Genomic DNA, 144,179 nt, shown 5'->3' with positions numbered 1-144,179 from the left:
GTTTTAGAAGCTAACTCTTATAATATTACGTGGTCACTGTATTTTACCCTGATTGTGTAAATATCACTTATATACATGATGTCCATTTTCTTGAGCCGCTTAGGTGGGTAGGGAGAGTTCCCATGGATAAAAAAGCTTTTCAACCTACCATCCCTGGTTCTCAAGACCAGGCACCTAAGTGGCTGTACTTCTTTTTTGAGATATTTAGATATACTTTAGTATACACTAGTAGAGTTCTACCTTAGAATCGGAATGTATTATAGAAGACATTCCTTACTGAATTTTCATGATTGGAAACTGTTAGAAAAGTTAATGTCAGTGCTCTGTAAAACATATTTACCATTATAATTGTCTTAGTAATTGATTGAACAATGTCATGGAAGAGGACATGTACAAAGGGCACAGATAAGATTGACGAGATGTTCATCAGTGCATTATGAGCAAGAAGGAAAGGACTATTTGTCTGATTGTCTTATGCTGATATGATGAGGAGAGACAATGTTTCATCAGTGTATGATGAACGACCAAGGAACAGACTTTTGAAAGTGACTGTCTTATACTATCAAATGATACACCTTTGGACTGTATATAAGTGGCATGAAAACTGAATGTACTTGTATTTTGTCTTCAGACTTACACTCTGTATGACATGTACCTTTAAAGCTTTAAATGAAGAAAGATTTTAGAAACTGAAACCTGTTTCCCCTGGTGTCTCATTTGTTTTCTGTGTCAGTGATTCGTGGTGAAGAGAGAGCTGAGTAGGGGGGCAAAGCTCTCGATTTACCGATCGATCTACGTTCCGATCCTCACCTATGGTCATGAGATTTGGCTCATGACCGAAAGAACGAGATCGCGAGTACAAGCGGCCGAGATGAGTTTCCTCCGCAGGGTGGCTGGGCACTCCCTTAGAGATAGGGTGAGGAGCTTGGTCACTCGGGAGGAGTTCGGAGTTGAGCCACTGCTCCTCCACGTCAAAAGGAGTCAGTTGAGGTGGCTCGGGCATCTTTTCCGGATGCCCCCTGGACGCCTCGCTGGAGAGGTGTTCCGGGCACGTCCCATTGGGAGGAGGCCCCGGGGAAGACCCAGGACACGCTGGAGGGACTACATCTCTCGGCTGGCTTGGGAACGCCTTGGGGTTCCCCCGGAGGAGCTGGGGGAGGTGTGTGTGGATCGGGAGGTCTGGGCAGCTTTGCTTGAGCTGCTGCCCCCGCGACCCAACTCTGGATAAAGCGGAAGAAAATGGATGGATGGATGGATGATTTTAGGTCATTTTCCTAACATAAACCATTCATTATTTGTTTTATATGACACCTAAATAGATACGAGTCATTCTTTTTATTTTACTAATATTTTTCCTTTACTCATTTTACTTAATTTTTAAGTGTTTCTTTTTGGAACAGGAATTGGAGGACAGCAGTACTCAGCACTCCACTCTGGGTCCCAGGCAGCGCTGCGGACAAACTGCTGAGCAGCACGAATTGAGGAGCTTAGCGGTCTGTGTGCGGAAACATGAGTGCTTTCTTAATTTCAGTGAAAAATCGTGACAATATTTCAACTGACATCACTGGATTTAGCTTTCTTGTATCATGGAAGCATTTTAATGAGTGAAAATGAAAAATGTTTTAGATCTTTGTGTTCAGCTCCTGAAAAATGGGAGCAAAAACAAAAGTAGTTTACGGATTTCAGTTTATGGATCAATTACTTCAGGAAATCTTGATCGGGGGGAGGGTTTGTGACTACACCTGGTGAGGTGAGCCCTGAGTGTGCATTCCCTTCTGGTGTCAAACCTCCGGCCCTGCTGGGCGTGACCCGCTCCGGGGACAGTGGCAGGTAGGGAGTTTGACTGAGGCAGTACACCTGTCAAACGGTAATGCAGGTGCCCTAAGGCAAACTCAGGAAGGACAGAAACCTCCCGTGGAGCAGAAGGGCAAAAGCTTGCTTGATATTGATTTTTCAGTATGAAAACAGACGGTGAAAGCGGGGCCTCACGATCCTTTTGACATTTTGGGTTTTAAGCAGGATGTGTCAGAAAAGCTACCACAGGTATAACTGGCTTATGGCGGCCATAGCGACGTCACTTTTTGATCCTTCGATGTCGACTCTTCCTATCATAATGAAGCAGAATTCACCAAGCGTTGGATTGTTCTCCCGCTAATAGGGAACGCAAAAGAGTTTAACGCGCGTGAGTTGAGGGGTGGCGCCAAGTCCCGTGATGCAAAGAAAGTGAGAGGTGCACAGACATAATCCCACAGATGGTAGCTCCGCACCATTGGCTCCTCAGCCAGGCACATACACTAAATCGTGAAGAAATTCACATTTTGTGAGATGTGTGTTCACGTTTTGTGATATATTTTTTCAGTAGACACAGAAGGAGAGAGCATATCTCACCCATATTGTCCTCTCTTCATTGGCTTCCTGTTAATTCTAGAATAGAATTTAAAATTCTTCTTCTTACTTATAAGGTTTTCAATAATCAGGTCCCATCTTATCTTAGGGACCTCGTAGTACCATATCATCCCAATAGAGCGCTTCGCTCTCAGACTGCAGGCTTACTTGTAGTTCCTAGGGTTTGTAAGAGTAGAATGGGAGGCAGAGCCTTCAGCTTTCAGGCTCCTCTCCTGTGGAACCAGCTCCCAATTCAACTCAATCAATCAATCAACTTTTTTCTTATATAGCGCCAAATCACAACAAACAGTTGCCCCAAGGCGCTCCATATTGTAAGGCAAGGCCATACAATAATTATGAAAAACCCCAACGGTCAAAACGACCCCCTATGAGCAAGCACTTGGCAACAGTGGGAAGGAAAAACTCCCTTTTAACAGGAAGAAACCTCCAGCAGAACCAGGCCCAGGGAGGGGCAGTCCTCTGCTGAGACTGGTTGGGGCCGAGGGAAAAAACCAGGAAAAAGACATGCCGTGAAGGGGGGCAGAGATCGATCACTAATGATTAAATGCAGAGTGATGCATACGGAGCAAAAAGAGAAAGAAACAGTGCATCATGGGAACCCCCCCACAATCTACGTCTAAAGCAGCATAACCAAGGGATGGTCCAGGGTCACCCGATCCAGCCCTAACTATAAGCCCTAGCGAAAAGGAAAGTTTTAAGCCTAATCTTAAAAGTAGAGAGGGTATCTGTCTCCCTGATCTGAATTGGGAGCTGGTTCCACAGGAGAGGAGCCTGAAAGCTGAAGGCTCTGCCTCTCATTCTACTCTTACAAACCCTAGGAACTACAAGTAAGCCCGCAGTCTGAGAACGAAGCGCTCTAATGGGGTAATATGGTACTACGAGGTCCCTAAGATAAGATGGGACCTGATTATTCAAAACCTTATAAGTAAGAAGAAGAATTTTAAATTCTATTCTAGAATTAACAGGAAGCCAATGAAGAGAGGCCAACACGGGTGAGATATGCTCTCTCCTGCTAGTCCCCGTCAGTACTCTAGCTGCAGCATTCTGAACCAACTGAAGGCTTTTTAGGGAACTTTTAGGACAACCTGATAATAATGAATTACAATAGTCCAGCCTAGAGGAAATAAATGCATGAATTAGTTTTTCAGCATCACTCTGAGACAAGACCTTTCTGATTTTAGAGATATTGCATAAATGCAAAAAGGCAGTCCTACATATTTGTTTGATATGCGCTTTGAATGACATATCCTGATCAAAAATGACTCCAAGATTTCTCACAGTATTACTAGAGATCAGGGAAATGCCATCCAGAGTAACGATCTGGTTAGACACCATGCTTCTAAGATTTGTGGGGCCAAGTACAATAACTTCAGTTTTATCTGAGTTTAAAAGCAGGAAATTAGAGGTCATCCATGTCTTTATGTCTGTAAGACAATCCTGCAGTTTAGCTAATTGGTGTGTATCCTCTGGCTTCATGGATAGATAAAGCTGGGTATCATCTGCGTAACAATGAAAATTTAAGCAATACCGTCTAATAATACTGCCTAAGGGAAGCATGTATAAAGTGAATAAAATTGGTCCTAGCACAGAACCTTGTGGAACTCCATAATTAACTTTAGTCTGTGAAGAAGATTCCCCATTTACATGAACAAACTGTAATCTATTAGACAAATATGATTCAAACCACCGCAGCGCAGTGCCTTTAATACCTATGACATGCTCTAATCTCTGTAATAAAATTTTATGGTCAACAGTATCAAAAGCAGCACTGAGGTCCAACAGAACAAGCACAGAGATAAGTCCACTGTCCGAAGCCATAAGAAGATCATTTGTAACCTTCACTAATGCTGTTTCTGTACTATGATGAATTCTAAAACCTGACTGAAACTCTTCAAATAGACCATTCCTCTGCAGCTGATCAGTTAACTGTTTTACAACTACCCTCTCAAGAATCTTTGAGAGAAAAGGAAGGTTGGAAATTGGCCTATAATTAGCTAAGATAGCTGGGTCAAGTGATGGCTTTTTAAGTAATGGTTTAATTACTGCCACCTTAAAGGCCTGTGGTACATAACCAACTAACAAAGATAGATTGATCATATTTAAGATTGAAGCATTAAATAATGGTAGGACTTCCTTGAGCAGCCTGGCAGGAATGGGGTCCAATAAACATGCCGATGGTTTGGACGAAGCAACCAATGAAAATAACTCAGACAGAACAACCGGAGAGAAAGAGTCTAACCAAATACCGGCATCACTGAAAGCAGCCAAAGATAACGATACATCTTTGGGATGGTTATGAGTAATTTTTTCTCTAATAGTCAAAATTTTGTTAGCAAAGAAAGTCATGAAGTCATTACTAGTTAAAGTTAATGGAATACTCAGCTCAATAGAGCTCTGACTCTTTGTCAGCCTAGCTACAGTGCTGAAAAGAAACCTGAGGTTATTCTTATTTTCTTCAATTAGTGATGAGTAGAAAGATGTCCTAGCTTTACGGAGGGCTTTTTTATAGAGCAACAAACTCTTTTTCCAGGCTAAGTGAAGATCTTCTAAATTAGTGAGACGCCATTTCCTCTCCAACTTACGGGTTATCTGCTTTAAGCTACGAGTTTGTGAGTTATACCACGGAGTCAGACACTTGTGATTTAAAGCTCTCTTTTTCAGAGGAGCTACAGCATCCAAAGTTGTCTTCAAAGAGGATGTAAAACTATTGACGAGATACTCTAACTCCCTTACAGAGTTTAGGTAGCTACTCTGCTCTGTGTTGGTATATGACATTAGAGAACATAACGAAGGAATCATATCCTTAAACCTAGTTACAGCGCTTTCTGAAAGACTTCTAGTGTAATGAAACTTATTCCCCACTGCAGGGTAGTCCATCAGGGTAAATGTAAATGTTATTAAAAAAATGATCAGACAGAAGGGAGTTTTCAGGGAATACTGTTAAGTCTTCTATTTCCATACCATAAGTCAGAACAAGATCTAAGATATGATTAAAGTGGTGGGTGGACTCATTTACTTTTTGAGCAAAGCTGATAGAGTCTAATAATAGATTAAATGCAGTGTTGAGGCTGTCATTCTCAGCATCTGTGTGGATATTAAAATCGCCCACTATAATTATCTTATCTGAGCTAAGCACTAAGTCAGACAAAAGGTCTGAAAATTCACAGAGAAACTCACAGTAACGACCAGGTGGACGATAGATAATAACAAATAAAACTGGTTTTTGGGACTTCCAATTTGGATGGACAAGACTAAAAGACAAGCTTTCAAATGAATTAAAGCTCTGTCTAGGTTTTTGATTAATTAATAAGCTGAAATGGAAGATTGCTGCTAATCCTCCGCCCTGGCCCGTGCTACGAGCATTCTGACAGTTAGTGTGACTCGGGGGTGTTGACTCATTTAAACTAACATATTCATCCTGCTGTAACCAGGTTTCTGTTAGGCAGAATAAATCAATACGTTGATCAATTATTATATCATTTACCAACAGGGACTTAGAAGAGAGAGACCTAATGTTTAATAGACCACATTTAACTGTTTTAGTCTGTGGTGCAATTGAAGGCGCTATATTATTTTTTCTTTTTGAATTTTTATGCTTAAATAGATTTTTGCTGGTTATTGGTAGTCTGGGAGCAGGCACCGTCTCTACGGGGATGGGGTAATGAGGGGATGGCAGGGGGAGAGAAGCTGCAGAGAGGTGTGTAAGACCACAGCTCTGCCTCCTGGTCCCAACGCTGGACAGTCACAGTTTGGAGGATCCAAGAAAATTGGCCAGATTTCTAGAAATGAGAGCTGCTCCATCTAAAGTGGGATGGATGCCGTCTCTCCTAACAAGACCAGGTTTTCCCCAGAAGCTTTGCCAATTATCAATGAAGCCCACCTCATTTTTTGGACACCACTCAGACAGCCAGCAATTCAAGGAGAACATGCGGCTAAACATGTCACTTCCGGTCTGATTGGGGAGGGGCCCAGAGAAAACAACAGAGTCCGACATTGTTTTTGCAAAGTTACACACCGATTTAATGTTAATTTTAGTGACCTCCGATTGGCGTAACCGAGTGTCATTACTGCCGACGTGAATTACAATCTTACCAAATTTACGCTTAGCCTTAGCCAGCAATTTCAAATGTCCTTCGATGTCGCCTGCTCTGGCCCCCGGAAGACAATTGACAATGGTTGCTGGTGTCGCTAACTTCACATTTCTCAAAACAGAGTCGCCAATAACCAGAGTTTGATCCTCGGCGAGTGTATCGTCGAGTGGGGAAAAACGGTTAGAGATGTGAACGGGTTGACGGTGTACACGGGGCTTCTGTTTAGGGCTACGCTTCCTCCTCACAGTCACCCAGTCAGCCTGCTTTCCCGACTGCACGGGATCTGCCAGGGGGGAACTAGCTACCTTGGTCCGCACCGACTACAGGGGCCTGGCTAGCTGTAGAATTTTCCACGGTGCGGAGCCGAGTCTCCAATTCACCCAGCCTGGCCTCCAAAGCTACGAATAAGCTGCACTTATTACAAGTACCGTTACTGCTAAAGGAGGCCGAGGAATAACTAAACATTTCACACCCAGAGCAGAAAAGTGCGGGAGAGACAGGAGAAGCCGCCATGCTAAATCGGCTAAGAGCTAGTAGCTACGCTAAGCTAGCAGATTCCTAAAAACACACGAAGTGAATAATGTGTAAATAATTTAGAGGTGATTCAGCAGAAGGAGTGCCCCAATCAAGGCACCAAACAGGCCATGAAGCAGCACAGTCAACGCACGACAACGGTGCTAAAATAAAATAAAAATCAACTAAACACGCTGTGGAGCAGCACAGATAACGCACGACAACAGTGCTAAAAGAGAAAAAAAAATAAATAAATAAAAATACAATAAAAAAAATACAAAAATAAAAAAAATAAATAAAAACGAAAGCGTTAGCAAGCTAGTTAGCTTGCCAACGCTGATGAAAGTTAGCTGATAAAAGTGCTCCGTCGCGATGTTTTGACCGTTAGAGGTCTTCCTTAGGCGTTGGAGCACAGTAAAAAAGTAAAAAAAAAGTAAAAAGGTAAAAAAGTAAAAAAAGTCTTGAAAAAGACTGTTAATTCAAGTCCAAAGCAGCAGGTAGCAGTCTCTGTGTAAACAGTCCCAACAGAGAGCCAAAATTCTGATGCCAACACCTGTAACCTGGTGTCTCGTCTCGGGGGCGGGGGTAAACTCTCATCCCAGAGACAATTCAGATCAGGGAGACAGACACCCTCTCTACTTTTAAGATTAGGCTTAAAACTTTCCTTTCTGCCCCTCCCTGAGCCTGGTTCTGCTGGAGGTTTCTTCCTGTTAAAAGGGAGTTTTTCCTTCCCACTGTAGCCAAGTGCTTGCTCACAGGGGGTCGTTTTGACCGTTGGGGTTTTACATAATTATTGTATGGCCTTGCCTTACAATATAAAGCGCCTTGGGGCAACTGTTTGTTGTGATTTGGCGCTATATAAAAAAATTGATTGATTGATTGATTTTGCACTTCACGGTTTGTGGATACTTCAGGATTTGCAGCTGTTTTGAGGGTTATCAGCGGTCATGGGTGTCTTGGCAGCTTCTGTTATGAATCTGTTTGCATGTTTGCTCAGTTTTAATTCCATTATGGTGGTGTACAAAGAGCAAGGTAACAAAAAATGTCTTGCTCTCCAAATACTTAAAGACCTGACATTACTATGGACCCAGTAGAAACTGCAGTTATCCTTGTTGTGTGTGCTATACACTCTCACACGCTGCTACAACTGTGTCTGAGGTAAAGACCAGTGTAACGAATTCCAGGTTAAAGCTCAGTTTACTGCGGTGCAGACGAACAGCTATTGTTTCTGTAAAAACATTCTGTTTTTCCCTGTTTGCGCTTTACACCCAGCACCATATTTGTGATTAAACATAATGTCAGAACACACAGTGTGTAATTCTCCCTAAGCAGGATACTTCCTTTTACCTCTGGGTGAGTTCAGATTGAGCTAACCATTTACGGAGGCTCTGCAGCACTTATCTGATAAACCTCAACACAGTTTTCGACTTTGTGTTCTGTAGTCTCATGTACTCGGGCTCAGGTACTTCTAACGGCTTGTTACGACTGCAGCGCAAAAACCCCCAAAACAAAACAAAAACAAAAACTTTCCTCACATTTATCTATCTCTAGACAGTGTTACAGATCTAAATATGTTTGCACACTTTGTTATTTTTCCAAAATAAATTATCCGTTTTTCTTTTTTCATTTTTTTTCAATTATTTTCTGTCAGTATTTTTTCCCCTTAGTGCCACACTGCTGCAAGAAAAATTTGTAATTAAGTAAATAAATACAAATAAATTCTTATACCTGCACATGCTGTTCCTGTGTTCATTGATTTGACCTGATATCAACACAGATGGATAATTAGAACAGACAGAAAGTTCCTTTTTTTCATGGAGGTTATAAATGTCACTTTTAAATGAAAGATCAATAAGACAGACCAGCTTGAACAGGCAACGGTGTCCAAGCTGCAGGTCAGGACAACTTGTCCATCCTCACATCTGGAATTAACCGTCTATGTGCTGCAGCCAGATGAAACATGGGCACCCCCTTGGCCTTCTCTCACCATTGTGGGATACTCAGCATTGCGGCACTTGCGTGCTAGATAACACCAATTCAATTTGAAATTTGTTTAGATTTATTTTAAAGTGCCAAATCACAACATATATGGGCTCAAGGTGCATCAGAAGGGTAAGGTCTAACCTTATCCCCCGAGCAAGCACATTGGCAACGGTTGTGAGGAGAAACATGCCACACTGCTTAGCATCCAAGTACTTAGACATTGGTTTTCTTGTATCACCAAACTCATCTGACTCCATAAACTCTTCCCAGTGACTTCTCAGTCTGAAAGGTTGAGGACCCAAAGACAAGAATGTCATTGCTGAGATCACAGTACAACCTTATAATTTTTTAAATAATAAGTGTCTTTGTGTAGTGGGGAGGTGATGGTCTAGTAGTTAAGCGCTGGACTTCAGACCAGAGGATCCTTGGTTCAAACCCCAGCCTGGCTGGAAAATCACTAAGGGCCCTTGGGCAAGGTCCTTAATCCTCGAGTTGCTCCCGGTGTGTAGTGAGCACCTTGCATGGCAGCACCCTGACATCTCTGTGTGAAAGGGTGAATGTGAGGCATAATTGTAAAGCACTTTGAGCTGATGCAGATGGAAAAGTGCTACATAAATGCAGTCCATTTACCCTCTGTAGTGTCTTAAATGCTACAGAAATCATGCCAGTTTACTGTATTTGTTTTTTAATTGAAGCAATAGAAGAACATGTCCATGTATGATATTAGGTTGGGAGCAAAGCAACACCTGGAGTGATTTTTCTATATACGAGGTCTGTCAATAAAGTATAGGTCCTTTTTATTTTTTTCAAAAACTATATGGATTTCATTCATATGTTTTTACGTCAGACATGCTTGAACCCTCGTGCGCATGCGTGAGTTTTTCCACGCCTGTCGGTGACGTCATTCGCCTGTGAGCACTCCTTGTGGGAGGAGTCGTCCAGCCCCTCGTCGGAATTCCTTTGTCTGAGAAGTTGCTGAGAGACTGACGCTTTGTTTGATCAAAATTTTTTCTAAACCTGTGAGACACATCGAAGTGGACACGGTTCGAAAAATTAAGCGGGTTTTCTGTGAAAATTTTAACAGCTGATGAGAGACATACTACACCTTTGCAAATCCTGCACCTTTTTCACATGGAGCACTATAATCAGTCTTTCTACTATAATATTTCCAATGCATGTCAAGCACTTTGAATTGTCTTTGTGTATAAAATATGCTCTTTTGCTAAAATTGCCTTGCCTCACTCTGCAATTGAATTTATGTACTTGATTGTTATTACATACCACGTCCTAGTCTTTAACATATAAATGATATTTTTAAAATAAAATTGAACTAATCTCATATTCATGACTAACACAATCTGACGTGTTGTTTCTTTTATACTTTAATATACATTTTGTACCAAAAACAAAGTAAATATCTTCGAAACAATGTCAGACATGCAGAATGCTTCAAGGATCTTGATGTTTGAATAATGACTTTGGGCAATTATCACTTAGGGCTTGTTTTATCAGCCTGTGATGCATGCCCAAAATGGCATGTCCAACTCCACTTTATTTACACGGCATGCAATCTGAGCACAAAGTTGCACCCAGGGCAAAAATGAGTTGTGTTCAGTCACTTAATTATTCATGGGCATGTTTCAGGTGTAACATGAAATAATAAATTCCCTTAACAACAAAAATGTAGCAGCAATAGTGCATTGTTATTGGCAAATTCAGAAGTTGGACTATTTTGATGTGACACTGAATCTGTGCGCAGCTTGTCAAAGCACATCAGCAAGTGCAGCAAGTAAAAGCGTCATGAACAACATAAAAGCCTCTGTCAAAGTACCACAAAATGTTGATTACTATGGTAAATGTAGTGGCTACTATAAGACTTGGATGAACACTTGGTGTGTCCATTGCAATGGGTAAAAAAAAATCATTCTTAATATTGCAGAATATCGTCATGAACCACCGTTGGCCTATGTGCCATGCACATATGGCACAGCTGGTTCAGGTAGACTTTGAGAGAGAGGTCACTCACAAATGCCTGAATGAATGGAAAGATAAGGACGCCAGGAAACTCCACACTGAGATGCATGACCTGCAGCATTTTTATTGGTAAGGTAAAAACTGTTCACTCTGACTCAAACTGAAAATACCTGTGCCATGCAGCCATTGTACACACTGTGTCCTGCAGTCTGTATTGTCTGCCCCTCCCCCACCCACTGCTCTACCTATGCATTAGTACAAATAACACAAAAATAAGAAATGAAGAAACAAATCTGAATTTTGAGAAGCAAATACTATTAAATTTTGACACCATTCTTGATGAATGCCCTTGATATATGAATCGAGTATTAAATGAGGTGACAACTTTTGAACTAACTAATTAATCAGCTATGGTATTTTAAAGAGTATATGCCAACATATGCATTATGATGAGGAAAAAAGTAGATAAGCAACACTGTAATGTAAGTTGCACCTTTTTTCTGTTTCTAGAGCTCACTTTGTAACAGTGTTTTTCTAGGGGTGAGTTTCACAATGTACAGGAACTTAGTGTAGCACGTGTGCACCCCACAGCCTGCGTTGCTACTTAACTCAAGGACTTTTAAATTCTAAAAATAAGCAAGATGGACAAATAAATGTGCATTGGACAACATATTGGATGTTATTTGATGCAATTTCAACATTAGAAATCATCAGATGGACATGGATTGCTGGTGCACTGTGTCTGGAACACTACAATAAAACAATCTATTTGATTCTTTGGAAAGTCCTATTTTAAATAATTTTTAATAGCAAATGAGTGATTTTTTTTTTGGTATATAAGTTACACTGGTGTATAAGTCACAAGACTAGTTTAAAAAAGTGAATTTGAATTATACTCCAGAAAATATAACTTTTTTGGTGGGGGGGGTTGTTACCTTGCACATATTTCATCAATTAGACATCTGTGGATTTGTTACCATTTTTCCAAAATATGTCATAAGCTAAGGTTACATCTCAGCTGGCTAGCAGTGATTCTAGACACAACAGTGACATCACTGTTTCTGCAAATGTAATCTTTTCTCCTTCTCAAAGAGATACGATCCATGGCTTATGTCAATCTTATCTTGTCTGCCAGAAAAAGACTATCTGCGTACATTCATGTCAGCCTTAAAATAAAATCCTGCTGCCTGCAGAATTTTCATGACTGACATGCTGAACTTAATTGGCTGCGTGCCGTAAACTGGCATGACACATTCATGTAGAGTCGCAGCAATCATGTCGTGTGCAGAACACGTTGCTTGTCATGACTTTGGATCAGTACAGCTGCGCTCTACTAAGTGATGGATTCTTTTTAATTAAATGCAAAAATGAGGAATGTTAACAAAAATAATGCAAACTTCTTCATATCCACTTGTGAGAAATGTAAAATTGTGCCAGATGTGCTGTTCATACACGATATACGCCCAGAGGGTATTTTGTTTTTTAACATAGTCAAACTAATGAGTGTAGTACATTGGCCTGCAGATTTAACAGTTTTTATGTGCTCTTGAAATAGTACAGTAGAGCAGTGACTGACAGTCTGCACACTGCTGTTCTCCTCTGGGAGATGTTTCCCCGGCAAATGCCTGATGTGCACGAGGCGGAGTTACACTGAACACTGAGTCGTTGGCTCCAGGCTTCTGCTATATGAATTATGCTCTTTGAGTCAGGAGTTATTCCTGCAGCGTAACAGCTTTGCTAACAAGGGTGCTCTTAGGCCAAAGTTCAAAGGTTGAGGTGTGTTTACTGATGGATATTTTCATGCATACCTAATGGAGAATGTCAACAGCACTTGAACTTGTCTTAAAGTGCATGTAACCCCTCAAGTAGTTTTTTAGTCGATGCATATGCTTTCTCAGATGGATACAGAGGGCTTCATTACCCGGCACGTCTTCAGAGCAGCAGTGTATTGTTTTAACTGGTGTGTGTGTGAAAAAAATCCTTATCTACAAAGCCATCATCATGCCGACAATGCTGTACAGACCTGGACCACCGACCGCCGTCACCTAAAGAATGATCTCGATGATCTGAAGCTTGGGAGTGTGTCTTCATCAATAACCAGCTCCGGTGGGTGAGTCACGTCATTAGGTCGGATGACAGCCGACATCCCAAGAAAATCTTCTACTCCCAACTGAGGAAAATGGTCCAAAGGAAGGCAGAGGAAAGGCTGCAAGGACCACCTGAAGCACAAGCTCAAGATCTATTCCATCAACTGGAACACCTTGGAAGAAAAAGCAAAGGTCTGATCCAGCTGGTGAGCAATGATCCGCACGGGAGTGGAAGTCTTTGAAAAAATATGGCCAACTCAGAGGATAACAGGACAAAGAGGAAAGAGAGAAAGATCATGACCAGCAGAAGCTCTCTGCAGCAACCATGTACAACGTCTGTCAGAAACAGGGTCTGTTCGGTCATCTCCGGGTCCACCATCCCACCCAGGAATCGATCAAGAGAATATCTTCCTCCCCACCGAGGGAAAGCCACGATGATGATGAGGATGATTTGTGTCTGTGGATAAAACATAGATAACAAAGATAAAACAAAAAAGGCTGGGTGGATTTCCTTCAAACTTGGTGGGAATATTACTTAGATAGATATCTAGAGGTGATTGGAATTTGCAGTAGTTTTGTCAAACGTTAAGGAAAACATGGTGCAATAAACACCTTTTTGTTTGTACATCTCAACAATCAAGAAGCCTTGATAGATTAAACTTGGTGAGGATATTACTTAGATCAGTATCTAGAGTTAATTAGAATTTGGCATAGTCTGTTCATATCGCAACAATGAAGATGCCCGGATGGATGATTTAAAGCATATATTGATCAGCAAGATATTTGTGGTTGATTAGTATGAATGACTTCATAATGCAGTCATACATAGTCAAAAGCACCATTATGAACATATGTACATTTACAGTAGTGTTCAGAATAATAGTAGTGCTATGCAACTAAAAAGATTAATCCAGGTTTTGAGTATATTTCTTATTGTTACATGGGAAACAAGGTACCAGTAGATTCAGTAGATTCTCACAAATTCAACAAGACCAAGCATTCATGATATGCACACTCTTAAGGCTATGAAATTGGGCTATTAGTAAAAAAAAGTAGAAAAGGGGATGTTCACAATAATAGTAGCATCTGCTGTTGACGCTACAAACTCAAAACTATTATGTTCAAACTGCTTTTTTAGCAATCCTGTGAATCACTAAACTAGTATTTAGTTGTATAACCACAGTTTTTCATGATTTCTTCACATCTGCAAGGCATTAATTTTGTTGGTTTGGAACCAAGATTTTGCTCATTTACTAGTGTGCTTGGGGTCATTGTCTTATAGAAACACCCATTTCAAGGGCATGTCCTCTTCAGCATAAGGCAACATGACCTCTTCAAGTATTTTGACATATCCAAACTGATCCATGCTACCTGGTATGCGATATATAGGCCCAACACCATAGTAGGAGAAACATACCCATATCATGATGCTTGCACCACCATGCTTCACTGTCTTCATTGTGAACTGTGGCTTGAATTCAGAGTTTGGGGGTCGTCTCACAAACTGTCTGTGGCCCTTGGACCCAAAAAGAACAATTTTACTCTCATCAGTCCACTAAATATTCCTCCATTTCTCTTTAGGCCAGTTCTTTGGCAAATTGTAACCTCTTCTGCACGTCTTTATTTAACAGAGGGACTTTGCGGGGGATTCTTGCAAATAAATTAGCTTCACACAGGCGTCTTCTAACTGTCACAGCACTTACAGGTAACTCCAGACTGTCTTTGATCATCCTGGAGCTGATCAGTGGGTGAGCCTTTGCCATTCTGGTTATTCTTCTATCCATTTTGATGGTTGTTTTCCATTTTCTTCCACGCATCTCTGTTTTTTTGTCCATTTTAAAGAATTGGCCATCATTGTAGATGAACAGCCTATAATTTTTTGCACCTGTGTATAAGTTTTCCCCTCTCCATTCAACTTTTTAATCAAACTATGCTGTTCTTCTGAACAATGTCTTGAACATCCCATTTTCCTCAGGCTTTCAAAGAGAAAAGCATGTTCAACAGGTGCTGACTTCATCCTTAAATAGGGGACACCTGATTCACATCTGTTTGTTCCACAAAATTGACAAACTCACTGACTGAATGCCACACTCAGGGGCGTGCTGGGAACATTTTTCAGCCCAGGAGTTTCATATCCAACCGGCCCACAAACCGCCAGCACACAGAGATAATAAGAGTTCTGCTGTCGCATTTAAATCCAGCATTTATGTGCTGACTGACTGTGAAAATTGGGTGGCTTATAATAGAAAGTAAAAGTTAGTTAGTTAAAACAAGAACAGTATTGTTAACTCACCAGTACACCACCTAAGCAGTGAAGTCCCATACTGTAAGTAGCTAAAAGAGATGGTACAGTTCACCTTTCGCGGCCTCGCAGTTTCGCTGATTTTTTTTAGTGCAATTTTGCATGCTTTTTTTTTCTTTTTTAAACAGCGCATTGTGTTCTGCGTCCTTATCAGGCGGGCCGGTCGCGGCACCGGTCGGCATCACCGCGGTTGCTCTCACTGCCTCCGATTCGCTTACTGAGGCGTGCTCAGCGCAGCAGCGGTCCACTCACACCGCCCCCTCTCTGCTGTGCGGCGTTGCGGCCAAAATCTGGCAACAGGTCCAGAGACTACGCTCGCTGTTTTGAGGCGGATGTTGACCACAGCCGCAGAGGTCTGTGGCCACCGAGAGAGGACTTGGATTCTTTGCGGGTCCTGCATCCATACCTCCGGAGGCAGTGTTCTGCGTGTATCTGTTTAGAATCTTCTCGCCCAGAAGAAAAAAGAGAGTGTTTACACAAGAGAGAAAAGTGAGAAAATGTTAATGCCTGTTTGAGAAAAGTGTATAAAATGTGTAGTGAGGGGTTTTACAGCCTTAAAACATCTATAATAATTGTAAAAAAAAATAGCGCTGAGTACTTCGCGAATTTCGCTTATCGCAGGTTATTTTTAGAACTCCAGCGATAAACAAGGGACCACCAAATGTTGCTACAGCTGACATCCTGGCATCAACAGGCATATAGCCTGTTATGCCCGGCCCTATTTACCATTTCTCTCTTTGCTCTGTCTTCTTGAAAAAATATCTGTGAGCTTTGCACACTTGGCAGCATCTTCCTCCAAAGCTTTTCTTTTTCTTAATCTAACTTTTTTAGCTCCACCTGGCTTTTTTCTGTCCATCTTTTCACTCACGGGTAGCGCAAGTCCTATCTGAGCGCACTGGGCCTGATTGGACTGAAGTAACTGTAATGAATGCATAGGGGTGTTAAACGTGTAATGGGATGTCTCTGCCTTAGGCTTTGGAAAAGATAACAGCGTCGCAAAAGAAGCAGTCTTAAGTTATTTTCTTGTGAATTTTCATGATTGTAAAACATTTATAACAATTAATGTCTTCTCTGTAAGATACAGCAGCCCAAGTGTCTTGCTGTGTAGCCTAACAGTTAGTGATGGTCATATATGTATGCATATATTAACACCCCCTCACAAAGGCCCCAGGTTGGACCAGCCCACCGGGAAAACTCCCGACTCTCCCGATTACCCAGCACGCGGTAGGCCACACTACTATTATTGTGAACACCCCCTTTTCTACTTTTTTTTTTTTAATAATAGCCCAATTTCATAGCCTTAAGAGTGTGCATATCATGAATGCTTGGTCTTGTTGGATTTGTGAGAATCTACTGAATCTACTGGTACCTTGTTTCTCATGTAACAATACGAAATATACTCAAAACCTGGATTAATTTTTTTAGTCACATAGCACTACTATTATTCTGAACACTACTGTATGTGTACACTTGTATCATGATAGATGATAGACCTTGCAGGATATGCATCAGCCCTCTGATGCCTTTCATTTAACATACTGATCAGCAAAACATTTAATCCATTCACTATCAGAAATGAAAGCACAGGCATAAATCTACCACTCTTTTAAATATATGGAATGCTTTAGCTTTGCTCTCGCTTTCACGGATATGCATCCCAGAGGGTTGTGATCTATATAACCATGACAATTCACAGTGAGTTTGAGCTAGCATAGGGTTTGGTGATGTAACCTGCTGGTCTGTGCGAGATGTGGCGAGATGATGTGAAATGCTTGAACTGTGTGATCTGTGCAAAAACAGCAGCAGCATGACCACAGACATCACAGCATGCCCGCAGTAAAACTTACCACAACTGTGGTGCCTCCAGACATCCTTCTGGTAATGTTACAGCATGTGACGTATCACAATGTTATGGGCTCCACAGAAATACCAGGAAACAGCAAAACTTTCAAAGGCTACAAACAAAACAAAAGGAAATTTTGTACATTTGAAAATTCAGCTACAGTTAAAACCAGAGTAGCATGTTACCCCTGGGGATCCACGGGCTCTAGATAGGGTAGGGTTTATAAAGTAGGTAGCTGACATTTTTCAAGGGTGGCAATAATTCATGCAAAGTTTCTATTATGAGCTGGAATGGTGTGTGAGTCCAGAATGTTTTTTGAACCTTAGACCTCAACGGTTTTTAGAAGAACTCAACCCTGTTATTTCCTGTTAATTATGTAATTTTGAATGTTTATTTACTGTCTTAATGTATTTATAAATTGTTTAGGTTCTTGTTATCATATACCCCATTAATATTATTATTATTATTAATATTATCTATATTATGATAGCCAAGTGGCCACACTGTGTGTGCATGCATGCGTGTGCAGGGCTTCAAACTTGCAGAAACCAAGGAGAGCTGGCATTTGCCATTTGGTATGCTTATGTATTTTTTGGTCAAGGATGAATGCTATGAAAATGGAAATTTGATAGGACTAATATTTTTGAGGAATTAGCAATTTTAGCTAACCAGTAAACAATGGACATTGTGCTGCAGTGCACCATGGGAGATCAGGGTTTTGGGGTTTTAAATGTTGTTATTGTTGTTATTGTTATTATTCATGTTCATTTAACAGTGTTGCGAGTGTTATTGATTTATTGTGTTTTTGTAGTTCAATTGGTTTAGTCAGTTTAGTTAAGTGTCATGTTGTCGTTACCATGAGTGAAAAGAGTATTTTTGATGTCTTCTACCACTATCTCTGTTTGTGCATGTGAAAAATTAAAAGCACCTGCTTGCAGCAGAATGCAGAAAAAGGAAAATGCTCTCTGTGCGTGCAACTGGGGCAGCTGACATTTGCTGTTGGTATACCTATGTATTTTGGATGAATACTGCCAAAACAGAACGTTGATAGGACTAATATTTTTGGAGAAACTAAGGACGTTATTTAACATTGCTAAGTAAATTCTAGACTAAAAGCAGGGAGCGGTAAATCATCTTTATATTAAAGCGTGAGTGTGCGCGTGCTTGTTTTTATTTAGTAAGTTCAATGTAAGTACATAATATAATTGTAAAAATGTTAAAGGTACATGAATGACACAAGAAAGTGAAAACACTTATTTCCATTGTGAAAAATTTAAAAATCTAATGACAAAATTGAAGTAAAAATAAAATGTATAATAATGGTAATAATATAAGTGTGTATATGATACCAACCTAGCTAACACATAACATTTTGTATATATTGATTATATTTAGGTTAGGGTTATCAGAAACATTTCTAGAATTTCACTGGGATTCATCACAGTCTGATGAACATGCATCCACATAAAGCCTCCTGTACACATGCACACACATGCACAGCACAGCTTTGGTCTTTTCTGCATTCTGCCAGAAGCAGGTGCCTTTATTTTTACACACTGACAACACAGAGTGTGGCAGAAGACAATACATGCAGTACATTTTTCAATCTTGGCAAAGGCAACATGACACTTAACTAAACTGACTAAACCAATTGAACTACAAAAACACAATGAATCAAAACACTGACAACACTGTTAAACTAACATGAACCACAATAACAACATTTAAAACCCCAAACTCACATCATGCATTGCAGTACAACTTACATTGTTCACCATAGTTAGTTAATTATACACATTTCTCCAAAAATATTAGTCCTATCAACTTTCTGTTGATAGGACTAATAAACTGCAACTATCAGCTCTCCCCAGTTTCTCCGTGATCGAAGCCATACACACACATGCACACAGAGGCCACTTGGTTATTATAATATAGATGACAGAATATCTCACAGCCTCCCAGACCCTTTAAGGTTCTCCAAGGATACGGTGAGGCTAAGGAACAATATGTGGCAAAATGTTTGGCTATAGGATTCATACTGAATAATTTAACACAGTGGCTTTTCATCTGCAAACTACACAACAGCAAGTAATACTGGATCAACATGTCAGCGCATGTCATGAGGACTGACAACTGAAAAAATACATATCAAAGTGTAGAATCAAGCCAGAATCACTCACAGACCTTCTGTTTACCAGTGTAGAGCTGCTACAACAAAAATGTGCTGAGTAAATGAGTTGGTGAGTTGTTCATCCCAGCCAGCTTGTGTGAACAATTGTTATCATCATATATTTCTCCAACTTAACTTTTTTTGACAAATTGATTAAACTCTGTTGAACTTTGATGTACCAAATCAATTTAAAAATGCAACTTCTATTCTCACTAAATAAATAAATAAATAAATAATAAAACATCCAAAAAATGGTGCACAAAACGTTGTATTTGTGTGGATTTTTTTTTTTTTGTGCAGCTTTCGTATGCAGCGCTTGCATTTTCTACCTGCAGGTGATGATAACATCACTGATACCAAGACGATGGATCATCCATGTGAAAATTAAAAGCAGGTAAATTATCTTTTTCATATTATTATTGTTATTATAACCATAAACATAAGTCTAACCATAACCTTAATCAAATACACTTTTCTGAAAGTTAAATGCAATTAAAATGAATTCACAGGATACGCACAAAGTGTAGCGCCTAACTTTCATACTGTGTCATACAAAATGCATCATGAAATTATGTTGGCCTACCCAGTGGCTTTGAATAAATGCTCTGTAACTTTAAGATTTTTGGCATGAAAATCAGCGCACAGCAATTTTTGTTGACGTTTTTGGGTGTTTCACCCAAATTAACAAGTCTGAAAAGATGGAATATTGGTTTTTCAAAATGGCTGCCACTCCATTATCACTTCAGGATATACTGGACATTTCTCATGATCAAAACATAGGTTTGGACACAAAGTTTGTGATTGTGTGTAAAGGGTCATTATGTGGCATAGTCAACCTGGAGGTGGCCATTTTGAAAATGGTGTCATAAAATGGGGTAGAGGGGTGGGAAAAATTGAACCCCAATATTTCGGGCTTATTTGAACCCCAACTAAGCCAATAAATAAATAAATAAATAAATAAAAATAAATTGAATTTGGCAACAGAAATGGCCAAAATGACATACCACACCAGATTAACAAATCCCCACTCAAAGAACCAAAAATATTACAACTTACAAAGCGTAAATTATCCCTCGTGGATCTTGAACGGAATCTCACACCTCAAGAGTTTGTGATATTTAGAAATGCTAAGCCACTGGATGTTAATCACTTCATTGTAGATTTTAGACCCTGTTTCAATTCCAAAAATAAAGGTATTGTTGTGGTTCATGTCCCTGCTGTCTGTCACTGGTGTTTTTAGTATTTAGTAGTGCATTCAAAGTTTTGCATTTATCATAGAGTAATTCCAGTTTTGGTTAAGTTTGTGTTATAGAAATTGTGTCTGGGTCCACGTAACTCTTTAGTAGTTTTAGTTGTGGTTTATTCATTAAATGTATATCTGGTTTATAAGTCTTGTTTCTCAGTGTTACTGAGGTTAGGTTTTTCTAAATGTCCTACTTTGGTTTTATTCTAATGGTTTGTCAGTTCCACTCTACTCCTGTTTTATTTTGACACAGTCTCTGTTTTGTTTTGTTTGCTTTCTTCCTGTGTGTGCTCACACCTGAACTCATTCAGCCATCAGTGCACCTGCGGTCAATTGTAATCACCTCCCAGTCTATTTAAACTCTGCTTTGCAGATTCCTGGTTGCTGGTTCAGATGTGTTGGTTTAGAGTAGTAGTAGTAGTAGTAGTAGTAGTAGTAGTAGTAGTAGTAGTAGTAGTAGTAGTAGTAGTAGTAGTATAGTAGTAGTAGTAGTAGTAGTAGTAGTAGTAGTAGTAGTAGTAGTAGTAGTAGTTGTGACCTTTGATCTTGCTGTTTGATTTTTTGGACTTGTGCTTTGAACAGTGATTACCTGTGTATGATTTTGGACTGAAATTAGCTTTGATTAAAGAACACCGTTTGAGCATGTCTTGCTGGTTTTCTACATTTGGGCTCACATCAGAATCTTACCACAACAGAAATGGGGGCCAATTTATTAAAATCCATCTGTAAAATTAAAGAGAAAGATGTATATTCCCCTTATCAACATAAATTACATCTATTCAAGTTTTGTGGCTTTTGATAGCTCATAATATTCTACAGCACTGCTTTGTTTTTTTTTTTTTTAAAAACCAATGATGCCAGTTTTCAAACCCCAATGGGGTATTCAGATAGCAGGGTTTTTCCCATCATGAACATCACTTCACTTTGCAATCTCACAGCTTTGAACATGCATGGTTGCATGCTAATATTGTTATTTGAACACCATATTGTACATGCTTATTGGGTATCTTTTCACATGCAGGCTGTTGGGATACTGGTTCCCTTCTTTGTGGCTATTGATTTGAACTTTCTGTGCATGTACAGCTCCGGTCCATTCATTATCATTAAAAACTGAACTGAGGTAAAACATCAGCTCGCACTGAAACGTTGGCTTAGTGACAGGTTGCAATGAAGATAAAGCTGTCAGCATGAGTGAATATTTGTTTCCACTGACATCTGCTGTGGGAATTCTGAGGCTGTTACCGTTTTTGGAATAGTTACATAGAGAGTAGGTGACATTCCGCGGACTGAAACTACCGTCACTAGATCACAAACGAGAGTTAAATGAAGCCATTTCCTCTCTGGGATAGCTGGCAAAAGAGATGCTGCTGTGCATCAGATTAACATTCTAAAATGGTTTGAAGGCCAAGTTAAAGTTTTTCTCCATCCATTCGAACTGCTGTATTTATTTTTCTGTGCTAATGAAACAAGCTATGCGTCTCTCCGTGGTAAGTCCCTGTGCCAAATAAAAGGAAACATTTTTACTGTTTGAAACATTGCACACAGTACTGACCCCGCATTAATGGGGGGAAAATATACAAACTGAGGAAAGGGTCAGTGCAGAATAAATTTACTGTGAATGTTGCAATCATTTTAATATCTTATTGTAGAAGAGCGAAGGTGTGTGTGTGTAAATTTGATCACAGAGAAACTTTGGAGAGCTGACATTTCTGTTGGTTTGTTTGGGGTCAAGGATGAACACAGCAAAGCAGAAAGCTAACGGAAAATTTCTGGAGAAATTATGAATATTAGCTCACAGTGAACAATGGATGTTGCTATCAGCATTAATCAGTCCCTGGTAACCAGACAAGCTCTGAACAAAGGAAATATCTCAACTTGCCAGTTGTAAAACATGACTCTAACTAAATGTGCCAAAATAATAATAAACACAACTATTCACAAAATGTTCTCATTTCAATTTCCTGCACTTTCAGTTTAAATAATTATAGAAACTTTGCATAATTTATTACCACCCTTGAAAAATGTCAGCTACCTATTTTATAAACACTACCAATCTAGTGCCCGTGGATCCCCACGGGCAATGCGCTAGTTAGAGGTTTAACCCTTTATGACCTTTTGGGCATTTAGCACCTTCCCTCTAACCAAAGGCTTATTACTCTTGAACGTATGATATAGGGAGTTATTTTCTTTGCCCCCATGAGTGTGGCTTTGCAAACACACAGTGACATGTTGGTGTTATGTGCTGAACTGACGGGGTGTGTACGCTGACAGAAGCAGCTGGAGATGAACTAACAACTGTCCACTGTAACGCATGTGTGTCTGCTTGCTGTCCTCACATGGATATACGTAAAAACTTATATCACTGTTGGAATGGGCTGCAATGAGCGCACGCACATTGACAGGCTGCCCCAGATGAAATGGACCGTCAGATCATAACACGCAGCAGGCGATGTGAATGTCATGTCACCCACATGAGCTCCGTCCACATGACACGGGTCTGTCACGCGGCGTGCCGTCCACAAGACACACGTGTCGGGCGGGACATAATCAGCAGATGTGGACATGATCAGAGCGCCCTGCTTCTCATTCATGTCATTTCATGACTGTACATCTGCGACCATGGGTCATCTACAGAGGAACAGGCGGATCATACTTGTATTGCCCACTTGATAAGAGGGATTCAATATCATGTGATGTTTTTTTTATATGGTGTGTGTCGTTTTAATTTTTTTTTTCTTAAATACATCCATGTCCTTCTTGATATCGGGCATTTTCCCCCCCACCTTTTACAGGATGGTGATAGTAGCTCAGTGGTAAAGTGTCTGACTGGAAATCAAAGCTTTTGGAAAATGCAGGTTTGAATCCCATGTATGTATGTATGTGTATATATATATATATATATATATATATATATATATATATATATAAATTTATTTCACAGCAGCGGGAACACAGTCCGAGCTGCTGCTCAATGTTCCCACGGCAGCTCGGACTGTGTTCCCGCATGCACAAAACCATCGCAGTGGCATCATTCATGCCTGCCCATCGGCTTGACGGTTTCGTGGTTAGCTCATACGAGCTGTTCCGCTGTGATTCGCCCTGAGTTGTACTTATTCATGCTATGTGTGAAGGGGATCTTTTTTAAACTGAATTTGAAGGTATAAGAAGGATCGTACATACTACACCAGTATGCTAGCCATACGAGAGGGAGAAAAGATGCGTCTCAAATCTGAAAGTCAATACAGAATCTGACTGTTATATCTCCACAGGGAGATCACTCCACAAAATAAGGGCATGATTAGAGAAGGCTCTATGGCCCACAGACGTTTTACTCATCCTGGGGACACAAAGTAGTCTTGCACCCTGAGAACGCAGAGCTTGGGCTGATACCTAGGGTTTTATTAGGTCAGCTAAGTAGGGAGGTGCTCGTCCATGAATAATTTTATAGGTTAATAGCAGAACCTTAAAATCTGTTCTCACTTATGTATGTATGTATGTATGTATGTATGTGTGTGTGACTTGATTTTCATGAGCAGAAACAAATTATGCACTGAACTGAGGGCATACAGTAGTGTTCAGAATAATAGTAGTGTTATGTGACTAAAAAGATTAATCCAGGTTCTGAGTAAGGCAAACTCAGGAAGGACAGAAACCTCCCGTGGAGCAGAAGGGCAAAAGCTTGCTTGATATTGATTTTTCAGTATGAAAACAGACGGTGAAAGCGGGGCCTCACGATCCTTTTGACATTTTGGGTTTTAAGCAGGATGTGTCAGAAAAGCTACCACAGGTATAACTGGCTTATGGCGGCCATAGCGACGTCACTTTTTGATCCTTCGATGTCGACTCTTCCTATCATAATGAAGCAGAATTCACCAAGCGTTGGATTGTTCTCCCGCTAATAGGGAACGCAAAAGAGTTTAACGCGCGTGAGTTGAGGGGTGGCGCCAAGTCCCGTGATGCAAAGAAAGTGAGAGGTGCACAGACATAATCCCACAGATGGTAGCTCCGCACCATTGGCTCCTCAGCCAGGCACATACACTAAATCGTGAAGAAATTCACATTTTGTGAGATGTGTGTTCACGTTTTGTGATATATTTTTTCAGTAGACACAGAAGGAGAGAGCATATCTCACCCATATTGTCCTCTCTTCATTGGCTTCCTGTTAATTCTAGAATAGAATTTAAAATTCTTCTTCTTACTTATAAGGTTTTCAATAATCAGGTCCCATCTTATCTTAGGGACCTCGTAGTACCATATCATCCCAATAGAGCGCTTCGCTCTCAGACTGCAGGCTTACTTGTAGTTCCTAGGGTTTGTAAGAGTAAATGGGAGGCAGAGCCTTCAGCTTTCAGGCTCCTCTCCTGTGGAACCAGCTCCCAATTCAACTCAATCAATCAATCAACTTTTTTCTTTATAGCGCCAAATCACAACAAACAGTTGCCCCAAGGCGCTCCATATTGTAAGGCAAGGCCATACAATAATTATGAAAAACCCCAACGGTCAAAACGACCCCCTATGAGCAAGCACTTGGCAACAGTGGGAAGGAAAAACTCCCTTTTAACAGGAAGAAACCTCCAGCAGAACCAGGCCCAGGGAGGGGCAGTCCTCTGCTGAGACTGGTTGGGGCCGAGGGAAAAAACCAGGAAAAAGACATGCCGTGAAGGGGGGCAGAGATCGATCACTAATGATTAAATGCAGAGTGATGCATACGGAGCAAAAAGAGAAAGAAACAGTGCATCATGGGAACCCCCCCACAATCTACGTCTAAAGCAGCATAACCAAGGGATGGTCCAGGGTCACCCGATCCAGCCCTAACTATAAGCCCTAGCGAAAAGGAAAGTTTTAAGCCTAATCTTAAAAGTAGAGAGGGTATCTGTCTCCCTGATCTGAATTGGGAGCTGGTTCCACAGGAGAGAGCCTGAAAGCTGAAGGCTCTGCCTCATTCTACTCTTACAAACCCTAGGAACTACAAGTAAGCCCGCAGTCTGAGAACGAAGCGCTCTAATGGGGTAATATGGTACTACGAGGTCCCTAAGATAAGATGGGACCTGATTATTCAAAACCTTATAAGTAATAGAAGAATTTTAAATTCTATTCTAGAATTAACAGGAAGCCAATGAAGAGAGGCCAACACGGGTGAGATATGCTCTCTCCTGCTAGTCCCCGTCAATACTCTAGCTGCAGCATTCTGAACCAACTGAAGGCTTTTTAGGGAACTTTTAGGACAACCTGATAATAATGAATTACAATAGTCCAGCCTAGAGGAAATAAATGCATGAATTAGTTTTTCAGCATCACTCTGAGACAAGACCTTTCTGATTTTAGAGATATTGCGTAAATGCAAAAAGGCAGTCCTACATATTTGTTTGATATGCGCTTTGAATGACATATCCTGATCAAAAATGACTCCAAGATTTCTCACAGTATTACTAGAGATCAGGGAAATGCCATCCAGAGTAACGATCTGGTTAGACACCATGCTTCTAAGATTTGTGGGGCCAAGTACAATAACTTCAGTTTTATCTGAGTTTAAAAGCAGGAAATTAGAGGTCATCCATGTCTTTATGTCTGTAAGACAATCCTGCAGTTTAGCTAATTGGTGTGTATCCTCTGGCTTCATGGATAGATAAAGCTGGGTATCATCTGCGTAACAATGAAAATTTAAGCAATACCGTCTAATAATACTGCCTAAGGGAAGCATGTATAAAGTGAATAAAATTGGTCCTAGCACAGAACCTTGTGGAACTCCATAATTAACTTTAGTCTGTGAAGAAGATTCCCCATTTACATGAACAAACTGTAATCTATTAGACAAATATGATTCAAACCACCGCAGCGCAGTGCCTTTAATACCTATGACATGCTCTAATCTCTGTAATAAAATTTTATGGTCAACAGTATCAAAAGCAGCACTGAGGTCCAACAGAACAAGCACAGAGATAAGTCCACTGTCCGAAGCCATAAGAAGATCATTTGTAACCTTCACTAATGCTGTTTCTGTACTATGATGAATTCTAAAACCTGACTGAAACTCTTCAAATAGACCATTCCTCTGCAGCTGATCAGTTAACTGTTTTACAACTACCCTCTCAAGAATCTTTGAGAGAAAAGGAAGGTTGGAAATTGGCCTATAATTAGCTAAGATAGCTGGGTCAAGTGATGGCTTTTTAAGTAATGGTTTAATTACTGCCACCTTAAAGGCCTGTGGTACATAACCAACTAACAAAGATAGATTGATCATATTTAAGATTGAAGCATTAAATAATGGTAGGACTTCCTTGAGCAGCCTGGCAGGAATGGGGTCCAATAAACATGCCGATGGTTTGGACGAAGCAACCAATGAAATAACTCAGACAGAACAACCGGAGAGAAAGAGTCTAACCAAATACCGGCATCACTGAAAGCAGCCAAAGATAACGATACATCTTTGGGATGGTTATGAGTAATTTTTTCTCTAATAGTCAAAATTTGTTAGCAAAGAAAGTCATGAAGTCATTACTAGTTAAAGTTAATGGAATACTCAGCTCAATAGAGCTCTGACTCTTTGTCAGCCTAGCTACAGTGCTGAAAAGAAACCTGAGGTTATTCTTATTTTCTTCAATTAGTGATGAGTAGAAAGATGTCCTAGCTTTACGGAGGGCTTTTTTATAGAGCAACAAACTCTTTTTCCAGGCTAAGTGAAGATCTTCTAAATTAGTGAGACGCCATTTCCTCTCCAACTTACGGGTTATCTGCTTTAAGCTACGAGTTTGTGAGTTTACCACGGAGTCAGACACTTGTGATTTAAAGCTCTCTTTTTCAGAGGAGCTACAGCATCCAAAGTTGTCTTCAAAGAGGATGTAAAACTATTGACGAGATACTCTAACTCCCTTACAGAGTTTAGGTAGCTACTCTGCTCTGTGTTGGTATATGACATTAGAGAACATAACGAAGGAATCATATCCTTAAACCTAGTTACAGCGCTTTCTGAAAGACTTCTAGTGTAATGAAACTTATTCCCCACTGCAGGGTAGTCCATCAGGGTAAATGTAAATGTTATTAAAAAATGATCAGACAGAAGGGAGTTTTCAGGGAATACTGTTAAGTCTTCTATTTCCATACCATAGTCAGAACAAGATCTAAGATATGATTAAAGTGTGGGTTGGACTCATTTACTTTTGAGCAAAGCTATAGAGTCTAATAATAGATTAAATGCAGTGTTGAGGCTGTCATTCTCAGATCTGTGTGGATATTAAAGTCGCCCACTATATTATCTTATCTGAGCTAAGCACTAAGTCAGACAAAAGGGTCTGAAATTCACAGAGAAACTCACAGTAACGACCAGGTGGACGATAGATAATAACAAATAAAACTGGTTTTTGGGACTTCCAATTTGGATGGACAAGACTAAAAGACAAGCTTTCAAATGAATTAAAGCTCTGTCTAGGTTTTTGATTAATTAATAAGCTGAAATGGAAGATTGCTGCTATCCTCCGCCCCGGCCCGTGCTACGAGCATTCTGACAGTTAGTGTGACTCGGGGGTGTTGACTCATTTAAACTAACATATTCATCCTGCTGTAACCAGGTTTCTGTTAGGCAGAATAAATCAATACGTTGATCAATTATTATATCATTTACCAACAGGGAACTTAGAAGAGAGAGACCTAAGTTTTAATAGACCACATTTAACTGGTTTTAGTCTGTGGTGCAATTGAAGGCGCATATTAGTTTTTTTCTTTTGAATTTTATGCTTAAATAGATTTTTGCTGGTTATTGGTAGTCTGGGAGCAGGCACCGTCTCTACGGGGATGGGGTAATGAGGTGGATGGCAGGGGGAGAGAAGCTGCAGAGAGGTGTGTAAGACCACAGCTCTGCCTCCTGGTCCCAACGCTGGACAGTCACAGTTTGGAGGATCCAAGAAAATTGGCCAGATTTCTAGAAATGAGAGCTGCTCCATCTAAAGTGGGATGGATGCCGTCTCTCCTAACAAGACCAGGTTTTCCCCAGAAGCTTTGCCAATTATCAATGAAGCCCACCTCATTTTTTGGACACCACTCAGACAGCCAGCAATTCAAGGAGAACATGCGGCTAAACATGTCACTCCCGGTCTGATTGGGGAGGGGCCCAGAGAAAACAACAGAGTCCGACATTGTTTTTGCAAAGTTACGCACCGATTTAATGTTAATTTTAGTGACCTCCGATTGGCGTAACCGAGTGTCATTACTGGCCGACGTGAATTACAATCTTACCAAATTTACGCTTAGCCTTAGCCAGCAATTTCAAATGTCCTTCGATGTCGCCTGCTCTGGCCCCCGGAAGACAATTGACAATGGTTGCTGGTGTCGCTAACTCACATTTCTCAAAACAGAGTCGCCAATAACCAGAGTTTGATCCTCGGCGAGTGTATCGTCGAGTGGGGAAAAACGGTTAGAGATTGAAGCGGTTGACGGTGTACACGGGGCTTCTGTTTAGGGCTATACGCTTCCTCCTCACAGTCACCCAGTCAGCCTGCTTTCCCGACTGCACGGGATCTGCCAGGGGGGGAACTAGCTACCTTGGTCCGCACCGACTACAGGGGCCCTGGCTACTGTAGAATTTTCCACGGTGCGGAGCCGAGTCTCCAATTCACCCAGCCTGGCCTCCAAAGCTACGAATAAGCTGCACTTATTACAAGTACCGTTACTGCTAAAGGAGGCCGAGGAATAACTAAACATTTCACACCCAGAGCAGAAAAGTGCGGGAGAGACAGGAGAAGTCGCCATGCTAAATTGGCTAAGAGCTAGTAGCTGCGCTAAGCTAGCAGATTCCTAAAAACACACGAAAGTGAATAATGTTTAAATAATTTAGAGGTGATTCAGCAGAAGGAGTGCCCCAATCAAGGCACCAACAGGCCATGAAGCAGCACAGTCAACGCACGAACAACGGTTGCTAAAATAAAATAAAAATCAACTAAACACGCTGTGGAGCAGCACAGATACGCACGACAACAGTGCTAAAAGAGAAAAAAAATAAATAAATAAAAATACAATAAAAAAATACAAAAATAAAAAAAATAATAAAACGAAAGCGTTAGCAAGCTAGTTAGCTTGCCAACGCTGATGAAAGTTAGCTGATAAAAGTGCTCCGTCGCGATGTTTTGACCGTTAGAGGTCTTCCTTAGGCGTTGGAGCACAGTAAAAAAGTAAAAAAAAGTAAAAAGGTAAAAAAGTAAAAAAGTCTTGAAAAAGACTGTTAATTCAAGTCCAAAGCAGCAGGTAGCAGTCTCTGTGTAAACAGTCCCAACAGAGAGCCAAAATTCTGATGCCAACACCTGTAACCTGGTGTCTCGTCTCGGGGGCGGGGGTAAACTCTCATCCCAGAGACAATTCAGATCAGGGAGACAGACACCCTCTCTACTTTTAAGATTAGGGCTTAAAACTTTCCTTTCTGCCCCTCCCTGAGCCTGGTTCTGCTGGAGGTTTCTTCCTGTTAAAAGGGAGTTTTTCCTTCCCACTGTAGCCAAGTGCTTGCTCACAGGGGGTCGTTTTGACCGTTGGGGTTTTACATATTATTGTATGGCCTTGCCTTACAATATAAAGCGCCTTGGGGCAACTGTTTGTTGTGATTTGGCGCTATATAAAAAATTGATTGATTGATTGATTTTGCACTTCACGGTTTGTGGATACTTCAGGATTTGCAGCTGTTTTGAGGGTTATCAGCGGTCATGGGTGTCTTGGCAGCTTCTGTTATGAATCTGTTTGCATGTTTGCTCAGTTTTAATTCCATTATGGTGGTGTACAAAGAGCAAGGTAACAAAAAATGTCTTGCTCTCCAAATACTTAAAGACCTGACATTACTATGGACCCAGTAGAAACTGCAGTTATCCTTGTTGTGTGTGCTATACACTCTCACACGCTGCTACAACTGTGTCTGAGGTAAAGACCAGTGTAACGAATTCCAGGTTAAAGCTCAGTTTACTGCGGTGCAGACGAACAGCTATTGTTTCTGTAAAAACATTCTGTTTTTCCCTGTTTGCGCTTTACACCCAGCACCATATTTGTGATTAAACATAATGTCAGAACACACAGTGTGTAATTCTCCCTAAGCAGGATACTTCCTTTTACCTCTGGGTGAGTTCAGATTGAGCTAACCATTTACGGAGGCTCTGCAGCACTTATCTGATAAACCTCAACACAGTTTTCGACTTTGTGTTCTGTAGTCTCATGTACTCGGGCTCAGGTACTTCTAACGGCTTGTTACGACTGCAGCGCAAAAACCCCCAAAACAAAACAAAAACAAAAACTTTCCTCACATTTATCTATCTCTAGACAGTGTTACAGATCTAAATATGTTTGCACACTTTGTTATTTTTCCAAAATAAATTATCCGTTTTTCTTTTTCATTTTTTTTCAATTATTTTCTGTCAGTATTTTTTCCCCTTAGTGCCACACTGCTGCAAGAAAAATTTGTAATTAAGTAAATAAATACAAATAAATTCTTATACCTGCACATGCTGTTCCTGTGTTCATTGATTTGACCTGATATCAACACAGATGGATAATTAGAACAGACAGAAAGTTTCTTTTTTTCATGGAGGTTATAAATGTCACTTTTAAATTAAAGATCAATAAGACAGACCAGCTTGAACAGGCAACGGTGTCCAAGCTGCAGGTCAGGACAACTTGTCCATCCTCACATCTGGAATTAACCGTCTATGTGCTGCAGCCAGATGAAACATGGCACCCCCTTGGCCTTCTCTCACCATTGTGGATACTCAGCATTGCGGCACTTGCGTGCTAGATAACACCAATTCAATTTGAATTTGTTTAGATTTATTTTAAAGTGCCAAATCACAACATATATGGGCTCAAGGTGCATCAGAAGGGTAAGGTCTAACCTTATCCCCCGAGCAAGCACATTGGCAACGGTTGTGAGGAGAAACATGCCACACTGCTTAGCATCCAAGTACTTAGACATTGGTTTTCTTGTATCACCAAACTCATCTGACTCCATAAACTCTTCCCAGTGACTTCTCAGTCTGAAAGGTTGAGGACCCAAAGACAAGAATGTCATTGCTGAGATCACAGTACAACCTTATAATTTTTTAAATATAAGTGTCTTTGTGTAGTGGGGAGGTGATGGTCTAGTAGTTAAGCGCTGGACTTGAGACCAGAGGATCCTTGGTTCAAACCCTCATTAGGCTGGAAATTCACTAAGGGCCATTGGGCAAGGTCCATAATCCCCACGTGTGTAGTGAGCACCTTGCATGGCAGCACCCTGACATCGGTGTGTGAATGTAAGGCATTATTGTAAAGCACTTTGAGCTTCTGATTCAGATGGAAAAGTGGTATATACATGCAGTCCATTTACCCTCTGTAGTGTCTTAAATGCTACAGAAATCATGCCAGTTTACTGTATTTGTTTTTTAATTGAAGCAATAGAAGAACATGTCCATGTATGATATTAGGTTGGGAGCAAAGCAACACCTGGAGTGATTTTTCTATATACGAGGTCTGTCAATAAAGTATAGGTCCTTTTTATTTTTTTCAAAAACTATATGGATTTCATTCATATGTTTTTACGTCAGACATGCTTGAAACCCTCGTGCGCATGCGTGAGTTTTTCCACGCCTGTCGGTGACGTCATTCGCCTGTGAGCACTCCTTGTGGGAGGAGTCGTCCAGCCCCTCGTCGGAATTCCTTTGTCTGAGAAGTTGCTGAGAGACTGACGCTTTGTTTGATCAAAATTTTTTCTAAACCTGTGAGACACATCGAAGTGGACACGGTTCGAAAAATTAAGCGGGTTTCTGTGAAAATTTTAACAGCTGATGAGAGACATACTACACCTTTGCAAATCCTGCACCTTTTTCACATGGAGCACTATAATCAGTCTTTCTACTATAATATTTCCAATGCATGTCAAGCACTTTGAATTGTCTTTGTGTATAAAATATGCTCTTTTGCTAAAATTGCCTTGCCTCACTCTGCAATTGAATTTATGTACTTGATTGTTATTACATACCACGTCCTAGTCTTTAACATATAATGATATTTTTAAAATAAAATTGAACTAATCTCATATTCATGACTAACACAATCTGACGTGTTGTTTCTTTTATACTTTAATATACATTTTGTACCAAAAACAAAGTAAATATCTTCGAAACAATGTCAGACATGCAGAATGCTTCAAGGATCTTGATGTTTGAATAATGACTTTGGGCAATTATCACTTAGGGCTTGTTTTATCAGCCTGTGATGCATGCCCAAAATGGCATGTCCAACTCCACTTTATTTACACGGCATGCAATCTGAGCACAAAGTTGCACCCAGGGCAAAAATGAGTTGTGTTCAGTCACTTAATTATTCATGGGCATGTTTCAGGTGTAACATGAAATAATAAATTCCCTTAACAACAAAAATGTAGCAGCAATAGTGCATTGTTATTGGCAAATTCAGAAGTTGGACTATTTTGATGTGACACTGAATCTGTGCGCAGCTTGTCAAAGCACATCAGCAAGTGCAGCAAGTAAAAGCGTCATGAACAACATAAAAGCCTCTGTCAAGTACCACAAAATGTTGATTACTATGGTAAATGTAGTGGCTACTATAAGACTTGGATGAACACTTGGTGTGTCCATTGCAATGGGTAAAAAAAAAATCATTCTTAATATTGCAGAATATCGTCATGAACCACCGTTGGCCTATGTGCCATGCACATATGGCACAGCTGGTTCAGGTAGACTTTGAGAGAGAGGTCACTCACAAATGCCTGAATGAATGGAAAGATAAGGACGCCAGGAAACTCCACACTGAGATGCATGACCTGCAGCATTTTTATTGGTAAGGTAAAAAACTGTTCACTCTGACTCAAACTGAAAATACCTGTGCCATGCAGCCATTGTACACACTGTGTCCTGCAGTCTGTATTGTCTGCCCCTCCCCCACCCACTGCTCTACCTATGCATTAGTACAAATAACACAAAAATAAGAAATGAAGAAACAAATCTGAATTTTGAGAAGCAAATACTATTAAATTTTGACACCATTCTTGATGAATGCCCTTGATATATGAATCGAGTATTAAATGAGGTGACAACTTTTGAACTAACTAATTAATCAGCTATGGTATTTTAAAGAGTATATGCCAACATATGCATTATGATGAGGAAAAAAGTAGATAAGCAACACTGTAATGTAAGTTGCACCTTTTTTCTGTTTCTAGAGCTCACTTTGTAACAGTGTTTTTCTAGGGGTGAGTTTCACAATGTACAGGAACTTAGTGTAGCACGTGTGCACCCCACAGCCTGCGTTGCTACTTAACTCAAGGACTTTTAAATTCTAAAAATAAGCAAGATGGACAAATAAATGTGCATTGGACAACATATTGGATGTTATTTGATGCAATTTCAACATTAGAAATCATCAGATGGACATGGATTGCTGGTGCACTGTGTCTGGAACACTACAATAAAACAATCTATTTGATTCTTTGGAAAGTCCTATTTTAAATAATTTTTAATAGCAAATGAGTGATTTTTTTTTGGTATATAAGTTACACTGGTGTATAAGTCACAAGACTAGTTTAAAAAAGTGAATTTGAATTATACTCCAGAAAATATAACTTTTTTGGTGGGGGGGTTGTTACCTTGCACATATTTCATCAATTAGACATCTGTGGATTTGTTACCATTTTTCCAAAATATGTCATAAGCTAAGGTTACATCTCAGCTGGCTAGCAGTGATTCTAGACACAACAGTGACATCACTGTTTCTGCAAATGTAATCTTTTCTCCTTCTCAAAGAGATACGATCCATGGCTTATGTCAATCTTATCTTGTCTGCCAGAAAAAGACTATCTGCGTACATTCATGTCAGCCTTAAAATAAAATCCTGCTGCCTGCAGAATTTTCATGACTGACATGCTGAACTTAATTGGCTGCGTGCCGTAAACTGGCATGACACATTCATGTAGAGTCGCAGCAATCATGTCGTGTGCAGAACACGTTGCTTGTCATGACTTTGGATCAGTACAGCTGCGCTCTACTAAGTGATGGATTCTTTTTAATTAAATGCAAAAATGAGGAATGTTAACAAAATAATGCAAACTTCTTCATATCCACTTGTGAGAAATGTAAAATTGTGCCAGATGTGCTGTTCATACACGATATACGCCCAGAGGGTATTTTGTTTTTAACATAGTCAAACTAATGAGTGTAGTACATTGGCCTGCAGATTTAACAGTTTTTATGTGCTCTTGAAATAGTACAGTAGAGCAGTGACTGACAGTCTGCACACTGCTGTTCTCCTCTGGGAGATGTTTCCCCGGCAAATGCCTGATGTGCACGAGGCGGAGTTACACTGAACACTGAGTCGTTGGCTCCAGGCTTCTGCTATATGAATTATGCTCTTTGAGTCAGGAGTTATTCCTGCAGCGTAACAGCTTTGCTAACAAGGGTGCTCTTAGGCCAAAGTTCAAAGGTTGAGGTGTGTTTACTGATGGATATTTTCATGCATACCTAATGGAGAATGTCAACAGCACTTGAACTTGTCTTAAAGTGCATGTAACCCCTCAAGTAGTTTTTTAGTCGATGCATATGCTTTCTCAGATGGATACAGAGGGCTTCATTACCCGGCACGTCTTCAGAGCAGCAGTGTATTGTTTTAACTGGTGTGTGTGTGAAAAAAATCCTTATCTACAAAGCCATCATCATGCCGACAATGCTGTACAGACCTGGACCACCGACCGCCGTCACCTAAAGAATGATCTCGATGATCTGAAGCTTGGGAGTGTGTCTTCATCAATAACCAGCTCCGGTGGGTGAGTCACGTCATTAGGTCGGATGACAGCCGACATCCCAAGAAAATCTTCTACTCCCAACTGAGGAAAATGGTCCAAAGGAAGGCAGAGGAAAGGCTGCAAGGACCACCTGAAGCACAAGCTCAAGATCTATTCCATCAACTGGAACACCTTGGAAGAAAAAGCAAAGGTCTGATCCAGCTGGTGAGCAATGATCCGCACGGGAGTGAAGTCTTTGAAAAATATGGCCAACTCAGAGGATAACAGGACAAAGAGGAAAGAGAGAAAGATCATGATCAGCAGAAGCTCTCTGCAGCAACCATGTACAACGTCTGTCAGAAACAGGGTCTGTTCGGTCATCTCCGGGTCCACCATCCCACCCAGGAATCGATCAAGAGAATATCTTCCTCCCCACCGAGGGAAAGCCACGATGATGATGAGGATGATTTGTGTCTGTGGATAAAACATAGATAACAAAGATAAAACAAAAAAGGCTGGGTGGATTTCCTTCAAACTTGGTGGGAATATTACTTAGATAGATATCTAGAGGTGATTGGAATTTGCAGTAGTTTTGTCAAATGTTAAGGAAAACATGGTGCAATAAACACCTTTTTGTTTGTACATCTCAACAATCAAGAAGCCTTGATAGATCAAACTTGGTGAGGATATTACTTAGATCAGTATCTAGAGTTAATTAGAATTTGGCATAGTCTGTTCATATCGCAACAATGAAGATGCCCGGATGGATGATTTAAAGCATATATTGATCAGCAAGATATTTGTGGTTGATTAGTATGAATGACTTCATAATGCAGTCATACATAGTCAAAAGCACCATTATGAACATATGTACATTTACAGTAGTGTTCAGAATAATAGTAGTGCTATGCAACTAAAAAGATTAATCCAGGTTTTGAGTATATTTCTTATTGTTACATGGGAAACAAGGTACCAGTAGATTCAGTAGATTCTCACAAATTCAACAAGACCAAGCATTCATGATATGCACACTCTTAAGGCTATGAAATTGGGCTATTAGTAAAAAAAAGTAGAAAAGGGGATGTTCACAATAATAGTAGCATCTGCTGTTGACGCTACAAACTCAAAACTATTATGTTCAAACTGCTTTTTTAGCAATCCTGTGAATCACTAAACTAGTATTTAGTTGTATAACCACAGTTTTTCATGATTTCTTCACATCTGCAAGGCATTAATTTTGTTGGTTTGGAACCAAGATTTTGCTCATTTACTAGTGTGCTTGGGGTCATTGTCTTATAGAAACACCCATTTCAAGGGCATGTCCTCTTCAGCATAAGGCAACATGACCTCTTCAAGTATTTTGACATATCCAAACTGATCCATGCTACCTGGTATGCGATATATAGGCCCAACACCATAGTAGGAGAAACATACCCATATCATGATGCTTGCACCACCATGCTTCACTGTCTTCATTGTGAACTGTGGCTTGAATTCAGAGTTTGGGGGTCGTCTCACAAACTGTCTGTGGCCCTTGGACCCAAAAAGAACAATTTTACTCTCATCAGTCCACTAAATATTCCTCCATTTCTCTTTAGGCCAGTTCTTTGGCAAATTGTAACCTCTTCTGCACATGTCTTTTATTTAACAGAGGGACTTTGCGGGGGATTCTTGCAAATAAATTAGCTTCACACAGGCGTCCTCTAACTGTCACAGCACTTACAGGTAACTCCAGACTGTCTTTGATCATCCTGGAGCTGATCAGTGGGTGAGCCTTTGCCATTCTGGTTATTCTTCTATCCATTTTGATGGTTGTTTTCCATTTTCTTCCACGCATCTCTGTTTTTTTGTCCATTTTAAAGAATTGGCCATCATTGTAGATGAACAGCCTATAATTTTTTGCACCTGTGTATAAGTTTTCCCCTCTCCATTCAACTTTTTAATCAAACTATGCTGTTCTTCTGAACAATGTCTTGAACATCCCATTTTCCTCAGGCTTTCAAAGAGAAAAGCATGTTCAACAGGTGCTGACTTCATCCTTAAATAGGGGACACCTGATTCACATCTGTTTGTTCCACAAAATTGACAAACTCACTGACTGAATGCCACACTCAGGGGCGTGCTGGGAACATTTTTCAGCCCAGGAGTTTCATATCCAACCGGCCCACAAACCGCCAGCACACAGAGATAATAAGAGTTCTGCTGTCGCATTTAAATCCAGCATTTATGTGCTGACTGACTGTGAAAATTGGGTGGCTTATAATAGAAAGTAAAAGTTAGTTAGTTAAAACAAGAACAGTATTGTTAACTCACCAGTACACCACCTAAGCAGTGAAGTCCCATACTGTAAGTAGCTAAAAGAGATGGTACAGTTCACCTTTCGCGGCCTCGCAGTTTCGCTGATTTTTTTAGTGCAATTTTGCATGCTTTTTTTTTCTTTTTTAAACAGCGCATTGTGTTCTGCGTCCTTATCAGGCGGGCCGGTCGCGGCACCGGTCGGCATCACCGCGGTTGCTCTCACTGCCTCCGATTCGCTTACTGAGGCGGGCTCAGCGCAGCAGCGGTCCACTCACACCGCCCCCTCTCTGCTGTGCGGCGTTGCGGCCAAAATCTGGCAACAGGTCCAGAGACTACGCTCGCTGTTTTGAGGCGGATGTTGACCACAGCCGCAGAGCTCTGTGGCCACCGAGAGAGGACTTGGATTCTTTGCGGGTCCTGCATCCATACCTCCGGAGGCAGTGTTCTGCGTGTATCTGTTTAGAATCTTCTCGCCCAGAAGAAAAAAGAGAGTGTTTACACAAGAGAGAAAAGTGAGAAAATGTTAATGCCTGTTTGAGAAAAGTGTATAAAATGTGTAGTGAGGGGTTTTACAGCCTTAAAACATCTATAATAATTGTAAAAAAAAAATAGCGCTGAGTACTTCGCGAATTTCGCTTATCGCAGGTTATTTTAGAACTCCAGCGATAAACAAGGGACCACCAAATGTTGCTACAGCTGACATCCTGGCATCAACAGGCATATAGCCTGTTATGCCCGGCCCTATTTACCATTTCTCTCTTTGCTCTGTCTTCTTGAAAAAATATCTGTGAGCTTTGCACACTTGGCAGCATCTTCCTCCAAAGCTTTTCTTTTTCTTAATCTAACTTTTTTAGCTCCACCTGGCTTTTTTCTGTCCATCTTTTCACTCACGGGTAGCGCAAGTCCTATCTGAGCGCACTGGGCCTGATTGGACTGAAGTAACTGTAATGAATGCATAGGGGTGTTAAACGTGTAATGGGATGTCTCTGCCTTAGGCTTTGGAAAAGATAACAGCGTCGCAAAAGAAGCAGTCTTAAGTTATTTTCTTGTGAATTTTCATGATTGTAAAACATTTATAACAATTAATGTCTTCTCTGTAAGATACAGCAGCCCAAGTGTCTTGCTGTGTAGCCTAACAGTTAGTGATGGTCATATATGTATGCATATATTAACACCCCCTCACAAAGGCCCCAGGTTGGACCAGCCCACCGGGAAAACTCCCGACTCTCCCGATTACCCAGCACGCGGTAGGCCACACTACTATTATTGTGAACACCCCCTTTTCTACTTTTTTTTTTTAATAATAGCCCAATTTCATAGCCTTAAGAGTGTGCATATCATGAATGCTTGGTCTTGTTGGATTTGTGAGAATCTACTGAATCTACTGGTACCTTGTTTCTCATGTAACAATACGAAATATACTCAAAACCTGGATTAATTTTTTAGTCACATAGCACTACTATTATTCTGAACACTACTGTATGTGTACACTTGTATCATGATAGATGATAGACCTTGCAGGATATGCATCAGCCCTCTGATGCCTTTCATTTAACATACTGATCAGCAAAACATTTAATCCATTCACTATCAGAAATGAAAGCACAGGCATAAATCTACCACTCTTTAAATATATGGAATGCTTTAGCTTTGCTCTCGCTTTCACGGATATGCATCCCAGAGGGTTGTGATCTATATAACCATGACAATTCACAGTGAGTTTGAGCTAGCATAGGGTTTGGTGATGTAACCTGCTGGTCTGTGCGAGATGTGGCGAGATGATGTGAAATGCTTGAACTGTGTGATCTGTGCAAAAACAGCAGCAGCATGACCACAGACATCACAGCATGCCCGCAGTAAAACTTTACCACAACTGTGGTGCCTCCAGACATCCTTCTGGTAATGTTACAGCATGTGACGTATCACAATGTTATGGGCTCCACAGAAATACCAGGAAACAGCAAAACTTTCAAAGGCTACAAACAAAACAAAAGGAAATTTTGTACATTTGAAAATTCAGCTACAGTTAAAACCAGAGTAGCATGTTACCCCTGGGGATCCACGGGCTCTAGATAGGGTAGGGTTTATAAAGTAGGTAGCTGACATTTTTCAAGGGTGGCAATAATTCATGCAAAGTTTCTATTATGAGCTGGAATGGTGTGTGAGTCCAGAATGTTTTTTGAACCTTAGACCTCAACGGTTTTTAGAAGAACTCAACCCTGTTATTTCCTGTTAATTATGTAATTTTTGAATGTTTATTTACTGTCTTAATGTATTTATAAATTGTTTAGGTTCTTGTTATCATATACCCATTAATATTATTATTATTATTAATATTATCTATATTATGATAGCCAAGTGGCCACACTGTGTGTGCATGCATGCGTGTGCAGGGCTTCAAACTTGCAGAAACCAAGGAGAGCTGGCATTTGCCATTTGGTATGCTTATGTATTTTTTGGTCAAGGATGAATGCTATGAAAATGGAAATTTGATAGGACTAATATTTTTGAGGAATTAGCAATTTTAGCTAACCAGTAAACAATGGACATTGTGCTGCAGTGCACCATGGGAGATCAGGGTTTTGGGGTTTTAAATGTTGTTATTGTTGTTATTGTTATTATTCATGTTCATTTAACAGTGTTGCGAGTGTTATTGATTTATTGTGTTTTTGTAGTTCAATTGGTTTAGTCAGTTTAGTTAAGTGTCATGTTGTCGTTACCATGAGTGAAAAGAGTATTTTTGATGTCTTCTACCACTATCTCTGTTTGTGCATGTGAAAAATTAAAAGCACCTGCTTGCAGCAGAATGCAGAAAAAGGAAAATGCTCTCTGTGCGTGCAACTGGGGGCAGCTGACATTTGCTGTTTGGTATACCTATGTATTTTGGATGAATACTGCCAAAACAGAACGTTGATAGGACTAATATTTTTGGAGAAACTAAGGACGTTATTTAACATTGCTAAGTAAATTCTAGACTAAAAGCAGGGAGCGGTAAATCATCTTTATATTAAAAGCGTGAGTGTGCGCGTGCTTGTTTTTATTTAGTAAGTTCAATGTAAGTACATAATATAATTGTAAAAATGTTAAAGGTACATGAATGACACAAGAAAGTGAAAACACTTATTTCCATTGTGAAAAATTTAAAAATCTAATGACAAAATTGAAGTAAAAATAAAATGTAATAATAATGGTAATAATATAAGTGTGTATATGATACCAACCTAGCTAACACATAACATTTTGGTATATATTGATTATATTTAGGTTAGGGTTATCAGAAACATTTCTAGAATTTCACTGGGATTCATCACAGTCTGATGAACATGCATCCACATAAAGCCTCCTGTACACATGCACACACATGCACAGCACAGCTTTGGTCTTTTCTGCATTCTGCCAGAAGCAGGTGCCTTTATTTTTACACACTGACAAACACAGAGTGTGGCAGAAGACAATACATGCAGTACATTTTTCAATCTTGGCAAAGGCAACATGACACTTAACTAAACTGACTAAACCAATTGAACTACAAAAACACAATGAATCAAAAACACTGACAACACTGTTAAACTAACATGAACCACAATAACAACATTTAAAACCCCAAACTCACATCATGCATTGCAGTACAACTTACATTGTTCACCATAGTTAGTTAATTATACACATTTCTCCAAAAATATTAGTCCTATCAACTTTCTGTTGATAGGACTAATAAACTGCAACTATCAGCTCTCCCCAGTTTCTCCGTGATCGAAGCCATACACACACATGCACACAGAGGCCACTTGGTTATTATAATATAGATGACAGAATATCTCACAGCCTCCCAGACCCTTTAAGGTTCTCCAAGGATACGGTGAGGCTAAGGAACAATATGTGGCAAAATGTTTGGCTATAGGATTCATACTGAATAATTTAACACAGTGGCTTTTCATCTGCAAACTACACAACAAGCAAGTAATACTGGATCAACATGTCAGCGCATGTCATGAGGACTGACAACTGAAAAAATACATATCAAAGTGTAGAATCAAGCCAGAATTCACTCACAGACCTTCTGTTTTACCAGTGTAGAGCTGCTACAACAAAAATGTGCTTGAGTAAATGAGTTGGTGAGTTTGTTCATCCCAGCCAGCTTGTGTGAACAATTGTTATCATCATATATTTCTCCAACTTAACTTTTTTTGACAAATTGATTAAACTCTGTTGAACTTTGATGTACCAAATCAATTTAAAAATGCAACTTCTATTCTCACTAAATAAATAAATAAATAAATAATAAAACATCCAAAAAATGGTGCACAAAACGTTGTATTTGTGTGGATTTTTTTTTTTTGTGCAGCTTTCGTATGCAGCGCTTGCATTTTCTACCTGCAGGTGATGATAACATCACTGATACCAAGACGATGGATCATCCATGTGAAAATTAAAAGCAGTAAATTATCTTTTTCATATTATTATTGTTATTATAACCATAAACATAAGTCTAACCATAACCTTAATCAAATACACTTTTCTGAAAGTTAAATGCAATTAAAATGAATTCACAGGATACGCACAAAGTGTAGCGCCTAACTTTTCATACTGTGTCATACAAAATGCATCATGAAATTATGTTGGCCTACCCAGTGGCTTTGAATAAATGCTCTGTAACTTTAAGATTTTTGGCATGAAAATCAGCGCACAGCAATTTTTGTTGACGTTTTTGGGTGTTTCACCCAAATTAACAAGTCTGAAAAGATGGAATATTGGTTTTTCAAGATGGCTGCCACTCCATTATCACTTCAGGATATACTGGACATTTCTCATGATCAAAAACATAGGTTTGGACACAAAGTTTGTGATTGTGTGTAAAGGGTCATTATGTGGCATAGTCAACCTGGAGGTGGCCATTTTGAAAATGGTGTCATAAAATGGGGTAGAGGGGTGGGAAAAATTGAACCCCAATATTTCGGGCTTATTTGAACCCCAACTAAGCCAATAAATAAATAAATAAATAAATAAAAATAAATTGAATTTTGGCAACAGAAATGGCCAAAATGACATACCACACCAGATTAACAAATCCCCACTCAAAGAACCAAAAATATTACAACTTACAAAGCGTAAATTATCCCTCGTGGATCTTGAACGGAATCTCACACCTCAAGAGTTTGTGATATTTAGAAATGCTAAGCCACTGGATGTTAAATCACTTCATTGTAGATTTTAGACCCTGTTTCAATTCCAAAAATAAAGGTATTGTTGTGGTTCATGTCCCTGCTGTCTGTCACTGGTGTTTTTAGTATTTAGTAGTGCATTCAAAGTTTTGCATTTATCATAGAGTAATTCCAGTTTTGGTTAAGTTTGTGTTATAGAAATTGTGTCTGGGTCCACGTAACTCTTTAGTAGTTTTAGTTGTGGTTTATTCATTAAATGTATATCTGGTTTATAAGTCTTGTTTCTCAGTGTTACTGAGGTTAGGTTTTTTCTAAATGTCCTACTTTGGTTTTATTCTAATGGTTTGTCAGTTCCACTCTACTTCCTGTTTTATTTTGACACAGTCTCTGTTTTGTTTTGTTTGCTTTCTTCCTGTGTGTGCTCACACCTGAACTCATTCAGCCATCAGTGCACCTGCGGTCAATTGTAATCACCTCCCAGTCTATTTAAACTCTGCTTTGCAGATTCCTGGTTGCTGGTTCAGATGTGTTGGTTTAGAGTAGTAGTAGTAGTAGTAGTAGTAGTAGTAGTAGTAGTAGTAGTAGTAGTAGTAGTAGTAGTAGTAGTAGTAGTAGTAGTAGTAGTAGTAGTAGTAGTAGTAGTAGTAGTAGTAGTTGTGACCTTTGATCTTGCTGTTTGATTTTTTGGACTTTGTGCTTTGAACAGTGATTACCTGTGTATGATTTTGGACTGAAATTAGCTTTGATTAAAGAACACCGTTTGAGCATGTCTTGCTGGTTTTCTACATTTGGGCTCACATCAGAATCTTACCACAACAGAAATGGGGGCCAATTTATTAAAATCCATCTGTAAAATTAAAGAGAAAGATGTATATTCCCCTTATCAACATAAATTACATCTATTCAAGTTTTGTGGCTTTTGATAGCTCATAATATTCTACAGCACTGCTTTGTTTTTTTTTTTTTTAAAAAACCAATGATGCCAGTTTTCAAACCCCAATGGGGTATTCAGATAGCAGGGTTTTTCCCATCATGAACATCACTTCACTTTGCAATCTCACAGCTTTGAACATGCATGGTTGCATGCTAATATTGTTATTTGAACACCATATTGTACATGCTTATTGGGTATCTTTTCACATGCAGGCTGTTTGGGATACTGGTTCCCTTCTTTGTGGCTATTGATTTGAACTTTCTGTGCATGTACAGCTCCGGTCCATTCATTATCATTAAAAACTGAACTGAGGTAAAACATCAGCTCGCACTGAAACGTTGGCTTTAGTGACAGGTTGCAATGAAGATAAAGCTGTCAGCATGAGTGAATAATTTGTTTCCACTGACATCTGCTGTGGGAATTCTGAGGCTGTTACCGTTTTTGGAATAGTTACATAGAGAGTAGGTGACATTCCGCGGACTGAAACTACCGTCACTAGATCACAAACGAGAGTTAAATGAAGCCATTTCCTCTCTGGGATAGCTGGCAAAAGAGATGCTGCTGTGCATCAGATTAACATTCTAAAATGGTTTGAAGGCCAAGTTAAAGTTTTTCTCCATCCATTCGAGCTGCTGTATTTATTTTTCTGTGCTAATGAAACAAGCTATGCGTCTCTCCGTGGTAAGTCCCTGGTGCCAAATAAAAGGAAACATTTTTACTGTTTGAAACATTGCACACAGTACTGACCCCGCATTAATGTGGGGAAAATATACAAACTGAGAAAGGGTCAAGTGCAGAATAAATTTACTGTGAATGTTGCAATCATTTTAATAATCTTATTGTAGAAGAGCGAAGGTGTGTGTGTGTAAATTTGATCACAGAGAAACTTTGGAGAGCTGACATTTTCTGTTTGGTTTGTTTGGGTCAAGGATGAACACAGCAAAGCAGAAAGCTAACGGAAAATTTCTGGAGAAATTATGAATATTAGCTCACAGTGAACAATGGATGTTGCTATCAGCATTAATCAGTCCCTGGTAACCAGACAAGCTCTGAACAAAGGAAATATCTCAACCTTGCCAGTTGTAAAACATGACTCTAACTAAATGTGCCAAAATAATAATAAACACAACTATTCACAAAATGTTCTCATTTCAATTTCCTGCACTTTCAGTTTAAATAATTATAGAAACTTTGCATAATTTATTACCACCCTTGAAAAATGTCAGCTACCTATTTTATAAACACTACCCAATCTAGTGCCCGTGGATCCCCACGGGCAATGCGCTAGTTAGAGGTTTAACCCTTTATGACCTTTTGGGCATTTAAGCACCTTCCCTCTAACCAAAGGCTTATTACTCTTGAACGTATGATATAGGAGTTATTTTCTTTGCCCCCATGAGTGTGGCTTTGCAAACACACAGTGACATGTTGGTGTTATGTGCTGAACTGATGGGGTGTGTACGCTGACAGAAGCAGCTGGAGATGAACTAACAACTGTCCACTGTAACGCATGTGTGTCTGCTTGCTGTCCTCACATGGATATACGTAAAAACTTATATCACTGTTGGAATGGGCTGCAATGAGCGCACGCACATTGACAGGCTGCCCCAGATGAAATGGACCGTCAGATCATAACACGCAGCAGGCGATGTGAATGTCATGTCACCCACATGAGCTCCGTTCCACATGACACGGTGTCTGTCACGCGGCGTGCCGTCCACAAGACACACGTGTCGGGCGGGACATAATCAGCAGATGTGGACATGATCAGAGCGCCCTGCTTCTCATTCATGTCATTTCATGACTGTACATCTGCGACCATGGGTCATCTACAGAGGAACAGGCGGCTCATACTTGTATTGCCCACTTGATAAGAGGGATTCAATATCATGTGATGTTTTTTTTATATGGTGTGTGTCGTTTTAATTTTTTTTTTCTTAAATACATCCATGTCCTTCTTGATATCGGGCATTTTCCCCCCACCTTTTACAGGATGGTGATAGTAGCTCAGTGGTAAAGTGTCTGACTGGAAATCAAAGCTTTTGGAAAATGCAGGTTTGAATCCCATGTATGTATGTATGTGTGTATATATATATATATATATATATATATATATATATATATATATATAAAATTTATTTTCACAGCAGCGGGAACACAGTCCGAGCTGCTGCTCAATGTTCCCACGGCAGCTCGGACTGTGTTCCCGCATGCACAAAACCATCGCAGTGGCATCATTCATGCCTGCCCATCGGCTTGACGGTTTCGTGGTTAGCTCATACGAGCTGTTCCGCTGTGATTCGCCCTGAGTTGTACTTATTCATGCTATGTGTGAAGGGGATCTTTTTTAAACTGAATTTGAAGGTATAAGAAGGATCGTACATACTACACCAGTATGCTAGCCATACGAGAGGGAGAAAAGATGCGTCTCAAATCTGAAAGTCAATACAGAATCTGACTGTTATATCTCCACAGGGAGATCACTCCACAAAATAAGGGCATGATTAGAGAAGGCTCTATGGCCCACAGACGTTTTACTCATCCTGGGGACACAAAGTAGTCTTGCACCCTGAGAACGCAGAGCTTGGGCTGATACCTAGGGTTTTATTAGGTCAGCTAAGTAGGGAGGTGCTCGTCCATGAATAATTTTATAGGTTAATAGCAGAACCTTAAAATCTGTTCTCACTTATGTATGTATGTATGTATGTATGTATGTGTGTGTGACTTGATTTTCATGAGCAGAAACAAATTATGCACTGAACTGAGGGCATACAGTAGTGTTCAGAATAATAGTAGTGTTATGTGACTAAAAAGATTAATCCAGGTTCTGAGTATATTTCTTATTCATACATGGGAAACAAGGTACCAAGTAGATTCTCACAAATCCAACAAGACCAAGCATTCGTGATATGCACACTCTTAAGGCTATGAAATTGGTCTATTAGTAAAAAAAAACTAGAAAAGGGGGTGTTCACAATAATAGTAGCATCTGCTGTTGATGCTACAAACTCAAAACTATTATGTTCAAACTGCTTTTTTAGCAATCCTGTGAATCACTAAACTAGTATTTAGTTGTATAACCACAGTTTTTCATGATTTCTTCACATCTGCGAGGCATTAATTTTGTTGGTTTGGAACCAAGATTTTGCTCCTTTACTAGTGTGCTTGGGGTCATTGTCTTGTTGAAACACCCATTTCAAGGGCATGTCCTCTTCAGCATAAGGCAACATGACCTCTTCAAGTATTTTGACATATCCAAACTGATCCATGATACCTGGTATGCGATATATAGGCCCAACACCATAGTAGGAGAAACATGCCCATATCATGATGCTTGCACCACCATGCTTCACTGTCTTCATTGTGAACTGTGGCTTGAATTCAGAGTTTGGGGGTTGTCTCACAGCTGTCTGCCCAAAAAGAACAATTTTACTCTCATCAGTCCACAAAATATTCCTCCATTTCTCTTTAGGCCAGTTCTTTGGCAAATTGTAACCTCTTCTGCACAGTCTTTTATTTAACAGAGGGACTTTGCGGGGGATTCTTGCAAATAAATTAGCTTCACACAGGCGTCTTCTGACTGTCACAGCACTTACAGGTAGCTCCAGACTGTCTTTGATCGTCCTGGAGCTGATCAGTGGGTGAGCCTTTGCCATTCTGGTTATTCTTCTATCCATTTTGATGGTTGTTTTCCGTTTTCTTCCATGCGCCTCTGGTTTTTTTTTTTTTGTCGATTTTAAAGCATTGGAGATCATTGTAGATGAACAGCCTATAATGTTTTTGCACCTGCGTATAAGTTTTCCCCTCTCCATTCAACTTTTTAATCAAACTACGCTGTTCTTCTGAACAATGTCTTGAACGTCCCATTTTCCTCAGGCTTTCAAAGAGAAAAGCATGTTCAACAGGTGCTGGCTTCATCCTTAAATAGGGGACACCTGATTCACACCTGTTTGTTCCACAAAATTGACAAACTCACTGACTGAATGCCACACTACTATTATTGTGAACACCCCCTTTTCTACTTTTTTTTTACTAATAGCCCAATTTCATAGCCTTAAGAGTGTGCATATCAGGAATGCTTGGTCTTGTTGGATTTGTGAGAATCTATTGAATCTACTGGTACCTTGTTTCCCATGTAAGAATAAGAAATATACTCAAAACCTGGATTAATCTTTTTAGTCACATAGCACTATTATTCTGAAGACTACTGTATGTACCATTTTTATAAAAGTATTCTAAGCAACCCACATACACATTTTCATATGGGTGATTCTTTAACTACGGGCACTATTGGCCTTGTAAAGGTAATTTCCACCACACCATTACCTTACAATATAAAGCGCCTTGGGGCAACTGTTTGTTGTGATTTGGCGCTATATACATGTGCTCTGATGTCACTGTTTATCTCCATAGAAACTACCCAAACAGTCTTTCATACAAACTGTTTAAAGGGACATTACAGTGTTGTGGTGGAAATTACGGCAATAGTGTGGGACAACTACATTTTGTTTAAAAAAAATCACAACAGTTGTATGACATTGAATACCCCAATTATGTTTTGATTATTTTACTGATATTTTATTCAGAGATATTTTAAAACATTAGAAAAAAACGTTTCTTTACCATTCATTTTTATCATTGAAGATCAAAAGTCTGGGTGTGGGACAAGCACAAAACAGCAATATTTGCATATAATGATGCTGAAAAAAGGTGAAAAAGCCATCATAGAGTACTAGAACAAAGTTCTTAACACACTTTGTATGTATGTACATACTCTTGCTTGCCTCTACTGGTGGTTGGGTCTCACTGCGTATTGTATCACTTCCTGTTCGGAGCACAGCGGTGTTTTGCTGTATCTGTTAGCTGTTTAATCTACGCAGTTATATTTATCTAGATAACTAGATAACGATTTGTTTCACAGTGTAATCTTCACGTACCTTAACTAAAGCACTCCCTCTGCTGAATCACCACTAAATTATTTACACATTATTCACTTTTGTGTGTTTTTAGGAATCCGCTAGCTTAGCGCAGCTACTAGCTCTTAGCCGATTTAGCATGGCAGCTTCTTCTGTCTCTCCCCCACTTTTCTGCTCTGGGTGTGAAATGTTTAGTTATTCCTCGGCCTCCTTTAGCAGTAATGGTACTTGTAATAAGTGTAGCTTATTCGTAGCTTTGGAGGCCAGGCTGGGCGAATTGGAGACTTGGCTCCGCACCGTGGAAAATTCTACAGCTAGCCAGGCCTCTGTAGTTGGTGCGGACCAAGGTAGCTTAGCCGCCGTTAGTTCCCTTCCAGCAGATCCCGAGCAGCCGGGAAAGCAGGCCGACTGGGTGACTGTGAGGAGGAAGCGTAGCCCTAAACAGAAGCCCCGTGTACACCACCAACCCGTTCACATTTCTAACCGTTTTCCCCACTCGGCGACACACCCACCGAGGATCAAACTCTGGTTATTGGTGACTCTGTTTTGAGAAATGTGAAGTTAGCAACACCAGCAACCATAGTCAATTGTCTTCCGGGGGCCAGAGCAGGCGACATTGAAGGAAATTTGAAACTGCTGGCTAAGGCTAAGCGTAAATTTGGTAAGATTGTAATTCAAGTCGGCAGTAATGACACCCGGTTACGCCAATCGGAGGTCACTAAAATTAACATTGAATCGGTGTGTAACTTCGCAAAAACAATGTCGGACTCTGTAGTTTTTTCTGGGCCCCTCCCCAATCGGACCGGGAGTGACATGTTTAGCTGCATGTACTCCTTGAATTGCTGGCTGTCTGAGTGGTGTCCAAAAAATGAGGTGGGCTTCATAGATAATTGGCAAAGCTTCTGGGTAAAACCTGGTCTTGTTAGGAGAGACGGCATCCATCCCACTTTGGATGGAGCAGCTCTCATTTCTAGAAATCTGGCCAATTTTCTTAAATCCTTCAAACTGTGACTATCCAGGGTTGGGACCAGGAAGCAGAGTTGTAGTCTTACACACCTCTCTGCAGCTTCTCTCCCCCTGCCATCCCCTCATTACCCCATCCCCGTAGAGACGGTGCCTGCTCCCAGACCACCAATAACCAGTAAAAATCTATTTAAGCATAAAAATTCAAAAAGAAAAAATAATATAGCACCTTCAACTGCACCACAGACTAAAACAGTTAAATGTGGTCTATTAAACATTAGGTCTCTCTCTTCTAAGTCCCTGTTAGTAAATGATATAATAATTGATCAACATATTGATTTATTCTGCCTTACAGAAACCTGGTTACAGCAGGATGAATATGTTAGTTTAAATGAGTCAACACCCCCGAGTCACACTAACTGCCAGAACACTCGTAGCACGGCCCGAGGCGGAGGATTAGCAGCAATCTTCCATTCCAGCTTATTAATTAATCCAAAACCCAGACAGAGCTTTAATTCATTTGAAAGCTTGACTCTTAGTCTTGTCCATCCAAATTGGAAGTCCCAAAAACCAGTTTTATTTGTTATTATCTATCGTCCACCTGGTCGTTACTGTGAGTTTCTCTGTGAATTTTCAGACCTTTTGTCTGACTTAGTGCTTAGCTCAGATAAGATAATTATAGTGGGCGATTTTAACATCCACACAGATGCTGAGAATGACAGCCTCAACACTGCATTTAATCTATTATTAGACTCAACTGGCTTTGCTCAAAATGTAAATGAGTCCACCCACCACTTTAATCATATCTTAGATCTTGTTCTGACTTATGATATGGAAATTGAAGACTTAACAGTATTCCCTGAAAACTCCCTTCTGTCTGATCATTTCTTAATAACATTTACATTTACTCTGATGGACTACCCAGCAGTGGGGAATAAGTTTCATTACACTAGAAGTCTTTCAGAAAGCGCTGTAACTAGGTTTAAGGATATGATTCCTTCTTTATGTTTTCTAATGCCATATACCAACACAGTGCAGAGTAGCTACCTAAACTCTGTAAGTGAGATAGAGTATCTCGTCAATAGTTTTACATCCTCATTGAAGACAACTTTGGATGCTGTAGCTGCTCTGAAAAAGAGAGCTTTAAATCAGAAGTACCTGACTCCGTGGTATAACTCACAAACTCGCAGCTTAAAGCAGATAACCCGTACGTTGGAGAGGAAATGGCATCTCACTAATTTAGAAGATCTTCATTTAGCCTGGAAAAAGAGTCTGTTGCTCTATAAAAAAGCCCTCCGTAAAGCTAGGACATCTTACTACTCATCACTAATTGAAGAAAATAAGAACAACCCCAGGTTTCTTTTCAACACTGTAGCCAGGCTGACAAAGACTCAGAGCTCTATTGAGCCGAGTATTCCTTTAACTTTAACTAGTAATGACTTCATGACTTTCTTTGCTAATAAAATTTTAACTATTAGAGAAAAAATTACTCATAACCATCCCAAAGATGTATCGTTATCTTTGGCTGCTTTCAGTGATGCCGGTATTTGGTTAGACTCTTTCTCTCAGATTGTTCTGTCTGAGTTATTTTCATTAGTTACTTCCTCCAAACCATCAACATGTCTATTAGACCCCATTCCTACCAGGCTGCTCAAGGAAGCCCTACCATTAATTAATGCTTCGATCTTAAATATGATCAATCTATCTTTATTAGTTGGCTATGTACCACAGGCTTTTAAGGTGGCAGTAATTAAACCATTACTTAAAAAGCCATCACTTGACCCAGCTATCTTAGGCCAATCTCCAACCTTCCTTTTCTCTCAAAAATTCTTTAAAGGGTAGTTGTAAAACTAACTGACTAACTAAAACTAACGGCTAACTGATCATCTGCAGAGGAATGGTCTATTTGAAGAGTTTCAGTCAGGTTTTAGAATTCATCATAGTACAGAAACAGCATTAGTGAAGGTTACAAATGATCTTCTTATGGCCTCAGACAGTGGACTCATCTCTGTGCTTGCTCTGTTAGACCTCAGTGCTGCTTTTGATACTGTTGACCATAACATTTTATTACAGAGATTAGAGCATGCCATAGGTATTAAAGGCACTGCGCTGCGGTGGTTTGAATCATATTTATCTAATAGATTACAATTTGTTCATGTAAATGGGGAATCTTCTTCACAGACTAAGGTTAATTATGGAGTTCCACAAGGTTCTGTGCTAGGACCAATTTTATTCACTTTATACATGTTTCCCTTAGGCAGTATTATTAGATGGCATTGCTTAAATTTTCATTGTTACGCAGATGATACCCAGCTTTATCTATCCATGAAGCCAGAGGACACACACCAATTAGCTAAACTGCAGGATTTTCTTACAGACAAATACATGGATGACCTCTAATTTCCTGCTTTTAAACTCAGATAAAACTGAAGTTATTGTACTTGGCCCCACAAATCTTAGAAACATGGTGTCTAACCAGATCCTTACTCTGGATGGCATTACCCTGACCTCTAGTAATACTGTGAGAAATCTTGGAGTCATTTTTGATCAGGATATGTCATTCAATGCACATATTAAACAAATATGTAGAACTGCTTTTTTGCATTTGCGCAATATCTCTAAAATTAGAAAGGTCTTGTCTCAGAGTGATGCTGAAAAACTAATTCATGCTTTTATTTCTTCTAGGCTGGAATATTGTAATTCATTATTATCAGGTTGTCCTAAAAGTTCCCTGAAAAGCCTTCAGTTAATTCAAAATGCTGCAGCTAGAGTACTGACAGGGACTAAAAGGAGAGAGCATATCTCACCCATATTGGCCTCTCTTCATTGGCTTCCTGTTAATTCTACAATAGAATTTAAAACTCTTCTTCTTACTTATAAGGTTTTGAATAATCAGGTCCCATCTTATCTTAGGGACCTCATAGTACCATATCACCCCAATAGAGCGCTTCGCTCTCAGACTGCAGGCTTACTTGTAGTTCCTAGGGTTTGTAAGAGTAGAATGGGATGCAGAGCCTTCAGCTTTCAGGCTCCTCTCCTGTGGAACCAGCTCCCAATTCAGATCAGGGAGACAGACACCCTCTCTACTTTTAAGATTAGGCTTAAAACTTTCCTTTTTGCTAAAGCTTATAGTTAGGGCTGGATCAGGTGACCCTGAACCATCCCTTAGTTATGCTGCTATAGACTTAGACTGCTGGGGGGTTCCCATGATGCACTGAGTGTTTCTTTCTCTTTTTGCTCTGTATGCACCACTCTGCATTTAATCATTAGTGATTGATCTCTGCTCCCCTCCACAGCATGTCTTTTTCCTGGTTCTCTCCGTCAGCCCCAACCAGTCCCAGCAGAAGACTGCCCCTCCCTGAGCCTGGTTCTGCTGGAGGTTTCTTCCTGTTTAAAGGGAGTTTTTCCTTCCCACTGTTGCCAAGTGCTTGCTCACAGGGGGTCGTTTTGACCGTTGGTTTTTCCGTAATTATTGTATGGCCTTGCCTTACAATATAAAGCGCCTTGGGGCAACTGTTTGTTGTGATTTGGCGTTATATAAATAAAATTGATTTGATTTGACTTTCATTGTAAAGATAACTATAAAAGTGTGAAATTTCCCCTTTTTCTGTTTTTCATACAATCAATCAATCAATCAATCAATTTTTTTATATAGCACCAAATCACAACTATAAGCTTTAGCAAAAACGAAAGTTTTAAGCCTAATCTTAAAAGTAGAGAGGGTGTCTGTCTCTCTGATCTGAATTGGGAGCTGGTTCCACAGGAGAGGAGCCTGAAAGCTGAAGGCTCTGCCTCCCATTCTACTCTTACAAACCCTAGGAACTACAAGTAAGCCTGCAGTCTGAGAGCGAAGCGCTCTATTGGGGTGATATGGTACTACGAGGTCCCTAAGATAAGATGGGACCTGATTATTCAAAACCTTATAAGTAAGAAGAAGAATTTTAAATTCTATTCTAGAATTAAGAGGAAGCCAATGAAGAGAGGCCAATATGGGTGAGATATGCTCTCTCCTTCTAGTCCCCGTCAGTACTCTAGCTGCAGCATTTTGAATTAACTGAAGGCTTTTTAGGGAACTTTTAGGACAACCTGATAATAATGAATTACAATAGTCCAGCCTAGAGGAAATAAATGCATGAATTAGTTTTTCAGCATCACTCTGAGACAAGACCTTTCTGATTTTAGAGATATTGCGTAAATGCAAAAAAGCAGTCCTACATATTTGTTTAATATGCACTTTGAATGACATATCCTAATCAAAAATGACTCCAAGATTTCTCACAGTATTACTAGAGGTCAGGGTAATGCCATCCAGAGTAAGGATCTGGTTAGACACCATGTTTCTAAGATTTGTGGGGCCAAGTACAATAACTTCAGTTTTATCTGAGTTTAAAAGCAGGAAATTAGAGGTCATCCATGTCTTTATGTCTGTAAGACAATCCTGCAGTTTAGCTAATTGGTGTGTGTCCTCTGGCTTCATGGATAGATAAAGCTGGGTATCATCTGCGTAACAATGAAAATTTAAGCAATACCGTCTAATAATACTGCCTAAGGGAAGCATGTATAAAGTGAATAAAATTGGTCCTAGCACAGAACCTTGTGGAACTCCATAATTAACTTTAGTCTGTGAAGAAGATTCCCCATTTACATGAACAAATTGTAATCTATTAGACAAATATGATTCAAACCACCGCAGCGCAGTGCCTTTAATACCTATGGCATGCTCTAATCTCTGTAATAAAATTTTATGGTCAACAGTATCAAAAGCAGCACTGAGGTCTAATAGAACAAGCACAGAGATGAGTCCACTGTCCGAGGCCATAAGAAGATCATTTGTAACCTTCACTAATGCTGTTTCTGTACTATGATGAATTCTAAAACCTGACTGAAACTCTTCAAATAGACCATTCCTCTGCAGATGATCAGTTAGCTGTTTAACAACTACCCTTTCAAGAATTTTTGAGAGAAAAGGAAGGTTGGAGATTGGCCTATAATTAGCTAAGATAGCTGGGTCAAGTGATGGCTTTTTAAGTAATGGTTTAATTACTGCCACCTTAAAAGCCTGTGGTACATAGCCAACTAACAAAGATAGATTGATCATATTTAAGATCGAAGCATTAAATAATGGTAGGGCTTCCTTGAGCAGCCTGGTAGGAATGGGGTCTAATAAACATGTTGATGGTTTGGATGAAGTAACTAATGAAAATAACTCAGACAGAACAATCGGAGAGAAAGAGTCTAACCAAATACCGGCATCACTGAAAGCAGCCAAAGATAACGATACGGTCTTTGGGATGGTTATGAGTAATTTTTTCTCTAATAGTTAAAATTTTGTTAGCAAAGAAAGTCATGAAGTCATTACTAGTTAAAGTTAATGGAATACTCAGCTCAATAGAGCTCTGACTCTTTGTCAGCCTGGCTACAGTGCTGAAAAGAAACCTGGGGTTGTTCTTATTTTCTTCAATTAGTGATGAGTAGAAAGATGTCCTAGCTTTACGGAGGGCTTTTTTATAGAGCAACAGACTCTTTTTCCAGGCTAAGTGAAGATCTTCTAAATTAGTGAGACGCCATTTCCTCTCCAACTTACGGGTTATCTGCTTTAAGCTACGAGTTTGTGAGTTATACCACGGAGTCAGGCACTTCTGATTTAAAGCTCTCTTTTTCAGAGGAGCTACAGCATCCAAAGTTGTCTTCAATGAGGATGTAAAACTATTGACGAGATACTCTATCTCCCTTACAGAGTTTAGGTAGCTACTCTGCACTGTGTTGGTATATGGCATTAGAGAACATAAAGAAGGAATCATATCCTTAAACCTAGTTACAGCGCTTTCTGAAAGACTTCTAGTGTAATGAAACTTATTCCCCACTGCTGGGTAGTCCATCAGAGTAAATGTAAATGTTATTAAGAAATGATCAGACAGAAGGGAGTTTTCAGGGAATACTGTTAAGTCTTCTATTTCCATACCATAAGTCAGAACAAGATCTAAGATATGATTAAAGTGGTGGGTGGACTCATTTACTTTTTGAGCAAAGCCAATAGAGTCTAATAATAGATTAAATGCAGTGTTGAGGCTGTCATTCTCAGCATCTGTGTGGATGTTAAAATCGCCCACTATAATTATCTTATCTGAGCTAAGCACTAAGTCAGACAAAAGGTCTGAAAATTCACAGAGAAACTCACAGTAACGACCAGGTGGACGATAGATAATAACAAATAAAACTGGTTTTTGGGACTTCCAATTTGGATGGACAAGACTAAGAGTCAAGCTTTCAAATGAATTAAAGCTCTGTCTGGGTTTTTGATTAATTAATAAGCTGGAATGGAAGATTGCTGCTAATCCTCCGCCCCGGCCCGTGCTACAAGCATTCTGACAGTTAGTGTGACTCGGGGGTGTTGACTCATTTAAACTAACATATTCATCCTGCTGTAACCAGGTTTCTGTAAGGCAGAATAAATCAATATGTTGATCAATTATTATATAATTTACCAACAGGGACTTAGAAGAGAGAGACCTAATGTTTAATAGACCACATTTAACTGTTTTAGTCTGTGGTGCAGTTGAAGGTGCTATATTATTTTTTCTGTTTGAATTTTTATGCTTAAATAGATTTTTGCTGGTTATTGGTAGTCTGGGAGCAGGCACCGTCTCTACGGGGATGGGGTAATGAGGGGATGGCAGGGGGAGAGAAGCTGCAGAGAGGTGTGTAAGACTACAACTCTGCTTCCTGGTCCCAACCCTGGATAGTCACGGTTTGGAGGATTTAAGAAAATTGGCCAGATTTCTAGAAATGAGAGCTGCTCCATCCAAAGTGGGATGGATGCCGTCTCTCCTAACAAGACCAGGTTTTCCCCAGAAGCTTTGCCAATTATCTATGAAGCCCACCTCATTTTTTGGACACCACTCAGACAGCCAGCAATTCAAGGAGAACATGCGGCTAAACATGTCACTCCCGGTCTGATTGGGGAGGGGCCCAGAGAAAACTACAGAGTCCGACATTGTTTTTGCAAAGTTACACACCGATTTCATGTTAATTTTAGTGACCTCCGATTGGCGTAACCGGGTGTCATTACTGCCGACGTGAATTACAATCTTACCAAATTTACGCTTAGCCTTAGCCAGCAGTTTCAAATTTCCTTCAATGTCTCCTGCTCTGGCCCCCGGAAGACAATTGACTATGGTTGCTGGTGTCGCTAACTTCACATTTCGCAAAACAGAGTCGCCAATAACCAGAGTTTGATCCTTGGTGGGTGTGTCGTCGAGTGGGGAAAAACGGTTAGAGATGTGAACGGGTTGGCGGTGTACACGGGGCTTCTGTTTAGGGCTACGCTTCCTCCTCACAGTCACCCAGTCAGCCTGCTTTCCCAGCTGCTCGGGATCTGCCGGGAGGGAACTAACGGCGGCTAAGCTACCTTGGTCCGCACCGACTACAGGGGCCTGGCTAGCTGTAGAATTTTCCACGGTGCGGAGCCGAGTCTCAATCACAATATGATCAAAGGACATAATAAGTGCCCGTAGTCTAAGAATCACCCATATAAAATGCAAATAGATTAAGTATTCTGCTTTTATCTTCTAATAGTTACAGGAAAATGTAACTGCTCTGTTTGTAACAAAGGCCTGTACAGTTGTAAGAATTTAATGCGCAGAATCCAATAGACTGAAGTGGTTGAAAGACTGCAAAACCTTGTCACCGTTATCTGAGTGAGAAGCCCTTCACTCACATGTGCATGTATAGATATTCTGACTCAAGCGAGGAAAACAAGCCACTTATCATGGAAATTGCCCTTTCATCTTTCAGGAGGGAATCACTTCTGCAGCGACTAATCAACAACAAAAAAAATAGATAATCCAACTGCAGCATCGACTTTCGGCAAAATGTTCCCTCTGCGCTTGGTGAACCTCGGCTCGAATGTGTCGTTTCCTATGTTCAATATTACCTCTGAATGAGATGGATGCTCAGATTGAATTTGGTTCAGCAACTAAATTCATCTGCCGTTTCATTATTTAGTTCACTGTGAAACTGCCGCTCCTGAAACTGTGGGACTTTTTTTGGGTACAAGCTGCAGAGAAAGACTTAATTCTTTCTGCTGCGTGACTGATGCAGATGGCGTTCCTCCGCCGCTGAGGGCCACTGAGTTGAAGCTAAGCTATTCCCCCTCCGCGCGATAACTTATAAGCTCCGTGCTGCGGAATGGCGTGTGAAATATGGACACCACCTCTGCCACGTTTCGACTCAGCAGCCAGTCAATTGACCTCAAAGGCCACTTAAGATTTGAGCGTGTAATATTTCATCTGATTGAGTTTGCATTAAAGCACCACTTTTCTGTCCGCCTCTTCATTTATTAGAACCAGACCTCCTGAACTGATCCTTGATATCGTGTCTTGTCAGAGCTGGAATGCTGAGTTATATCTCTGATTTACACCTTTTTATGTTTTCATCTTGGTGATTCTCACACTTTTGCACTTTTGTTTAAATGAGATTTAAAAGCACTGTTAACACAAATCTCTCTGAATTCACAAAGATAACAACACCTTCCTACATTTGGATGCGTCTTCATTAGAATTTCTTTGATATCGGACTCTGTTGGTGTGTGACTGCAAAGACACATCAAGAGGCGGCGTGTAATCGGATGTGACACAGACAAGGTAGCAACGACTAAAAGGATTTGTGGGTGTGTGTGTGTGGGGGGGGGGTCACAGTAATGCAATAAGATGATGGAGACTTAAAAGACAAACAATTGTCTTTGAGTGGGTGCTAATGCTGCTTCTGCGAGAAGTACTTTCAGCCGAAGTGATGCAAAATGAAAGAAAACATGGAATAAATGATATGCGCAGTTTCGCGTTTTACTCAGGATGTCTGAGAGCCCACTGGCTAAACAAAACTTAATTAAGTTCGGAGTAAACCTCATTATTGCCTCATTACATTTAATTGACCTCATAGAGACCCGTTAACGGGAACGCTGGAGAGGATGCCTGGATACAGTCCGAGGCATTAAGAGGTTATGTTAAACGCAGTGAAGCAGTCAATGGAAAGCACATTAGAATTTTTTTTATTATTCTGTGCACATCATCGCGCATGGAGACAACTTCCTCTGCTCATTTTGTTGCGCAGGTTCAATCATATTAACTAATAATTTCTACAATGTAAGAGCTTCAGTCATAAAATCCTGCTATTAAAGACCAGCTGAAGAACCTAATAAGTTTCATCAAGGTGGGTTTTTTTTTTGTCACCAAGCTATCCTAAAAGAAAAGGACATGAACAGATTTCAGTTGTATTTTTAGAGAGGCGGGCCTTGAATAAAAGAAGACATTCGGCTTCTTCATTGTTTTTATATGATGTCATAAGGCAAGAACTGTTATAGCTTAAAGGTAAAACTGACTCACAATTAAAAAGAGAAAAGTCATGTCAGGTGACATCATGAGGCAAGAATGTTAGACTAGAGATCAAAGGGCAAACCATCTCACAATTTAAAATGTATATCAAAGGAATATGTCATACGTCAAGCATAATAGATAAGAGATCAAAGGGCAAACTATTTCACAAAGGTAAATGGGCTAAAAATGACTGACATCATAAGGCAAGACTATTAGACTAGAGATCAAAGGTAAAACCATCTCACAATGTAAAATGAATATCAAAGGAACATACGTCGAGCATAATAGTTAAGAGATCAAAGGGCAAACTGTTACAAAGGAAAAAAGAGTATAGGAAAATGTCAGGTTTTTTTTGGCAAGAATAGTATCAAGGAAGAGATCAAAGGTCAAACCCTCTTGCAATTGAAAACGTCATATGGTGTGGTAAGTCAAGAACATTACAAAGAAAAATAACATATCAGATGATGTCATAAGGCAAGTATTTTAGCATTCAAAATCAATGGAAAAAGAAAAAAGGAGCGTCACATGATGTAACATGACAGATCAAACTAATAAGAAGAAGAACAAACTTTTATATAGCACTGTTCACAGATAAAAATCACAAAGTGCTTCACAAAAGGTAAACAAAATATACACCCATGTTAAAAAGCAGTGTTTAAGAGAACAATCAACGAAAAGCTTGACTAATCAAAAATATCTTCAGCTGCCTTTTAAAAGAATCAACAGACGGTCACACGAAGGGATGGAGGGAGATTATTCCATAGTTTAGGAGCCACAGCTTGAAAGGATGAGTCTCCTCTGGTTTTAAAGCGGGTCTTCGGGACTGTGAGGAGGTTCTGGTCCGAGGACCGAAGTGAGCGACCGGAGGTGTATGTAACACATGTGGGGGCCTGACCACGCAAGGCTCTAAAAGTCAAAACCAAAACTTTTAAATCAATACAAAATTTGGAGGAGCTGGGGGAGGTGTGTGTGGATCGGGAGGTCTGGGCGGCTTTGCTTGAGCTGCTGCCCCCGCGACCCGACTCCGGATAAAGTGGAAGAAAATGGATGGATGTTAAAACAAGTAAAAAGCAAGCTGCAATAATAACTCTCTCAATGAAATAAAAGAGATGGAAAATGTCAGACAAAAAAGAAAAAAGAAGACTGTAGGACTTTTGATGGAGGTATGCCTGCTCAAATTTCCATTCTAGTATTTCTTACCTTCAAATGGGCATTTTCTGAAGCAGGCCTTTGAATGTAGCCAGAGATTAATCATCGCTCAAGCTGGAATGCTCTTCTCTGATGAAGACACTTGTAGACTTGATCTGTGTTGTTGCTCAGTCAAGCGATGACTACTTCAAGTCAAGTTTTGCAGTCATTCTTTGGAAACAAGATAAAATACTACATGTACAGAAGCTCTGCTGCAGAATGTCATGAAAAAAAGTGTTTCCAACTCATAAACGCAAAAGAGGAATCCCCCCTTAAAAGCATCCTGCATCAATAGGTGTCCATCGCTTCAGGCTTACTTCCATCTTGCCTCATTAAATTCTCAGACAGCCCTCATCAAAACACATCTTTCATCTCGACACAGTATTGTCGGTGCTGTGGAAACCAGACTGCACCGCTACCAGTAAGAATTCATTGTGCGGCCTGCATGCTGGGGATGGATGCACGCTGTTAACGCAGCAGGGTAAGCAGTTTGCTTTTGTTTTCTTCTTGCAAGGCAAAATAATTCATGAGGATGTATAGAAGTTTGGAATTTAATCTTCAAGCAACAGCTGGTGCCAAAAGGAATGTTTGCTGAGGTATGGGTTGTACCAGAATAAAGATGAATCATAAGCACATTGGGATACAAGAAGTATTACTAGAAAAGATCGCCGGGGTGTGATTGCACCGCAGCTAATTCATAATAAAACTGATTAATGCATCTTGGCCACATGTGTAAGCTGCCCACAACTAGAAAACACTCAAACACCACTGTAATGTGCACCAGAGAGTCATCATTCTTGAAAAATAATTGCATGCCATTGACGTTTGAAAACTATACTAAAATCTTTTCCCACAGTACCCTCCTCCCCACAAGCCCACAGTCAGTGAGCCGGAGTGAATACGTGGAGTCTACATATGGAGGATGAACCCTCTGTGACGTCACCCGTAGGTTTTCTAAAGTGTGCTTGGGTGGCTCCAAATTTTGACCTCTTCACAGCGCATAACACCACTTCATTCCCAGCCAACCCATAAACTTTTAGAGATGGAATGTAGGCAAGAATGGTCTGATGTGGGCGGGACAAATGAATCCTGACCACGCCCCCATCTCCATCCTGATCTCACGCCAGTTTGTTTGTCATGAAACGTGACTTTAATCTATTAGTTTGTGATACCATCATGAAATGTGTTTACATTTTTTGTGACTGGATCACGAAATAATTTCTTGATGGTATCTTGAAATCTGGGGAGACACGGTCGGGGGGGGGGGGGGGGTTAAGGGTAGGGATAAAAATGGTGAACTAAACATGATGAAAATGTGGCATATTTCATGACTGAATTATGACAAAAAGCAAGAGATTGGGCTGCCTGTCTCATACTTCCAAAAGAGCTAAGCTAAAGCTAACAGGCTAATCTTGATTTAATGAACTTTAACAAAGGTCTAACTTCAGATGTTCTGATGTTTGATTAAAGCATAATATCTGTGGACTGGGAAGTGGTTTTGATGATGGGTGGCTTGGGTGTGGATACTAAAAATTATATAACGGCTGAGTGGATTCTTGTCATTTGATTGGTGGGTTGTATGTCATGTGACATGGATTATTCAAACCATTTGCTGTTGTGTTTCATTGCCCATGTTATTTGAAATTTTGTTATTGCACACCTGGACCACCACACGCACTCACACTACCGTGGGTGGCGTTTAGCTAAACATAGCAGAGTTTGTTTTGCTGATGGATGATGATTTGAAGGAGCTAACTGACGGTGCCAATTCTTCTAACACACACAAAAAAACTAATCCATTATACTGCAAGCCATCTGGAGGCATGAAAAGCTGGACTAATTTCTGACGTGATTTTTCGCTGGACTGAATTTTTAATTTTTTTTTGGAAGTACACAAAGTCAGTGTACAGCATTACGGACTACATTGTCGCAATTTTGGAGTCCTATTTAAAATTTTATGTTGGACTGTTAAGCACCAGTGACACACACCAAAATGTAAGTCCCTTTACTGTTTATAAATTAATAAAATATTAAATGACAAGGATCTGTTTTAGCCATTACATAGCCAAAAACAAATAATGATTTTTTTTTCTTCATTCTTTTAACGGAACAAATATTTAATTTGGTGAAATAAATATTCGTGACATTGAACTCATAAACTTTCATTATTTGTATACTATGTCTAAGTAACTTTGGCACCATCGGTGAAGCTAACACCACCAAGCTTGCTAATGGCACTTTCATAGAAATGAAATATTATTACAATTTTACTCAACTGAAATACTGGAGCACAGATGTTTTAGATGGTGGAACAATTAACCGCACAACGAGCCATATTATCTCAGAAATTTGAATTAATAAAAATGCTCAGTTCACAGTAGCTAGCAGTTTCTGCTAGCGGGTGCCTGGACCCTGCACACCACCCATCACTCAAAGTGACCCTAATTATTCATACATTTATGGCTTAAACTGATGAGTTATAGAAAAATCTACCCCCATGAACGGCAAAACTCATTCAAGAGACCAAAACTTTTTTTTGTGTGTGTGTGTACCAGGCTGAAAACATGTTTTTCTGCTGTTGAGTTGGTGAATTTTTAACACGAGTTTATGGGGAGTGACTCACTTTTGGAGCCAGCTTTAAGGAATGGTAAGATTTATGAGTAGTTCTTTCATATTGGCTGCGCTTTGCTGTTTTTAATCTGTAAGTGCAGCTTGTGACAACCCCAAAAAAACAACAAAAAACCCCCCCCACAATCCATGCAACTTATACTTACAAACGAATTTGGGTGCCATGTGGAAAATGAATGCTTAAGGTAAACTCATGTCAGTTATAAATCTATATAACAGGGCAGCGCGATCTTGTTTGTGGGCGGGCGCTATCCATATGGAAAAGAAATAGAAAAAACCTACAAGAAGTTACATCAATTCCAGTAATAAATCTTTGTTTGACATGTGTTGTGCTTATAAATCTCAGTTTGATATTACAAGTATCTACTAAGGATTCTGTATGTGGAATTACTGTCAAATATTGTTCTCTTAAGTTCCCAATTTATATAAGTTACATATTGTACAAATTTACGAAGGATCTTGTATCTGGTTTGACTGTTGCATGCATTACTTACAAGTTCCAGATAGAACAGATGCAAACTGTATAAAATTTATGTATATGTTTTCCATTTGGGGGGGGGTAAAATATAACGTAATTTCTCTACCTCCAGGGTAAATGGGCAAATTACACTCAAACAAAGTAAAAATTCAAAGAAAAGGTGACTATGCGGTGGGAAAGCGGACATGTTGTAGTTTGTTTTTTGATCGCACATCCAAAACGTCCTTGTAACTATCTGATCTTAACCTAAATGCCTTTCAGAATGGCTGATGCACAAAATGTCCTTGTATTTGGCCAAACTATCACATCCTTTTACAGCTGTCTAATTGATAAAACCATCTGACCTTTTTCTATATGTTTAATTGATAAAACTAAAGTATTCATGTCTGTTTGGAACAAGAATCAGCATGATGGAACACTGTTTTACTGCGTGAAACTACACTACATACATAAACACACACTAAGATTTTTACATAACAACCATGAACGCACCGCGAACAGATACCGCCCACTTTCACCATCCTGCAGCCAGCTCACATAGACACTGACTCAAGCCAGGTTCAGGACCGTCCATGTGGGGGTGGCTTAGGCTGGCTATAAAAGTTAGAGAACAAAGAAAGTCTGAAAAGAGAGTCTCAGCAAAGATCCCAGCATTGAGATAACTCTGTACCGGTGCAACAGCTCTTTTCAATATAACATCTAAACTTTGAAGTCCGTTTTCTGTCCAGTTCTCTTTGGAGTTCTCACCGTAAAGAACCTAACAAGCACAAACATGTCGAAGCAGTTTTGCAGGCGAGAGAAGCTGTGTAGGCTAACACTTACCGACACAACGTCTCCCACCTCCTCGACTTTCCTTCTCCACTGGGAACAGAAAAAAAAAAAAAAAATGCTTTTTGCGACTGCGATTGCAGCCGAAAACAAAACCGTACACCATTTATCCGTGTGAAGTTATACTGTGTATATATTAAACGGAGGTCCACATGAGTGGTCAAATCTCGTGACATCAGAGGGTTCAAACGAGAGTACGGTCTCCTATTGTTTCCCAATGGGGCTAATGTTTGATTAACTGCAGTGCACGTGCAATAGGAGCATGGTTGTACTGTGCAGGAGCTGAATGGTGGTGAACTCATCCACTTGAACTCGCTGTGTGACTGTTTTTGCTTTCAGCTGCTACTCAGACGTTCAATTATGTCCTGACCTTGAAAAACCTGCAGCTGGTGTCACCTGTTGTTGCCGGCGGGTCGCCACTTGCACCAAGAGCCGTGGTGACTGTGGGGCCCTCGCCCAGCTGTGATCAAATGACTGTCAGGTCCTACATTTTGTGTTGAAGGAAATAAAACTGCACCTGTTTCACTGCAGGGAGTACTCAAACTTTATTGTGAATGCTTAGAGTTGTTGTTGTTGTTGTTGTTGTTTTTAAGTAAAGGTTTCTCTTTGTGTTGTGCAAAACATTTTATGGATGTATGCATATACATTTTTGATACTTTTATGGATTTCTTATACGTACATGCAGTAGTTCTTATCATGCAACTTTTTGGAAGAGAAGCTTTAATCAAATAAATGTGCACATGTGGAATGTAATTGTTGGACACAGTTTGAATGTGATGGTGGCTTAGTGGTTAGCACTGTTGCCTCACAGGTCCCAGGTTTGTTTATGATCTGGTTCTTTCTGTGCAGAGTTTGCATGTTCTCCCTATCTAGGTGGGTTCCAGCTAGGTGTTCTGGCTTCCTGTCATTTCCAAAGATGTGCAGGGTTAGGTGAACTGGGAACTTTAAACTGACCATAGGTGTGTGAGCATGTGTGAATTAGTTTGTCTGTCTATAAATGGCCCTGCAGCAGATTGGTGTCCTGTCCAGGGTGTACCAAGTCTCCTTGCCCCTGTGACCAGTGATTGGAGTAAGCGGTTACAGAAAATGAATGAAAGAATATACAATCTGAATTGATAGAATGTGTGGCTGGGGATGATGCCAAAACCGTTCATTGGTCCTGCAAATTGGTGAATGAATCAGTGTTTTCAGACCTAGGACCAGTTAACCAATAAAAGAAAAAAATCTCGGGGATCACCTAACTGCTAATTGAAGTTAACCTAATTGAACCTAACTAATTGAAGTTACTAAATAAAATCAAGCACGCATGCATGCTTTTAATATATAGATGACTTATCGCCCCCTGCTGGAATGGCATGCAAGTCCATAATTTATTTATTTTATATAGTGCCAAATCACAACAGAGTTGCCTCAAGGAGCTTCACACAGGTAAGGTCTAACCTTACCAACCCCCAGAGCAACAGTGGTAAGGAAAAACTCCCTCTGAGGAAGAAACCTCAAGCAGACCAGACTCAAAGGGGTAAGCCCTGGGCTTGGGCCATGCTACAAACATACATTACAGAATTCACAGAACAATTCATGGACGAATATACAAGAATTGCTGTTGGTGCACAGGACAGGAGGGTCACCAACACAAATACAACTCCCATCTCTGGATGGAGCTGCACCTTAAACAGAATCAGGCATCAGAAAGACAAAAAATACTGTATAATTTGCCAGCATTAATCAACAAGAAAAACAGAAGCAATTCTAAGGTGATCCCCGGCACTAGCCCTAAGCTTCACTAAAAGACACAAAATTTAGGTAAAGTTGAGGCCACGGCCTGCTCCAATTACTAATAGCATGAATTAAAAGAGTAAAAAGCGTAAAACAAAACTGTACCAATATGCTAGCCATATGAAAGGGTAATTGCCAATAATGTAATTATCAACGTCCATTGTTCAGTGTTGTTGTCTAATATCCGTAGCTTCTCCAAAAAATATTAGTTGTATCAACTTTCCGTTTTTAGCAACATTCATCCTTAACCCAAATTACATAAGGATATTAAACAACAAATGTCAGCTGTCCCTAGTTTGTCCATGATCAAAGTGATTCGCACACATACCTGTACACAGATGCCATTTCTTTTTTAGCATATTGTGGCGAGCTGCGTGGAAGAACAAAAACCAAAAGCCAGAGCTTTTTTGTCTCTTCTGCATTCTGCCACAAGCAGGTGCTTTTATTTTTACAAACCCTGACATGGAGATGGTGGCAGAAGACACTTATCACTCATGGTAATGACAACATAACACTTAGCTAAACCAACTGAACTACAAAAGCACAATAAATCAATAACACTAACACTGTTAAACTAACATGAACCACAATAACATTTTTAACCCCGGACTTCCATGACACACTGCAGCACAATGTCCATTGTTCACTGTTGCTGCCTAATACTCCCAATTTCTCCAAAAATGTTAATCCTGTCAACTTTCCATTTTTGTAGCGTTTATCCGTGACCTAAACTACACAAGCATTCCAAACGGCAAATGTCACCTTTTTATTGTTTTTCCATGATCTAAGCCATACACACACACAGGCCACTTGGCTATTAGTAATATTGATAGGGTGACATTAATTTAAATGAATAATTCACCAATATACTCACACACCACTCTGTGAGAAAAGCTGCTCTAAACTACTCTAAATGTCTGTTTATATGCATTGGCTTTGCAATAAACTGGTGGCCTGTCCAGGGTGTACCCCACCTCTCTCATAATGAATGCTCCAATCGTCCCTCAAGGTCCTTAAATAAAATAAGTGGATTTAGAATATGGATGGATAGATAACAAGGAATGACAAATACTGGGGAGTTTACAGATGAAAAACTTGATGGAATGACTGAGAACAATCTAAATCAAATCAAATCAATTTATTTATATAGCACCAAATCACAACAAACAGTTGCCCCAAGGCGCTTTATATTGTAAGGCAAAGCCATACAATAATTACGGAAAAACCCCAACGGTCAAAACGACGCCCTGTGAGCAAGCACTTGGCAACAGTGGGAAGGAAAAACTCCCTTTTAACAGGAAGAAACCTCCAGCAGATCCAGGCTCAGGGAGGGGCAGTCTTCTGCTGGGACTGGTTGGGGCTGAGGGAGAGAACCAGGAAAAGGACATGCTGTGGAGGGGAGCAGAGATCAATCACTAATGATTAAATGCAGAGTGGTGCATACAGAGCAAAAAGAGAAAGAAATCTAAGGAAGAAGTGATTTGACTTTTACAATCAGTGAAGTCACAGGCCAATAAAAACATGTACAGAGGCGCAATAACGCACACATTGTAAGTGTTAAATGTAAAAGTCAAAGTAATATTTCTTAAAAGTGCATTAACCATATAATAGGGCATACTGTTCCACAAGGTTACTGTTCTATTTGGGGGAAAAAAAGTACTTAAGTTATATTTACATCTTTGTACATCAAACATGAAAGAGTGGCCTCTTAAGCCCTGCTAAATTCTATTTCAAGAAAAAGGTATCTGACCTGACATTTTCAAGACCATGAACAATTTTATACACTTCAATCATGTCACCCTGTACTCTTCTACAGTTGTATGCAAATGTTTGGGCACCCCTGATAATTTTCATTACTTTCCTTTATAAATCATTGGTTGTCTGGATCAGAAATTTCAATTAAATAAATCATATAGCAGACAAACACAGTGATATTTGAGAAGTGAAATGAAGTTTCTAGTATTTACAGAAAGTGTGCAATAATTATTTAAACAAAATTGGGCAGCTGCATAAATTTGGGCACCCTTGTCATTTTATTGATTTGAATACATGTAGCACTAATTATTACCACAAAATTGATTTGGTAAGCTCTTTGACCCTTGACCTCCTTACACAGGTGACTCCAATCATGAGAAAGGGTATTTAAGGTGGCCATTTGCAAATGTTTCCCCTCTTTGCATCTCTTCTAATGAATGGCAACATGGGAGCCTTTAAACAACTGTCAAATGACCTGAAAACAAAGATTGTTCAACATCATGGTTTAGGGGAAGAATACAAAAAGCTATCTCAGAGATTTCAGCTGTCAGTTTCCACTGTGAGGAAATGGAAGACCGCAGGCACAGTACTAGTTGAGGCCCGATGTGGCAGGTCAAGAAAAATTTCAGATAAGCTGAAGCAAAGGATGGTGAGAACAGTCATAGTCAACCCACAGACCTGCTCCAAAGACCTACAACATGATCTTGCTGCAGATAGTGTCTCTGTGCATCGTTTAACTATACAGTGCACTTTGCACAAGGCGATGCTGTAATGCAGAGGAAGACTTTTCTGCGTACATGCCACAAACAGTCACTTGAGGTATGCTAAAGCACATTTGGACAAGCCAGCTTCATTTTGGAATAAGGTGCTGTGGACTGATGAAACTAAAACTGACTTATTTAGACATAACAAGGGGCGGTATGCATGGCTGAAAAAGAACACAGCATTCCAAGAAAAAATCTTACTACTTACAGTAAAATTTGGAGGTGGTTCCATCATGCTGTGTGGCCAGTGGAGGTACTGGGAATCTTGTTAAAGTTGAGGGTCACATGGATTCCAGTCAATATCAGCAGATTCTTGAGAACAATGTTCATGAATAACACTAACACTGTTAAACTAACATGGTTTAACATGGTTTAACAGGTTCTTTTGCTCTTGCTTGCCTCTACTGGTGGTTGGCTCTCACTGTGGTATTGTATCACTTCCTGTTCCGGAGCACAGCGGTGTTTTGCTGTATCTGTTAGCTGTTTAATCTGCGCAGTTAGATTGATCTAGTTATCTAGATTACGATTTGTTTCCCAGTGTAATCTTTACGTGCCTTAACTAAAGCACTCCTTCTGCTGAATCACCTCTAAATTATTTACACATTATTCACTTTGTGTGTTTTTAGGAATCCGCTAGCTTAGCGTAGCTACTAGCTCTTAGCCGATTTAGCATGGCGGCTTCTCCTGTCTCTCCAACACTTTTCTGCTCTGGGTGTGAAATGTTTAGTTATTCCTCAGCCTCCTTTAGCAGTAACGGTACTTGTAATAAGTGTAGCTTATTCGTAGCTTTGGAGGCCAGGCTGGGCGAATTGGAGACTCGGCTCCGCACCGTGGAAAATTCTACAGCTAGCCAGGCCCCTGTAGTTGGTGCGGACCAAGGTAGCTTAGCCGCCGTTAGTTACCCCCTGGCAGATCCCGAGCAGCCGGGAAAGCAGGCCGACTGGGTGACTGTGAGGAGGAAGCGTAGCCCTAAACAGAAGCCCCGTGTACACCGCCAACCCGTTCACATCTCTAACCGTTTTTCCCCACTCGACGACACACCCGCCGAGGATCAAACTCTGGTTATTGGCGACTCTGTTTTGAGAAATGTGGAGTTAGCGACACCAGCAACCATAGTCAATTGTCTTCCGGGGGCCAGAGCAGGCGACATTGAAGGAAATTTGAAACTGCTGGCTAAGGCTAAGCGTAAATTTGGTAAGATTGTAATTCACGTCGGCAGTAATGACACCCGGTTACGCCAATTGGAGGTCACTAAAATTAACATTAAATCGGTGTGTAACTTTGCAAAAACAATGTCGGACTCTGTAGTTTTCTCTGGGCCCCTCCCCAATCAGACCGGGAGTGACATGTTTAGCCGCATGTTCTCCTTGAATTGCTGGCTGTCTGAGTGGTGTCCAAAAAATGAGGTGGGCTTCATAGATAATTGGCAAAGCTTCTGGGGAAAACCTGGTCTTGTTAGGAGAGACGGCATCCATCCCACTTTGGATGGAGCAGCTCTCATTTCTAGAAATCTGGCCAATTTTCTTAAATCCTCCAAACCGTGACTATCCAGGGTTGGGACCAGGAAGCAGAGTTGTAGTCTTACACACCTCTCTGCAGCTTCTCTCCCCCTGCCATCCCCTCATTACCCCATCCCCGTAGAGACGGTGCCTGCTCGAAGACTACCAATAACCAGCAAAAATCTATTTAAGCATAAAAATTCAAAAAGAAAAAATAATATAGCACCTTCAACTGCACCACAGACTAAAACAGTTAAATGTGGTCTATTAAACATTAGGTCTCTCTCTTCTAAGTCCCTGTTGGTAAATGATATAATAATTGATCAACATATTGATTTATTCTGCCTTACAGAAACCTGGTTACAGCAGGATGAATAACTAACTGTCAGAATGCTCGTAGCACGGGCCTGGGCGGAGGATTAGCAGCAATCTTCCATTCCAGCTTATTAATTAATCAAAAACCCAGACAGAGCTTTAATTCATTTGAAAGCTTGATTCTTAGTCTTGTCCATCCAAATTGGAAGTCCCAAAAACCAGTTTTATTTGTTATTATCTATCGTCCACCTGGTCGTTACTGTGAATTTCTCTGTGAATTTTCAGACCTTTTGTCTGACTTAGTGCTTAGCTCAGATAAGATAATTATAGTGGGCGATTTTAACATCCACACAGATGCTGAGAATGACAGCCTCAACACTGCATTTTATCTATTATTAGACTCTATTGGCTTTGCTCAAAAAGTAAATGAGTCCACCCACCACTTTAATCATATCTTAGATCTTGTTCTGACTTATGGTATGGAAATAGAAGACTTAACAGTATTCCCTGAAAACTCCCTTCTGTCTGATCATTTCTTAATAACATTTACATTTACTCTGATGGACTACCCAGCAGTGGGGAATAAGTTTCATTACACTAGAAGTCTTTCAGAAAGCGCTGTAACTAGGTTTAAGGATATGATTCCTTCTTTATGTTCTCTAATGCCATATACCAACACAGTGCAGAGTAGCTACCTAAACTCTGTAAGTGAGATAGAGTATCTCGTCAATAGTTTTACATCCTCATTGAAGACAACTTTGGATGCTGTAGCTCCTCTGAAAAAGAGAGCTTTAAATCAGAAGTGCCTGACTCCGTGGTATAACTCACAAACTCGTAGCTTAAAGCAGATAACCCGTAAGTTGGAGAGGAAATGGCGTCTCACTAATTTAGAAGATCTTCACTTAGCCTGGAAAAAGAGTCTGTTGCTCTATAAAAAAGCCCTCCGTAAAGCTAGGACATCTTTCTACTCATCACTAATTGAAGAAAATAAGAACAACCCCAGGTTTCTTTTCAGCACTGTAGCCAGGCTGACAAAGAGAGCTCTATTGAGCTGAGTATTCCATTAACTTTAACTAGTAATGACTTCATGACTTTCTTTGCTAACAAAATTTTAACTATTAGAGAAAAAATTACTCATAACCATCCCAAAGACGTATCGTTATCTTTGGCTGCTTTCAGTGATGCCGGTATTTGGTTAGACTCTTTCTCTTCGATTGTTCTGTCTGAGTTATTTTCATTAGTTACTTCATCCAAACCATCAACATGTTTATTAGACCCCATTCCTACCAGGCTGCTCAAGGAAGCCCTACCATTATTTAATGCTTCGATCTTAAATATGATCAATCTATCTTTGTTAGTTGGCTATGTACCACAGGCTTTTAAGGTGGCAGTAATTAAACCATTACTTAAAAAGCCATCACTTGACCCAGCTATCTTAGCTAATTATAGGCCAATCTCCAACCTTCCTTTTCTCTCAAAAATTCTTGAAAGGGTAGTTGTAAAACAGCTAACTGATCATCTGCAGAGGAATGGTCTATTTGAAGAGTTTCAGTCAGGTTTTAGAATTCATCATAGTACAGAAACAGCATTAGTGAAGGTTACAAATGATCTTCTTATGGCCTCGGACAGTGGACTCATCTCTGTGCTTGTTCTGTTAGACCTCAGTGCTGCTTTTGATACTGTTGACCATAAAATTTTATTACAGAGATTAGAGCATGCCATAGGTATTAAAGGCACTGCGTTGCGGTGGTTTGAATCATATTTGTCTAATAGATTACAATTTGTTCATGTAAATGGGGAATCTTCTTCACAGACTAAAGTTAATTATGGAGTTCCACAAGGTTCTGTGCTAGGACCAATTTTATTCACTTTATACATGCTTCCCTTAGGCAGTATTATTAGACGGTATTGCTTAAATTTTCATTGTTACGCAGATGATACCCAGCTTTATCTATCCATGAAGCCAGAGGACACACACCAATTAGCTAAACTGCAGGATTGTCTTACAGACATAAAGACATGGATGACCTCTAATTTCCTGCTTTTAAACTCAGATAAAACTGAAGTTATTGTACTTGGCCCCACAAATCTTAGAAACATGGTGCTTAACCAGATCCTTACTCTGGATGGCATTACTCTGAGCTCTAGTAATACTGTGAGAAATCTTGGAGTCATTTTTGATCAGGATATGTCATTCAAAGCGCATATTAAACAAATATGTAGGATTGCTTTTTTGCATTTACGCAATATCTCTAAAATCAGAAAGGTCTTGTCTCAGAGTGATGCTGAAAAACTAATTCATGCATTTATTTCCTCTAGGCTGGACTATTGTAATTCATTATTATCAGGTTGTCCTAAAAGTTCCCTAAAAAGCCTTCAGTTAATTCAAAATGCTGCAGCTAGAGTACTGACGGGGACTAGAAGGAGAGAGCATATCTCACCCATATTGGCCTCTCTTCATTGGCTTCCTGTTAATTCTAGAATAGAATTTAAAATTCTTCTTCTTACTTATAAGGTTTTGAATAATCAGGTCCCATCTTATCTTAGGGACCTTGTAGTACCATATCACCCCAATAGAGCGCTTCGCTCTCAGACTGCAGGCTTACTTGTAGTTCCTAGGGTTTGTATTAGTAGAATGGGAGGCAGAGCCTTCAGCTTTCAGGCTCCTCTCCTGTGGAACCAGCTCCCAATTCAGATCAGGGAGACAGACACCCTCTCTACTTTTAAGATTAGGCTTAAAACTTTCCTTTTTGCTAAAGCTTATAGTTAGGGCTGGATCAGGTGACCCTGAACCATCCCTTAGTTATGCTGCTATAGACGTAGACTGCTGGGGGCTTCCCATGATGCATTGTTTCTTTCTCTTTTTGCTCTGTATGCACCACTCTGCATTTAATCATTAGTGATCGATCTCTGCTCCCCTCCACAGCATGTCTTTTTCCTGGTTCTCTCCCTCAGCCCCAACCAGTCCCAGCAGAAGACTGCCCCTCCCTGAGCCTGGTTCTGCTGGAGGTTTCTTCCTGTTAAACGGGAGTTTTTCCTTCCCACTGTAGCCAAGTGCTTGCTCACAGGGGGTCGTTTTGACCGTTGGGGTTTTACATAATTATTGTATGGCCTTGCCTTACAATATAAAGTGCCTTGGGGCAACTGTTTGTTGTGATTTGGCGCTATATAAAAAAAAAATTGATTGATTGATTGATGAATAAACTATCCCTGCGTGTCTCCACGTAATTTTCAGTCATCTATAGTATGATTTCCTTCCTGTGTTCATGTTGTCTGATGTGACATCGAGGGGAATCCCTGCTCAAAGGGCCTATTAACATGAAATTGCATATTTAAATAAGGCGTGGCCAGGGAGGAGTTTGGTTCCACGTTCAGCAGGATGTACAAATGGAACATGCGTGAATTCATGCCTACGCACACTTTCATACATCTGAACATATTTGTGCCTTAGACTGCCCACAATAAAAGGCCACTCTGAAAGGTGCAGTTTTATCACACAGCACAATGCCACAGATGTCGCAAGTTTTGAGGGTGCGTGCAATTGGCATGCTGACAGCAGGAATGTCAACCAGAGCTGTTCCTCGTGTATTGAATGTTCATTTCTCTACCATAAGCCATCTCCAAAGGCGTTTCAGAGAATTTGGCAGTACATCCAACCAGCCTCACAACCGCAGACCACGTGTAACCACACCAGCCCAGGACCTCCACATCCAGCATGTTCACCTCCAAGATCGTCTGAGACCAGCCACTCAGACAGCTGCTAAAACAATCGGTTTGCATAACCAAAGAATTTCTGCACAAACTGTCAGAAACCATCTCAGGGAAGCTCATCTGCATGCTCGTCGTCCTCATCGGGGTCTCGACCTGACTCCAGTTCGTCGTCGTAACCGACTTGAGTGGGCAAATGCTCACATTCGCTGGCGTTTGGCACATTGGAGAGGTGTTCTCTTCACGGATGAATCCCGGTTCACACTGTTCAAGGCAGATGGCAGACAGCGTGTGTGGTGTCGTGTGGGTGAGTGGTTTTCTGATGTCAATGTTGTGGATCGAGTGGCCCATTGTGGCGGTGGGGTTATGGTATGGGCAGGCGTCTGTTATGGACGAAGAACACAGGTGCATTTTATTGATGGAATTTTGAATGCACAGAGATACCGTGACGAGATCCTGAGGCCCATTGTTGTGCCATACATCCAAGAACATCACCTCATGTTGCAGCAGGATCATGCATGGCCCCATGTTGCAAGGATCTGTACACAATTCTTGGAAGCTGAAAATGTCCCAGTTCTTGCATGGCCGGCATACTCACCGGACATGTCACCCATTGAGCATGTTTGGGATGCTCTGGACCGGCATATACGACAGCGTGTACCAGTTCCTGCCAATATCCAGCAACTTCGCACAGCCATTGAAGAGGAGTGGACCAACATTCCACAGGCCACAATTGACAACCTGATCAACTCTATGCGAAGGAGATGTGTTGCACTGCATGAGACAAATGGTGGTCACTCCAGATACTGACTGGTATCCCCCCCAATAAAACAAAACTGCACCTTTCAGAGTGGCCTTTTATTATGGGCAGTCTAAGGCACACCTGTGCACTAATCATAGTGTCTAATCAGCATCTTGATATGGCACACCTGTGAGGTGGGATGGATTATCTCAGCAAAGGAGAAGTGCTCACTGTCACAGATTTAGACTGGTTTGTGAACAATATTTGAGGGAAATGGTGATATTGTGTATGTGGAAAAAGTTTTAGATCTTTGAGTTCATCTCATACAAAATGGGAGCAAAACCAAAAGTGTTGCGTTTATATTTTTCTTGAGTGTAAATATTGTGCCTGAGCTTCTTTTCTTTGACAGAATGTAAGCTTTCCAGCAATGTCCCTATATTTTCATTTTGTTGGGGTTCAATGAAAAAATCACACCGTGAACATGACTTACAGGGTGGTGAGCCCACCTATGAGCCACATCCAGTTTCACAGTTCTAAAGATTCGTACCCCCATCAAGGGGAAAAAAAATCTTCTGGAGCCACCACAGACTGTTGGCATATGTCAAAGTCAAGTCTGTAATTATTCCACCAACCTGTAGTTTAGTGTTACATTAATGACTTACACACATCCCCTACGTCTGATTAAATATGAGAGATTTCATCAATTCATTTCACGTCACAGGATTATTTCCATCCAGTTCTCATGCAGCAGTGTTGGTGGCAGCAGCTGCAGCATAACATTTCAGAGTCTATTTTCTGCCACCATCATTCAGCATATTGTGCACCTTCCTTTTCTATTCGTTAAGCCTCTTTTATTACGGTATAATGCTCATGGCAGGAGCTAAGACAGCTTCACAGGCTGAGCTACAGAGACCTCAATATGCAACTCTCAAACCAGTATTTTTTTTTTTATCCCTTTTTGTCATTGCAGCAGACTATATGAAGATGAAAAGAATGTGACGTGCATGGTTTGCATGTATACTGGCTGCCACTTTAGGTGCTGCTGATCGTTTCCAATAGAAAGAGGAGAGCCTGAAGTTTCCTAAAGTTTCTCATGTCTGCTTTCCATCCAGTTGGACCATCTTAAAAGAAGCTCTTTCTATTTGTCTTTCATGACACATTGAGGTTTACAAATAAGAATGAAAGACAAAGTACTAATTCAAGGAGCTTCTCAACAAAGAAGGCTTTGTTTATGGGCCAAAATGTAGAGGCTCTAAATAGGCTCCATGAGCAATGATAAAGTTTTTAATTGTTTTTTTCCCCTTCTTTTTGCTTTTGTAGAACAATGTATGAATAGGTGAAAAAGAGAACTACTGTTAATTTCAAACACTGAATATTGTATTATATATATGATCCTACATGAATATCTAAACAGTTTTTTATTGTGAATTCTAATTGAAATTATTTAATGCTGTATTCATAAGTGCTTAATAAGTTTAACTATCACATTTTTGCTGTATAAACCAGTGTTGTAGTGCTTGATGCTCCTGCCTTGGAATTAAAGCAACTTAAGATCCTTTTTTTTTAACCCATCCTTGGTTATGTAAATGTTTGTTGGAAACAACTGCTAATCTTGAAGTTACTTTAATAATATACCACACTGGACATGAAAGTTCATTTTTTAATCTCTTTTTTTGTGCCTGTACATTTATGCCTTGGCATTAACCTTGAGGCATCAAAGCCATGGCCTTTTTAGGGGTCAAGGCTTGGCATTGACCATCAAAGCTTTGGTCTTAAGGGGCCAAAGCCATTGCCTGGATGGGCCAAAACCTTTGTCTTGAGGTGTTACTGCTTTGTCCAAGTTATCATAATTAGTTCATTAATCTAGTTTATTTATTTTTTGGAAAGTAAGTTTAAAAAATCCTTTTTGGATGCCCTTATCTATGATAAGTTACATATCATGCATCCAGTGTGTTTTAAGCACTTGAATATTCATGTAGCTTTATTGACAAAACCTGTGTGGGAAAATAACAATGTTTATGATAAGCCAACGGTGGTTACCAGCCATAAATACTGATACTCCCTGTTGCATACAAGAAGTCTTAATTTCACAGTGCGTCGGTACTTAACAACGACCGATTGGCCATCACTGCAGTTCTGTGATGGCTCAATAGACCCACATTTTATAGTTCAGCACAAAGAAGAAGTACATTTTGGGAGGCATACGCTTCAAATAATTCCTGGTAAGTAATGCATTTTGGGGAATAGAAAGCATGAAATATTATTTCTGTCCTCCTTTCTTTGGCACTTGTGCACAGTGACATAAAGGACCTTTTATTGTGCTTTTACCATTCAGCCGCTCTCGATAAAAGCATCTTCTAAATGTAATGAAAACAGATCTTAATGGGTATCTCTAATGGCTATCTTCTAAGCTTGAGTGACAATGGCAGCACTCTTTTTTTTTTTTTTAAATCATATTGAGAAGGAAAATGAAGATTTGTTTCTTCAGACATCTGCTGTCAGTTGGGCTGACTTCCAGCGATGATAGAAAGCCTTTTAGCTCTCAGACAGCCGTCGTGTGCAGCACACCTCTGTGAATGCTGGAGAAAATGCAGCACAGATTAGGCTTTTGCTGGACTTTGTGCACAGACACGAGTGGAAATTGTAATTGCGAGAGTGATGTAACATTTAGGAAGTACAGTGACTTCTTGATTCAGTTTGATGTAATTGGCTTCCTGGGTCCCAATAGCCCATTAAAGTGCACAGACCTCTTTATGTAGCAGAGTGCTAAGTGCAGTACAAATCACAATCTAATTTCCACAAGTACCCTTCAAATGTTCATCAAACTCTGTAACCACTGACACTTATACAAGAAATATAACAAAGCTCAGGAGCTCGGCAGTAATAAGACTCCAGCTGAAAGACCCGATACAACTAAAGAATGCCCATCGGTTTGTTCAGTTTTTTTTTCCTTCTTTTTTGATATATTCATTTTATTTTAAAGTTTTATTTTACAAAAACTCAATTTGCATTAATCAAAGGTTTGGATGCTGCAGTCTGAGAGCAAGTTCTTGTATGTTTTCTTTACACTGGATGTGATGCAGGAAAAAAAGAGCAATTGGAATTTAATGTCTGTTATATGTCTGATTTTGTAATTATATAATGTCGGTTGTTGGAGCAAAGGGCAAGGTCATTGGGATTTGGATTTTCACTCTCTCTCATCCATCAATCTTGGCACACATATTGGAGGTGGGTTCTGGCCAGGTCAACCTGGAGTCAAGACCATTGGAGCCAAAGGTAAAAAATATGGTATTCAGTTCCAGAATTGCCCAGCAAGGTCAAATTTGCCAAAACCCAGTTATTGGGGTCAAGGTCATGCCTTTGTCTGTTTGTTTGCTGGCTGACGCCTCCTGGAAACATTTGCTCATTCCTACCAAATGTATGGCAATGAAGGCTGGCCCTGAAATTGCTGCTAAGACAATCATTTTTGCAAAGGTGAAGGAATTTTGATTTTCAACTCTATTTAGACCAGATGTGGTACACTTTTCAGATGGATTTCAGAATTGCCCTGGCAATATCAATATTTGGGTGAAGGACAAGGTCATTGGAGTCAAAGGGTAGATTGTCGTAGACCTTACTGTCTTCATTCCCATCTGTACTATTACCAATTAATGTAGGGTGACCATATTTTGATTACTGAAAACCGACTCGGCCCAGCAATGAGATACTTGAATGCCAGTCAGTTTAATGGCCCAATGGCAAACAATGAAAACAGGACATTATCATCATTTTCTAAAAAAAACCCCAAAAAACGAGGACTGCCAGGACAGGATGTGAAAAAAGGACGTTTGGGCACCCTAATTAATGTGAATTTATCAACTTTGTAAATATCTTTATTTTTAATTTAGTTTCACTAACATTGAGAATAAACTATTTTTAATCATTTGTAGGCTTAATTTACTAAGACATCACAGCGTTTTAGATATAAATGACTAAATTATCAGCTCCATTTAATCATGTTATGAAAAGTTCAAAAACAGAAGTAAAGAAAAGCAGCAAACAAATGGTGTCATCATTTTTAAAAAGAGATTCTGAAAACATGTCTTCTTCAATGTGTGACAGAAACAGCTCCAGCAAATTACTTTCGTAGTACTTTATGTTTTTTTGTAAGTCGTGACTCATCTAGGCACGGAGCAAAAGTGTCATTACAGTGGAAGCCGCTGTCAACATGAGGGCAGGTTTATAATGTTCCTCAAAAACCATTATGGTCGTGTATTCCCTTGGAGAAGGCTTTATAACGGAGAAAACAGAAGCTGTGAAATGACAGTATTGAGTGATCTTATCACTTTTGTAACAAAACCGGATAGTGCAAAATGACTTCTTGTTCCTTCTTTGTCACTCTGTGAGATACATGACTGATCAAAATAAAAAACAATGAATAACCAAAAATATATAAATATATAAATCCTAACTGTTTCAGCTTTGCATTTGAGGCGGCACTCGCAATGATGTGAAAGTCGCATGGCGCTGTTTGTGAAGAAGCAATCAAACGCTCTTCTTCCTCGTCGTAATAAACAGACAACAATTGCATATGGTTGTGGCAGACCGCGCTCACAGATGGGTGATTAGTTCAAGTGTTCTTAATGTCCCCCTGTTCTTCCAGCCACTGATAAGGAGCTCGAGGCCTCCAGAGGAAAATGACGATTGTAATCACAGATTCTTCAGAGTTGTAACTAAACATTAACCAACTACATTCTCGCTACTTCATTTTCACTGCCAAATGTGGCCGTGCACGACGGCGCTAATGTTCTGCTGCAGCTCACCAGCAGTTTTCAATTTATGGCGGCCCGTGTTTTTCACAATTAGACTCTATTTTAATATAGCTAGAACAGTCATTGCTGTCACAGAGAGTGCACCTCAAACTCTCAGTATAAAATAAACTCTTGTCAATGTATATCTGACCGCTGCTGCCTCGTCTGGGAGGTGGTTGGCTTAAATCTGCTGCCTTCAATAATGCTTCCCTCCTCTGAAGGCAGGACCTATAGTTTTCCATTTACATCAGGTGACCTATGACACCACAGATGGTCTCAACAGTGGAACCGGTATCCTGCATCCACCCCGTCAGTCCTTCAGGCCCACTCATCACTCAGCTCTGCTTCCATCCCTTTGCCCAGCATGGTTATGCCATCGTTCATTCGTCTTCAGTCAAAGCCATCTTGATGCTGTCTCAGCCCGTGAAGTGATGTCTCAAATCAGTTTTCTTCATGCTGGTCCTGTCACCCCGAAGGCCTCCCAATGCTTTCCAGAGTGACTTTTTTGGGAAGCTGTAGCAACTAGCATCCACCGGGAGGTTCCGGGCTCTCCGTCCCATCTTTAATACATTTGGGATTGATACGTTTCAAGCTTGCACTTCTGTACCCTCATGACATTGTGTCAAATTAGCACTTGCTAAGGGACACTCAGATAAGGAGTATCACTTGCATGTGAGGGAGCATCGTGTAGTGCATGATCCATGTCACAGTTGCCTGAATGTTGAGGACACCAATGGCTGGAGAACACCAACGGGATGCCCATGTTTCACCTGGCTGCAATAGACACATGATTGTTTTTGGGACTGTGTTATGGACTGGTTGACCTGGGTGTCCCAAGGCAGTTCTTTGGTGTTATGAATGCAGCAAAGTGTGGCATCAGTGCAAGCACCAACACTTGACTTGAGTCCTCAGTCCTTTCCTCCCAGGGTAATGTCAGCACCAATAGGGTCACCTGTCTTATAGCTCTTGACCTCAAAAAGTAGCTTAAAACACCAGACAAGAGAGCCAACACAAACCTCTGACCTGACATCATAATGTCCCAGTCACCTGTTGGGAAAGATGATTGTTCCAATCGTCTTCCCCAATATGTCTTGATCAACCAAGGAAAAGACATTTGTGCATTTGAGGTCGTGGCACCCAAACTGTGGAATGCACTGCCACTACACTTATGTTCTGTGGACTGTTGGAACTTTTAACAAGACCTGTCTGTTTGTACAGACTTGCTTTTAACTAGTTTTATGTTTATTGCTGTTTTTTATTTCTGTGTTCTTAAATTCTTGCACAGCACTTTATGATTTTATCTTGAAAGGTGCTATACAAATAAACTTTACTTACTTTCTTGCCTGGAGGCCTATTTTGCCAACAAATCACACCATTTGGAGCATAATTTTGAAAGAACACGACTTTTATGCAAAGTGACCAAGATAACTGAAACTTTGGGGAATGATCGCACACAGACTAAAGTTTAAGTCCACAAAATAGTAATGAATCCTACGAAGGTCCAGCAATATTACATGTATCTACAAGGGGAAATTGAGAAGTTTTGAGCCTGAAGAAGTCGGGTGTGGTTCTCCATCTTTTGCATTCTGAGAAACAAATATTTCTCAACATTACATCCAATGAATCAAAACTTAAACTTTTGCATGCTGATTTCCATAATGCAAAAGATGGAGAAACACACTGCTCAGTCGCTCCTTGTATATATGCAGTAATGCCCCAACACACAAACCCCCCATGCACACCCACACACTTAACCCCCAACAACCACACACACATATCCCCACTACCACCAATAAGGTGGGTTTTTGCTCATACTGTATTCTGATTCATTAAGACACCCACTCTTCATCTTCTTGCAAATCATCTGATTTTACTGGCACAGCAGTTGCAAATAATAAAAAATATCACTAATTCAAGAAAAAATATGAAGTTGTACAAGTTGGCCATTTTGCATGCCAAAGAAGAAAAAAAAAAGAAAAAGAAAAAACAATCACAAGATTGTAAACTCAGGCCTTTATCTGGACCCCAAATTGCCAGTTTGTGGTCCCTAATCAAAAACAAAATGCAAATATTTGAGCATGTTTGCATAGTTCCCCTTTGCCTTTAATCTTTCCGTATTGTGTCAAAGATTTAGAGCCCATTACTTTTGTTGTAGCTGGCTGTGTTCTTAATGAAACATTTTGCTTCATCGCGTCCTTTCCATATTAATGAATAGAGAGAGAGACGATAGCTCCACTAGGTATCATAAAATAGTGCTTAAATCAGCTTTTCCACTGCGTATTTTGAGAGGTATTAATAGCTTTCTGAATCTTTGGATGATTAGTCCTAGCTGGGATGGAAAGGAAGCATTAATCATACGTTTTGATCATGTGGATTTGAAGAGAATCTCAGCACTCGGCTCAGGAGGGCCTGTGGAGGTTGCTAATTGAAGCGAGTGGGGGTCCGCAGAATGTGAGATCCTCTGGATCCAAGTGATGAGTTGATGAGTCCTGAAATATATTTTTCTGACAACTGCCACCACACACAGGTGCACGTATATGGGCTTTTATTGAAAAGGTCACGTCATGAAAAACAACCCCTCACTGGTCACGTTTTTCGGAAACTGTGCCAAATTTAACGCAAGAGCTGATGTTACAGTTTTTTAATGTCCCATCAAGGGCAGCAAGCAAGGTATAGGGTGTGCAGATTTACTGTCATGTAAAGGGCAAACTACAAGTGGTGGCTACTTCATGTAAATCTATCTGGATTAATGTGCCTCAACGAATATGAGACCAGAATTAACCGCGTCAGATGAGGCTTCACTTCAGTCATAGGATGATTTGAAGTGCAAACCTTCTTGTTGCTAGGATTCTAAGACTAAGGTTAAAAGAAACAAATGTTCCCCACTTCTGTAATCCTTACGATTCTTTGGAAGCCCTTCTTGGCAGCTGTAGGAGGAGGCAGTATATAGTGATCGCCCAAGAGCCAGAGGTCTTAAAGTAATGATAATGAACAATTAAAGGGTGATTAAGGTGTTACTGTTGGCTACAGTGTTAACAGATTGATGTTTCAGGTATTGCTTTGGACTTGAACCTTTGTATTAGTGCTTAGTGTCCACCAGGTACAGGCAATTTATTAGAAATACCTCCTGTCATGTACACTGTTGTGATCCTCTTGATCAAACTTGGCAGGTGTACTGGACTTGTGGATAGGAAGCAGTAATTTTATTTAGGTTCCAATCCACCACTGATAAAGGTCAGAGGTCAAGGTCAAATTTGCTAATGCTAATATATAAAGGAAGCAAAACTGAAATGATGGTTCTTGGTCCAGTGAGACATCGGCATCAATTTGACCAGTTAACACTCAGCCTAGGCTCGTGTGTCATTCATCACACTGACAAAGTGAGGAACCTTGGGGTAATTTTTGATCCTTCGTTGTCCTTTGGGCTCCATATTAGAAATATTACTAAGACTGCTTTCTTCCACCTGCGAAATATAGCGAAGATTCATCCCATCCTGTCTATTGCTGATGCTGAGACCCTGATCCATGCGTTGATCTCTTCTAGATTGGACTACTGCAATGTTCTATTTTCTGGTTTACCGCAGTCTAGCATTAGGGCTCTCCAATTGGTTCAAAATGCTGCAGCCAGACTTTTGACACGAAGCAGAAAGTTTGACCACATTACACCCATTTTGGCGTCTCTTCACTGGCTTCCTGTCCCAGTGAGATCAGATTTTAAGGTTCTGCTACTAACCTATAAAATTATTCATGGACTGGCACCTCCCTACCTAGCTGACCTAATTAAACCTTACGTACCGGCCTGGGCTTTACGTTCTCAGGGTGCAGGACTACTTTGTGCCCCTAAGGTGAATAAGAAGTCTGCAGGTCACAGAGCTTTCTCTTATCATGCCCTTGTTCTGTGTAATGATCTCCCTGCGTCAATAAAACAATCAGATTCTGTGGAGACTTTCAAGTCCAGACTTAAGACGCACTTATTTTCCCTTTCATATGGCTAGCATACTGGTGCAGTTTTGTTTTACGCTTTTTACTCTTTTAATTCATGTTATTAGTAATTGAAGTGGGCCGCAGCCTCATCTTCACCTAAATTCTGGGTCTTTTAGTGAAGCTTAGGGCTAGTAGCCGGCGATCACCTTAGTATTTCTGCTGTTTTTCTTGTTGATTAATGCTGGCAAATTATACAGTATTTTTTGTCTTTCTGATGCCTGATTCTGTTTTTTCTCTGTTTAAGGTGCAGCTCCATCCAGAGATGGGAGTTGTGTTTGTGTTGGCGATCCTCCTGTCCTGTGCACCAACAGCAATTCTTGTATATTCGTCCGTGAATTGTTCTGTGAATTATTTCTGTAATTTATGTTTGTAGCATGGCCCAAGCAGAGGGTCACCCCTTTGAGTTTGGTCTGCTTGAGGTTTCTTCCTCAGAGGGCGTTTTTCCTTACCACTGTTGCTCTGGGGGTTGGTAAGGTTAGACCTTACCTGTGTGAAGCGCCTTGAGGCAACGTGGTTGTGATTTGGTGCTATATAAAGGAAATAAATTGAAATAAATTGAAATTGAAATTGAAAACCCGTATACAGCAGGCCCTGAGGCCCATTGGTGCAAATGCTTAGTCTAGATTCTGTAGTGTGAAGCAGATGACCATCAAAGACTTCCATGGATGGGCAGTGCAGTCTCCCGTCCAAGTCATTTCATTGCAGACTGTATGAACCCAAGATATATTATGTTTTGTGTGGTCAGCTTCATTTGTTATTATGCATCCATTCCTGCATTTCAGACCTGCAATGCATTTAAGTTAATGTTGGGCTGTAGGTCATTTAAGTTTAGTAAGTAAAGTAAGTCCCATCGGCTGCTCCCTTGTTTTCACTCTGGTCATCACAGCAGATCCAAGATGGGTCTGCATGTTGGTTTGGCGCAAGTTCTACGCCGGATGCCCTTTCTTACACAACTCCACATTACATGGAGAAATGTGGCAGGAGTGGGGTTTGAACCGGGAACCTTCTACACTAAAACGAAGTGCACTGACTACTTGGCCAATATGATGTTGATGTTGTTTCAAATAGGTGATTGTAATCATGACTTAGTACAAAACCAGTATCCATGAAAGGCGTTGAGGAGCAAAGCTGCACAAAGGATCTCCAGTTTGTCAACAAATGTGAGAAAATTTTGAAATGTTTGAAAAACAATATTCCTCAAAGAAAGATCGGTAGAGGTTTGCATATTACTCCCTCTACAGTGTATAATACCATTAAATGTTTCAAGGCACATTTAATGGTACAAGTTGGACACTTGAACACCCGTGACCTCCAATCTCTGACGGCATTGGATCTTGAACCATTAGTCATCATAACCACATAACCACATGAGCAAGAGATTATTTTGGAAGCTTTTGTCAAGCACTACAATACAGTGTTACATTCACAAATGCCACTGACAGAGATAAGATGAGATAAGAGAGACTTTATTGTCATTATAATAACAACGAAACTTCATTGGTGACAACCAGCCAGTAGCAGCAATTATTAAATTTGAAAATAGAATAACTAAGATAAAATATAAGAGCAATAGGGTGCATAAGACAACAATGGACATATTATTTGCAGTGTAAACTGAGATGTAGAAATAGCATTGCCCATGGCTGTTTAAAATCCAGAAGGAACAACAGTCTGTAGCTGAAGCTGGTGAGTATGAGAGTGGGGGGGTGATGGAGGTTACAGCTCTGGGGAAAAAGCTGTTCCTCAGTCTGCTTGTCCGGATTTTTATGTTGCGTAATCGTTTCCCTGATGGGAGCGGGGCAAACAGATGGTGTCCGGGGTGAGTTTGGTCAGTGGAGATCCTGGTGGCTCTCCTCTGCAGGTGTCCAGCATACACAGCATCCAGGACAGGAAGCTCAGCTCCAACAATCCTCTGGGCTGCCCTCAGAACCCAAGCCAAGCCTTTTCTATTTTCTGATGTGTAGCTGGCATGCCATACACTCTTTGCTGTGCTTAAAAAAAAGCAGACTTTATGTTAACATCATCAAGAAGCAACGTCAGCTTCTCTGGGCTCAGAGGCATCTGGGTTGGACAATCACACAATGGAAATGCACATTGTGGTCAGAGAAATGGGTATCCTACTTTTTGTATGGATCAAATGCTGTCTTCAAGACGACATATTTTCTAGGAATCTCCAAGCATTTTTCAACAAGGCAATGCAAAACCACATTCTGCACACATTACAAAGACATGGTTGCAGAAAAAGAAGTTGTGGGCACTAGCCTGGCCTCCCCACAGTCCTGATCTGTCTCCAGTAGACAATATGTGGAGAATTTTGAAGCAAAAATGCAACAGGGACCGTTGCATATCTTTTTAAAGATGTGTTTGTAGGAAGAATGGGACAAAATAACACCTAAACTGCTTCATTGCTTGGCATTGTCAATGCCAAATGTCTTTAAAGTCTTGTGAGAAGGAATTACAACATTACAAACTGGTAAATGTTTTGTCGTCCCAACTTTTTATGGAATGTGTTGCAGGCCTTCAATGCAGGAACAGATGTCTATTAACACTGAAATGAAGTTGAGCACATGAAACCTCATGGGTTCATACTGTCTGCAGTAAAAGTTAAAGTTTAATGTTGGGATCACTGCAGGTTTTTTGTGTTTTCGATTTTTCATATCATCTTACCTCATCTGATATGGGGTTGTAGCTGCAAGTTTACAAAACAGGATCAGAATCATGATGCATCCTTTAAATCTCAGTACAAAGAAAGCTAATATGGGTGAATTATTTTCTCTCTGAAATACCAATTAAATTAGGAATTAACTTTATGCATACTCTGATTATCAGCAAATTCTTGAAAGCTGTGATTGGTGTCAATGGCTCTCCTATAACAACAATAAATGAATATCATCTAGCTCACTGGAAAATAATTAAGGATTATCCGGAAAGACTGTGTAATTATGTGCACAGTGACTACAGGATCATCCTGATGTGAGTCTCAGCTGAGTCTTTATAATGACTGGTGGTGGTGGTCAGCACAGAAGGAGAAGACGCACTCATATTGCATGTCCGACTGCAGTTGGCATCATTGTTTGGAGCTGATTTATGAAATGCCTACAATAACATGATTCCATATTTTGAAGTGGTCGCCTCATAAATAACAGGAGACACCATCAGTCATGTGTAATATCCATCTGACACAGTGATTTGGTCTGATGTCAGATGTGCGCAGCTTCTGCATTTTCCATTTCTTGGCATTCGCATGCTTGATATATGGTTAGACACTCGTGACGTGTCTGTGCTCTGGGTATCAAACTGCAACATTTTAGAGGTACCTCTCAAAAAGACAGCAGAGGAAAGACATCTGGCAAACCTGGAATTTAATAAATGCTGAGACGTGTTGTCATTTTTCACCTACTTTTAAATATATATTATAAGGGTATATTTTTTCATTTAGAGACCTTTGCGCACCAATATCAGGTTCCATGTACATCTGGAGTTGTCAGGAAAGACAGCTGATATAAAATCCAGATCTGCAGTGGTGAATGGGAGAAAATTGGGAGGAGCCAAAATATGTTTACATTTAGGCAACAGTTGCAGAGGAGTATCACTCACATTATGAGGAAGATCATCCATGATATTTTCTCCATGTGGTGAGTTTCTCTGATCCAGCACACAGGTGTGTCAGTGTTGAGGACCCCAGGTTAGGTCAGGTTAACACACTTAGCATGAAAAGCCAAACATCGAGATGCAGTCGGGAGAGGCCATACGACCACTTAGAATGTGGAAGGATGCCCCCTCAACTGATTCGTGCACACCCAAACATATGCGCACAATCTCAGTCCAAACATAATGCATTTTTACAGCATTCTGTGTCTTCATACTGTTTTCCAACTAAGATCATGAATGAAGTACTCCGACTGCCAGACGAATGCGGTCAATTGCCACCCGATATCTAAAAGTCCAGATGGCAAACACGGGGAGAGGAGGGTGTGACCCAGCGCTGTGTCTGCCCTTTGTACAAGACCTGCCAATACTAGATATCGTAATACAACCAACCTATGGACTGAATTCATGTAATGTGTGTAAGCTGTCAAACACACGCCGTCACTCACTCACCCACCCGTCGAGTCACTCACTGTAGAACAGTGCGTCATATATATATTTTGCAGTGGACGAGGCATTTGTGAGCCGATGCACTGTGACGCATCTGGAGCATTCCAAAAGTCGTTTTTATTTTTGTTTATGTTGTAATGGCTTGATGAAACAGTTGCACCATCAAGCCTCTGAAACGCATTGATGTGCTGTGGGGCACCAGCGCATATGCACGTGGTGTTACAGCTATGATGGTCATGATATTTCACATACATTATCTAACCCATGAGAGGGAATGACCATGTATCTGTAATGTAAGGTTAATATGGATATAACATGCCCTTCAGAAGCTGTGTGCTGCTCTGCAGCTGTGCAACATTTTGACTCGCAGTTACACACGGTGATTTTGGTGTGTTTGCTCAATTTTCACGTCCAGTGCTCCATAATGACTGTGTGTCACAAACTTTGCAAATTACAACATGTCCTTGGCACACTCAACAGGATGCACCAGGGTGCTGTCTGGCTCATCTGGTGCACACTTGGGACGTGTTGACAGGATTTGGTGTGCCTGACCGTGGGGAATTACCCTCAAATGCAAACACTGTTTCGAATGCTGTTTTGCTGCCGTCACAACATTTAGAAGGCAGTCAGACTGCACTTTGGCCACTGTTCAAGCTTTTTCCACCTCAAACGCACCTCGAGAGTTGGGTACATGTGCTCCACATTCAGACTGGCCACGTGAATGTGCCCATGTGTTTGGATTGCACTCAGATAGCATTTGGAGGTTTTCAAACACATCTCGACTTTGTCCGAATGGCAAACGAATTTTCATTCGGATGGCATTTGGGCTCATTCGGCCTCTAGTGTGACGGCTGTTTAAGGAGTGTGTTTGCTGCCTGCATCACACCATGGAGCTGCCTTGGATCTTGGATGATAACCACTGAGGAAGACAACGGGTCCATCCTCACCTGTTGAAAGTAACCATCTATGTGCCGTAGGGAGGTAAATCATGGATGTTCCCATGGCCAACTATAGGAATACTATCAGAATTCCCTTAGGGATCTCATAAGACCTCTTTCCTATAGGAAATTTACAGAGGTTTTAGGAATACAATAGGATCCCTATAGGAGTCTTATGCACTCTAAAACATGCTGCTGCATTTAGTTATGTCCACTTGCTACCTCTCGTTAACATAAAGAGCTCTTACAAGTTTTGGATGCTGAACTCAACTTTACAAATATTAAGACCTCTTTCCTATGGAAAACTCATACAAACTCTCTTAGGAATATCGTAGGATTCCCACAGGTGTACCATAGGAAACCTATAGAAATTCCCATAAGAATGTTATTACAGGATTTTTTTTTTTTCTGTAGGAATTCCAATTTGATTTTATTTTACTACAGGACTCCAAAATGACTCTTTTTTTTTAAAAGTAGGGAATAACCATTAGTGGACAGATGAGTTCAAGTGCATTTGATATTTATTTGTGGACTGTGTGTAAGATGAACCAATTCATCCATATTCAAATCCATATTACTCCTGTTTGTGTTCTGATCTGAAATTGAATCCAATCCAATCCAATCCACTTTATTTATATAGCACATTTAAACAACAGAACAGTTTCCAAAGTGCTGCACATAAAAATGATTATACAACTATACAAAACAATAAACCCACTCAGATACTAATAAATAAATAAACATAAAAACAATAAAACAATAAATAAATAAAACACTAGGCCAAAGACAACAAGGACCATACAACTCATGCAGAGCTAAAAGCCAGAGAATAAAACTGGGTCTTCAGACAAGACTTAAAACACTCCATTGTGGGGGCTGTTCGAACGTGGAGAGGCAGAGCGTTCCAGAGTCTGGGCCCAGCCACAGAGAAGGCCCTGTCCCCCCTGGTCTTAAGTCTCGTCCTAGGCACCACAAGCTGGAGCTGGCCCTCAGACCTCAGAGCACGCGCTGGGGAGTAAATTTGGAGGAGGTCTACAATATATTGTGGGGCCAGTCCATTCAAAACTTTAAAAACAAATAACAAAATTTTAAAATCAATTCTAAAATTAACAGGGAGCCAGTGCAAAGATGCAAGAATAGGTGTAATATGTTCATGTTTTTTGCTCCCAGTTAAGAGGCGTGCAGCAGCGTTCTGGACTAACTGCAATCTGTGAAGTGTATTTTGATTAATTCCATAAAAAAGTGAATTGCAGTAGTCCAGGCGTGAAGAAATAAAAGCATGCATGACACGCTCCAAGTCAGAAAAGGATAAAATTGATTTAATTTTGGTTAAAAGACGAAGCTGATAAAAGCTGGATTTAACAACCGCCTTGACCTGCCTGTCCAGTTTAAGATCAGAGTCCATAATGACGCCAAGGTTGGTGGCTGTGGGCTTCATGTGTTGACTGAGAGGGCCCAGGTCTAATCGAACTGTGGAACCAACACTGGGCCCAAACACCATCACCTCGGTTTTGTTCTCATTTAAGCTAAGAAAATTTTGAACCAACCAAGCCCTGACGTCTTCCAGGCACACAAGCAAGGGTGTCAGGGGGCTGCTAGAGTTCTTCTTAATAGGCAAATAAATTTGAGTATCATCTGCATAAAGATGATAAGATATGCCATGTTTTCTAAACACCTGACCTAACGGGAGAAGGTATAGGGTGAAGAGAATAGGCCCAAGAATAGAACCCTGGGGGACTCCACAGTTCAGAGGAACAGAAGACATTCATGCTTTCATCAGCTCCAGACTTGATTATTGTAATGCACTTTATGCGGGCATTAATCAGTTGTCTCTTGCGCGTCTCCAGTTGGTGCAGAATGCTGCTGCTCGTCTTTTGACAAACACTTCTAGATGTGAGCATATTGCGCCCATCCTATACTCACTCCACTGGCTTCCAGTTCGTTTTAGAATTGATTTTAAAATTTTAATGTTTGTTTTTAAAGCTATTTATGGCCTTGCACCTCCCTACTTGTCTGAAATTTTAACTTTGCGCACCTACAGTAGGACATTAAGGGTGTCTGGCCAGCTTTACTTAGATGTTCCAAGGTCAAGATATAAACGCTGGGGTGATCATGCTTTCGCGGTAGCTGGCCCCAGACTGTGGAATGAGCTACCTCTTGAGTTACGTACTATTCCTGACCTAGCAGTTTTTAAATCTAAGTTAAAGACTTATTTATTTAAACTGGCTTTTAACACTTAGTGGGGAGGTGACATGTTCTGTTATTTTTATGTTCTTTTTTTATGTGTTGTTTTAAAATTTTATTTTATATGTGTTTTATTTTGTAAATTTGTGTTTTTAATGTTAAGCACTTTGGACACCAGTCGGTGCTGTAAAGCGCTTTATAAATAAATGTTGATTGATTGAAGACGAGGTGGACTCCTCCAGCCTGACAGTAAATGAACGGCCTGTAAGGTAAGAATGGAACCAGTCCAAGGCTGTCCCCCTGACACCCACACAGTTCTCAAGAAGAGATAAAAGAGTTGCATGGTCAACTGTGTCGAAGGCAGCAGTCAAGTCTAAAAGCACCAGAATGGCGGAATCACCAGAATCAGTGATGAAAAACAGGTCATTAAAAACCTTTAAAAGTGCAGACTCCGTGCTGTGAAATAATATAATCTGACTGAAAACTGTCTAAAATGTTGTTCATTTCTAAAAACTCTTGTAGTTGTATAAGAACAGCTTTTTCCAAAATCTTTAAAATAAAAGGAAGCTTAGATATGGGCCTATAATTAGAGATAACAGAGTTATCAAGACTCGCTTTCTTTAAAAGAGGCTCAACTACAGCCTGCTTACAAAATGCAGGAACTTTTCCTGACATAAGGCTGCTGTTGACCAAAACAACAACATCAGGGCCGATAGTTCCCCAGACCTCTTTAAAGAGTCGTGGGGGGATACAGTCTGAGGGACAAAATGAAGGTTTGAGATTTTTAACAATATTTGATAAATCTGAAAATAACAGGTTCAAACCGGTCTAACACAGCAGAACAGGTGTGAGCCATGATTGAACTGGCCGAAGTGACAGTCATCCCAGCCCTAATACTGGCGACCTTATCACAAAAGAAATTTAAAAAGCGATTACAAACAACTTGAGTTGCTTCCAAAGTGGTGGATTGGCCAGGGTTTAACAAAGATCCAATAGTTTTAAAAAGCACAGGAGGTTTGTCCCAGTTATCAGAAATTAGATTGGAAAAGTATTTTGCCTTTTCAGACCTGACCATATTTTGGAATTTTCTCCAACTTTTTTAAAGAATTTGATAGGAGACGGTCAGTCCATCTTTCTTCCATTTGCGCTCCGCAAGCAATTGAAGCTGCTTTTTGTTCTGTTTTTCCTTGATAAAAGCATCTTTTAAATGCATGAATAGAAGTATGGTTATGTTGACAGGTTCTAGTAGCACCATCTCTGGTGTACGGCGAGACATGTAGTACTTGACCCTCAACAAATGTGATACTGGATGTTGGATAACACCAGTCAGTGTGTCGTATCAGGTTCACAATTCATACCTTTGCAAAAAGGTTTCATCATTACATGCATATTTTCTTTTGAGCTGCATTTATTATATAAGATTTTTATCTCTAGCCATTCACTTGATCACTAGCTTATAAAAACGTTCAAGTAAAATTGTGTGCTTTTATACTCAATGTGTTACAAACAGACCTCAACACGTTTTATTGGAAGCTGTCAGACTTCGGCTGCAATTCCAAGAGAAAAGCGTTTGTCTTGTCACTACGATGGAGAAAGCAGAAATGAATAATTGATTGTGGGAGATGGATGATGCCCCCTGTGGAAATACAGTCCAAATATGTTGCATTATCTGAAATGTGAGGTCCACTGTGCATTAACCACAACACCCCCATAAACTCTATATTCTTTTAGACCTTTGCAGAGTTCTTACAGTTCGGACTCCAAAACTGTGGTTTTCTGTGTGAATTGATGGTAGAAGGATTTTTCATTTAAGGGGTGCTCTCTCGAGATAAAAAAGCTTGTGTTTGATGGTATGTTGGCGGTCATTCAGCAAAATGCGATAACAATAACTCTTCAGACGAATGGCTGCGGCGTGTCATTGCTCAGAGGTGCGGCCACGTGTCGGGGCTGCACTGCGCTGCCGGCGCACACACACACAGAAGACAGTTTTGTCGTGTGACCCCTCGGCTCGTCCCTTCTCGGGGAGTTGGATGAAGTCTACCGTGACATTAAACGAGGGTGTGAATGCTTAAGTGGCACCAGATGCCTCCAGTGACACGCCACCTCGAACATTTTGCACTTCCAGCACAGTGTGGCGCAGCACCAATTTCAGAGTTAAATGGCTGAGCCAGGGTCATGGAGGGGTGAAAGTCTGAGTGTGTCAAAACTGACGAGGACCCCGTTCTTGAGAAGAAGTCATTTTACACTTTTATAAGCATGGTGAATAATGAATGAAAGGCAACAGTGAAAAATGTCTGGAGAATGGCTTCACCCTTAGCACGACATACAAGAACTATATTGATGAATGGAGAAAAAAGGTTTGGGTTTTATTTTCTCTTTTGTAGAAAACAATACAAGCCACTTACATGCTCGTGCATATACAAACTGCTGACTGTAAAAACAGTCCATTCACTTGAGTTTTAATGTTTCAACACTAGAGGGCCTAAGTCAAAGAGAATATTTGGAAACCTTTGTTTCACGAGGCCAAATTTAGCAAAGCATGTGATATCTTCCCTTCTACTGGGCAGCGTAGTCTCATTTGAGGGCGGGCGATACAGGGTCTTAAATGAACAAGAATATGACACAATAATCCTGCTTCCTGGGACAGCCCCATTATCATTAGTCACATTAAATCTCACTAAAACATACCGACACAACTTCTCCCATTTGTCTTGTCTTCTCTTCTCCACTGGGAATGATGAAAAAAAAAAAGCACTTTTCACGACTGCTTCGGGGATCGCAATCGAAAACAAAACAGTACACCATCTTTCCGTGTGAAAGTATTGCTGTGTTTGTTCCACAATGGCAGGCTGTCCCTAGAAGTGGTCAAATCCTGTGATATCACGTTTCGCTACAGTAACCTAGACAGACAACTTTTTACAGCACAGGTGTTCCACAGGTTAACATACACTTTCGATTAGAGTATTGAATTAACCATTGAAAGGTTCTTGCATCATCCCCAGCCGCACATTCTGTCCATTCTTTAATTCTGGTTTTACTTGTAATATTTCATGCCGTATTTTCCCACATACTATAAAAATAATGAATGATTATGAATGCAATGCTAAGAATATTCCCAGAAGCTGAAAGATGAAACTGTGCCTCACTGAATGGTTCCATCTTTCAATGAATGAAATATTCTTTATACTGCAAAAACCGAAAGCATTCATTATTTGTTTTATATGACACCTAAATAGATGTGTGTCATTTGCTATTCTACTTAACATTAGACAGGTGTTTCTTCTCGTGGCTGCTGCGTTTAACTCCCTGATATCATGGAAGCTCGCCTGTGCATCTCCATCAGCAAAACCAATGGAAATGTGTGGGACACAATTGCATGGTAAATAGTATAAAAATCCAGTCAAGACATCACCCATACAGTGTGGGACAATTAATGAATGTCATAAGACATGTAATCCACCAATCAAATGACAACAATCTATTTTGGTATCATATAATGGACATTGTTTCTGCCCTGTGAATTAGTGTCCAGGGCACAGTGAATCAAAAATGTTAAAATCAATTTTATACACTTGCAAATTACACTTGGGGAGACATAAATAACACAGCCTTAAAAACAATAACTTGCTGTATTAAATCCACAATAGAATGACCTAAACCTGTGCATAATGTGTTTATGCTGCCACAAAACATTTCTGATCCACTGTGCCCCGGCTTCCCCTACCGCAGAATCCAACACACTGTAGCTTAAAATGTGGTGAATTACAAGATGATGAGCTTTAATGTTTTTGAGTTATTGTCTACAGAAGCTGGCTAACTCACTCACCCACTCATTTTTACATTTTAAACAAATTATTTCCAGTTTTACACCAGACTTTCTGAACAGACTTTGATCCTGTACTCAGCCACTTTATTCAATCATAGCCAGTCCAGGAAAAGATCCAAGGCAGCCTCTGAGACAGTTATCACTCACTTCAGCCACATGAACCATCGTGGTTGTTTGAGTATCGTCATCCAAAGGGGAAATGTTGAAGGGATTTATGATTTAGCACAAAATAGAACTCCAGAAAAATCAGAAAAAGTTGGGACAATATGGAAAATACAAACAACCCCCTGCAGTTGCGTGGTGACCTTCATTTCATTTGTTGATATGCATCCATTCTTATAGTTAAGGCCTGCAATCCATTTAACCTGCATGTCTTTTGGAAGTGGGAGGAAGACGGAGTACCTGTTGGGAACCCACGCAAGCACGGGGAGAACATGCAAACTCCACATGGAAAGGCCACAGGTGGGAAGCAATCCCATGACCTTCTTGCTGTGAGGCAACAGTGTTAACCACTAAGCCACTGTGCTGCCACGGACATTTAAAAGTTACTGAATGTGCTTTTGGATTTCATTTACATCAGTCATGAAGAAATACAAACAGCATGACACTGTATGGTAGATCTGTTTCAAATAGGCAATTCTCAAAAGTTTGAGTCACCACGCTAGAAGGAGACTCATGAGGGAAGCCACCAAGACATCCAGACAACTCTGAAGGAGTTCTAGACTTCTGTGGTTGTTGTTGGAGAAGCTGTGCAACGTTTGTCTGTTTTTATGATGAAGTGGTATAGATGAAGATTTTCTGAAAAAGAACTTGCAAACTTTCAGCTGCTGTTTGCTAGAAGGCACATGGGAAACCTGAGCCTAGATTTGATTTGCAGTCCTTCTCCACTTCAACATGAAGCTGTGAATGGGGATGAAACAGGCAAATGTTGCACCATTATCAGTTTCTCCACTCACATCCACAGAAGCCTAGAATTCTTTCAGAGCTGTCATATGTGTCTTGGTGGCTTCCCTCACTACTCTCCTTCCAGCATTGTCAGTCAGTTTTTGAGAACTACCTCCTAGACAGATTACCATACAGTACCAGACTGTTTGTATTTGTCAGTGACAAGTGTAAAAGAAGTCCAAGACATACTTAGTGAATTGGAAATAAAATGAACAGAATGCAGTGAAACGGAGGTCAAAAATAAATGTAACAATCAATGTGGATTTTTTTTTCTTTCCATATTGTCCCAGCTTTTCCTGATTTTGGGTTATAGTACATGATAATTTAGGCTCTTTGGTCATCACTGCTTTTAGTGTATGCACTATGGTGTGCTAGATTACTCTTTTGAAAAGCCTTGATTTTATTATCGCTCCAGTGGTGTTCGTCAACACTGAGAAATATAATCTTTGGATAGCTGCATGTTGTTTTTTTTTTTTTTTTTTAATTCTGCTATGAAAAGTCACATTGATTTTTACCATGTAACCCAATACGTCATTGACTTTCAGCTCAGGATTTGGTCATATTTTAAATGAACCTGATGATTCTCATTTTTCTTTTCAAAACATGGACTTTTTGTAACTGGCAGCCAATTTGCTTTGTGCTTTCCCAGGAATCAAAGCACTAAAACAAAATCAACCCCAGGAATCAAAGAATAAACTAGCTTGTTTCCCGTGGGGATCCACAGGAACTGGACTGGGTTGTGTTTATAAAATAGGTATCTGACATTTTTCAAGGGTGGCAATAATTTACGCAAAGTTTGTATAATGATTTTAACTGAAAGTGTAGGAAATTAAAAGGAGAATAATTGTATTTATTATTTGGCATGCCATGTTTTACAACTGGCGAGGTTGAGATATTTCCTTTGTTCTGAGCTTGTCTGGTTACCAGGGATTGATTAATGGTGATAGCAATGTCCATTGTTCAGTGTTGTTTATGTAATACGAGGTCTATTATAAAAGTATCCGACCTTATTATTTTTTTCAAAAACTATATGGATTTGAATCACGTGTGATTGCGTCAGACAAGCTTGAACTCTCGTGCGCATGCATGAGTTTTTTCACGCCTGTCGGTTGCTTCATTTGCCTGTGGGCAGGCTTTGAGTGAGCACTGGTCCACCCCTCCCATCGGAATGCCTTTGTCTGAGAACTTCCTGAGAGACTGGCGCTTTGCTTGATCAAAATTTTTTCAGAAACTGTAAGGCACATCCAAGTGGACACCATTCGAGAAATTCAGACGGTTTTCGGTGAAAATTTTAACGGCTGATGAGAGATTAAGGAGTTTTACTATCGCTTTAAGGACAGCCCACGGTGCCCCGAGCCGCTGTCGTCAGCCTGTTTCGAGCTGAAAACTTCCAAATTTAAGCCTCTGTTGACCCAGGATGTCATGAGAGAGCAGAGAAGTTTCAGAAGAGGTCGGGATCAGCAGTTTATCCGGACATTCCACTGTTAAAGGAGATTTTGTAATGAAAGACGTGCGGACGGATTCGAGCGTCGGCACCCAGCCACTCATGATGCGGCGCCACAACAAAACACCTCCGTTGGAAGTCTCACAGGACAAGTTTGAACATGCCCAGCTGTTAAACAATTTCTCGGATACTCACTCGACTGAAAGCCATCGAAAACCGCCTGAATCTTACGAATGGTTATCAAACACGGATGTGTTTTTCTGTGGTGCCGTGCGATGAGCGGCTGCGTGCCGACTCGCGAATCCGTCCGCACGTCTTTCATTACAAAATCTCCTTTAACAGTGGAATGTCCGGATAAACTGCTGATCCTGACCTCTTCTGAACTTCTCTGCTCTCTCACGACGTCCTGGGTCAACAGAGGCTTAAATTTGGAAGTTTTCAGCTCGAAACAGGCTGACGACGGCGGCTCGGGGCACCGTGGGCTGTCCTTAAAGCGATAGGAACACTCCTTAATCTCTCATCAGCCGTTAAAATTTTCACCGAAAACCGTCTGAATTTCTGGAATGGTGTCTTATAGTTTCTGAAAAAATTTTGATCAAGCAAAGCACCAGTCTCTCAGGAAGTTCTCAGACAAAGGAATTCCGACGGGAGGGGTGGACCAGTGCTCACTCAAAGCCTGCCCACAGGGGAATGACGCAACCGACAGGCATGAAAAAACTCACGCATGTGCACGAGGGTTCAAGATTGTCTGATGTAATCGCACGTGATTCAAATCCATATAGTTTTTGAAAAAAATAAAAAGGTCGGTTTCTTTTCTAATAGACCTCGTATCCGTAATTTTTCCTAAAATATTATTTATATCAACGTTCCGTTTTCGCACCATTCATCCTTGACCCAAAATACATTAGTATACCAAACAGCAAATGTCAGCTCTCCCCAGTTTCAGTGATCAAAATTACACACACATACATGGAGGCAACTTCGCTTTTAATATATAGATGTCTGTAACAAAACGTACACTACAACAATGGACAAAAATCCCAAATTAAAGAGCTCAATACAGGAAAAAGGTGCTGCCTTTTTTGACAGGTGAAACTTATACTATGGCACATCTTATCCTCTGGGGGGAAAAAGGGTACTTGGGAATACCAGGGACTGTGTGTGTATCTCTGTGGAGAACTGAAGTTGTCAGAAAGGGTGTTTGTGCCAAATCCCAATGCAGATCTGTGTGGGATTCACTGTGGTGACACTGAGTGACTGTACGACAGATAAAAGGCCAACAGGCTGGTAGCATCAAGTGCTTGAGCAAATCTTCTTAAAGGGTATGTGGTTACAACTTGCAGAAATGGCTCTGCTCTTTGAGGGGTTTGTGGTGCACAATTTGGAAAGTCACACACCTGTCTACATATAAGGTCCCACAGCTGACAGTGCATGTCAGAGCACAAACCAAGCATGAAGCCAAAGGAATCATCGGTTAAGCTCTGAGACAGGATTGTCAGAGGCAGAAATGTGGGAGGGTACAGAAACATTTCTGCTGCTTGGAAGGTCCCAAAGAGCCCAGTGGCTTCTACCATCTGTAAATGGAAGATGTTTGGATCCACCAGTACTCTTCCTAGAGCTGGCCGCCCGTCTAAACTGAGCAATTGGAGGAGAAGGGTCTTAGTCAGGGAGGTGATCAAGAACCTGATGGTCACTCTGTCAGAGCTCCAGCATTCCTCTGTGGAGAGAGGAGAAATTTCTAGGACAACCATCTCTGCAGCAACCCATTAGTCAGGCCTTCATGGTAGACAGGCAGAAGCCACTCCTTAGTAAAATGCACATGGCAGCCTGCCCGGAGTTTGCCAAAAGGCACCCGAAGGACTTTCAGACCATGAGAAACAAAATTCTCTGGTCTAATGAGACAAAGATTGAACTCTTTGAGGTGAATGTCAGGTGTCCTGTTTGAAGGAAACCAAGCACCATCCCTACAGTGAAGCATGGTGGTGGCAGCATCACGCTGTGGGGATGTTTTTCAGCAGCAGGACCTGGGAGTCTAGTCAGGATTGAGGGAAAGATGAATGCAGCAATGTACAGAGACATCCTGGATGAAAACCTGCTCCAGAGTGCTCTTGACCTCAGACTAGGGCGTCGGTTCATCTTTCAGCAGGACAATAACCCTAAGCACACAGCCAAGATATCAAAGGAGTGTCTTCAGGACAACTCTGTGAATGTCCTTGAGTGGCCTAGTCAGAACCCAGACCTGAATCCGATTGAACGTCTCTGGAGAGATCTGAAAATGGCTGTGCACCGACGCTGAGGATAGGGAAGTGTGAGTTGAGATGCTGCCACTGTGATTCAGACCCAGATAAGTGGCAGAAAATTAATCAATAAATGTATATGATGCGTTAAGATATATTGCCATCTCTGGTGGCAATAGTTAAGTGTGTACTGAACTATTTGCCTCAGTAATCTCAAGGCTTGTATTGTGACAAATATTTGGGCAGCAGTGACCTTCAAGAGTGATCCTGACCAGCATTATCACACATCATTCCCAAGTCCAGCCCCATCTGCATAGGACATCTCAATCATTCACTGGCAAGTTTTTTTTCCCAGACAAATCCTGAGGTTAATGGCGATAATATGAATAATCCCCTTGAATTGTTAATTGCCCTGTAATATTAAATCACATGCCCCCATTCAATAAATGGGACTTTTCTTGCCTAAATGGATACCAGTATTGCACATATCTGACCACCAGCGGTAACAAAGAATACATGCCACGTCTCTGTAGCTGCATAGATAGAAGTCATTTAAAGTCTTTAAAAGTTTAAACTTTGAAATATTTAATTAAAATTACCCATTAACATATGGCCTATGGCTCTAGAAAATGGGATCCAAGGCACAAATGGCAAAGTCGTAATTCAATCTTAAAACGGGGGCTCTGTCAATAGGCGTCAGGTAAGGTCGGGTACTTGGGTCTCATCTGCGTCTTCCAGCTGAGTTATGATCTCTCAATTATATTACAACATAAAAATTTTTGCCCAGGTTGGACACGTAATTGAGTTGATTTGACTAAAGGGAGAAGATTCATATTTCAGTTTAATCCCCTCTTGCACAGCAGGAGGTCATTCAAATGTGGGCAAGAGCCAGAGACTGGCAAAGACTCTGAGCCTCGACGCTCAAATATGCTGACGAGAATATCACATTTATCCAGATGTACTTGAAAGCATCACTGGGTTTAGGAGTGTGTCTGAAAGATTTTGTGCTTTGACACTTGAGGATATGTAGAAGAGATTTCCCCCCACTGTGTGGTGTTATGTAGATTTTTTTTTTTTTATCTTAATTTTAACTGTGCGCTGTGTCTTAAAGAATGACACACTTAAGTGGATTGTCAAGGTTTCCCACCAACTATTCTGCACTGTGGAGGCTTTTCTTTTGTTATCTTTCAGCATTTTTTCTTTCTAATGATTGACACGTAACACACTGAGTTGGTGATGCGGAGGTGTGATTTGTATATTACAGTACAGCCTGGATAAAGCGAATGCTATACGATGAAAAGAACACATTAACACTTTTTTCCATCTCAAATCAAAGCTGTATTGTTTGGTGTTGGTAGGTAACCTTAATTCTCCTTTTTAAAAATCTCAAACCTCCACACGCTGTGAAGAATCACAGCATTAATTAACAAAGTTAATTTGTGCAAAAGAGGTAGATTTTGTTGAAAAAAAAAATGGCTTTCTCAATGACTATTTCTTAACACTACTTGAGATAATTAAGATAGAACTTGCATAAGACATTTTCTTTGACAATTTTTATTCATATTCCCATAAAAAAGATTCCTGGGTATTTATTCGTCATCGTCAATTGAGGAAAAAGCTTAACGCTGTTAAATAAAAATTCCAATTAAACAAAACAAAATGGCGTAAGTAAACATCCAGGTTCAGTCTGTGTGTACTGAGGCGTTTAATTATGGCTGTTTATTTTACATTTCTAAAGGAAAGTGATGTTTGTGAATTCACTAACTATTAGATCATTTTTCTTCTCCTACAGGACAGCATGGTACAATGTGAAATATTAAAGACTAAACAAAACAAGATATCTACAACAACAACAAAAAAGAGTAAAAAAAACATACTTTCATAATGAAATTATTACTACAGTTATGAAGGTGGCTTATAATTAATCTGTAATGTAACATTTTAAAAAGTTTTCCTTCATTTGGTTTGTCACAGCATTGCGGAATCCAGGCAATGAAAAAAGTCTGCTAAATTACCTGTTATGATTCTCTCATGGAATTTTAAATAATTCTATTAATTTGATACTGTTCTTTCCCAATATGTACTGCAATAAATATTTATGAACAGTGGCAGCAACAACACCACATTGTAAAAATACCATATCATTTCAGGCTTTAACAAATACACTCAACAAAAATATAAACGCAAGACTTTTGGTTTTGCTCCCATTTTGTATGAGATGAACTCAAGATCTAAAACTTTTCCACATACACAATATCACCATTTCCCTCAAATATTGTTCACAAACCAGTCTAAATCTGTGATAGTGAGCACTTCTCCTTTGCTGAGATAATCCATCCCACCTCACAGGTGTGCCATATCAAGATGCTGATTAGACACCATGATTAGTGCACAGGTGTGCCTTAGACTGCCCACAATAAAAGGCCACTCTGAAAGGTGCAGTTTTGTTTTATTGGGGGGGATACCAGTCAGTATCTGGTGTGACCACCATTTGCTTCATGCAGTGCAACACATCTCCTTCGCATAGAGTTGATCAGGTTGTCAATTGTGGCCTGTGGAATGTTGGTCCACTCCTCTTCAATGGCTGTGCGAAGTTGCTGGATATTGGCAGGAACTGGTACATGCTGTTGTATACGCCGGTCCAGAGCATCCCAAACATGCTCAATGGGTGACATGTCCGGTGAGTATGCCGGCCATGCAAGAACTGGGACATTTTCAGCTTCCAAGAATTGTGTACAGATCCTTGCCACATGGGGCCGTGCATTATCCTGCTGCAACATGAGGTGATGTTCTTGGATGTATGGCACAACAATGGGCCTCAGGATCTCGTCACGGTATCTCTGTGCATTCAAAATGCCATCAATAAAATGCACCTGTGTTCTTCATCCATAACAGACGCCTGCCCATACCATAACCCCACCGCCACCATGGGCCACTCGATCCACAACACTGACATCAGAAAACCGCTCACCCACACGACGCCACACACGCTGTCTGCCATCTGCCCTGGACAGTGTGAACCAGGATTCATCCGGGAAGAGAACACCTCTCCAATGTGCCAAACGCCAGTGAATGTGAGCATTTGCCCACTCAAGTCAGTTACGACGACGAACTGGAGTCAGGTCGAGACCCCGATGAGGACAACGAGCATGCAGATGAGCTTCCCTGAGACGGTTTCTGACAGTTTGTGCAGAAATTCTTTGGTTATGCAAACCGATTGTTTCAGCAGCTGTCCGAGCGGCTGGTCTCAGACGATCTTGAAGGTGAACATGCTGGATGTGGAGGTCCTGGGCTGGTGTGGTTACACGTGGTCTGCGGTTGTGAGGCTGGTTGGATGTACTGCCAAATTCTCTGAAACGCCTTTGGAGACGGCTTATGGTAGAGAAATGAACATTCAGTACACGAGCAACAGCTCTGGTTGACATCCCTGCTGTCATCATGCCAATTGCACGCTCCCTCAAATCTTGCGACATCTGTGGCATTGTGCTGTGTGATAAAACTGCACCTTTCAGAGTGGCCTTTTATTGTGGGCAGTCTAAGGCACACCTATGCACTAATCATGGTGTCTAATCAGCATCTTGATATGGCACACCTGTGAGGTGGGATGGATTATCTCAGCAAAGGAGAAGTTCTCACTATCACAGATTTAGACTGGTTTGTGAACAATATTTGAGGGAAATGGTGATATTGTGTATGTGGAAAAAGTTTTAGATCTTTGAGTTCATCTCATACAAAATGGGAGCAAAACCAAAAGTGTTGCGTTTATATTTTTGTTGAGTATAACAAATATATTTTTCTACTTGTAGTAATTTGTCTCTCTGTTTAATTAAAGGTAGCTTAATAAAATAATCAGTAAGATCTTGTTGTTTGTGCAGTACAGCCATAGTGTTGTAGCACTTGATATTGGTCTCAGACCAATTTTGAAACAACTTCTTGAAGGTTACATTTTTCTTTGGGATATCACTGAATTCCTCAGCTAGACTGCTGAACTGAGCACTACCCACCATCTGTTGATTTTGGGATCTTGTGCTGCTTTGAAAATAGATAAAATGTGAAATGGTTAGACCTCGTTTGAAGCTGGAAGATGAATTCAAATACAAACTTAAATCTGCAAATGTCAGGGTTTGGATTTTTGTGTTATGATTGGTTTGTTCTACTTTGTTTACTTATTTTGTTTTGTTTTGTTGCATGTTTCTTCTCTTGCTGCTCTTTTTCCTGCTTGGGTTTTCTCTGTCACTGTCTCTCCCGTCTTTTCTCTTGGTGTTTGGTGGTGGCCGGTTCACTTTGTCTGGCCACACCTTTGTTCTGGTGCTTTCCACGCACACCTGTTCCTAATTTGCAGCTTGTCACCTGGGTGTATATATGACTCACTGGTTGCACTAGTCCCTCACCAGATTGCTGCACCTTGTGTCTTCTTTCCAGCTCTGTTCATGTGTATTCCTAGTCCTGCTTGCCTCATCACGTTTTCGATCACCTGCCTGTTTACTTGACCACACCTTTTGCCTGATGTTTTTTGTACTGCTGCTTGTTTTGGACTGCTCTTATGTGTACCGACCTCTAAGTACCTCACTAAACTATTTTGAACTACAGAGCTGTTTGAGTCCTGCATTTGTGTCCAACCACTCCTGACCCCATCGAGCCTGATAGAAAAACTCTTGTCTGGAGTTAACACTCCTGATGACTGTTCCTTAGCTTCAACATTTTACATATAATTAATATTCTTTTGTACTTGCTGAAACAGTCTACAAATGAGCTTGTCCTGTTTTATAGATTTTAGCTAAGTACTTATTAAAGTGAAGTAAGTCACACTGATGTCCATTGGTGCTTATGCCCAAACTGTGCAGTGCCCCTGGATGGGACTCCAGTCCAATGCAGGTTACTTCACCAGCCAATCCCTGTACATAGGTGTATTATAGGTGATAAATACTGTGCAACCTTTATTGACAATGGATGAACCTTTTGAGCATCAGATTGTCCAGGTATGTAAGAAAGCTCACCAACGCCATAAACTCCAGGCATTTTACCATAAACTCCAGGCATTTTAATGTGAACAGTACTTTTATGAAGTTGTTTTATTGAATCTGTTCTTGCCTTTTCTGTTATTTACTGGTATGGGTTTTTAACTTTGAAAAACAAAAACTGTATTGTGTGGTAAATGAGTGCAGCAAGATTTTCCTTAAAATACTAATACTACTAAAATACTAATACTACTAAAATACCAATACCCCAAAATACTAGTAATGTGTTGGAGCGTTCTTTTGTTTTTCATGATTCCATAATTTTTTCCTCAGAATTGAGTGATTCCATATTTTTTTTTCCCCTCTGCTTGGTCTAAAAAAAGTAACCGTTACTGACTGCCACAATTTTTTTGCCTGATTTCTTATAGTGTTTCTTAAAGCCAGAAAGTTGCCATTTGAAATGACTTTAGTTTTGTGTCATGTCTGTGATCTGCTTTTTCTACAAAATTAACAACTGAATGAACATCCTCCGAGGCCAGTGATTCCATAATTTTTGCCAGGGGTTGTAGTACAAACCAATTGGTAAGGTTATGACTTTCGACTGGGATTTTGTTGTGCATGACCATGCCTCATGATGACGACGGTGGCAGAGAAAACACTGGACAAACTGCTGGACATTATGGATGATGCCAGTCACCCTCTGCACACCGTCATCAGGAACCACAGGAGCATCTTCAGGCACAGACTGTTCCTTCCCAAGTGCAGGACCAACAGACTAATGAAACATCATGGGTGCTGGGTGTGAAAACTGGCATTTGCATCAGTTGGAAACAAGTAATGGCACTATGCTAAGTCAAAGATTGTTCTGATTTAATTGGATTGGACAGAAAATACATCCAGTGCACAATGCACCACAAACCTTCCTTCCAAATGAAAATGCCTTGTTTCAAGTATTTTTACTCGAAACGCCCAGGTATAACTCAAGGTGCTGGCTGACCCTTCCTTGGGGAGTCAGAGTTGGTCCAGAGACCCTAACAATGTGCTGTTAGCTAGCTTGTAAGTGTTACAGCCCTTTGATCTTCACCACGGGCGCCGTCTCCATCATCTGCAGGAGAGCTGTCAGCAGAATGCACAGGCATTCAGAGAAAATGATTTCACCATCAGTGAAGCTCAATAAGGCCACTCGCCTGTTGAGAACTGTTGAGTGTGTGGGGTCTGTTGACAAGCCTGGGCTCCTTCTGTCTCACAGCCACCCTTGAAATATTTATCACCAGAACGTATCGCCCCTTGATCAGTTATACACCTGCCATGGACTGGTGATGAATTATTAACAAGCTGATAAGCACCTTGCCTATTGATTTTTGTTGCTCCTTGGAGATGGATATGCTAGATGGGGTCTTTCTCTTGACATTTCCCAAGCTGACCAAAGCTGATACTCAAGACCTACTTAGCAGCTCTTTGAAAAAAAGCTGATTGCAGTTCTGAAACATTATTTTTGGCTCTTTTCTTTCTAGAGTAAGATGTGCAGTATATAGCCTTTGCATTACCATGATGTTTCAACTAATTTTTCCTCACATGGCTATTTCTGTCTCTAAGTTGGTCATTAAAGGATTATATTGCTTTTCTTTAAGGTCAGTAAATACAGTTTGTATCCATACCATATTTCTGGCGACCATCAAGCAAATATAAATAGAACAGAAAGGGGAGGGGGGTTGGAATCTCACTTTTGCCGTCATTGGTTCCAGACACGGAACAAACCACAACAGCGGAAACACCATCTCTGAAAAACATTCATGTCTGGAAGAGAGGGTTTTTAAATCAATCATGAAGCATGATTGCTCATACCAAAGCTTTTTCAGACATTTGTGTACGTGAGACCGAACTGAATTAGCAGAAAAGAGCATTGTCTTAAAGTCAAAAACTGTATAATGTATTGCATTAAATTGATTAATTTACCAGCAGATTGGCAAATTAAATTGTTAAAAGGTGAATTCTTTAAATAAGCATGGGTCAGGTCATTTTCAACGTTTTTAAAATCCAGTGGCATAGGAGTTGCTCTGCTAATACACAGATCTGGGTTTGATTCCTGTTTGAATTTTTAGGGAAGGAACCTGTAATGGGCTGTGGTACCTTGTATCAGGAGTTGTAGACTCTGATCGTCTTCATGCTAAGGATCTGTGGTGGTGAGGTGATGCTCTAGTGATTAAGCAGTGGGCTTGAGGCCAGATGATCGTCGGTTCAAACACTGTCTGGCTGGAAAATCATGAAGGGCCCTTGGGCAAGGTCCTTAATCCCCAAGTTCTTGCTGGTGTGTAGTGAGCACCTTGCATGGCAGCAGCCTGACATTTGTTTGTGTGTGTGTGTGTGTGTGTGTGTGTGTGTGTGTGTGTGTGTGTGTGTGTGTGTGTGTGTGTGTGTGTGTGTGTGTGTGTGAGTGAGAGAGAGAGAGAGAATGGATCAATGTGACACATCACTGTAAAAAGCTTTGAGCTTCTGATATCCAGTGCATCCAGAAAGTTTCACTTTTTTCCACATTTTATTTTACAATGAGTTTATTTTCTGCAAATTTATTCAAAAAGAAAAACTAAGAAATCGCATGTACATAAGTATTCACAGCCTTTGCTGAATACTTTGTTGATGCATCTTGGCAGAAATTACAGCCTCACGTCTTCTTGAATATGATGCCACAAGCTTGGTGCACCTATCTTTGGGCAGTTTTGTCCATTCTGTGGTGTGGGCCACCCGAAGAGGAGGTACTGCTGGCCCAACACCAGAGGGCGCCCTGCCAGTTGTCGGGTTTCAGGCACCAGAGGGCGCAGCCGCCTCTCAGGAGCTCCAAGACAGCTGTCAGTCATCAGCCATCATCACCACCACCAATAAAAGCCTGGGAGAATCATCAGAACTCTGCCGAGTTATCAGCTTACCCGTCAGGTAAACTACTCAGCCGTTTTGTGCCGTACGCACGTGTTTTTGCAGCAGAGCTTTTTGCAGTCGTAAACCTTTTTTGTACACTTACTGCTTGTAGCCGAGTTTGTGGAAGTTGGAGGAGTTGGCGTCTCCACTCCTCACTTCTGACTTGATTAAGTGATACATAAGGCACTGCACGTACTCTGTGTTCCTGTGTTTGGAGGTGGAGATTATTCCCTCAGAGACGAGAAGTGGAACTGTATTTTTTTGCTGACTGTTTGCTGGGTGTACACACACCCACCTAACTTGTTTGTTTTCCCTGCCAGCAGTACCGGATCGGACAGCTGGAAGGGGTGGCCACCTGGGGACTCGGGACTTGGCGGCTTCAGTGTGTTGCAAGTCTCCGTTGGCGGTGGAACCTTCTCTTCTCTGGATAGGCGTCTCCTACCCTCGGGCCTGCCCACACGTCACCTTTTGTGGAAACTTAATTGACAGACTAAAGCAGTATTCTGACCTGTTGTGCACATTTGCAGTATTAAATTGTACTTATTGGCATCTCTATTGTCCGTTCATTTACGCCCCCTGGTGTGGGTCCGCGTCTTACACTTTCCCCAACACATTCCTCTTTGCCGCACCCCTCAAGCTCCATTCAGGTTGGATGGGGAGCGTCGGTGCACAGACATTTTCAGATCTCTTCAGAGATTTTCAATGAGATTCAGGTCTGGGCTCTGGCTGGGACACTCAAGAACATTAACAGAGTCCTGAAGCCACTCCTTTGATATCTTGTCTGTGTGCTTAGGGTCATTGTCCTGCTGAAAGATGAACCATCGCCACAGTCTGAACAAGTTTTCATCCAGGATGTCTCTGTACATTGCTGCATTCATCTTTCCCTCAATCCTGACTAGTCTCCCAGTTCCTGCTGCTGAAAAACATCCCCACAGCATGTTGCTGCCACCAACATGCTTGTCTGTAGGGATGGTGCCTGGTTTCCTCCAAACATGACGCCTGGCATTCACACCATCTTTGCTCATCAGACCAGAGAATTTTGTTTCTCATGGTCTGAAAGTCCTTCAGGTGCCTTTTTGAAAACTCCAGGTGGGCTGCCATGTGCCTTTTACTAAGGAGTGGCTTTCATCCGGTCACTCTACCATGCAGACCTGATTGATGGATTGCTGCAGAGATGGTTGTCCTTCAGGTTCTTGGTCACCTCCCAGACTAAGGCCCTTCTTCCCCGATCGCTCAGTTTAGACGGGCAGCCAGCTCTAGGAGAGTCCTGGTGTGTTTCTTCTTTGCACACATTTTTTTTTTAATTGCACATTTTATTTTCACATTCTTTTAAAATGTAGATTTATTTATTTTTTTAGTGTTTGGTGTATATTTACATGCTGTTACAGAGAGGGTACAGTTTCAAACCAGCGTCAAATTCCTTGTCTTCTTGTAGATACTTGGCGAATAAATAAATAAATTTTGATTCTTCCATCCTGATTCTGAAGAGTCCTTTGGATCTGAACTTCTGTTTATGGATGATGGAGGCCTCTGTGCTCATTGGACCTTCAAAGCAGCAGAAATGTTCTGTATCCTTCCCCAGATTTGTGCCTCCAGACAATTCTGTCTCAGAGGTCTACAGCCAATTCCTTTGACTTCATGCTTGTTTGTGCTCTGACATAACTGTCAACTGTGGGACCTTATATGTCGGCAAATCATGTCCAATCAACTGAATTTACCCCAGACGGACTCCAATTAAGCTGTAGAAGAACATCTCAAGGATGATCAGCGGAAACGGGATGCACCTGAGCTCAGTTTTGAGCTTCATGAGCAGGTCTGTCAGTCCTTATGTACATGTGATTTCTTAACTTTTTTATAAGTAACTTGACAGAAATCTCAAAACTTTTGTCAGATTGTCATTATGGGATATTGTGTGTAGAATTTGATGGGGGAAAAAAAAATCTATCATCCATTTTGGACTAAGGCTCGTAGCATAAAACAAATGTGGAAAAGTCAAATGCTGTGAATACTTTCCAGGTGCACCCTATATAAATACAGTCCATTCATCTGGGATAAAGCACCAGCAACAGTAGTCCTCAGGCCCTTTATAGGACTTGTATCTTCTACTTTTCTTCTGAAACTAGAAAAATCTACATGCACTTGTCACTGGTAAGACTCTGACTCCAATCATCCCATTTGAATGTTCAACTTTAAGTTGTAGAAACAAAGTTGACCCTGCATAAGAGTTGTGCTTCATGGACACGCTGTTTTTCTGACACCATCTCCAACCAACTGCCCGACAGTACTTCACCATGCCAGTAATTTTGATTAGATAAAAAAAAAAAAAACCTGGCATGACATTTTCTAAACCTGCTGCTGCTTTTTATTGTTGCTTTGACAAAGCCAGAGATGAATCTGCGCTGGAAAGTGTTCAGATGCTCCATGAGACGCTGGACATTTCATGCAAACTAGTGTCATTAATATCTTCCTTACTAGCAAAAGCTCAGCAGGTTGTCAAGCACCAACAAATTTTCTAACTTCCCGTTGTAACCCCCACAGATTTCTTTTCTCATTTAACTGTTTGAGTGGGAGTTGTAAGGAATCATTGCCTTATTTCCAGAACACCCCCGTTGACCACTCATAATGGTTTGATCTGCTGGCGAGGCCAACATGCTGGTTGCCACTACGAACTGAAGAGAGAAATTGAAATGTTACTTTCTTCATCGCCGTGGCTCCAGGTTTGGACACGGCGTGCCAGGGGAAGATTGATTGCTGTGGAGATTGAGTTTGAAAGTGGGTTCTCGCTGTGGATAAGGCACTCAAGATTAGTTTTCAAAATGATGTGTAGATGCTTTCAGATTTGGCAAGAGAAAGGTTGGACTGAGACCAGACTAATTTGTAGTTTTTCCTCCTTTCTCAAGTGTGAAACCCATAAAAGAGAGCACTGTTTTAAATGAACTGCACTTTTTGTCTCATAAACAACTTTTTTTTTAATCATCTTCATACGGTGTCCAGAGATCAAACATTCCACAATTAGAACAATATTCACTTGCAGTTTTCTTCTAGTGTGCAGAACTGATATATTTTTCTTTTTGTTCTGCTTGCAAATTTTTTTTCCAGCCAAAAAAAAAAAAAAAAAAGAAGATGCCAAAGCAAGTTAATGGATATCCAAAAGTGTTGAGACAACTAAAGATTTCAAGATCAGTCCACATGGCATATTAAATGGATCAAGGCTTCAGAAATGAATCGCTGTGCCCAGATGGAAAAAGAGGAAATTAATGAGGATTGCAGCGCAATTACAGAGGAGAACGGCGATCAATAACTATCAGCAGCAACCTCCAGGATGCAGCTTTAACCACGAGGATGCATTTGCAATGTCAACAGCAGTAAGTGTGCACATGAGGGTCCTTTTTTTTTAACTTTGTCAAAAATGTACAATACACAGGATTGAATGCAGCCTCTGGACTGTCAATGAGCATTTGTGCATTAATTTCCTGTTGATTAGCCTCCTCACTTGTATTTATATTCAGTGTGAATTCAGGAGAGTTGACCTTGTGACCCTTAGAAATGGTCATTAAACTGGTTAATGAGAAGTTGATTTGAATTCACACTGAAGAGTGGTAGAGGAGACTAATTGGTTGTGAATATGATTTTAATTTTTTTTAAATGATAAGTGAAGAATTTTGACGAAAAGTGTGACCATGTGCAAGCACCAACTTTTCTAGTTGACTTGTTTATGTGGGGTGTAGTAAGTTCTACAAGATGGTTATTTGAAGGTTAGTCATGATGAGGATACAGCTGGTACAACAAAGTGTGGTCAAGTATTTATATGTGCCATTGTCGTATTTTTATTCAGAAGAATATGTCGTACCATGAATTTGTCAATCTATGTACATCTCCATTTCCATATATATATTTGAACAAGACTTGTCCTATTTGTATGGCAAAGATAATGCAAAGTGACGTGAAGTAATTTATGATTCCAGAAAGGGAGGAAGGTAGGTAGGTATAGTGCATCCAGAAAGTATTCGGTGTTTCACTTTTTCCACATTTTATGTTACAGCCTTTTCCCAAAATGGATGTAATTCATTATTTTCCTCAAAATTCTACACACAATACCCCATAATGACAATATGAATAGTCTTTATTTTTTTTAAATAAATTTACAAAAATCTAAAAAAAAAGAAAAACTTAGAAATCACACGTACATAAGTATTCACAGCCTCACGTCTTCTTGAATATGATGCCACAAGCTTGGTGCACCTATCTTTGGGCAGTTTTGCATATTCCTCTTTGCTGCACCTCTCAAGCTCCATCAGGTTGGATGGGGAGCGTTGGTGCACAGACATTTTCAGATCTCTCCAGACAGACAGCCAGCAGAAGGCAGAAAAGTGCTTCCAAAAAAATTTTTTTTGGCATTTTTTGTTACAACCAGGCATCTATGCTAGATTAAGTCCTTATATAGTAAAGTTTCACATCAGGGGCGATGCCAAAAATAAAAATCTTTTTTGGGCCAAAACCCCCCATTTTTGGGTCAAAATTCAAAAATGGTCCAATCCTTTTGATATGCATATCAAATTACTCGTCTTGACGAGTAGGGTTCAAAAATATATAGTTTGACCTATTTTGACCTTGCATTATGTCACAATGACCGAAAATGTGGAAAGATCAACGCACTTTTCGTGAAGGGTCAAATTCATAAAATCTGTTATGATGGTCCGATTATGACAATTTTGGTGTCTAATTACGTTTTCTTGCACAAGAAAACCAATAAGACAACTTACATAGACCATTATGCCAGTCGTAGCTATAAAAATACAATTATGTCAGATAAAATGGGTCTATTGATTAACTTTATCCAACTTCAAAATGGTTATGACATCAAAATTGATCATAATTGGCCTCTTTTACATCAAGCACATTAATTAAATATAATAAATGCATAAGTATGTTTTTTGTGAATATAAAGAAAATCGGAATACAAAAGCAAAGAAGACAGACATTTTAGAGTACACTATGGCTAATTTATTAAAATCATTTTTTATGATTCATTGTTACCATTACAAAACATACACTTGATACCTCAAGTATCAGAACCATTCAAAATAAGTTCAATACACCCACTGACATTATTTATTTATTTTTTGTTATTAGTACCAAATTGACAAATTTTCGTTACCTTAAAGGGGCATTCCATAAAAAATTTAACTGATTACCACCCATGTTATGGAAAAACATATTGTTGTGTGTTGGGGGGGGTGTGGCTGGACATTTTGGTGTTCTTTTCTTTTATTTGCTCTCCAGGTGGTATGAAAACTGATTTATTGTCTGTGGAGAAGGTGCTGGCTGAAGAGTCCTTCACCCTCATCAACATTATGTGCAGCACCTGTGGATGGTGCTCACATGCAACCTTAAAGACTTTCAGCTGAAGCAGATAATTAGATGGCGTTCTGCATTTAAGCCATGTGTGATTCAAGCAGAATTGCCGGGAACTCGACCTTGTGATGTTCGTTTGTGAGACGCTGAGGACCGCGCCTGGGTTTGACACATCGTGCCTGTGAAGGAAGAAGGGTGAGGGACACATGCTGTCAGCACACATCAGAGGTGAATAATTGTTTGACTAATTGTTGATAGTAACTTGGTATTTTGTTACGCAGTAGATTTGAATTGTGATGAGAATTGTGCAGCTCGCTTCTCACTGCCGTGGCGTGCGTACTGGTGATCCTCCACTTGTTGTGAGAAGCTGCTCATTTACATAAAGCTTAAATACAGACCTGAATGTGTTGCTGATAGTGTGTGCCTTTTGAAGGATATTGATTGTAGCTGCTGACTTACCTCACCTCTTCTATCCTTCGCAGAGAGTCGGTTTGTCGTGTCCACCTGGGGGGTGTTTGGCGGTAAAGTGAGTCCAGAAGCGCCGGGCTTCGATCCTTTTAGGCGCTGGAGAGCGTGCCAGCCTTCACTCCACCAGACTGACGCATCTTTTGTTTATACACTTTGTTATGCACCAGAGGGTGAAAGAAATAAATTGTTTTGTTATTGGAACCGCTTTCTGGTTATTTTAGCGCTGGGTTCCGTCAGACGCAGGTCCGCTCCTCAACCCGTGTCGACACATAACAGTAGTTCCCGGCCATTCCATAATGGACCCAGCGGCAGAGGCGGTTCCATTCGCCAAAAGAGTTCAAGAACACTTGGAGAAAAAATGGGAGCAATTACAGCATCCCGCAAACCAACTTGAACAAACAGACGCCCGTGTTACGGAGCTTGCAGCGCAAGCCGTTCCGCTTCCTGCTGCTCCGCTGTGGCACCATCGATACCGGTGCAGATAATTCCGTCTCCCAGAGATTCGGCGTCTGAACTGATTATTTGTCATCCGGAGCTTTATGCGGGAGACGTTGAAGCCTGTGCTTCGTTTTTGATGCAATGTTCTCTGGTGACGTATCTCCAGGTGTTCTGGGACAGGCGAAATAATACACACACACACACACAAAAAAAAAACAAAAAACTTGTATGGGTTAATGTTTTGTTTCTTTGAATAGGGGTTATAATTTGTTTGGGGAGTCAGAGGCGTGTCTGGTGGAGTGAACGTTAGGCAGTTAGAAGCCCGTCTGGGCTCACTTAATCGTTATTTTTTTATGTGTATTTAGGTATTTTCTGTTTGGGTTTTGGGGTCATTTTGTTTTGTTGTTTTTTATTTCCCTACATCCCTAACCCCAACCTCACTTGCCCCAAGACCGTTCGTCTTGTGGGTTGTGGGGTGGTGCAGGTTGGTCACGCTGAGCATTCTCAGAAGACCTCTGCACCTGGGGGGGGTTGTTAGGGGCGTTTTTCTTGGTTTGGTTAGGGCCCGGTTCCACTCCAGCCTCGGTGAGCCTTTGTACCGTTCGTCATTGGTGTTGCCGGGGTGTGGTGCAGCGGGAACATACCTCAGTCGGAGGGGTGGGCCGATCTGTTGCCGTTCGCCATTTCGGTAGTTCCACCCCTCCCGAGAGGCTGGGGTATGGTCGAGTTGGGGCACCGGACGTATTTCCGGTTTTCCGCTGCACCTTGGGGTTGGAGCTGGGTTAGTTTTTCCTGTTCCCTTCCTTTCCTTTCCTTAATGTTTTGTGCCGTTCGCCAAAATTGAGCCGCCGAGGGGCTCTGGGAGGGACCTGGGGTCTTTCGGGGTGCCGGGGAAGGTAACAGGGTTTGACGGTTGTTTTATTTGCCCCCGGGGTTGTTTAGGGTGGTCCTCCGGGGGTTGGATTTTGAGTTTGTTTTGTTTCCTTCTGGGTTCCACCTCCAGGGTTGATGGGACGGTCCTCTGGGGGGGAATTGGTTTGTGGGGCCGACTAGCCAGGTGTGGCCGGGTCTGGGGTTCCGGGGTTGTGGGGAGGGTGCCTCCTGGGGTTTGATGGTACGGTCCTCTGGGGGGCGCCGTTTGCTCCATGTGTACCTGGGGACCTTTGTGGGATTCCGGTTCTGGCTATTCCTCCTGGAACCAGCGGTGAAGGCCTTCTGGGGGGTGTTGGGCTCTGCAGGTCGTTCTGGGAGGGTTGTTTGTTATTTTTCTTTTGTGCATTTATGTTTGTGTTGTGTTTGTGGGGCTGTGTTGGGTTTTTGCATTTGGGAGTTTTTCTTTTCTTCCCGGGGTTGGATGGGACGGTCCCCTGGGGAGGTTTTGGGTGGGTTTTATGTTTTTTCTTGTATGTTGGATTGTATTAGGGACTGTTTTGGGGTTTTGTTGATGCCAGCCGGCCTTCCAGCTGCGGTGCCCTGTCCTGCTGTCTGTGGTGGACCTTGGGAGCGTTATGCTGTCTGCTTCCTGACGAGGACCCCGGAGGGAGGTGCTGTTCTCGGACCTGGTCTGTTCGGTCGCCGGGAGGCTTCCCGTTAAAGGGGGGTACTGTTGTGTGTTGGGGGGGTGTGGCTGGACATTTTGGTGTTCTTTTCTTTTCTTTGCTCTCCAGGTGGTATGAAAACTGATTTATTGTCTGTGGAGAAGGTGCTGGCAGAAGAGTCCTTCACCCTCATCAACGTTATGTGCAGCACCTGTGGATGGTGCTCACATGCAACCTTAAAGACAAAGCAGATAATTTGATGGCGTTCTGCATTTAAGCCATGTGTGATTCAAGCAGAATTGCCGGGAACTCGACCTTGTGATGTTCGTTTGTGAGACGCTGAGGACCGCGCCTGGGTTTGACACATCGTGCCTGTGAAGGAAGAAGGGTGAGGGACACATGCTGTCAGCACACATCAGAGGTGAATAATTGTTTGACTAATTGTTGATAGTAACTTGGTATTTTGTTACGCAGTAGATTTGAATTGTGATGAGAATTGTGCAGCTCGCTTCTCACTGCCATGGCGTGCGGACTGGTGATCCTCCACTTGTTGTGAGAAGCTGCTCATTTACATAAAGCTTAAATACAAACCTGAATGTGTTGCTGATAGTGTGCCTTTTGAAGGATATTGCTTGTAACTGCTGACTTACCTCACCTCTTCTATCCTTCGCAGAGAGTCGGTTTGTCGTGTCCACCTGGGGGGTGTTTGGCGGTAAAGTGAGTCCAGAAGCGCCGGGCTTCGATCCTTTTAGGCGCTGGAGAGCGTGCCAGCCTTCACTCCACCAGACTGACGCATCTTTTGTTTATACACTTTGTTATGCACCAGAGGGTGAAAGAAATAAATTGTTTTGTTATTGGAACCGCTTTCTGGTTATTTTAGCGCTGGGTTCCGTCAGACGCAGGTCCACTCCTCAACCCGCGTCGTCACATAACACATATATCAATATGATTTTGGTAAAACTATGATTTGATGTGATTTGACATCATTTGAAGTGTATTTGGGTGTATGCATATCAAAAGGATTGGAATTTTGACCCCAAAATGGGGGGTTTTTGGCCCAAAAATGGCCAAAAAATGATTTTTATTTTTGGTATCGCCCCTGATGTGAAACCTTACTATAAGGATTTGATCTAGCATAGATGCCTGCTTGTAACAAAAAATGCCGAAAAAAATTTTTGGAAGCACTTTTCTGCCTTCTGCTGGCTGTCTGAGAGATGTTCAATCAGATTCAGGTCTGGGTTCTGGCTGGACCATTTAAAGACATTCACAGAGTTGTCCTGAACACATTCCTTTGATATCTTGGCTGTGTGTTTAGGGTCATTGTCCTGCTGAAAGATGAACCGTTGCACCAGTCTGGGGTCAAGAGCACTCTGGAGCAGGTTTTCATCCAGGATGTCTCTGTACATTGCTGCATTCATCTTTCCTCAATCCTGATTAGTGTCCCAGTTCCTGCTGCTGAAAAACATCCCCACAGCATGATGCTACAACCACCATGCTTCACTGTAGGGATGGTGCCTGGTTTCCTCCAAACATGACACCTGGCATTCACATCAAAGAGTTAAATCTTTGTCTCATCAGACCAGAGAATTTTGTTTCTCGTGGTCTGAGAGTCCTTCAGGTGCCTTTTGGCAAACTCCAGGTGGGCTGCCATGTACCTTTTACTAAGGAGTGGCTTCCATCTGGCCACTCAGGCCTGATTGGTGGATTGCTGCAGAGACGGTTGTCCTTCTGGAAGCTTCTCCTCTCTCCACAGAGGAATGCTGGAGCTCTGACAGAGTGACCATCGGGTTCTTGGTCACTTCCCTCACTAAGGTGTGGAAACATCTCAAGGATGATCAGTGGAAACAGGATGCACTTGTTGGCAAAGGCTTTGAATCCTTATGTACACGTGATTTCTTAGGGGTTTTTTTTTCTTTCTGTTTTTAATAAATTAGCAAAAATCTTAAACCTTTTTCACATTGTCATTATGGTGTAATGTGTTGACGTGTGAGGGAAAAATTAATTTCATACATTTTGGTATAAGGCTGTAACATTAAAACAAAATGTTAATAGTGCAGCAATGTGAATACTTTCTGGATGCACTGTACGTGGGTAGGTATTGATTGTTGGTGTGTTTTTTTTTTTTACATTATAGGTTTCGATTTTATTGTGTAAAATAACACAGTAACAGATCAGTAACATAATTCTAACATTTTAGAATGTGTTATAAAGGAAACAGTATAGGTGTGATGAGTACAAATAGAGCTTTTAAAAATCTAAAATTTAACGGGGTGATAAATTGCCCCATCCTGTCATTTTACTTGTCAATATAGCTTGGTCAAGTTTACTTTTGTACCTATTCTTTTGTGTTATTAGCCCAGCTATGTGGGCTAACACAAAACTAAATTTGTTTACTTTTTTACAAGAGCAGCTGGGAATGTAAGTCCTTGATCACTGATCTGCTCTTTAGAATTGTGTACGTCTTGATATTTTGAAAGGCTTCAATGTATGACACAAATGAAAACAGACTCCTGTGCACCAGAGGAAGAAGGGATGTGGAGCAGCTCAGACAGCTTTCTCAAAAGGAGATTCAAGCCTCGACTTGATGTGTGATTTGAAAATCCTTCTGTGTCATTTCACCATTCACCCTATTGCGATATCCCATAATCCCTTGCACGCCAGAGAGTCGCTGCAGTCAAAACATAGAGAATCCACATGATGAGAAATGTAAATGAACATTATAGTACTAAAGTTTTTATGCTTTTCATCACGTTAATAAGAGACTGCATGCATGAGACCCTGACAACTTGCGAAAACAAATACTCCAAATAATCCGTGTCTGCTATGTTTATCCTGTGTGGAATTTAACAAACGCAAAGAGAATTTCAGACATTTTATATATATATTACTCTGGAACAAAGAGGACAGTGTTGTAAAGGACAATAATCAGGATGTTAAGGAGCAAACTTCACTTTCCCCCAGAACGACATGGACAGGAAGTGATCGCGGCTCACAGCAACTCCCACTGAAAATAACAGAGGAACAAATTGAGTTTCTCGCATGTTTGCATAAAACAAACACAATAACAACTACTAAAAACCCAGAGAATATATTCACAAGAGTTTTAGGCACAATATAAAAAGAGTTTTATGTTTCCATGTTAATGCTGTTGTCCGCGTGCAGCGGTTAAATTGCAGCCTGATCAGAGCATCTCAATGTTAATGACATCTTGCAGCACGGCGAACTCTTTACAGTGAGACTTTACGGGATTTGAAACCTCAATCGGGCGAATGAAGCTGTGACTTCATTTGCTCTATTGAGGCGAATGAAGTATGCAATGCAACAGACAACGATACACAAACACACTTTTTCCAGTCACATCCACAAAAACCTTTAAGACCTTCATAGTAGCCGTTGGTGTCTTGGTGGCTTCCTTCACGTGTCTCCTTCTTGCATGATCACTCAGTTTCTGAGTCTATTAACCCATTCTGATTGATTTTTATTTATTTTTTTAAATGATTAATGTAAATGAAGTCCAATATATACTCAGTGACTTGGAAATGTTCATGTATCAATTCCTTGAGTTACTGTATCTAAAGATAGTTGGCTGATAAAAATGATAGTTATCATTTGTATTGGCAATAATCCTTATATTTCACAGTGGCATAGCTCAGACATTTCATCGCAATAAAACATTTTATTATATGGCTGCAACGCTACGCACACTCTGATGGGCTGATTTTCTGTCTGATATTTTCCCATATCAGACCAGTTACCGTGAAAATTCAGTAATGTATATCTTATATATTATATTCCAGTTCTAAGGTGGAACTATGCTAGTATACTAAGGTATATCTAAAAAGGAAGAGTAAAATAGAAGAGTAGTAGAAAAGAGTAGAGTAGAGCCACTTAGGTGCCTGGTCTTGAGAACCAGGGACCGTGACTATCAGTCTGGATCACATATCACATTCGTGTCGGACATGAACAGACTCCATAAATATCTAAACAGCATTGGAAAAAACGCACAGATTGAAAGCTTAGCAGCTAATGACCGGATCATCTGTTAGCTCTTGCTAACAGGTCTCTAACTACGAGCCTAAAACCATCAGCAGCTTTCATATGCGGGTGATACCGTAGGTGTGTGTGTGTGTATATATATATATATATATATATATTATATATATATATATATACAATTATAACCTCACTTGCTCGGTATTCACGGGAATATCAAACCTTGATGTTTTTTGCATGGACCTTGCTAGCGCTTGGTCTGTACTTACTCCTTGGTCTGATATTTTCCCGTACAGACTCAGATTCTGTGGACTTTCAAGCCAGACTTAAGACGCACTTATTTTCCCTTCATATGGCTAGCATACTGGTGCAGTTTTGTTTTACGCTTTTTACTCTTTAATTCATGTTATTAGTAATTGAAGTGGGCCGCAGCCTCATCTTCACCTAAATTCTGGGTCTTTAGTGAAGCTTAGGGCTAGTAGCCGGCGATCACCTTAGTATTTCTGCTGTTTTTCTTGTTGATTAATGCTGGCAAATTATACAGTATTTTTTGTCTTTCTGATGCCTGATTCTGTTTTTCTCTGTTTAAGGTGCAGCTCCATCCAGAGATGGGAGTTGTGTTTGTGTTGGCGATCCTCCTGTCCTGTGCACCAACAGCAATTCTTGTATATTCGTCCGTGAATTGTTCTGTGAATTATTTCTGTAATTTATGTTTGTAGCATGGCCCAAGCAGAGGGACACCCCTTTGAGTTTGGTCTGCTTGAGGTTTCTTCCTCAGAGGGCGTTTTTCCTTACCACTGTTGCTCTGGGGGTTGGTAAGGTTAGACCTTACCTGTGTGAAGCGCCTTGAGGCAACGTGGTTGTGATTTGGTGCTATATAAAGGAAATAAATTGAAATAAATTGAAATTGAAATTGAAAACCCGTATACAGCAGGCCCTGAGGCCCATTGGTGCAAATGCTTAGTCTAGATTCTGTAGTGTGAAGCAGATGACCATCAAAGACTTCCATGGATGGGCAGTGCAGTCTCCCGTCCAAGTCATTTCATTGCAGACTGTATGAACCCAAGATATATTATGTTTTGTGTGGTCAGCTTCATTTGTTATTATGCATCCATTCCTGCATTTCAGACCTGCAATGCATTTAAGTTAATGTTGGGCTGTAGGTCATTTAAGTTTAGTAAGTAAAGTAAGTCCCATCGGCTGCTCCCTTGTTTTCACTCTGGTCATCACAGCAGATCCAAGATGGGTCTGCATGTTGGTTTGGCGCAAGTTCTACGCCGGATGCCCTTTCTTACACAACTCCACATTACATGGAGAAATGTGGCAGGAGTGGGGTTTGAACCGGGAACCTTCTACACTAAAACGAAGTGCACTGACTACTTGGCCAATATGATGTTGATGTTGTTTCAAATAGGTGATTGTAATCATGACTTAGTACAAAACCAGTATCCATGAAAGGCGTTGAGGAGCAAAGCTGCACAAAGGATCTCCAGTTTGTCAACAAATGTGAGAAAATTTTGAAATGTTTGAAAAACAATATTCCTCAAAGAAAGATCGGTAGAGGTTTGCATATTACTCCCTCTACAGTGTATAATACCATTAAATGTTTCAAGGCACATTTAATGGTACAAGTTGGACACTTGAACACCCGTGACCTCCAATCTCTGACGGCATTGGATCTTGAACCATTAGTCATCATAACCACATAACCACATGAGCAAGAGATTATTTTGGAAGCTTTTGTCAAGCACTACAATACAGTGTTACATTCACAAATGCCACTGACAGAGATAAGATGAGATAAGAGAGACTTTATTGTCATTATAATAACAACGAAACTTCATTGGTGACAACCAGCCAGTAGCAGCAATTATTAAATTTGAAAATAGAATAACTAAGATAAAATATAAGAGCAATAGGGTGCATAAGACAACAATGGACATATTATTTGCAGTGTAAACTGAGATGTAGAAATAGCATTGCCCATGGCTGTTTAAAATCCAGAAGGAACAACAGTCTGTAGCTGAAGCTGGTGAGTATGAGAGTGGGGGGGTGATGGAGGTTACAGCTCTGGGGAAAAAGCTGTTCCTCAGTCTGCTTGTCCGGATTTTTTGTTGCGTAATCGTTTCCCTGATGGGAGCGGGGCAAACAGATGGTGTCCGGGGTGAGTTTGGTCAGTGGAGATCCTGGTGGCTCTCCTCTGCAGGTGTCCAGCATACACAGCATCCAGGACAGGAAGCTCAGCTCCAACAATCCTCTGGGCTGCCCTCAGAACCCAAGCCAAGCCTTTTCTATTTTCTGATGTGTAGCTGGCATGCCATACACTCTTTGCTGTGCTTAAAAAAAAGCAGACTTTATGTTAACATCATCAAGAAGCAACGTCAGCTTCTCTGGGCTCAGAGGCATCTGGGTTGGACAATCACACAATGGAAATGCACATTGTGGTCAGAGAAATGGGTATCCTACTTTTTGTATGGATCAAATGCTGTCTTCAAGACGACATATTTTCTAGGAATCTCCAAGCATTTTTCAACAAGGCAATGCAAAACCACATTCTGCACACATTACAAAGACATGGTTGCAGAAAAAGAAGTTGTGGGCACTAGCCTGGCCTCCCCACAGTCCTGATCTGTCTCCAGTAGACAATATGTGGAGAATTTTGAAGCAAAAATGCAACAGGGACCGTTGCATATCTTTTTAAAGTGTTTGTAGGAAGAATGGGACAAAATAACACCTAAACTGCTTCATTGCTTGGCATTGTCAATGCCAAATGTCTTTAAAGTCTTGTGAGAAGGAATTACAACATTACAAACTGGTAAATGTTTTGTCGTCCCAACTTTTTATGGAATGTGTTGCAGGCCTTCAATGCAGGAACAGATGTCTATTAACACTGAAATGAAGTTGAGCACATGAAACCTCATGGGTTCATACTGTCTGCAGTAAAAGTTAAAGTTTAATGTTGGGATCACTGCAGGTTTTTTGTGTTTTCGATTTTTCATATCATCTTACCTCATCTGATATGGGTTGTAGCTGCAAGTTTACAAAACAGGATCAGAATCATGATGCATCCTTTAAATCTCAGTACAAAGAAAGCTAATATGGGTGAATTATTTTCTCTCTGAAATACCAATTAAATTAGGAATTAACTTTATGCATACTCTGATTATCAGCAATTCTTGAAAGCTGTGATTGGTGTCAATGGCTCTCCTATAACAACAATAAATGAATATCATCTAGCTCACTGGAAAATAATTAAGGATTATCCGGAAAGACTGTGTAATTATGTGCACAGTGACTACAGGATCATCCTGATGTGAGTCTCAGCTGAGTCTTTATAATGACTGGTGGTGGTGGTCAGCACAGAAGGAGAAGACGCACTCATATTGCATGTCCGACTGCAGTTGGCATCATTGTTGGAGCTGATTTATGAAATGCCTACAATAACATGATTCCATATTTTGAAGTGGTCGCCTCATAAATAACAGGAGACACCATCAGTCATGTGTAATATCCATCTGACACAGTGATTTGGTCTGATGTCAGATGTGCGCAGCTTCTGCATTTTCCATTTCTTGGCATTCGCATGCTTGATATATGGTTAGACACTCGTGACGTGTCTGTGCTCTGGGTATCAAACTGCAACATTTTAGAGGTACCTCTCAAAAAGACAGCAGAGGAAAGACATCTGGCAAACCTGGAATTTAATAAATGCTGAGACGTGTTGTCATTTTTCACCTACTTTTAAATATATATTATAAGGGTATATTTTTTCATTTAGAGACCTTTGCGCACCAATATCAGGTTCCATGTACATCTGGAGTTGTCAGGAAAGACAGCTGATATAAAATCCAGATCTGCAGTGGTGAATGGGAGAAAATTGGGAGGAGCCAAATATGTTTACATTTAGGCAACAGTTGCAGAGGAGTATCACTCACATTATGAGGAAGATCATCCATGATATTTTCTCCATGTGGTGAGTTTCTCTGATCCAGCACACAGGTGTGTCAGTGTTGAGGACCCCAGGTTAGGTCAGGTTAACACACTTAGCATGAAAAGCCAAACATCGAGATGCAGTCGGGAGAGGCCATACGACCACTTAGAATGTGGAAGGATGCCCCCTCAACTGATTCGTGCACACCCAAACATATGCGCACAATCTCAGTCCAAACATAATGCATTTTTACAGCATTCTGTGTCTTCATACTGTTTTCCAACTAAGATCATGAATGAAGTACTCCGACTGCCAGACGAATGCGGTCAATTGCCACCCGATATCTAAAAGTCCAGATGGCAAACACGGGGAGAGGAGGGTGTGACCCAGCGCTGTGTCTGCCCTTTGTACAAGACCTGCCAATACTAGATATCGTAATACAACCAACCTATGGACTGAATTCATGTAATGTGTGTAAGCTGTCAAACACACGCCGTCACTCACTCACCCACCCGTCGAGTCACTCACTGTAGAACAGTGCGTCATATATATATTTTGCAGTGGACGAGGCATTTGTGAGCCGATGCACTGTGACGCATCTGGAGCATTCCAAAAGTCGTTTTTATTTTTGTTTATGTTGTAATGGCTTGATGAAACAGTTGCACCATCAAGCCTCTGAAACGCATTGATGTGCTGTGGGGCACCAGCGCATATGCACGTGGTGTTACAGCTATGATGGTCATGATATTTCACATACATTATCTAACCCATGAGAGGGAATGACCATGTATCTGTAATGTAAGGTTAATATGGATATAACATGCCCTTCAGAAGCTGTGTGCTGCTCTGCAGCTGTGCAACATTTTGACTCGCAGTTACACACGGTGATTTTGGTGTGTTTGCTCAATTTTCACGTCCAGTGCTCCATAATGACTGTGTGTCACAAACTTTGCAAATTACAACATGTCCTTGGCACACTCAACAGGATGCACCAGGGTGCTGTCTGGCTCATCTGGTGCACACTTGGGACGTGTTGACAGGATTTGGTGTGCCTGACCGTGGGGAATTACCCTCAAATGCAAACACTGTTTCGAATGCTGTTTTGCTGCCGTCACAACATTTAGAAGGCAGTCAGACTGCACTTTGGCCACTGTTCAAGCTTTTTCCACCTCAAACGCACCTCGAGAGTTGGGTACATGTGCTCCACATTCAGACTGGCCACGTGAATGTGCCCATGTGTTTGGATTGCACTCAGATAGCATTTGGAGGTTTTCAACACATCTCGACTTTGTCCGAATGGCAAACGAATTTTCATTCGGATGGCATTTGGGCTCATTCGGCCTCTAGTGTGACGGCTGTTTAAGGAGTGTGTTTGCTGCCTGCATCACACCATGGAGCTGCCTGGATCTTGGATGATAACCACTGAGGAAGACAACGGGTCCATCCTCACCTGTTGAAAGTAACCATCTATGTGCCGTAGGGAGGTAAATCATGGATGTTCCCATGGCCAACTATAGGAATACTATCAGAATTCCCTTAGGGATCTCATAAGACCTCTTTCCTATAGGAAATTTACAGAGGTTTTAGGAATACAATAGGATCCCTATAGGAGTCTTATGCACTCTAAAACATGCTGCTGCATTTAGTTATGTCCACTTGCTACCTCTCGTTAACATAAAGAGCTCTTACAAGTTTTGGATGCTGAACTCAACTTTACAAATATTAAGACCTCTTTCCTATGGAAAACTCATACAAACTCTCTTAGGAATATCGTAGGATTCCACAGGTGTACCATAGGAAACCTATAGAAATTCCCATAAGAATGTTATTACAGGATTTTTTTTTTTCTGTAGGAATTCCAATTTGATTTTATTTTACTACAGGACTCCAAAATGACTCTTTTTTTTTAAAAGTAGGGAATAACCATTAGTGGACAGATGAGTTCAAGTGCATTTGATATTTATTTGTGGACTGTGTGTAAGATGAACCAATTCACCATATTCAAATCCATATTACTCCTGTTTGTGTTCTGATCTGAAATTGAATCCAATCCAATCCAATCCACTTTATTTATATAGCACATTTAAACAACAGAACAGTTTCCAAAGTGCTGCACATAAAAATGATTATACAACTATACAAAACAATAAACCCACTCAGATACTAATAAATAAATAAACATAAAAACAATAAAACAATAAATAAATAAAACACTAGGCCAAAGACAACAAGGACCATACAACTCATGCAGAGCTAAAAGCCAGAGAATAAAACTGGGTCTTCAGACAAGACTTAAAACACTCCATTGTGGGGGCTGTTCGAACGTGGAGAGGCAGAGCGTTCCAGAGTCTGGGCCCAGCCACAGAGAAGGCCCTGTCCCCCCTGGTCTTAAGTCTCGTCCTAGGCACCACAAGCTGGAGCTGGCCCTCAGACCTCAGAGCACGCGCTGGGGAGTAAATTTGGAGGAGGTCTACAATATATTGTGGGGCCAGTCCATTCAAAACTTTAAAAACAAATAACAAAATTTTAAAATCAATTCTAAAATTAACAGGGAGCCAGTGCAAAGATGCAAGAATAGGTGTAATATGTTCATGTTTTTTGCTCCCAGTTAAGAGGCGTGCAGCAGCGTTCTGGACTAACTGCAATCTGTGAAGTGTATTTTGATTAATTCCATAAAAAAGTGAATTGCAGTAGTCCAGGCGTGAAGAAATAAAAGCATGCATGACACGCTCCAAGTCAGAAAAGGATAAAATTGATTTAATTTTGGTTAAAAGACGAAGCTGATAAAAGCTGGATTTAACAACCGCCTTGACCTGCCTGTCCAGTTTAAGATCAGAGTCCATAATGACGCCAAGGTTGGTGGCTGTGGGCTTCATGTGTTGACTGAGAGGGCCCAGGTCTAATCGAACTGTGGAACCAACACTGGGCCCAAACACCATCACCTCGGTTTTGTTCTCATTTAAGCTAAGAAAATTTTGAACCAACCAAGCCCTGACGTCTTCCAGGCACACAAGCAAGGGTGTCAGGGGGCTGCTAGAGTTCTTCTTAATAGGCAAATAAATTTGAGTATCATCTGCATAAAGATGATAAGATATGCCATGTTTTCTAAACACCTGACCTAACGGGAGAAGGTATAGGGTGAAGAGAATAGGCCCAAGAATAGAACCCTGGGGGACTCCACAGTTCAGAGGAACAGAAGACATTCATGCTTTCATCAGCTCCAGACTTGATTATTGTAATGCACTTTATGCGGGCATTAATCAGTTGTCTCTTGCGCGTCTCCAGTTGGTGCAGAATGCTGCTGCTCGTCTTTTGACAAACACTTCTAGATGTGAGCATATTGCGCCCATCCTATACTCACTCCACTGGCTTCCAGTTCGTTTTAGAATTGATTTTAAAATTTTAATGTTTGTTTTTAAAGCTATTTATGGCCTTGCACCTCCCTACTTGTCTGAAATTTTAACTTTGCGCACCTACAGTAGGACATTAAGGGTGTCTGGCCAGCTTTACTTAGATGTTCCAAGGTCAAGATATAAACGCTGGGGTGATCATGCTTTCGCGGTAGCTGGCCCCAGACTGTGGAATGAGCTACCTCTTGAGTTACGTACTATTCCTGACCTAGCAGTTTTTAAATCTAAGTTAAAGACTTATTTATTTAAACTGGCTTTTAACACTTAGTGGGGAGGTGACATGTTCTGTTATTTTTATGTTCTTTTTTTATGTGTTGTTTTAAAATTTTATTTTATGTGTTTTATTTTGTAAATTTGTGTTTTTAATGTTAAGCACTTTGGACACCAGTCGGTGCTGTAAAGCGCTTTATAAATAAATGTTGATTGATTGAAGACGAGGTGGACTCCCCAGCCTGACAGTAAATGAACGGCCTGTAAGGTAAGAATGGAACCAGTCCAAGGCTGTCCCCCTGACACCCACACAGTTCTCAAGAAGAGATAAAAGAGTTGCATGGTCAACTGTGTCGAAGGCAGCAGTCAAGTCTAAAAGCACCAGAATGGCGGAATCACCAGAATCAGTGATGAAAAACAGGTCATTAAAAACCTTTAAAAGTGCAGACTCCGTGCTGTGAAATAATATAATCTGACTGAAAACTGTCTAAAATGTTGTTCATTTCTAAAAACTCTTGTAGTTGTATAAGAACAGCTTTTTCCAAAATCTTTAAAATAAAAGGAAGCTTAGATATGGGCCTATAATTAGAGATAACAGAGTTATCAAGACTCGCTTTCTTTAAAAGAGGCTCAACTACAGCCTGCTTACAAAATGCAGGAACTTTTCCTGACATAAGGCTGCTGTTGACCAAACAACAACATCAGGGCCGATAGTTCCCCAGACCTCTTTAAAGAGTCGTGGGGGATACAGTCTGAGGGACAAAATGAAGGTTTGAGATTTTTAACAATATTTGATAAATCTGAAAATAACAGGTTCAAACCGGTCTAACACAGCAGAACAGGTGTGAGCCATGATTGAACTGGCCGAAGTGACAGTCATCCCAGCCCTAATACTGGCGACCTTATCACAAAAGAAATTTAAAAAGCGATTACAAACAACTTGAGTTGCTTCCAAAGTGGTGGATTGGCCAGGGTTTAACAAAGATCCAATAGTTTTAAAAAGCACAAGGTTTGTCCCAGTTATCAGAAATTAGATTGGAAAAGTATTTTGCCTTTTCAGACCTGACCATATTTTGGAATTTTCTCCAACTTTTTAAAGAATTTGATAGGAGACGGTCAGTCCATCTTTCTTCCATTTGCGCTCCGCAAGCAATTGAAGCTGCTTTTTGTTCTGTTTTTCCTTGATAAAAGCATCTTTTAAATGCATGAATAGAAGTATGGTTATGTTGACAGGTTCTAGTAGCACCATCTCTGGTGTACGGCGAGACATGTAGTACTTGACCCTCAACAAATGTGATACTGGATGTTGGATAACACCAGTCAGTGTGTCGTATCAGGTTCACAATTCATACCTTTGCAAAAAGGTTTCATCATTACATGCATATTTTCTTTTGAGCTGCATTTATTATATAAGATTTTTATCTCTAGCCATTCACTTGATCACTAGCTTATAAAAACGTTCAAGTAAAATTGTGTGCTTTTATACTCAATGTGTTACAAACAGACCTCAACACGTTTTATTGGAAGCTGTCAGACTTCGGCTGCAATTCCAAGAGAAAAGCGTTTGTCTTGTCACTACGATGGAGAAAGCAGAAATGAATAATTGATTGTGGGAGATGGATGATGCCCCCTGTGGAAATACAGTCCAAATATGTTGCATTATCTGAAATGTGAGGTCCACTGTGCATTAACCACAACACCCCCATAAACTCTATATTCTTTTAGACCTTTGCAGAGTTCTTACAGTTCGGACTCCAAAACTGTGGTTTTCTGTGTGAATTGATGGTAGAAGGATTTTTCATTTAAGGGGTGCTCTCGAGATAAAAAAGCTTGTGTTTGATGGTATGTTGGCGGTCATTCAGCAAAATGCGATAACAATAACTCTTCAGACGAATGGCTGCGGCGTGTCATTGCTCAGAGGTGCGGCCACGTGTCGGGGCTGCACTGCGCTGCCGGCGCACACACACACAGAAGACAGTTTTGTCGTGTGACCCCTCGGCTCGTCCCTTCTCGGGGAGTTGGATGAAGTCTACCGTGACATTAAACGAGGGTGTGAATGCTTAAGTGGCACCAGATGCCTCCAGTGACACGCCACCTCGAACATTTTGCACTTCCAGCACAGTGTGGCGCAGCACCAATTTCAGAGTTAAATGGCTGAGCCAGGGTCATGGAGGGGTGAAAGTCTGAGTGTGTCAAAACTGACGAGGACCCCGTTCTTGAGAAGAAGTCATTTTACACTTTTATAAGCGTGGTGAATAATGAATGAAAGGCAACAGTGAAAAATGTCTGGAGAATGGCTTCACCCTTAGCACGACATACAAGAACTATATTGATGAATGGAGAAAAAAGGTTTGGGTTTTATTTTCTCTTTTGTAGAAAACAATACAAGTCACTTACATGCTCGTGCATATACAAACTGCTGACTGTAAAAACAGTCCATTCACTTGAGTTTTAATGTTTCAACACTAGAGGGCCTAAGTCAAAGAGAATATTTGGAAACCTTTGTTTCACGAGGCCAAATTTAGCAAAGCATGTGATATCTTCCCTTCTACTGGGCAGCGTAGTCTCATTTGAGGGCGGGCGATACAGGGTCTTAAATGAACAAGAATATGACACAATAATCCTGCTTCCCGGGACAGCCCCATTATCATTAGTCACATTAAATCTCACTAAAACATACCGACACAACTTCTCCCATTTGTCTTGTCTTCTCTTCTCCACTGGGAATGATGAAAAAAAAAAGCACTTTTCACGACTGCTTCGGGGATCGCAATCGAAAACAAAACAGTACACCATCTTTCCGTGTGAAAGTATTGCTGTGTTTGTTCCACAATGGCAGGCTGTCCCTAGAAGTGGTCAAATCCTGTGATATCACGTTTCGCTACAGTAACCTAGACAGACAACTTTTTACAGCACAGGTGTTCCACAGGTTAACATACACTTTCGATTAGAGTATTGAATTAACCATTGAAAGGTTCTTGCATCATCCCCAGCCGCACATTCTGTCCATTCTTATTCTGGTTTTACTTGTAATATTTCATGCCGTATTTTCCCACATACTATAAAATAATGAATGATTATGAATGCAATGCTAAGAATATTCCCAGAAGCTGAAAGATGAAACTGTGCCTCACTGAATGGTTCCATCTTTCAATGAATGAAAATATTCTTTATACTGCAAAAACCGAAAGCATTCATTATTTGTTTTATATGACACCTAAATAGATGTGTGCATTTGCTATTCTACTTAACATTAGACAGGTGTTTTCTTCTCCGTGGCTGCTGCGTTTAACTCCCTGATATCATGGAAGCTCGCGGTGGCATCTCCATCAGCAAAACCAATGGAAATGTGGTGGGACACAATTGCATGGTAAATAGTATAAAAAATCCAGTCAATGACATCACCCATACAGTGTGGGACAATTAATGAATGTCATAAGACATGTATCCACAATCAAATGACAACAATCTATTTGGTATCATATAATGGACATTGTTTCTGCCCGTGAATTAGTGTCCAGGGCACAGTGAATCAAAAATGTTAAAATCAATTTTATACACTTGCAAATTACACTTGGGGAGACATAAATAACACAGCATTAAAAACAATAACTTGCTGTATTAAATCCACAATAGAATGACCTAAAACCTGTGCATAATGTGTTTATGCTGCCCACAGAAACATTTGATCCACTGTGCCCCGGCTTCCCCTAACCGCAGAATCCAACACACTGTAGCTTAAAATGTGGTGAATTACAAGATGATGAGCTTTAATGTTTTTGAGTTATTGTCTACAGAAGCTGGCTAACTCACTCACCCACTCATTTTTAACTTTTAAACAAATTATTTCCGTTTTACACCAGACTTTCTGACAGACTTTGATCCTGTACTCAGCCACTTTATTCAATCATAGCCAGTCCAGGAAAAGATCCAAGGCAGCCTCTGAGACAGTTATCACTCACTTCAGCCACATGAACCATCGTGGTTGTTTGAGTATCGTCATCCAAAGGGGAAATGTTGAAGGGATTTATGATTTAGCACAAATAGAACTCCAGAAAAAATCAGAAAAAGTTGGGACAATATGGAAAATACAAACAACCCCCTGCAGTTGCGTGGTGACCTTCATTTCATTTGTTGATATGCATCCATTCTTATAGTTAAGGCCTGCAATCCATTTAACCTGCATGTCTTTTGGAAGTGGGAGGAAGACGGAGTACCTGTTGGGAACCCACGCAAGCACGGGGAGAACATGCAAACTCCACATGGAAAGGCCACAGGTGGGAGCAATCCCATGACCTTCTTGCTGTGAGGCAACAGTGTTAACCACTAAGCCACTGTGCTGCCACGGACATTTAAAAGTTACTGAATGTGCTTTTGGATTTCATTTACATCAGTCATGAAGAAATACAAACAGCATGACACTGTATGGTAGATCTGTTTCAAATAGGCAATTCTCAAAAGTTTGAGTCACCACGCTAGAAGGAGACTCATGAGGGAAGCCACCAAGACATCCAGACAACTCTGAAGGAGTTCTAGACTTCTGTGGTTGTTGTTGGAGAAGCTGTGCAAACGTTTGTCTGTTTTTATGATGAAGTGGTATAGATGAAGATTTTCTGAAAAAGAACTTGCAAACTTTCAGCTGCTGTTTGCTAGAAGGCACATGGGAAACCTGAGCCTAGATTTGATTTGCAGTCCTTCTCCACTTCAACATGAAGCTGTGAATGGGGATGAAACAGGCAAATGTTGCACCATTATCAGTTTCTCCACTCACATCCACAGAAGCCTAGAATTCTTTCAGAGCTGTCATATGTGTCTTGGTGGCTTCCCTCACTACTCTCCTTCCAGCATTGTCAGTCAGTTTTGAGAACTACCTCCTAGACAGATTACCATACAGTACCAGACTGTTTGTATTTGTCAGTGACAAGTGTAAAAGAAGTCCAGACATACTTAGTGAATTGGAAATAAAATGAACAGAATGCAGTGAAACGGAGGTCAAAAATAAATGTAACAATCAATGTGGATTTTTTTTTCTTTCATATTGTCCCAGCTTTTCCTGATTTTGGGTTATAGTACATGATAATTTAGGCTCTTTGGTCATCACTGCTTTTAGTGTATGCACTATGGTGTGCTAGATTACTCTTTTGAAAAGCCTTGATTTTATTATCGCTCCAGTGGTGTTCGTCAACACTGAGAAATATCATCTTTGGATAGCTGCATGTTGTTTTTTTTTTTTTTTTTTAATTCTGCTATGAAAAGTCACATTGATTTTTACCATGTAACCCAATACGTCATTGACTTTCAGCTCAGGATTTGGTCATATTTTAAATGAACCTGATGATTCTCATTTTTCTTTTCCAAAACATGGACTTTTTTGTAACTGGCAGCCAATTTGCTTTGTGCTTTCCCAGGAATCAAAGCACTAAAACAAAATCAACCCCAGGAATCAAAGAATAAACTAGCTTGTTTCCCGTGGGGATCCACAGGAACTGGACTGGGTTGTGTTTATAAAATAGGTATCTGACATTTTTCAAGGGTGGCAATAATTTACGCAAAGTTTGTATAATGATTTTAACTGAAAGTGTAGGAAATTAAAAGGAGAATAATTGTATTTATTATTTGGCATGCCATGTTTTACAACTGGCGAGGTTGAGATATTTCCTTTGTTCTGAGTTGTCTGGTTACCAGGGATTGATTAATGGTGATAGCAATGTCCATTGTTCAGTGTTGTTTATGTAATACGAGGTCTATTATAAAAGTATCCGACCTTATTATTTTTTTCAAAAACTATATGGATTTGAATCACGTGTGATTGCGTCAGACAAGCTTGAACTCTCGTGCGCATGCATGAGTTTTTTCACGCCTGTCGGTTGCTTCATTGCCTGTGGGCAGGCTTTGAGTGAGCACTGGTCCACCCCTCCCATCGGAATGCCTTTGTCTGAGAACTTCCTGAGAGACTGGCGCTTTGCTTGATCAAATTTTTTCAGAAACTGTAAGGCACATCCAAGTGGACACCATTCGAGAAATTCAGACGGTTTCGGTGAAAATTTTAACGGCTGATGAGAGATTAAGGAGTTTTACTATCGCTTTAAGGACAGCCCACGGTGCCCCGAGCCGCTGTCGTCAGCCTGTTTCGAGCTGAAAACTTCCAAATTTAAGCCTCTGTTGACCCAGGATGTCATGAGAGAGCAGAGAAGTTTCAGAAGAGGTCGGGATCAGCAGTTTATCCGGACATTCCACTGTTAAAGGAGATTTTGTAATGAAAGACGTGCGGACGGATTCGAGCGTCGGCACCCAGCCACTCATGATGCGGCGCCACAACAAAACACCTCCGTTGGAAGTCTCACAGGACAAGTTTGAACATGCCCAGCTGTTAAACAATTTCTCGGATACTCACTCGACTGAAAGCCATCGAAAACCGCCTGAATCTTACGAATGGTTATCAAACACGGATGTGTTTTTCTGTGGTGCCGTGCGATGAGCGGCTGCGTGCCGACTCGCGAATCCGTCCGCACGTCTTTCATTACAAAATCTCCTTTAACAGTGGAATGTCCGGATAAACTGCTGATCCTGACCTCTTCTGAAACTTCTCTGCTCTCTCACGACGTCCTGGGTCAACAGAGGCTTAAATTTGGAAGTTTTCAGCTCGAAACAGGCTGACGACGGCGGCTCGGGGCACCGTGGGCTGTCCTTAAAGCGATAGGAACACTCCTTAATCTCTCATCAGCCGTTAAAATTTTCACCGAAAACCGTCTGAATTTCTGGAATGGTGTCCTTATAGTTTCTGAAAAAATTTTGATCAAGCAAAGCACCAGTCTCTCAGGAAGTTCTCAGACAAAGGAATTCCGACGGGAGGGGTGGACCAGTGCTCACTCAAAGCCTGCCCACAGGGGAATGACGCAACCGACAGGCATGAAAAAACTCACGCATGTGCACGAGGGTTCAAGATTGTCTGATGTACTCGCACGTGATTCAAATCCATATAGTTTTTGAAAAAAAATAAAAAGGTCGGTTTCTTTCTAATAGACCTCGTATCCGTAATTTTTCCTAAAATATTATTTATATCAACGTTCCGTTTTCGCACCATTCATCCTTGACCCAAAATACATTAGTATACCAAACAGCAAATGTCAGCTCTCCCCAGTTTCAGTGATCAAAATTACACACACATACATGGAGGCAACTTCGCTTTTAATATATAGATGTCTGTAACAAAACGTACACTACAACAATGGACAAAAATCCCAAATTAAAGAGCTCAATACAGGAAAAAGGTGCTGCCTTTTTTGACAGGTGAAACTTATACTATGGCACATCTTATCCTCTGGGGGGAAAAAGGGTACTTGGGAATACCAGGGACTGTGTGTGTATCTCTGTGGAGAACTGAAGTTGTCAGAAAGGGTGTTTGTGCCAAATCCCAATGCAGATCTGTGTGGGATTCACTGTGGTGACACTGAGTGACTGTACGACAGATAAAAGGCCAACAGGCTGGTAGCATCAAGTGCTTGAGCAAATCTTCTTAAAGGGTATGTGGTTACAACTTGCAGAAATGGCTCTGCTCTTTGAGGGGTTGTGGTGCACAATTTGGAAAGTCACACACCTGTCTACATATAAGGTCCCACAGCTGACAGTGCATGTCAGAGCACAAACCAAGCATGAAGCCAAAGGAATCATCGGTTAAGCTCTGAGACAGGATTGTCAGAGGCAGAAATGTGGGAGGGTACAGAAACATTTTCTGCTGCTTGGAAGGTCCCAAAGAGCCCAGTGGCTTCTACCATCTGTAAATGGAAGATGTTTGGATCCACCAGTACTCTTCCTAGAGCTGGCCGCCCGTCTAAACTGAGCAATTGGAGGAGAAGGGTCTTAGTCAGGGAGGTGATCAAGAACCTGATGGTCACTCTGTCAGAGCTCCAGCATTCCTCTGTGGAGAGAGGAGAAATTTCTAGGACAACCATCTCTGCAGCAACCCATTAGTCAGGCCTTCATGGTAGACAGGCAGAAGCCACTCCTTAGTAAAATGCACATGGCAGCCTGCCCGGAGTTTGCCAAAAGGCACCCGAAGGACTTTCAGACCATGAGAAACAAAATTCTCTGGTCTAATGAGACAAAGATTGAACTCTTTGAGGTGAATGTCAGGTGTCCTGTTTGAAGGAAACCAAGCACCATCCCTACAGTGAAGCATGGTGGTGGCAGCATCACGCTGTGGGGAGGTTTTCAGCAGCAGGACCTGGGAGTCTAGTCAGGATTGAGGGAAAGATGAATGCAGCAATGTACAGAGACATCCTGGATGAAAACCTGCTCCAGAGTGCTCTTGACCTCAGACTAGGGCGTCGGTTCATCTTTCAGCAGGACAATAACCCTAAGCACACAGCCAAGATATCAAAGGAGTGTCTTCAGGACAACTCTGTGAATGTCCTTGAGTGGCCTAGTCAGAACCCAGACCTGAATCCGATTGAACGTCTCTGGAGAGATCTGAAAATGGCTGTGCACCGACGCTGAGGATAGGGAAGTGTGAGTTGAGATGCTGCCACTGTGATTCAGACCCAGATAAGTGGCAGAAAATAATCAATAAATGTATATGATGCGTTAAGATATATTGCCATCTCTGGTGGCAATAGTTAAGTGTGTACTGAACTATTTGCCTCAGTAATCTCAAGGCTTGTATTGTGACAAATATTTGGGCAGCAGTGACCTTCAAGAGTGATCCTGACCAGCATTATCACACATCATTCCCAAGTCCAGCCCCATCTGCATAGGACATCTCAATCATTCACTGGCAAGTTTTTTTTCCCAGACAAATCCTGAGGTTAATGGCGATAATATGAATAATCCCCTTGAATTGTTAATTGCCCTGTAATATTAAATCACATGCCCCCATTCAATAAATGGGACTTTTCTTGCCTAAATGGATACCAGTATTGCACATATCTGACCACCAGCGGTAACAAAGAATACATGCCACGTCTCTGTAGCTGCATAGATAGAAGTCATTTAAAGTCTTTAAAAGTTTAAACTTTGAAATATTTAATTAAAATTACCCATTAACATATGGCCTATGGCTCTAGAAAATGGGATCCAAGGCACAAATGGCAAAGTCGTAATTCAATCTTAAAACGGGGGCTCTTGTCAATAGGCGTCAGGTAAGGTCGGGTACTTGGGTCTCATCTGCGTCTTCCAGCTGAGTTATGATCTCTCAATTATATTACAACATAAAAATTTTGCCCAGGTTGGACACGTAATTGAGTTGATTTGACTAAAGGGAGAAGATTCATATTTCAGTTTAATCCCCTCTTGCACAGCAGGAGGTCATTCAATGTGGCAAGAGCCAGAGACTGGCAAAGACTCTGAGCCTCGACGCTCAAATATGCTGACGAGAATATCACATTTATCCAGATGTACTTGAAAGCATCACTGGGTTTAGGAGTGTGTCTGAAAGATTTTGTGCTTTGACACTTGAGGATATGTAGAAGAGATTTCCCCCCACTGTGTGGTGTTATGTAGATTTTTTTTTTTTTTATCTTAATTTTAACTGTGCGCTGTGTCTTAAAGAATGACACACTTAAGTGGATTGTCAAGGTTTCCCACCAACTATTCTGCACTGTGGAGGCTTTTCTTTTGTTATCTTTCAGCATTTTTTCTTTCTAATGATTGACACGTAACACACTGAGTTGGTGATGCGGAGGTGTGATTTGTATATTACAGTACAGCCTGGATAAAGCGAATGCTATACGATGAAAAGAAACACATTAACACTTTTTTCCATCTCAAATCAAAGCTGTATTGTTTGGTGTTGGTAGGTAACCTTAATTCTCCTTTTTAAAAATCTCAAACCTCCACACGCTGTGAAGAATCACAGCATTAATTAACAAAGTTAATTTGTGCAAAAGAGGTAGATTTTGTTGAAAAAAAAAATGGCTTTCTCAATGACTATTTCTTAACACTACTTGAGATAATTAAGATAGAACTTGCATAAGACATTTTCTTTGACAATTTTTATTCATATTCCCATAAAAAAGATTCCTGGGTATTTATTCGTCATCGTCAATTGAGGAAAAAGCTTAACGCTGTTAAATAAAAATTCCAATTAAACAAAACAAAATGGCGTAAGTAAACATCCAGGTTCAGTCTGTGTGTACTGAGGCGTTTAATTATGGCTGTTTATTTTACATTTCTAAAGGAAAGTGATGTTTGTGAATTCACTAACTATTAGATCATTTTTCTTCTCCTACAGGACAGCATGGTACAATGTGAAATATTAAAGACTAAACAAAACAAGATATCTACAACAACAACAAAAAGAGTAAAAAAAACATACTTTCATAATGAAATTATTACTACAGTTATGAAGGTGGCTTATAATTATCTGTAATGTAACATTTTAAAAAGTTTTCCTTCATTTGGTTTGTCACAGCATTGCGGAATCCAGGCAATGAAAAAAGTCTGCTAAATTACCTGTTATGATTCTCTCATGGAATTTTAAATAATTCTATTAATTTGATACTGTTCTTTCCCAATATGTACTGCAATAAATATTTATGAACAGTGGCAGCAACAACACCACATTGTAAAAATACCATATCATTTCAGGCTTTAACAAATACACTCAACAAAAATATAAACGCAAGACTTTTGGTTTTGCTCCCATTTTGTATGAGATGAACTCAAAGATCTAAAACTTTTTTCCACATACACAATATCACCATTCCCTCAAATATTGTTCACAAACCAGTCTAAATCTGTGATAGTGAGCACTTCTCCTTTGCTGAGATAATCCATCCCACCTCACAGGTGTGCCATATCAAGATGCTGATTAGACACCATGATTAGTGCACAGGTGTGCCTTAGACTGCCCACAATAAAAGGCCACTCTGAAAGGTGCAGTTTGTTTTATTGGGGGGGGATACCAGTCAGTATCTGGTGTGACCACCATTTGCTTCATGCAGTGCAACACATCTCCTTCGCATAGAGTTGATCAGGTTGTCAATTGTGGCCTGTGGAATGTTGGTCCACTCCTCTTCAATGGCTGTGCGAAGTTGCTGGATATTGGCAGGAACTGGTACATGCTGTTGTATACGCCGGTCCAGAGCATCCCAAACATGCTCAATGGGTGACATGTCCGGTGAGTATGCCGGCCATGCAAGAACTGGGACATTTTCAGCTTCCAAGAATTGTGTACAGATCCTTGCCACATGGGGCCGTGCATTATCCTGCTGCAACATGAGTGATGTTCTTGGATGTATGGCACAACAATGGGCCTCAGGATCTCGTCACGGTATCTCTGTGCATTCAAAATGCCATCAATAAAATGCACCTGTGTTCTTCATCCATAACAGACGCCTGCCCATACCATAAACCCCACCGCCACCATGGGCCACTCGATCCCACAACACTGACATCAGAAAACCGCTCACCACCACGACGCCACACACGCTGTCTGCCATCTGCCCTGGACAGTGTGAACCAGGATTCATCCGGGAAGAGAACACCTCTCCAATGTGCCAAACGCCAGTGAATGTGAGCATTTGCCCACTCAAGTCAGTTACGACGACGAACTGGAGTCAGGTCGAGACCCCGATGAGGACAACGAGCATGCAGATGAGCTTCCCTGAGACGGTTTCTGACAGTTTGTGCAGAAATTCTTTGGTTATGCAAACCGATTGTTTCAGCAGCTGTCCGAGCGGCTGGTCTCAGACGATCTTGAAGGTGAACATGCTGGATGTGGAGTCCTGGGTCTGGTGTGGTTACACGTGGTCTGCGGTTGTGAGGCTGGTTGGATGTACTGCCAAATTCTCTGAAACGCCTTTGGAGACGGCTTATGGTAGAGAAATGAACATTCAGTACACGAGCAACAGCTCTGGTTGACATCCCTGCTGTCATCATGCCAATTGCACGCTCCCTCAAATCTTGCGACATCTGTGGCATTGTGCTGTGTGATAAAACTGCACCTTTCAGAGTGGCCTTTTATTGTGGGCAGTCTAAGGCACACCTATGCACTAATCATGGTGTCTAATCAGCATCTTGATATGCACACCTGTGAGGTGGGATGGATTATCTCAGCAAAGGAGAAGTTCTCACTATCACAGATTTAGACTGGTTTGTGAACAATATTTGAGGGAAATGGTGATATTGTGTATGTGGAAAAAGTTTTAGATCTTTGAGTTCATCTCATACAAAATGGGAGCAAAACCAAAAGTGTTGCGTTTATATTTTTGTTGAGTATAACAAATATATTTTTCTACTTGTAGTAATTTGTCTCTCTGTTTAATTAAAGGTAGCTTAATAAAATAATCAGTAAGATCTTGTTGTTTGTGCAGTACAGCCATAGTGTTGTAGCACTTGATATTGGTCTCAAGACCAATTTTGAAACAACTTCTTGAAGGTTACATTTTTCTTTGGGATATCACTGAATTCCCTCAGCTAGACTGCTGAACTGAGCACTACCCACCATCTGTTGATTTTGGGATCTTGTGCTGCTTTGAAAATAGATAAAATGTGAAATGGTTAGACCTCTTTTGAAGCTGGAAGATGAATTCAAATACAAACTTAAATCTGCAAATGTCAGGGTTTGGATTTTTGTGTTATGATTGGTTTGTTCTACTTTGTTTACTTATTTTGTTTTTGTTTTGTTGCATGTTTCTTCTCTTGCTGCTCTTTTTCCTGCTTGGGTTTTCTCTGTCACTGTCTCTCCCGTCTTTTCTCTTGGTGTTTGGTGGTGGCCGGTTCACTTTGTCTGGCCACACCTTTGTTCTGGTGCTTTCCACGCACACCTGTTCCTAATTTGCAGCTTGTCACCTGGGTGTATATATGACTCACTGGTTGCACTAGTCCCTCACCAGATTGCTGCACCTTGTGTCTTCTTTCCAGCTCTGTTCATGTGTATTCCTAGTCCTGCTTGCCTCATCACGTTTTCGATCACCTGCCTGTTTACTTGACCACACCTTTTGCCTGATGTTTTTTGTACTGCTGCTTGTTTTGGACTGCTCTTATGTGTACCGACCTCTAAGTACCTCACTAAACTATTTTGAACTACAGAGCTGTTGAGTCCTGCATTTGTGTCCAACCACTCCTGACCCCATCGAGCCTGATAGAAAAACTCTTGTCTGGAGTTAACACTCCTGATGACTGTTCCTTAGCTTCAACATTTTACATATAATTAATATTCTTTTGTACTTGCTGAAACAGTCTACAATGAGCTTGTCCTGTTTTATAGATTTTAGCTAAGTACTTATTAAAGTGAAGTAAGTCACACTGATGTCCATTGGTGCTTAGCCCAAACTGTGCAGTGCCCCTGGATGGGACTCCAGTCCAATGCAGGTTACTTCACCAGCCAATCCCTGTACATAGGTGTATTATAGGTGATAAATACTGTGCAAACCTTTATTGACAATGGATGAAACCTTTTGAGCATCAGATTGTCCAGGTATGTAAGAAAGCTCACCAACGCCATAAACTCCAGGCATTTTACCATAAACTCCAGGCATTTTAATGTGAACAGTACTTTATGAAGTTGTTTTATTGAATCTGTTCTTGCCTTTTCTGTTATTTACTGGTATGGGTTTTTAACTTTGAAAAACAAAAACTGTATTGTGTGGTAAATGAGTGCAGCAAGATTTTCCTTAAAATACTAATACTACTAAAATACTAATACTACTAAAATACCAATACCCAAAATACTAGTAATGTGTTGGAGCGTTCTTTTGTTTTTCATGATTCCATAATTTTTTTCCTCAGAATTGAGTGATTCCTATTTTTTTTTCCCCTCTGCTTGGTCTAAAAAAAGTAAACCGTTACTGACTGCCACAATTTTTTGCCTGATTTCTTATAGTGTTTCTTAAAGCCAGAAAGGTGCCATTTGAAATGACTTTAGTTTTGTGTCATGTCTGTGATCTGCTTTTTTTCTACAAAATTAAACAACTGAATGAACATCCTCCGAGGCCAGTGATTCCATAATTTTGCCAGGGGTTGTAGTACAAACCAATTGGTAAGGTTATGACTTTCGACTGGGATTTTGTTGTGCATGACCATGCTCTGATGACGACGGTGGCAGAGAAAACACTGGACAAACTGCTGGACATTATGGATGATGCCAGTCACCCTCTGCACACCGTCATCAGGAACCACAGGAGCATCTTCAGGCACAGACTGTTCCTTCCCAGTGCAGGACCAACGACTAATGAACATCATGGGTGCTGGGTGTGAAAACTGGCATTTGCATCAGTTGGAAACAAGTAATGGCACTATGCTAAGTCAAAGATTGTTCTGATTTAATTGGATGGACAGAAAATACATCCAGTGCACAATGCACCACAACCTTCCTTCCAAATGAAAATGCCTTGTTTCAAGTATTTTTACTCGAAACGCCCAGGTATAACTCAAGGTGCTGGCTGACCCTTCCTTGGGGAGTCAGAGTTGGTCCAGAGACCCTACAATGTGCTGTTAGCTAGCTTGTAAGTGTTACAGCCCTTTGATCTTCACCACGGGCGCCGTCTCCATCATCTGCAGGAGAGCTGTCAGCAGAATGCACAGGCATTCAGAGAAAATGATTTCACCACAGTGAAGCTCATAAGGCCACTCGCCTGTTGAGAACTGTTGAGTGTGTGGGGTCTGTTGACAAGCCTGGGCTCCTTCTGTCTCACAGCCACCCTTGAAATATTTATCACCAGAACGTATCGCCCCTTGATCAGTTATACACCTGCCATGGACTGGTGATGAATTATTAACAAGCTGATAAGCACCTTGCCTATTGATTTTTGTTGCTCCTTGGAGATGGATATGCTAGATGGGGTCTTTCTCTTGACATTTCCCAAGCTGACCAAAGCTGATACTCAAGACCTACTTAGCAGCCTCTTTGAAAAAAAGCTGATTGCAGTTCTGAAACATTATTTTTGGCTCTTTCTTTCTAGAGTAAGATGTGCAGTATATAGCCTTTGCATTACCATGATGTTTCAACTAATTTTTCCTCACATGGCTATTTCTGTCTCTAAGTTGGTCATTAAAGGATTATATTGCTTTTCTTTAAGGTCAGTAAATACAGTTTGTATCCATACCATATTTCTGGCGACCATCAAGCAAATATAAATAGAACAGAAAGGGGAGGGGGGTTGGAATCTCACTTTTGCCGTCATTGGTTCCAGACACGGAACAAACCACAACAGCGGAAACACCATCTCTGAAAAACATTCATGTCTGGAAGAGAGGGTTTTTAAATCAATCATGAAGCATGATTGCTCATACCAAAGCTTTTTCAGACATTTGTGTACGTGAGACCGAACTGAATTAGCAGAAAAGAGCATTGTCTTAAAGTCAAAAACTGTATAATGTATTGCATTAAATTGATTAATTTACCAGCAGATTGGCAAATTAAATTGTTAAAAGGTGAATTCTTTAAATAAGCATGGGTCAGGTCATTTTCAACGTTTTAAAATCCAGTGGCATAGGAGTTGCTCTGCTAATACACAGATCTGGGTTTGATTCCTGTTTGAATTTTTAGGGAAGGAACCTGTAATGGGCTGTGGTACCTTGTATCAGGAGTTGTAGACTCTGATCGTCTTCATGCTAAGGATCTGTGGTGGTGAGGTGATGCTCTAGTGATTAAGCAGTGGGCTTGAGGCCAGATGATCGTCGGTTCAAACACTGTCTGGCTGGAAAATCATGAAGGGCCCTTGGGCAAGGTCCTTAATCCCCAAGTTCTTGCTGGTGTGTAGTGAGCACCTTGCATGGCAGCAGCCTGACATTTGTTTGTGTGTGTGTGTGTGTGTGTGTGTGTGTGTGTGTGTGTGTGTGTGTGTGTGGTGTGTGTGTGTGTGTGTGTGTGTGTGTGAGTGAGAGAGAGAGAGAGAATGGATCAATGTGACACATCACTGTAAAAAGCTTTGAGCTTCTGATATCCAGTGCATCCAGAAAGTTTCACTTTTTTCCACATTTATTTTACAATGAGTTTATTTTCTGCAAATTTATTCAAAAAGAAAAACTAAGAAATCGCATGTACATAAGTATTCACAGCCTTTGCTGAATACTTTGTTGATGCATCTTGGCAGAAATTACAGCCTCACGTCTTCTTGAATATGATGCCACAAGCTTGGTGCACCTATCTTTGGGCAGTTTTGTCCATTCTGTGGTGTGGGCCACCCGAAGAGGAGGTACTGCTGGCCCAACACCAGAGGGGCGCCCTGCCAGTTGTCGGGTTTCAGGCACCAGAGGGCGCAGCCGCCTCTCAGGAGCTCCAAGACAGCTGTCAGTCATCAGCCATCATCACCACCACCAATAAAAGCCTGGGAGAATCATCAGAACTCTGCCGAGTTATCAGCTTACCCGTCAGGTAAACTACTCAGCCGTTTTGTGCCGTACGCACGTGTTTTGCAGCAGAGCTTTTTGCAGTCGTAAACCTTTTTTGTACACTTACTGCTTGTAGCCGAGTTTGTGGAAGTTGGAGGAGTTGGCGTCTCCACTCCTCACTTCTGACTTGATTAAGTGATACATAAGGCACTGCACGTACTCTGTGTTCCTGTGTTTGGAGGTGGAGATTATTCCCTCAGGAGACGAGAAGTGGAACTGTATTTTTTTGCTGACTGTTTGCTGGGTGTACACACACCCACCTTAACTTGTTTGTTTTCCCTGCCAGCAGTACCGGATCGGACAGCTGGAAGGGGTGGCCACCTGGGGACTCGGGACTTGGCGGCTTCAGTGTGTTGCAAGTCTCCGTTGGCGGTGGAACCTTCTCTTCTCTGGATAGGCGTCTCCTACCCTCGGGCCTGCCCACACGTCACCTTTTGTGGAAACTTAATTGACAGACTAAAGCAGTATTCTGACCTGTTGTGCACATTTGCAGTATTAAATTGTACTTATTGGCATCTCTATTGTCCGTTCATTTACGCCCCCTGGTGTGGGTCCGCGTCTTACACTTTCCCCAACACATTCCTCTTTGCCGCACCCCTCAAGCTCCATCAGGTTGGATGGGGAGCGTCGGTGCACAGACATTTTCAGATCTCTTCAGAGATTTTCAATGAGATTCAGGTCTGGGCTCTGGCTGGGACACTCAAGAACATTAACAGAGTCCTGAAGCCACTCCTTTGATATCTTGTCTGTGTGCTTAGGGTCATTGTCCTGCTGAAAGATGAACCATCGCCACAGTCTGAACAAGTTTTCATCCAGGATGTCTCTGTACATTGCTGCATTCATCTTTCCCTCAATCCTGACTAGTCTCCCAGTTCCTGCTGCTGAAAAACATCCCCACAGCATGTTGCTGCCACCAACATGCTTGTCTGTAGGGATGGTGCCTGGTTTCCTCCAAACATGACGCCTGGCATTCACACCATCTTTTGCTCATCAGACCAGAGAATTTTGTTTCTCATGGTCTGAAAGTCCTTCAGGTGCCTTTTTGAAAACTCCAGGTGGGCTGCCATGTGCCTTTTACTAAGGAGTGGCTTTCATCCGGTCACTCTACCATGCAGACCTGATTGATGGATTGCTGCAGAGATGGTTGTCCTTCAGGTTCTTGGTCACCTCCCAGACTAAGGCCCTTCTTCCCCGATCGCTCAGTTTAGACGGGCAGCCAGCTCTAGGAGAGTCCTGGTGTGTTTCTTCTTTGCACACATTTTTTTTTTAATTGCACATTTTATTTTCACATTCTTTTAAAATGTAGATTTATTTATTTTTTTAGTGTTTGGTGTATATTTATACATGCTGTTACAGAGAGGGTACAGTTCAAACCAGCGTCAAATTCCTTGTCTTCTTGTAGATACTTGGCGAATAAATAAATAAATTTTGATTCTTCCATCCTGATTCTGAAGAGTCCTTTGGATCTGAACTTCTGTTTATGGATGATGGAGGCCTCTGTGCTCATTGGGAC

The sequence above is a fragment of the Thalassophryne amazonica genome, chromosome 12 (assembly GCF_902500255.1).
Source record: "Thalassophryne amazonica chromosome 12, fThaAma1.1, whole genome shotgun sequence".
NCBI lineage: Eukaryota > Metazoa > Chordata > Actinopteri > Batrachoidiformes > Batrachoididae > Thalassophryne > Thalassophryne amazonica.
The sequence above is the reverse complement of the archived record's forward strand: the minus strand, read 5'-3'. Positions refer to the sequence as shown.